The following is a 121,896-nucleotide window of genomic DNA, read 5'->3' as shown; positions in this document are numbered from 1 at the left end:
GTCTGATCTCCCAAAGATTGAAAAGGACCTCCCAAAGGACCTCCCAAAGATTGAAAAGAAAATAACAGTTGGATTCCAGACATCTGACATCAACCTGATTTGAAAGTTCCATATAGGCACAGTTTAGACAGAGCTACTGAATTTAAATTAGTAAGAGCTGAAGAAAAGCTAAACATAAAATGGACAGAGCCCTTCCCAGGGTAGCAGACATAAGCAGCAATAAATCAGTAAGTACTAAAACACAGGATCACTTTATTCTGGCTTTCTGCCATTTATAGACACTCAAACTTGGAATGAGCAGAAATCCTTTTGAACTTATATTTGCAAAACCTTGTGTCCATTCTTTTATCTTCCGGATTACCTTTATTTTTTTCTGTTTATTTCCTCATACCATCATCTATGCTCTGTTGGGTGCAGAGTCTGCTTAGATATCTTTGAGTGGCCCTGATTTGCATGTGGTAGCTTGCTTACCCAGAGAAAGGTACTCGGGATCGAATTGGATGCAGTTTAGCTGTGGCTCAATAGAGGGAGTAGAGGAGCTGAGGGAGGGGAGAGAGCGAAAGAACGTGTCTGGTTAAGTAAGTGTTGTGTGTGAGCACCAGGAGGGGGGCAGGGTGGGGGGTGGTTGCCTCTAGCAGCTCCACCCTCACTTTGTCAGCAGGTAGAGAGCGTGATTGCAGTCCCAGGGGAGGGAGTCAGAGCTAGAACACCAATTACAAGCCACAGGCTTCCTGCTCTAGGGAGTTGATCCAGAATTGTCTTTCTGAAAGGAAGCACTCGGAATCCTTCCGAACTTTCCAAGTCCATCCATGATTCAGAGATACTGCCTTCTCTCTCTGGGATTTTATGTGTTTCTGATAGTGAATTGTTGATGTATTTGCTACTTTGCTTCTTTTCTCTTTCAAGACTTGATCATTTTATATGCTGTTTGGAGAAAAAAAGAACTTTTGTTAGCAAGGAGGTTTCAGAAATGATTTTGGATTTTCTGTAAGTGTTTAATTTAGTTCTTGGGGACAGCATCTCTCATCCCGGAGTAAATTTCTGCCTTTGACCTGCATGGATTATTTTTTCAGGCTGCGGAATTTCTCGGCACCTACCTGTAGTATGGGGCACTTGGTTTGGTTGCAGAGTAAGAAGGTGGAAGAATGAGCTGTACTTGGTTAAGCAGTTGAAACCTTTTTTGAGCAGGATCTGTAAAAGCATAATTGAATTTGTTTCACCCCCGTGGATTCCAGTGGGCCCGACAGCGCAACAGGTTTGCAGATTTCTTTTGAAATTCCCTTTTCCCCCCTCCCTCTGCCTCAGCAAAAGAAAATAATCCATATAACAGGTTCATGTTCAATTGCTTGGCTTTTCAGCACTTATTCTGAAGACTTCATAGTATTTTTAAACTTGACCTTGGAACACAGAGGGCTTTGTGGGTGAGGTGTATTTATATTTACTTAAGGGTGCACATTTTAAAAATCTTATTCTGTGTTTGTACAAAGACGCAAATTTTCATAGTGCCTAGAAATAGCACAGATCTATTCTACTCAAGATTATTTGTATTTTTTCAGGGTATTCTACCTAGAGCCTGTGGTTAATCGCCTCCCTGCTCCCCCTACCTTTTATTCCCTACCCCCTCAGGGAATTTGGATACATGTGAGGAATAGTCCTTTGTTTTTCTTATGAACCTAGAAAATTACAGATCATAAAATCTGGATATTAAAGTAGTTTCCAAAAGCATCTCATGGGAAATCAAAGTGCTCGGCATTTCCGAGCTGGAGAATAAAATCAAGAATCCTTAAGAGAGAAAAGAAAATGGAGATGGAAATATGAATTTTAACTGGGAAAAATAATTGGAAAGCTAACCTTTTCAAATACTCTAATTATGAAAGTTGGAAAAGGTTGTGATGCTCAGGATTATCCTGTAATGTGTGAAGATACATAAATTAGCACCTAATTTATAGGCAAATTTTGGTAAAACACAAAAAAATTATGGTATGTCTAAGTTCATGAAAAGTATGTAAATGCAGTGGGCCTAGAAACCTGGCCACACTGAAATACAGTTTAATGTGGAAACTTTTCTAAATACATATTGTAGCATCTTTGGACATCAACGTGTGGCCTGAAATTTTTATTATTGTTCCCTCTTCTCCTCCATTAAAAAAAAAAATCTCCTTGTGGTATTTAGTCATTTACCATTGACACATATTATGGCTTAAAAAGGGCCATCCCTTCCTTTTCTGAGCTGGAGTTCTTCACGCTTACCTTTGATGCATGGCCTTAGCTGTTTACTTTGCCTTGTTTTGTTCATGAACATTGGGTTTAGTGCCTGGCAACTTGATGCATATGGAAGAGCATTGCCAAGTGATCTGACATAATACAAATTCACGAAGTGACATTCAATCACAAGCAAAGTTGGAAATTCCAAAGAGAAGTGGTGAGATCTTTACTAGTCACAGTGAAGATGGGAGAAAATGACATACCTGCAGCAGATGTGGGCTGAAAATATCCTCTTCTCTGCCCAATCAGGAATGCTACCTGTTTTTGGGAATAAACTTTAGAGAAAGGAAGGGCCAAAACTACGACTTGGCTTTCTGAAACGGAAGCATAAATGTTCTTTTCCTCCATTTGTCTGGATCTGAGAACCTGCATTTGGTATTAGCTAGTGGAAGCAGTATGTATGGTTGAAGTGCATTGCTGCAGCTGGTAGCATGAGTGGTGGCCACCAGCTGCAGCTGGCTGCCCTCTGGCCCTGGCTGCTGATGGCTACCCTGCAGGCAGGCTTTGGACGCACAGGACTGGTACTGGCAGCAGCGGTGGAGTCTGAAAGATCAGCAGAACAGAAAGCTATTATCAGAGTGATCCCCTTGAAAATGGACCCCACAGGAAAACTGAATCTCACTTTGGAAGGTGTGTTTGCTGGTGTTGCTGAAATAACTCCAGCAGAAGGAAAATTAATGCAGGCAAGTATAACTTTATTATATTTCACTTTCCATCTGTTTGAAATATGCCTGTCTTCTTTTGTCTCCCAAATGAAATACCATACACGGGCTTCTACTGCTTAGCTTTCTATTTCATAGAAAGAGTAGATACTGCCTTATTGGCATTCTAAATTTAGCAAATTATTATTTTATACTCTGGAGGAAATACATAAATCCTATATTTTAGAAGATTATCTGCTTATTTTAAACTGGTGTTGCATAACTACTTAGATACACATAATAATACCTTTTTTTCAAGTGATATATTCTGGGCACTAATTTTTGATAGATGAAATATATGAGCTTACATTTAATTGATGTGAGGATTGTATTTTACATCCTGTTTAAATTGAAGTAAGCACTAAGAAGGTTGATTTTAATGGTCAGCAGCACCTGAAATTCTGGAATGCCCTTGGAGCATATTTGATTACTGTGTCACTTAAAATTCAGTCAAGCTTGAATGCTATGGCTGGCCTTACACCATGTGTGGCACCCTATTGCTAAGCCCAAAATGGAGAGGACTGGATTACAAAATGGACACAAGGTGTAAACCTGCCTCCTGATCACTTTGGCCTTGTCCACACATAATTTTATCATTTTCAGGAATTTAAATTTAACATGTTTTTTACTGATCCGCCAAGTTTTTCAGACACAGTTTCTTAGGCTTTCAGGCTGTGAATTTTGCCTGTAACTCATTCATACATGGCCTATTCTTTATGTGGTGAATTTATGAAATGACTGGGGGCACAGCATTTCATAGACCAATTGCTCATTCCCCATAGTAAAGACAGAGCCTAGAGGGCTATACCTTTTTAATGGGCATTCCATTGTCTTACTCCATAAAATGATGTTGCTTATTGATTGAAATTTATCATGTAAAAGAACACTTCTTGCTGTAGCTACTGGACACAGGTTAAAATATTCTTAAGTGTGATCCATCTTAGCATCCAAACTCAAATTTTAATTTTGTGGTATGAACAGACTATGAACAGAACCAATTTATTGTATGAATTTTAATTTTTGTCTACTTAGATAGGAAAATTTAACAGATTATAGAACTTATTCCCAAACATGTATTCTTTAATATATGGTTTAGTGGTTATTCATTATCACTTCTTAGGCAATATTTTGAAGCTGGGATAAATGAAGTGAAGGAGAATTAGGTGAAAATGGAAGGCTTTGCTATTTAGAAAAATAGGAAAGAAGAGTATATCTGGAAAAATGGCATAAGTTTTTTTGAATAAGATAATTTGGATTCTAAAATGGAATTAGGAATACTTAAAAGCTGAACTCATAAATCATCTTGAATACTATGGCAATTGGAAAGGAAACTTCCTTCCTGGCCTTGCCTAGTTAATACCCTGAAGCATGAATTGTGTGCTCCATTTTAGTTTTTACCGTAAGTAATTTTGCTAGTCATATTTTGATATCACTGAAGTTTTTGAGAGCCATACGTGCCTTATTGATAACCTGTGATAGCATGTTCAGTGGGCTAATTATGTGTTCCATAAAATAATGTATTCTTTTAAGTTTTAATCTTATTATCATAAAGCTCTACATAAAGTTTGTGTTTTCATAAAGGAAAAAGTAAACAAACAGCACCAGTTGGCATTCTCTTTGCCATTCATTATTTTATCAATCTTTATCATGTCTTCTATTGTTCTATCCTTTTTCTCACTCTGGCAAATCTTACCAATCTATTTTGTTTTTTAAACTATTAACTTTGATCCTATCATTATACATTAAGTATTGCTTTTACTTTGTGAAGAGGGAATTTCATCATAACTTAGCAAAGACTTTCAGGCTTTACAGTGGATAGTTTTATGTCATTGGCAATTTTTAGTCGTCTCCTTTCTGTCCACATATGCTTCGTTTAGGTCTTTAAATAAGTTTTTTCACTAGCTTAGTATTCGTTTCTGGATACTTTCCATATTGGTTTCGGTTTATTGTCTGTTAATCAATTTTTAATCTACAACAGTTATTAAAGTTTTTCAACAGCCTCTTGTGAGAAACTTTTTTAAAAAACAAGCTTCTGAATTATATATATGGTTTTCTTTATCCATTCTTTGATTAATTCTTTCAAAGAACTCTAGTGTGTTAGGGACACATGGTTTACACTTCTGGAATCCATGCTGTTTGTTCCTTATCAGATTACACTGCAACTCAGGTTTACTCAACTGTGGTTAGCCAAGCCTTCCATTTAACTGAAGTTCTGTTTATATCTTCTAGAGATGTGCTTTGCTGAACTTTAGCTTTCTCAATGGAGAGCTGTACCCTGGTGTCAGAAATCTAAAAGTAGTCTTCTCTTCGGTTTTGAGGAATTCTGGATAATTCTGTGAATCCTTCTACCTACGAATTGTTGTAGTTACCTGTTAAGATTATTTGTCTCCAAAGATTGCAGTCAAATCTTTTTAAACTTGAGGATGCTATGTACCAAAAATGTACAGTTATGAGAACAGTGATTTAAAAAAAAAAACCATGTTGTTATTTCTGGAATTCTGAGATAATTTCTGAAAATCAGACATGTCTTTACATTTTGCTCAATTAATTCAGTGTATAGACAATTTCATAAGGACCAAACTGACTGAATTTTCATTTGTATTATGATTTTAATTTTTTCTTAGACAAAAGGAGACCCCCCCCCTTGACAATGTGCCCCCAATTTGTTGAATAGTAAAATAGACCATAGAATTGCCTCTAAAAGAATTTTGTCTCAACTTTATCTGATGGCTGTATGTATAAGGGCATTAAAAGTCAAGTTTTGATGATTTTTGTTCTGATTCTTATCTCTCAGTCTTTGTGCTTAGGTTTCTCCTTGCCAATAGTAATGATTCGTTTTACAAGGTATGTTCAAAATTATAAATTGTAATATTCTTCTAAAAGCACTAGAAGAAAGTCAAAATAGAAGAGGAAATGGTGTTGCCTTTGCCCTTCTATTTCTCAAGTCCTCTCTTTTCCATTTCAGAACATCTCATTTTAGTCCTGTCCAAATTTTATTATTTTCCCCAAGAGTTGCTTCTTTATATTACTGTATCATTCCAACTCTTTTTGCAGGTTTGTCATTGTCTTTAAAGTATCTAATTCTTAGGTTTCCCCTATATTTGCCAAAATATTTGTCTCTTCCTCTTCTCTGATTTCCTTCCACTCTTTTATTTTTCTTTTGTTTTCCACTGAATTTGTATATTTAGGATTACCTTCCACTGCTATTCTGGATTGGTATTTTAATAGCCATCAAAAATCTAGGTCAAGGAAACTTTTCAGATCTCCTAATTACCTGGCAGTGACTGATAAAAAGGACTAAAAGATAGTGATTACTTCTTACTGTTTTTATTCACATTGGAATATATTCTTTCTCTCCTGGTTTATACCATTGTAAAAGGAAAAGTGTTGGAGCTGATTCATTGTCTAATTTCCGGTTTTCTGGTTTGGTTACCTCTTATCAATGTTAGTTTCTTTTATTTCAAGCAATATTATTGCCACCACTTCTAAAAATGATTACAGTCATATTTTATTTCTCAATCCTGTTTATCATTTATAAATATTATTTCAAGGGACAACTCAAAATTAATCTTTCTTCTCAGAGCAAAAGAGTAAGAGGATCTTAGTGTAGCACAAAGAGGTCACCAATTCTCTATCACACTCTTCCTGCTCAGCTGGTTATCCTGGATTTTCTTAGACTCCAGGATAAAGTTATGATCAAGATTAAAATGTATTCCCCTGAGGCTTCAGACCTACAATGGGAGCAGCAGTAGTTTAGCACTTGGCCAGTAGCAGTGAGCACCTCCTGGAGAAATTCCCCTTTGCACAATGTCTCTGCTTGCCTCTTAATTTTATCTGTTAGTCAACACATAGTTATCCCATCTTTGCATTTTTACATTATTTGTAGGCAGGGCCTGAAACTTTAAGTTTTTGGCCAAAGCTGGAGAGACAGTCCTATATTGCAAACTATAGTTGACAAAGTGTCTAAACTGTGACTCGGGGGGCTTGACTTTTAGTTCTACACACAGAAGAATATGCTGACACTAAATATTAATAGTTGTGTGATTTGGGACAAAATAGTTTTTACCTTTCTAGGCTTCAGATTCCCAGGCTGTGAAGTTGAGGAATTAAAATACAATATTGCCAAACTTGTGCTATTTACATGCACTTTACATGTATTAGCTCACTGAATTCTCATAATAACTTTATGAGAGAAGAAATTCAGTACCTTTATTTTTTACATTTTACAGATAAGGAAACTGAGGATTAAAATGTTAATATCTGTCAAAGTATTAACTATTATTATCTAGTAAGTGGTGTTGCTGGAACTTGAACTGCAGAGCCCATGCTTTTCCAGCTCTAAAATTCTGTATATGTAAGAATGCCACAGATGAAGAGAATATCAGTATAGGCTTTGTATAAAAAATTTATTTCCAGAGTAGAAAGGAATGAAAGTGATGAGTACCATTATCTGAGATTGATCCAGAATGCATCATATCCTGCTACCTTCTAATAATCTCTATATTTCTTCTATTTCTCTCATTTTGTGTTTCATTTGCAAAGATACTAGTAAATCACAATGTCTGTTTACTCAGTATCTCCCTTATAATGTAACATATTTCATCACCTTTCTCTTCATTTTAAAAGTCTAGGTTAAGTTATCTAATATAGGAACCTGAAATAATAAACACTGACATAGCATGCATTTAACTGGCATTGCTCAAGTTAGAGTTCCTTCTATGAAGAAATTTTGAAATAGAAATTTTGTGATTTTGTTTTGATGCCAGCCTTTAAAAGAGGTACAGAGTAGATATTCAAAGTATGATCAACTCTGTTACTTATGTAAATGAAGGTGCAGAAAATCCAATTAATTAATTACTGACTTTGGAATGTAGTCAGGAGTACACCATCAGACACAGTTCCTCTGTGCGCACAAACATTCTTAGGTGCTTGTCTCCTGTGATCCCAGCTCAGAGCCTTCCTGACATGGCTTTTAGAGTCTTCTATTCTAGACTTGGCCTTGTTGTTAGAAGCCTGGCACCCAGAGAAGAGAAGGAAGCTGCAGAATATTTTTAATGATAATTTTTCAAGTTAAGAAGATATCTCTTTTATAAGTTATCATCAAACAGATTTATATATATCACAGTTCTGTACTTCAACAAAAATTTGTATCCAACAAAAATTTGTAAGTTCAGCTTCGTACATATCTGGTTAATAGGAGGTAATGAATGAAATATGTCCCTGGCTATTGCTCCCATCAGGCTATTTAGTGTTCATTTGGCAGACTCTCGGTTGGTGGGGGGCGGGGCTGGGGGGGTAGGTACTTCCTTGGGTTTTGTATTATAGTAAAGTGTGTATGTATATATGTGTGTGTGTTGTAATTATCCCAAAACTAGCCATAATTTACTTTACTTTTTTTGTTTCTTTGTATTTTGAGATAGGGTCTTGTTCTGTCTTCCAGGCTGGAGGGCAGTGGCACAGACACGGCTCACTGCAGCCTCAACCTCCTAGTCTCAAGCGATCTGCCCACTTCAGCTCCCCCAGGTAGCTGGGACCACAAGCACGGGGCACCATGCCCCGCTAATTTTTCAATTTTTTGTAGAGACAGGGTTTTGCCATGCTGTCTGCAGTATTAAAGGTATTCCCGGGCCAGGTGTGGTGGCTCATGCCTGTAATCCCAGCACCGTGAGAGGCTAAGGTGGGAGGATCACTTGAGCCCAGGAGTTGGAGACCAGTCTGGGCAACATAGTGAGACCGTCTAAGAAACAAGGTATTCCTGGAGATCATGGTTTTGCTTTTGGTTTTTGTTTTATTAAAAAGCCTTTACATTTTGTTCATTGGAAAGAGTTTATTGGATTTTTTTAATGTTTTTTTCCCTTTTATCCCTTTCAAATTGCTAATTACAGTAGATTTTTAAAAATGTTATAGATGAGTAATATCCTGTTAGGAACCAGAATTGGTAGCAGGATATTGTTAGAGAAGGCTGTGAGAATGATATTCCATTAACTTTATGTAGAAATTTTCTTCCAAGAAGCTTAAAATGATTCACAATACCTGGAGCCACGTAAGAACAGGTGATATTAACTCCATTTTACATAAAAGGAAATATATTGGGAAAGAGAAAGAAAGTAAATCATCTAAGAACAAAGTTGCACAGAGACTGAGCCAGTCTGGTTTGCAGGAGATAGGAGAGTAATCAATTTTTAAGGAATCTGAAGATGTGGATTCCTCAGGGGTCAGTTCTACTGAGTGGAAATCCTAAAGGTCTTTTCCTATTTCCCCGAGGACTCATATTCTCCTTTCCTGCTTTATTTTTCTTTACAGAATTATTGACGTGGCATGCTGTAATGTTTCAGTTTTGTAGTTGTCTATCTCCCCACCGTGGAATATGAGTTCTGTGAAAGCAAGGATTTTTGTCTCCTTTGTTCAAAGCTGTATCCCTGAGAATGGCACCTAAGTATACTTACTCCTTGGGCATGGTGGGTACTCAGTAAATATTTATTAATGAATATAATGAATATTGTGGTACTGAGTAACTCTGATGGCTGGGAGATCACTCTAGAATAAAACATGCTTATCACGTTTTTAAAGTATGTTATAAGGTGGATTATTTTGAGTGTGTGTGGCTTGATATAGCAGGCTATGTTCCTTTACTCTTCTGACTTACCAACAGCCTCGTGTGTTATTATTTCAAAATCATAAATATGGCTGTAATCAGTATGTTTAAGGTGCTCACACAGGATTTTTAAATTTTTTCTTTAGTTTGATAGCTTAAACCTTGCTGTTCAGGATATTCTGGTTTTCCAAGAATGATTTATTCAGGTCCTGATTTTAAACCTTTGATTTTAGGATATTAGCGTGCATCCAAAGGACCTTACCTTCTTAGTACTTAAATTTGTGATTACCAGTTCTGGTTTTTAGATACCCTAAAGCACAGTTTTTAATCTTGTTTGTGTGTGCCACAGGCCCCTTTGAGAATGTGATCATCGTTATTGACCATAGGCACAAAATACACACAAATACTTAACATACACAATTTTGCATAAAATCTCAGTGAGTTGACTCTCTAAGACATATCTAGAGATCTAAGGACTCCAGATGAAAAGCAACTATCCTAACATAACCCCAATTATTTCAAGAAATTAAACCAAATTCTCAAAACAAATTTACCTTCAGTTTACTTAATTTGAAAAGTACTTGTATGTATTACTTAAAGTCAGACAGACAACAATATTGTGATGCAGTTATAAGAAAGTGGCCTGACCTTAGGTGAAGGAACTCCAGAAGTAAAAATTGATGTCTGACAAAGATCTTCTTATGTGTAGTAAATGAATTCTGCTGTCCAAATATGAAGTGAAACTGCATCAATTCAAGAAATGCTTACAATCCCTTCAGCATGGTGGTTCCGCTGAAAGGCCCTTAAGAATAACGGATATTTTACTCACATGTTTTGAGATTAGTAGAACCGTCGTGGCCTTATGTGTCTATTTAGTTACTACATTCAGAAAACTGAGGGTATAAAACAAACTTTAACTTTGTTTTCTTCCCGTGTCTTTAGTTTCCAGTCTTTAAGCTCCATTGCTTTCCCTAGGGCAGTGTTCTTTAGGCCCTTAAATTTCTATTTGCTCTAATGGAAAACTTTATATATTTTTTAAAGCCAAGATTTGTTGTTGCTTGCTTGTTTTGAATAACAGATAAGCTACTTTACATACTCTTTTTATCTGGGTTCTAAACTTACAGTTCATGGATAAATTTTATTTTGTTCTATACTTTTTAATATATTGGAATCTGTGCTTAATTTACAAATTTGGAAACACCAGAGTAACCAAAATGATTTAAAAACTAAGGTTTTTTTAAAATTGTAAGCACAAAGGCCTGGTGCATTATTCCTCAAGATAAGAAGTTAGACTACAATATTTAGAAATTCTTGTCTCTAGGCTGGGTGTGGTGGCTCACGCCTGTAATCCCAGCACTTTGTGGGGCTAGGGCAGGTGGATCACTTGAAGTCAGGAGTTGGAGACCAGCCTGGCCAACATGGTGAAACCCTGTCTCTACCAAAAAATTTAAAAATTAGCTGGGTGTGGTAGTGCACACCTGTAGTCCCAGCTACTCAGGAGGCTGAGGCAGGAGAATCGCTTGAATCTGGGAGGCAGAGGTTGTAGTGAGCCAAGATTGTGCCACTGTATTTCTGCCTGGGTGACAGAATGAGACCCTGTCTCAAAAAAAAAAAAAAAAAAAAATTCTGGTCTCTGAATCTAAAGCAGAGGCAGCATAACTATCTTCACGACTCCTGTTTGTTGTTGTTGCTTTAAATCTAGAATACCCTGTCATGATGGAAATTGACTATAATACAACTGTAATTTTAAATAGCACATTAAATTATTATGTACCTATCACTTTTGTGCATGCTAGTATATCAAAAAGGTATTGTTATACATATATAAATATATGACATTTGAGAAACACTGTTGGTATTTTACTTCTGTAGAATAATTCGGATGAGACTAAAGGCCTTATGTTTTAAGTCTACTTATTTTGCTATTTAAAAAAAAAAAAAGTATAGATTTCCATTCGTTTTTTCCCCCAAACCATTTTCTACAGTCTTTTGTATTATCTACTTTAAAACAACAAAAAACATCTTTTATATGATCTAGGCTTTGTGTTCCCTCATTTTAATATCTTCTACCTGGAATTATATTGATGATCTGACTTTAAAATTCTTGTGGTCAAGTTTCTTTAACTTCTGAAGGACTGTATTGGCCCTATATTGGAATTAAGTCCTATTCAGTTTTCCATTCTTAGAGTAAAATACAGTTTTGATGGAGGGGAGGGAAAAGTGGCAGAATATTCCATTTGTGAAATATAATCATCAAATTTCAAGCTAGAAAAAACAATCAGTCCAGTCTTCTCATTTTATATATGAAGAATTGAACTCAGATTAGTGCTTATCAAAGAATTCCAATCTGCTGCTATATCTTACTGGCCAATATTTTTAGCATAGTTTATTTATTTATTATAAACCTTTTGGGGTCACTGCAGGGAAATTAAAAAGCACATGTCAGCAGAGATTTCCCCCTGAACATTCCATTAAGAAGATATAGACTGCCGCAGGGTCTCTTTCCTCTTTGATCCCTAGTCAACTACAAGGCATACTTTAAAATAAGTGAACAGACCAAAAATACCTCAGCACAGTTTAGCAATACTTTACGTGGTGCATGTGTCATTTATTCTGCCACAGAATCACTGCACATCAGGTGGTCTGTAGTCCTGGATCTTCTCAGAGCAATATCACCTCTTTATAAAGTCTAGGCTAAGAATCTTACCAAGACTAGAAGGGGCACTGGATTCTCTAGATGCCTTATAATGTGGTTTTCCTATTTGTACCAAATTCTGTGACAGATACTATAGTAATTCAAAGAGCAACACAACACCTTAGCCTTGTCCAACTGAGGAGAATCAACTTAAACAGCAGGAGGCATTATGTATTGAATGCCAGATGTAGGTGTAGGCATAAATGCATTAGAGTGCTGATTTATTTATTTTCTCTTTTTCTTTCTTTCTTTCTTTCTTTCTTTCTGTCATTAGAGACAGGGTCTCTCTCTCTGTCACCTCTCTCTGTCACCCAGGCTGGAGTGCAGTGGCACCATCAGAGCTTACTATAACCTTGAACTCCTGGGCTCAAGCTATCCTCCCACTTCTGCCTCCCAAAGCTCTGGGATTACAGGCATGAGCTACCATTCCTGGCCTAAAGTGCTGATTTTCATTTTTTCAAGAGTCATTCAAATGACTGTGGTAATTCTGTCTCAGATTCCCTATGATTAAAGAAAAAACAAATGAAAAAAGATTAAATTTTAACCCAGGCAACTTCAAGTAGCTTAAAGTTAGAGAAAGAAGTACTACAGGCCGGGTGCGGTGGCTCACGCCTGTAATCCCAGCACTTTGGGAGGCCGAGGCAGGTGGATCACGAGGTCAGGAGATCGAGACCATCCTGGCTAACATGGTGAAACCCCGTCTCTACTAAAAATACAAAAAATTAACTGGGCATGGCGGCATGCACCTGTAGTCCCAGCTACTTGGGAGGCTGAGGCAGGAGAATGGCGTGAACCCGGGAGGTGGAGCTTGCAGTGAGCCGAGATGGTGCCACTGCACTCCAGCCTGGGCGACAGAGCAAGACTCTGTCTCAAAAAAAAAAAAAAGAAGTACTACAACCCAGTCATACCTTCTAAATTTTTACTGTTATCAGTTAATTACAGGTTGTTATATTCCTGTGTGTTTAATACTCATCTTTAGCATTTTCTTTAGGAGTCTAGAATGACTAGATACCATGGCTTTTTTTTTTTCAGATTGCAAACTGACTTTCTAAAATGTGCCAATCAGTCCCTGTTAAATTTTAGTTAAAACAGTAAATTTAGCTTTAAACAGAATTCAACATATTGGAAGTTTTGTTTGAATTTATCTCAACTAGCTTGATTTTAATTCTTCGCAAACTGCATTCCATAAGGGAAGAAATAAATACTAAGACCTTTTATGTAGAAGGTGAAGAGTATTTGAGTATCATATCTATTTAGCAAAAATTGTTTCTAGTACCATTTTCTTATTATTGACTTTAGTCATAAATGTGTGTTATTCCTGTTCCCTAAAATGTGTTGATTTTAGTATGATATGAGGCATATAGAGAACCATTTAAGAAGAATGTACCGATCCACTGTGACATTAGGTTATTTTACTCTAAAGTTAGTAAACTCTATGACATACATTAAACATTTAAAAATTATCATTGGTGAGTATTTGGGATTACTGAGTTGCCCCCTTGGGGTATATGAAAAGTCCCTAGGCACCTTATGATCATTTTAAGTAAAAGCAAGTCACTTAATCTTTCATCTGTTGGTGTAGAGTTGGGGGAGAACTAAATAATCTTTAAGATCCTTTCCAGCTCTAAACTTTTAGAGTTTATGCTTATTCTAGAAATAGATTTCATATATTAAAGGGACATGTATCTTGCCTATTTAGTTCTTTTTCTTTGTCCTTAGTTGTTGGACATCAGAGACAAAATTTGTTTGGTAGGTGATAGAAAAAAATCTGACTAAATTAATGTCTTACAATAAATAGGTAGCAGAACTAAGCATGAGACTCAGTTGTACTCCCAGTCTTCTGGTCCTGTACTGTCTTTGCATTCCAGTTAACACACTCAAAAAAGGAGCCTTTCTCTGGAGTTTCATATTTTAAAATATCTGTAGTAGATTGAGGACCCTTATTGTAAATGCTTCGTCAAGGTTGTCCCAATGATCAGAGCACACTGACTTCAATCACTAACCTGCACCTAAGTGAATCTAACCTTTGGAAAAACCTGAAAGAGCCAGAGACAACCTAGAACCAGTCTGGATGAAAGTAAAAGGAGTAGGATGCTTCTGATCCTAAGTACTCTGTGAAGTGAATTATTAGAGATAAGCTGAATACTTATACTAAAAATAAGATTTCAGAGCAGCTGGTGGGTGTTCACCCATGGGGTGAGGGGGATAGAGCTCTAGTATGTAAGCATCTGGAGGCAACTGGGAAGAGTGGAAATGGGGCCGTCTGATTAGTAACTATGCCTTGTTATTAAACCGTGACTTTCTGCATTGTGTATTCCCAGAGTTGGAAAACTTCCGCTGGCAAAAAAAAAGAGAAGGGCCGCCGTGCTGTTGCTGAGGGCCATACAGTAGACACAAAAGCGCCTTCTTAGAGGCCTTCAGCAGAGGCAGCTTGTACAGGCAGGCCTGTTCCTCTCAAAGACTGGGAATCAGATTCTTTCCCCAGGGGGTTTCCAACTAGTTTGCACTTCAGAAAAACCTTTTCTTTCTCCTGCTGTTCACGCCCTGCAAAGAATTTTCTTCCAACCAAAGAAATTGTTTTATAATCAAAGATCCTTGTCCTTAGTTGTTGGACATCAAAGAAAGTTTGGAGGAGACTGGGGGATTATGTGAGTGCCTAGAATTTATTTTGAATGCAAACTTGCAACATTAGCAAGTCCCCCAAAGAATATACTCATCTCAGAGCTGGGAGAGAGCCTAATATAACCAAGTCTCTATTCTTCCTTGGTTGGATGTGCCTCAGTAAGATACAAATGAGTTGAATTGCCTTATCTGGACTTAATTCATGTATGTTTGGTTCTTGAGGTACACGCTTACTGGAAGAGGTCCCCCAACCCATCTTCCCTTTTAAAACTGGTGTTTGGAAACATCAAACACTATTAATAAACTCGAAACAACAACCTACCCCCCCCACCCCAAAAAACCTCCTTTTTTAAACCAATGTTTGACTCTTGGGAGTTTGGGGTTTCTCCCAGGACAGTTGATGATATCACCAAATGTTGGGAGCCACATTCCCTGCATTCCTCTACTGTTGCTGAGGTGTTGATGATGTCATTTTCTCCCACAAAGGAAAACCTCAGCACCCTGAGGGCCTGAACTCAGGTCTTGGCAGGTAAATCAAGGAAGAACTTACTTTTGGATTTCAACTGATTGAGTCAGGCATAAAGAGACACAACCACCACGTTAAGTATTAGCGTCACAGCCTCATCTCTGGGACCTGAATAGACAATTTATCATTTGAAGAAAATTAAGACTATAACTTTAAGAAATTATCTTCTGGGTAAGAACAATGATTCATTGAATATTTTGGTTCTTACACTTTGGGGCATTTATAGGGCATTGTTCTCAGAGATTTTGGCTCCCTCTTAAATATCCTTCTCTGAATCCACAAATTTTCCAAGCCTTTCCGGAACCTGTTTGTAGATTATCTAGCTTTCCTTCCTTGAGCAGATTAACAACAACATAAACAAGAATTAGGGGGAAAAAATTATGGATAGGGCAAATTTAGGCAGAATTATGCCTTGGGCAAAGTACATTCTTGTTATTTTATCTTGGTTCTGTGGTTATGAACTGAAGAGAGCATTTGCTCTAGAAGATTTCCAATCTCTTCCTATCCCTTCATCACAACCACAGAGTAGTGGTTGGAAATAGATTCCAGGAACACCAGAAATGTTCAGTATTTCCAATGGTGACAGCTAACAGTGCCCTCACAGGGATCCTTTGAGCACTCTTCCTCTGAGCCTTCTTGTGGTGTCCTTGTGGTCAGGAGACACATCATCAATCACAAAGACTTGCCCTGGAGACAAACCTGGTAAAAATAATCAATTGTCTATCTTTGCCACTAGAAACAATCCTTTTGTTTTTACTTGGTTCTGAACAAACATGCTGTAGTTTTTTAGAGAAAGACCGTCTCTTTCATGGAATCATCAACTGACCATTCTCAAAAATTTGAGATGTGCTAGTTTGTGTTAGGAAGGTAAGGTAGGATCTGGGAAGTAAGTAGGATTTGCCAAAGGTTTTTATTCTACTCAGCAGTGCTAACTTGTCTGTGTTACTCCTATGCAGGTATTAGATTATAGGTTTTTTTTTTTTTACGCTGGGAATATATGGATAAAATTCACTGAAATGAAAGTGTCCCTTTAGTTTATACAGGGGAATAGGGAATTGAATTTATAAGGAGAGAGCCCAGCCTGCAACTGACCTTTCATTTTCATAGTCTTATTTCCCCTGAGTTGATGTAAGCTTAAAACAAATGAATGTATTATATAAAATGTCCTACTTTTTCAAGCAGTGTCAATCTTCAGGGTATGGAATAGGATTTGGCATTTTGTTTCCATTTTTATTGTTTTGTTTTCTAAAGGGAGGTTTGAGTTAGAGCCTGTCTGGCAAGATTCCATACTTCTACCATACCACCTGTCCTGGCAGAGACAATGGAATCAAAAGTCAAGTTCTTTATGACTGCACCTGCCTCGTAAGTGTTGCCAGAAGATCTGATTTTCTCTTGTAGCTAAACTCTACACAGAAACGAGGGCTTGGCACCCAAACAGTGGGTGCATACCCAAACACTTGGATGTCCCAACATCAGGAGGACTAGTACCACTAGTTCTCCAGATGACTTGTAAAATAGTCTTTGGCATGACATTTAACGATTATTTAATTTATCAAATGGAGGAGAAGTAACTTTCTGGTTTACCTGGTTTTCAAGACTTTCATGAGGATCTATTAATAAGCATGAATCATTTGGTAATTATTATTTGAAAATTACCTGTCCAGTGCTGCATCTAGTGAGCATGAAGGAAAGTATGTTCTCCCCAAAATAGATCAGGAACATATCTCTGAAGTCAGACCACCATGCAAAGTTCCTAAGGTGAGAAACTACCATTTCTGCCTGTTGCTTTTTCCTTTTCCCAGAAATGTAGGTTACCCTATGGTCACCAGTTGAATGCTCTGTGATTAGGCAGTTGTTTTGTAGGCAGTCTGACATCCTAGATGAGAACTTCTTTCCTTTTGAATATCAGAGTGTTTCTTGGGTTCCCTCAGGGCAGAGTTACTTCATTATCTTCTAACTTATGTATAACTGGATGCCTTCTGGCCTAAGAACATAATTTCTATCACCAATCAAATAATTAAGATAATATGCCCACCAAATGGTGCTCTTTGCACAGGATTCATATATAATGATATAATATGATAATAAGGCATAAAAGGTATTCTAAAATGAGGAGCAACATCCTACAGTGAAAAGTGCTCTCAGTAGACTTGTATTTTAATCTCAGTGCTGATCCTTCTTAGCTTTATGACGTAAAGAAAAATTGCTTAACCTCTTTGAGCTTGTGGCTTCCTGAGTAAAATGGGAATAATAGTAATAAATGGCCTAACTACCTGAAATGAAATAATGTATGAGTGTTGCCTTTGAAAATGGCAAATGTTAGGTATTATTATTAATAGTAATTAAACTTGAGCTACTCCTTATTCACCTAATTACTATCAGAAATATTACTAAGTGTGAAGGTTATTGATTTAGACTCAGTTAACCTATTTGCATTTAATTTGGCATCAGCTTAACATAACTAAGCAAGACTGTTTGTATTTTTAATGTAGCCAAAAGGACAAGGCTTTAGCTTCAAAATTTTGTGGGTCAAGGGTGCTGATTAAATATTACCATAATGTAGTACAGGTAGCCTTAGTGGTTTAAAGAATGACTAATAGTATATGAGTTCTGGGGTGGGAACTTAATACCTGTTACTTGTGGTACGGTGAATCACTTATCTGCCCTGGACCTTTGTATGTGTGCCTGTTCCATACTGGTAACCCCATCAGCTTCCTTCCATGATCAATGAGGTGATCACTGACACAAAGCAGCTGTTTTCTAAGTTTTGACTTATCAGAGTCTGAGGGATCCTAGAACCACATTATATATCACTCTTCCATCTTCCCTTATTGAAATTTTAGAGTATTTTTTTAAATTGCTGCTATTGGCTGGGTGCGGTGGCTCATGCCTGTAATCCTAGTACTTTGGGAGGCTGAGGCGGGTGGATCATGAAGTCAGGAGTTCAAGACCAGTCTGAACAGCATGGTGAAACCCAGTCTCTACTAAAAATACAAAAATTAGCCAGGCGTGGTGGTCCGCAACTGTAATCCCAGCTACTTGGGAGGCTGAGGCAGGAGAATCACTTGAACCTGGGAGGTGGAGGTTGCAGTGAGCTGAGATGGCACCACTGCACTCCAGCCTGGGTGACAGAGTGAGACTTTGTCTCAAAAAAAAAAAAAAAATTGCTGCTACTCTGGGACAGTTGCTCAGAATGCTGGCGCTTCAGCTTCTGGTGTGTAGCTTGCAGCCATGTTTCTAAGGACCAGAAGGGAAGGAGTTCAGGATTGTGAAGGGGACTACTTTCCCCAGTTCATTATACTGTGCTGGTCCCAACATGTTTTCTGAAACTCAGCAGATACGATTCTATAGCCTGCTTGGAAATTATCCCGCAAGTCTCTAAGACTCTCAGTTCCCTATCTGAGAAGAATTGGATCAAAGTAAGAATAAGCAGAGTTTTTGTCATAGCATCTATCAAATATTTGTCTCCCTGAAAAAATTTTCAGGTAAAGACCATCCTTTGAGCCTTCTCAGAGACCAACAGTCTGCAGTATAAAAAAATCTGTGTTCAGTGTTTTGTAACTTTACCAATTTGAAGTCTCTTCCCAAAATAAGTAAATAATGGGATAAAGGTAATTATGGGTTTCCTCATCTTTTCTACTTACCTGTTCCCTGTTATGATTAAACACACACGGCTTATAACTCTTTTGGAAACAAACTGAATTACCATTATTATCCTTTCAACACTTGCATGGTATTATAATTCATTTCAATCACCAGTACAACACAGTGGGAGTTAGGAGACCAGTGGGGCGGGGGGAGGACCTGGAGAAGGGCAAACGTTTTCGTTTTTATTGGCTTTGGGAAGCCTCCTTCTTCTCCGAAGGCACTTCTTGGGGAAAACTGTTTTCTTCCCAAAGCCTAATAAAGATTAGTAAGAGATGTCTGCAAAGATTTAGAAGCTCTTTGAAAGAAAGGCAAGGATAAACATTCACTATCACTGTTATTATCATTAAAAAGGAAAGCCCAGCATGTGATGTTTTGGGTCACTTCCAGTGGCCTTGTTTGATGTTCACGGTTCCTTTTTTGACCTTTACTTCTTGATATCTTTATACATTTATTGAGGCTATTGGACAAAGTCTTGAGATACTAAGCAATACAGTGCTAAGAATGAATGATTGCTAGACTCCATTTCTATGGGTGGAATTTCTGAAAATGTGTTTTGTCTTTAGATACCCTGTTGTTCCAGTTTGGCAATATTGGTGGCAAGGTTAATTTAATATCTGGTCACTTGAGTTTTTACTTCCTATTCTGTACCTTACCCCAGAACCAAAGTTCTATAGGATACTTTTCATTAAATAAATAATAAATTAACTGGGATTTTTTCTCTGCTATGCTTATTAACCAGAGATATATCAAAAAAGAAGCAGATGTAATGGACCTAAAAAGCAAATAAGAACTTCCCAGGGAGATTGTAAGTTTAGCCCAGTCTCTTATATTATTTCATGCCAAAAATGACCATAATGATATCCTTGTAGTGTAGACACCAAGTAAAGGCTAACTTTCGTTCCACATGATGTCTTTAGGCAGGAAAGTGCACCAATACATTGAAGAAAGGATTTCAACAGTACAGATTGAATTTTTAAGGACTTCCTGGTCTTCAGAAAGGTAAATAAATCACTGTCAACCTAAAAGGAAGAAGCTGAGGCAAAATTAATATAAGTGGAGAGCTTATTTGAGCCAAGCTTAAGGATTGCAACCCCAGAGCCTAGATTCACGTTGCCCTGAATATACACTCTGATTAGCAGCAGTTACAAGTGGATTTTTAAAAGCAAAAAAGAGGGATAGGGAGTGGGCTGATACAAAGTTGTTTGTCAGAAATTCTCACTGGTTTACAGAAATAACATTGATTAGTAATTGGCTATACATTTTTAAGCTACAGGGTATGGGTTATAGTGTCTGGTGTGGCATTATTAGATTAATTTATAGCTATTTGTGGCAATAGCAAGCAGTTTCAAGAGATGAATAACATAGCCTAAAGCGGGGAGTAGGACTTGACTGCGGTCTCATTTTAATGTCTCTCTGGGCCTGATAATTAAAAGGACTTGCATTCTTCATATAAAAGCTATTTTCTTTTCTCATCACAAACTTTTTTTTTTTTTTTGAGACGGAGTTTCACTGTTGTCACCTCAGGCTGGAATGCAATGGTGCAATCTCGGCTTACTGTAACCTCTGCCTCCCAGATTCAAGTGATTCTCCTGCCTCAGCCTCCTGAGTAGTTGGGATTACAGGTGCCTGCCACCATGCCCAGCTAATTTTTGTATTTTTTTAGTAGAGACAGGGTTTCACCATGTTGGCCTGGCTGGTCTGGAACTCCTGACCTCAGGTGGTCCTCCCGCCTCAGCCTCCCAAAGTGCTGGGATTACAGGCATGAGCCACCATGCCTGGCCAAAAACTTTTATTATTAGCGACTTGTGCTAATCAGAATATTCTATTCCATAATTGGTAGTTGTATTTGAGAATTAGGTAGAATTATCTCTTTTCTTTTCATGTTTTTGGTCTTTCCTTTTGAGTTTGTGGGATTGCTGTGTTTCATAAAAAATGGCACATTCTTCATAATCCTAGTTGATGAATTGTTTCACATTTTAAATGATTATCCTGTAATAAAGTTTGCTTGTACACATACATTTATTTTTCCCCCTCTAGGTTTTCAGTGGTTTTCTTTTCTTTCAATCTCTACCCTGATTTCTGTATTCCTACACACACGGAGTTTTTTTTTTTTTTTTTCTAAGCTTAGCTGTCTTCAAATAAAGGTAAGCTAGAAAATCAAAGCCCTGAATCTTTCCATCAGAACCAAAGGAACTCAACAAGTTCTGAAGGAAATTGAAGTTGAAGATTGTGTATGTCATACCAACCAGTGATAGAGAATTATTTGAAATTAGCATCATATTTGATTTTATACAAAAGCAACTACTATGGTAGTGTGTGTGTATATATATATAAAGGATAAAAAATGTTTAGGTTAGAATGATTATGTCTATATATTGTATAGATGTATTCCATACATATATACGTATTCCATATTGTATATATTCTATAGAGAGAATATTCTAAATCCTTATTTTCAATCCTTTAGAGGAAGCTACTAACTCTAAGCAAACCTCAGACCAGTCTCTGAAAATAGCTCCCTTTGGAGACCCTGAAGCCAAATTAAATATCTGGCCTTTGAAATTTTGCCTGTTGAGAGCATGGTTACATGTAAAATGGATAACCTTAGGACAGTACCCGCTCTGTTTTTTTCCCCCTCAAGTCCCCTCTTCCACTCATTATTTTAGTTAATTGTACTTAGTAGAAAACAGTTAAATCTGACCTCCTCACAGACTGACTTCTTTCCCTCTGTTTCAGCCTTGTCTAAGGCTTATCTGTTTCAGCATGTGGGATCTGAGTTTTTTTCCTGTTAAATGGTTGCGTGCTCATCTCTCCTCAGTTGTGTTGACTATCTTGCCCCTTAAGAATTTTAATCTACATGGTGGTCCTTCTGTTTTTTGTCTCTTATTTTCATTTTTGGGTGATTTGAAAATCCATGCCCACTGTCAAGTCAAATGTTTCTTCTATCAACAGTTGTTATCATTTCCGTATCCTCCATATCACGTTGGTCTTTTTTAGGTTGGGATTTTGATGAGCAGGCCTGTTCCCTCCTATGTCATACGCTATACCGGGTTCACTGTCTACATTTCAATAAATGTGATAAAATAACCATCATTTTGTTGAATAAGTTGGTGTATTGCTGCTGTTGTTCCTCTGGAGACAGTTTTCTGCAGGCTACATTAACAGGCAATGGAAATGCATGCCAGGCTACATCCTAATGGTTGTGTCTTCCCATCAGAAAAAGATCCTTTTACCCCTCCCTGTCAAATGAAGGCTTAGATTTTAGAGACAATTCCAAAATACAGAAAATGAAAGAGAAGAACTGAAATCACAGCATCTGTGATTTTTCTTTATCCTTAATAGTGAGGCAGCTTCTTAGAGGATTTTATTGTAATATGTTGATAAAATGTTTATAGTCATCCCTTTGCAGTTTGTTTAGAAAGTAGTTTCTAAGCAGCAGTTCCTGCATCATCTACAGACTTTTAGCTAGAGAAACCACCTTTCTTTTTCTCAAGCTGCAAAACAAGTCTACTCTTTTTTTTTTTAGTTTAACACCTGATCTTTATAGTGAGGGACTAAGTTACATGATCTTTCTTCCAAAAGAATATTTCTCAGATTTTTGTGTTCTATAGCTTTCTGATTAAATTGCCATAATAATATAATTACTTATTAGTCACAGGGAACTCAGTCACAGGGAACTGTGACTATTTATTTCTAGGAGTTCAAGTGTACACAATAATAAACTGTCCCTCATAAAGGGGTAAGGGGTAATTTCATAGCTATTGCTGTGGTAGTGGATTTGGATGCATCTGACTATGGAACCAGATCTCTGATCAGAAATAGTTGAGTTGTATATACATTTAAAGCTAGGGAAGTTAACATCACATTATATTGCCTTGTATTGACAATCATCTTTCCATTATCTTTGGATAAGTAAGACATGCTATGACAGACTATTTGGCTGTCTCAAAGTCATTGCCTTATATTTTTTTCCCAAAGGAATTTCAGATCCTGTTTAATATTTGCTAGTTTTGCTAGGTACTGAAGGCAGAAAGAGGTTGTAGTAGTATCTTGTGAGGAAGGAAATCAGTGTTTCTTATCCATTTTCCATATACTGTCAATCTGTCCAAACAGACTTATTATACAGCAAACCGATAAGGAGCTTTGTTTTCCTCTCGATATACTTGCCTGCACAGCACCATGTGCCACTTTGGAGAGCTCTGTGGTGGAGTTTCAACTCTCTAGATAAGGTGGAATAGCTGAACCATTGTGCCTCCATAGATTTTCACAACCCTGAAAGTAACAGCAGTTGGGAGGATGAAAGAGGGCTATTTCCCACCCACCCCAAAAGTCCTAAAGTTCAAAGACACAGCTGGTCTTTGTCTGGTGTTTCAATGGAGCCAATGCTTCTGGAGCAGCCCAGTTACTGGAGAGGTAACTATTGCAGGTACACTTCCTGTTGTTATTCTCGGAAGTATTCATCTAGGTGGCCCTTGCCCTTCCCTGTGAATCATCTCCTGAAGTCCTTCTACCCTTTTGTTGGCCTGCTTTGAACTTCTTGTCTGTTAATCTCTTTTACAAAGTAAGACCTCTAAGCATAGGATAGGAAGTGCTCCAGGTGTACTCTCACCCACGCTGTGTGAGGATTGTTCAACTATCTGGTTTCTGCATATTTCAGAAGTGCAGTGATACCTAAGTTCTTACTTTACTTGATTTCTTCTGTTTCTCTAATAACTTTCTAAATTATTTCTCTTCATTTACATAATACTCAATGCTTTACTTTTCTTCACTATTCTATTTGATATCAAGTCATAGATAAGCCGAAGACATGTTCTCTTCTTTTTTTAAGGCTATTTTCTATAAGAGCATGCGGCCACATTCTAAGAGATTCTCTGAAATTTCTTCTAAAATTCACCGTCAATGGATAGGGTTTCCTTTTGTAGTTTTACCTTTCAAACTTACCACTGACTCACATTCTTTCTTTCATTTCATTGCAACCAAGATTTCTAATTGTGTTCTAAAAATCAAACTGAACTCTTGTCTTTCCTCAAGAGAGAAGGGTATCCCCAGTAGAGAGGAGTCTAGGGAATGTTGGGAGTGCTTCTCTGAAACAACCCAACCACATCCAATTCTGTTTCTTTTGGAGACGGAGTTTCGCTCTGTTGCCCAGGCTGGAGTGCAGTGGCGCAATCTCAGCTCACTGCAAGCTCCGCCTCCCAGGTTCACGCCATTCTCCTGCCTCAGTCTCCCGAGTAGCTGGGACTACAGGTGCCCGCCACCACGCCTGGCTAATTTTTTTTGTATTTTTAGTAGAGACGGGGTTTCACCATGTTAGCCAGGATGGTCTCGATCTCCTGACCTCATGATCCGCCCGCCTCAGCCTGCCAAAGTGCTGGGATTACAGGCGTGAGCCACCGCGCCCGGCCCTCCAGTTGTGTTTCTATTCAGGGCACTGCCCAAGTAAAATGCACATGAGTTATGATCTGTTGTAGAAAGCATTACAATGAATCGCAAACATTAAATTAATCAATTTCTTGACCTACATTGTAATCAAAATAGTACAGTTGACTCTTGAACAACACAGGGATTGGGGCACTGACTTCCTGCACGTCAAAAATCTGCATATAACATATGATACCCCCAAAACCTAGCCTACTGTTGACTAGAATCCTTACTAATAACAGTAGACTAACATATTTTGCATGTTATGTGTATCATATACGGTGTTACAATAATGTAAGTTAGAAAAAAGAAAATATTACTAAGAAAATCATAAGAGAATTTTTTTTTTTGAGATGGAGTTTTGCTCTAGATGCCCAGGCTGGGGTGCAGTGGCACCATCTTGGCTCAGTGCAACCTCTGCCTCCTGTGTTCAAGTGATTCTCCTGCTTCAGCGTCCCAAGTAGCTGGGACTACAGGCATCTGCCACCATGCTGGCTAATTTTTGTATTTTTAGTAGAGATGGGGTTTCACCATTTTGATTAGGCTGGTCTCGAACTCCTGACCTCAGGTGATCCACCCACCTTGGCCTCCAAAAGTGCTGGGATTACAGGCATAAGTCACCGTGCCTGGCCCAAGAAAATGTATTTACTATTCATTAAGTGAAAGTGGATCATCATAAAGGTCTTCATCCTCCTTGTCTTCACCTTACTAGGTTAAGGAGGAAGATGAGGGGTTGTTCTTACCGTTTCAGGGGTGTCAGAGGCAGAAGACAATCCACGCAGTTCAAACCTGTGTTGTTTAAGGGTCAACTGTAATGTCAAATGTATCTCCTCCTCAAGGTAGATAACCCAAAGAAGAGTCTTTTAACACCAGGGCCTATCCCCCACTACACAGGGTGGGTCACCAGCTGCTCCATAATAGCAACATTAACCAGCAAGTTAGGACAAGAGAATGAAACAACCATATCCAATTGAAGCTTCAAGGAAACACAAGGTAATAATGATTATTATATTCACATATGGATAAAAGAGCATGAATGACATCCATTGTTGCCAGAGTTTCTTGTGAGAGCATTTTGTGCTAAGTTATATGCTGTCCTCTACATTAGGCTGTGTATGGAGATAAAGAAGCCATATAACCCCCTGTCTAGATTTTGAAGACAGATATTCCCCTTTGAGAGAATCGTTGTAGTGATAGTAGTTTTGGAATGAGTGTGTAACTGTCTTACATATTGACTTTAGATTTATATGTCTTAGTTGTAGGGACTGCCATTTATTTCCCTTCCATATGTATTCCAGAGGTCAATAGGTACTTAATAAATAAGAAGTAAAAATGACTATTTTCCTAAGCTTTTCCAGCATTATTTGATGATAAGTTCATTTTTTGGTCATAAACTAGCTGGCTTCCCATTATATCTCATGATTAATATGAAGTATGTATTTGTGCAAAGAACATTTTGATAGTTCCTAAACAGATGCCATTTAGTCTCTTGGGATTCACCCCAATAAAGAGGCATTTTCTTAGCTCTCCCTACTTTATCCACTATTATTTTTGAAGTTTCCTACTCTATCCTGCTCTGTCCTGCCCTTAAGGTGATATTCTTTTACAAATTGTATGCATATCCCGTAGGGGGAAAATATACTTTCCTCCCTCCTCTGATCACTGCCCCATAATAATTAGTCCATTCTTCCAGATCCACTGTCTTAGGGGCTGCTTGCTCTATTATGTGGTGTAGATTTCTGTTTCATCTTGAGGGTCGTTTTTCTACCCCCATCCTTTAGCTACCAGCTGCAAAGACTCTTACATACACCTCCTAAACTGCTTCAAAAGGAATCTGGTTCTGCTGGCCCCAGTACTGACCTTGACCCTCTCCCCAGTCCTGAGTGGTCCTGGAAACTCAGTGTCCCCAGCACCTAATTCATGCTGATCCTCTGACTTTCTTGCTTGGCCTCTGGGGAGACAGAGAGCACATTCTGAACACTCCTCCTTTTGTGTCGGCATCTCTGTGAGGTGCTTTGGAAGGACTCCAGCCAGGCATGGAAGGGCTCTTTGATAATATCTGACGGGTGGGTAAGAATTTCGGGCACCTGGCCAAGATACACATTGCCTGTAATCGTTAACTCAGCCTGTAAACAGTTCAAACGGCACTGAGAGGCCGTCAGTTATTACATTAGAAGAAGCCTTTCATCTCTCTTGCTCAGAAGCCAGGGCGTCCAGCGTTGGCCCCCACTGTGGTGACTGGAGCCATGGTACTCTGTGCACAGCCACCAAAGCCCAAGACATGCAGGGACACACAATGGAACCTGCTCCAAATGACTGACTTTCAAACTTTCAGCATTGGAGCAATAACTAAATCGTTAATTTCCTTTTGTTCTGCACCTGGCTGATGCTGGAAGGAAAAAAATGTGTTGGGCGGTGTGGAATGGGGGTAGTGGTGGAGAGGTGGGATCCCTGACCAGGAATAAACAATGGCAAAGGAATTATCTGGAATTAGAAATTTACTTTTTCAGCTCAATTTTCCAGCACACACTCATGTCTGAAGGCTCACCCCTCACCCTTTTTATTTGTCCCACTGCTTCGCAATCTTTCTAAGTTTGGTCCTCAGTGTACTCCATATCTCCAGTTGGCTTCACAATTACTCAGTATTACTAAACCCTGGTGCAAGGCACAATGCTGGGCCCTGGAGAGGGCCTGAAGGAGCATAAGATAACAAACATTCCTGCCCTCAAGGTGCTTACTAACGGAGCCCTTCAGATACTGTAGATATATACTAGAGAACTCTACCTTGAGAGTTTATAATAAGTGCTAAATAAGATATACAGTGAGTTTCTATGGGAGTTTACAATGAGAAAGAACAGCAGTGTGGAGAAGAGTGATCAGGGAAACTTCATTCCGTGAAAAACAAAAAGTTTCAGTCCTTTGTTTAAAATTTGCTTTTCTTTCATGTTTCTCATCCATTTTCTTTTGCCTTTTTCATTAAATTGCTACTTTCGCTAAGCAATATTGAGTATTCTAGGCACTTAGTAAATGGGATCATTAAACCTCTTTTAGAATTTAGCTGAGGAGCTAGAATTTGAGTATGCTGGTATCAAAGGATGGTGCAGGAAAACCAAGTGCAACCGATTGTAAGCATCTTAATTTCAGAAGACCCTTTTCTGATTACTATTTCTAAAGATGTTCATATAGTTTTAAGGCTACTGTTACTGAAACAGTGTAGATTAGGCCACAGGTTTAAAGTAGCAGCTGAAATAAAATCCTACACTCACTGGTATTCAAGGTGAGCATCGAAGTTGCAGGTTTTACTCTTTACACCAGAATCCCAAGTGTAAAGCAGCTAGACTCTTTTGCTCTAGAAAACAATATCTTAACATTTGCCTCACTTTCTTCAACTAAAGAAAAATGATAGGGCCACGTGACATTCTTCTAGAAAATTTTTTTTAAAAAAGGATCTACCTTATGTAACTTGACTGGGGCCCTTATAACTTATTAGTTAGAAAGCTCTGATCTCATGCCTTCTGTTTTCTTTGTTTTGTATTCCATTTTGCTCAGCTTTCGGGGCACCGTTTCATTCCCTTTACATATTCTGGATTTGGGGTTTGTCTCGTTCCCACCTTCCACATTTTCTTTGCTGATTCTGAATGTAGCTTTGGAGGAGCATGGATAAAATAAAAGAGTGCAGAGCTTGAGGATGAGGACATGCTGCCCTGCAACCCGTCATGTGCTCTGCTTCTGATTTACCAACTGCAGAGATAAGCAGTGTATCCTTTCTTTCATCTAAGACGAGTAATACTTTCTTCCATGGAAAAAGCAGTAGTTCAATCTTAAAAAGAAATTAGGTCCTTTAGAAGAATTGAAGCACTAAAGCAAACTAAATCAAGTTTTGTTACCATTTTGTCCAGCATTGTTGTTTGTTCATGGTACACAGGACAGTAGTTATTTGAAAGCATGTGTTAGATCATATTTATGTAGTAGAATTGTAGAAATACAGAATTTATAAGATACAAGAAAGCTTTGAAGCTTCTGCAGATGTTTCAGATCCACTCAATTCAATGCCCTGGTTAATACTGAAGTGATATGTAAATTTAATATGATGGGGAAATAATGGAGGAAGCCCCTGTTCTTCTACCTGAACATGGAGTCTATCTTTTGGGAAATGACCAGTTTTGCATATTGGCCTCCCACTCTGGTGGTTTTCATTCTACATGTAGTAAGGAAACTGCCTAGAATTGTTTTGGTCCCTGTTGATCAACGGTTAGCAAATTTTAGCATATATCAGAATCAGTTTCAGAAGGCTTGTCACTCAAACTCCAATTCCTATTTCAAACTACCTTTAAGATTTAAATGTTCATCTCTCATTTAGTATATCAAGACTGACTTAAATTTTCCCTACTCTAGCTTTTTTCTAATTTCCCCATTTTGTTAATGCAACATCTTTTTTCCAATTCTCCAAGTTTAGAACTTTTAACTCTTCCATTTCCTTCATCCTTGTACTCCAATCTGTCAAGTACTTTCAACACTTCCTTCATAATTTCTGTAATTAATTCCTTCTCCTTTTAACTATTACTACCAGAGTTCAAGCTCTGATCGTGCAGTACTATATTACTGGAACAGCTCTCTAATTGATTTTCCTACCACTAGTTTTCTCTTCATTGCACTAGTTTACTCTGCTATTAAATTGCTCTGCTTACAGTATTGTTTTGATAATGAGATCCCCTGAAGAATTTAGGATGATTCCTTTTTTGCATATGAGAGCAAGCTCTAACTCTCATCTTGGCATGCAGTAGCCTTTGTAATTTGATCCTACCTCAGCTATCCAAGCTATCTTTGCAGATCTATTTTTTCAGTCAGACAAGTCTTCCTGTACCCTGAAGACTTGAGAGAAACTGCTCAAGAACCTTAATTTTCTGTCAGACAAGTCTTCCTGTACCCTGAAGACTTGAGAGAAACTGCTCAAGAACCTTACTTTTTCTCTCACCTGGCTCCTGGTTTCTTCTCAAGTAAGCTCAGAAGTTTGAAAAATCCATTTGACAGATCCCAATGGACTAGATCCTGTGGCTATTTTTTTCCTGTCCAAATTCTGTTGTCTTTAAGGGTGAGCTTAAGATCCATCTCCTTGACAAATCCTGTAGGACCTATTGGCTTTACCACACAATGTGGCCTTTGATACAATGTCGTTTTGTACCACCATTTACTTTGTGTATATGTCATCTCCCCAGTGAGACTGTACCTCCTGGGTTGGACCTAACAGTTTTGGGAAGAAGATAGGTGCTCATCAAATACTTGCCAAGTAAGAGGCCATATTTCAGACCCATTCTGATGTACCTGTGAGGGAAATCTCTGTGCATGCCCATCCAGCATTGTACTCAGTGGTCACATGAAGTGAGTCTCTGTTTCTTGACAAGGATCACTTAGGAGCCATTGATATGCTGTGTCACAAAGGGTTTGGGGGAAACTGTAGCAGCTGTCATTTTAGGGAGAAAGATGGCTCCAGAAACAGGTCTGATAATGTGCAGGCAAGGAATCAACTTACTGACAGAGAGCAACTCTAGTAGTTAGGTATTTGGCTAGGAAAGGGGCTTAGCCTCTGAAGTATTTCAGGTAGGTTTTGGCTTAGCAATTACATATGCTGCTACTTTCTGAGTTAAGCCTGCCTAAAAACAAAAGTATGGCCTGATGACTGGGTGGTTACTCCTATACCCTAAGAACTCATTTATAGGCATCTGCACAGAGGTACCCACCCGAACAAACATTAAGAAGAAGCAAAGGAAAGTGCCTGAAGCATAGTCACTGTGTCAACAGAAATATCAGATAAGGTGGTTTTATGGAGGGGGTGTGTGTGGTGGGGGGAAGAGTTGATGCACCTGTGGTTGGTGATTAAGAAACTTGGTGCCACATTATATGGCACCATGAAGCCACCTTATGTCCCAGCCACCCCATGGTGGCTGATGTCATATAATTACCCATTTGCTAACTGGGCCAAGAGGAAATGTATTGGATGAAAGCCAGAGTAAGATAGTTATATCTTAGCTGAGCCATATTCAGAACTATTCGGAACTTTTTGGATCTGCTTTTGTTTTCAGTGAAGCCATTGTCATTGTCAATCTAATAGTAGTTGACTTTTATAGGTGTCCTGCACTTTGTTTTTTTGTTTTTTTTTTTAAGATGGAGTCTCTCTCTGTCACCCAGGCTGGAGAGCAGTGGCACAGTCTTGGCTCACTGCAACCTCTGCCTCCCAGGTTCAAGCGATTCTCCTGATTCTCCTGCCTCAGCCTCTTGAGTACCTGGGATTACAGGCATCTGCCACCATGCCCGGCTAATTTTTGTATTTTTAGTAGAGATGGGGTTTCACCATGTTGGCCAGGCTGGTCTCGAACTTCTGACCTCAAGTGATATGCCTGCCTCGGTCCCCCAAAGTGCTGGGATTACAGGTGTGAGCCACCGCACCCAGCCAGGTGTCATGCACTTTGGCGTACCTATTTCTAAGACAAATATGTTCTCATGTAAATGTATTCAAGTGTGTTCCCATGGCTCACACAAGCTGCCCAATTATGATATCTCCTCAAGCAGGAACAGGGTCCAGACAATTCCTTTTGGCTGAACTAGGACTGAACTTAATCCCAGACTGACTCAGCTTCTCTGTTAACATTGTTTGAAATTCTGATATCCCTCCAGAGGTTGTTTCTAACGAGTGCTTAGTGTGAAGTACGAATCACAAAGAAATGGACCAAAGTGGACCTGGGAGACCAAAAACTCACGTTTTCAACATTAATTTAGCACACATTTATTGACTGCCTTTTATGTTAGAGCATTGTGCTATGCGGGATTATAAAGAAACCCCTGCCCTCAATTTAGTAAGTGAGAGTATAGGCCAGGCATGGTGGCTCACACCTGTAATCTCAGCACTTTGGGAGGCCAAGGCAGGAAGATCACTTGAGGCCAGAAGTTTGAGACCAGTCTGGGCAACACAGCAAGACCCCATCTCTGTTTATTAAAAAAAAAAGAATATAAAGCAAAAGGTGAAAATTACCACACATAGATACAAACGAGATATTTGGGGCATTTCAGATGAAGAAGAAGAGATTCTTCATGGAAGAGGTAGCATATGAACTTGCCCTTGAAGGATATATAGGATTTTAATAAGTCACAGAACAGAAATAATAGGCATTCCAAGAGAATGTGAGAGAATAGTGAGTAATCCAGTTTATTTTGGACAAGTAGTATGGTGCATTGAAGAGGTGGGGATGAAACTGAAAAGGTAGAGGAGAAGGGAAGAAACACATACTTTTGAGTGATTACTATGTGCAGGAACTGCTGGTACTTTAAATATGTTACTTCATTTTATCTCCGCAATGATCTTCTTGCGCGGTGTTTTTGTTTGTTTTGTTTTTTTACAGAGTCTCTCTCTGTTGCCCAGGCTGGAGTGCAGTGGCACAATCTCAGCTCACTGCAACCCTCCACTTCTTGGGGTCAAGCGATTCTCCTGCCTCAGCCTCCCAAGTAGCTGGGACTACCAGCGCGTACCACCAAGCCCGGCTAATTTTTGTATTTTTAGTAGAGACAGGGTTTCACCATATTGGCCAGGCTGGTCTCGAACTCCTAACCTTGTGGTCCTCCCACCTTGGCCTCCCAAAGTGCTGGGATTACAGGCATGAGCCACCACGCCTGGCTGCATGGTGTTTTTTGTTGTTGTTTTTTCGTTTTTTGTTTTTTTAGGGACAAGGTCTTGCACAGGCTGGAGTGCAGTGGCACAGTCATAGCTCGCTGTAGCCTCAACCTCCTGGGCTCAAGCAATCCTGCAGCCTCAACCTCCTGAGTAGCTGGGATTACAGACATGTGCTAGTGTGCCCAGCTAATTTTTAAAAAATTTTTCATAGAGATGGGGTCTTGCTATGTTTCCCAGGCTGGTCTTGAACTTGTGAACTCAAGCAATTCACCCATTTTGGCCTCCCAAAGTTATGGGATTACAAGCATGAGCCACCATGCCCAGCCTCCATTTTTAAAAGGAGACTTAGAGAGATTAGGTTACCCACAGCTTGGAAGAGATAGAGTTGAAATGCAAAACCGAGTTGAAATTTAAAACCAACTTATCTGATTCCAAAACCAGTACAGAGCACCGAGGCCTTGATTTGATAGGCTATGGAGTTTGAATTTAATTCAGAAGACAGTGGACAGCCACTGATAGTATTTGAACAGGGCAATGATAGGATCAGTGCTGTGTCTAGGAAGATTGTTCTTGAAATGACAGAGAGCTTTAGAATGGTGAAAGACTAAAGACTAGTTAGAAGTCTGCTGTAATGGTTCCAACTCCAGAGACATAGAAAAGATAGGTCTCCAAAGACAAGTGTTGGCATAGTCTTTGCTCAGCCAGAGTCTCTAGGAAAATGGTGGTGCCGTTAACTGAAATAGGTTAAGTTAAGAGAGGTTATTGGCTTAGGGTGGAGTGCAGGGAGAATATGATATTTAGGTTTGGTATATTTAAGTTTGAGATATCAGTAGGACTTCAAATAAATAATGTCTAACAAGCATTTTGAAGTACAGAAGATTTGACTTCAGAGACCAATTTGGAAATCATAATTAAAGATACTGGAGTGAATAAGAACCTCAGAAGAGAGGTAATAGAAATCAGAGAATACATCTTTAGGAAACATACATATTTAAACAAGAAGAAGAGGAAGAAAAGTAAGAGGAAGAGGCAACAAGTGAGGACAATCAGAGAAGTGGAAGAACTAGAATAGTATTATGTCATGAGCAACATGTGAAGAGTCAAGAAGCGCATATTTATTGGGTCAGAAGTAATTTAGGGCTGTTTGTCTTGCTGTAGCATCAGTCCCTTTCTTAGGAAACAACTGACACCATTAAGTTCAAACACATTCATTTTTCTATTTCAACTCTGTTAGGGAGGAAATTCAGCAATCAAGAAAACTGTTTTCCTGTTAAAGATGTGTTTGGTAGTCACATTTTTCATTTAAGCTAATGAGAGCTCTCAATTTTACTGCCAGCAAAAGAAAGCAACATTTTGAAGTATTTCTCTATGTCATTGGAGGTTTAGTTCCCAAGAAAGCTCTTGTTATGTCCCTGCTTCTGCCCTTTCACTCTGTGCTTCTTCCTGTGGTCTGTCAAGTCTCCCTTCATTAGATTTAGTACCTGAAACCGATGCCCAGAAGCCAGGTCACAAGCCCAATATGCATTGCATTGTCTCTTCAAGCCTCAGTTACCTAATTTGTGGAACGGGTGGTACTAATAAAGGGAGAGTAAAATAGCTAGTGAAGGATTATAAAGCACTTTGCTAATATGAAATGCAACATCAAAGCTGAATAATAATCTTAATTTAGGGTGAAGGGTTCCATTACCAGAGTAAAAATAAAAAGGACAAAGGGTAGTGTTGCTTTGTACCTTGATAACAGTGTACAAATCAAAAGTGCTGCTATTGATCCTCATTGCCCTGTGAACTCTCAACCCAGGAATTTGGCTCCCCTCCCTAACTCTCTAAGTACTTCCCTTACCCACTCAGTGTGGTGATGGCACCTCCCTGAATCTCCTGACAAATGCGAACAGGAACTCCTATTCATCAGAGCCAACTTGATAACTGAGAAGATTCCTCTCTCATTTATCAGCCTTTGATTATCTTTTTGTGTCTCTTACTATTTGCGCTTAGCAAGAAAAATAAAGAGGTTTGAACAATTAAGAAGTAACAAAGAGCTCATAGTTCACAAAGAGCAAGTCAAAGGATGTCTGGAATATTTGAACATACAACTGCCTTTGGCATGAGGTGGCCTACATACATTCTCAGGGGCAGGATAGGCTGGAGAGCTGATCAAGCTGCCGGGAAGCTGAAGCAAAGGCAGGGTGGTGGAATCAAATGTCTCTTCAACTGAAGACTTTAAAACTTGGGCTTTAGCTGGGCGCAGTAGCTCACACCTGTAATCCCAGCACTTTGGGAGGTCAAGTCGGGTAGATCACTTGAGGTCAGGAGTTCGAGACCAGCCTGACCAACATGGTGAAACCCCATCTCTACTAAAAGTACAAAAATTAGCCGGGCATGGTGGCACATGCCTGTAATCCCAGCTACTCAGGAGGCTGAGGCTGGAGAATCGCTTGAACGTGGGAGGCGGAGGTTGCAGTGAGCCGAGATCATGCCATTGCACTCCAGCCTGGGCAACAGAAAAAAGAAAAAAACACCAAAATGCAAAAAACAAAAAAACTCGGGCTTCAGCTGGGTGCAGTGGCTCATGCTTATAATCCTAGCCCTTTGGGAGGCTGAGGCAGGAGGATTGCTTGAGGCCAGGATTTAGAAACCAGCCTGGGCAACACAGGGAGACCCTGTCTTTACCAAAATAGAAATTAAAAACATTAACCAGGCTTGGTGGTGTGCTCCTGTAGTCCCAGCCACTTGGGGGGTGCTGAGGTATGATCCTCCCAGGTTTGGGCCTGGGAGGTCGAGGCAGCAGTGAGCTATGATTACACCACCACACTCTAGCCTGGGTGACAGAGTGAGACTCTGTCTCAAAAACAAAGAAAAACAAAAAAACTTGGGCTTCAGATACATCCTCTTTTCAAAGAATAAAGGACGGGGGAAAAATGTAATTCATCTCTCATCCCACCAAATGTAAGAAAAACCCACTCAGAAAAAATATGGAATATTATCTGGAGTGAACTGATTCTAAGTTTTCCCAGAACTTTTCTGTGCAGATCTCTGGGCCAAGTCCTCATAAAATTTTGGTAGGGACTGAAGTTCACTGCAGACAGCTGACACTATGGCCTGAAGCCAGTGGGGAGCAAGAGTTTCTTTCTGTCAATACTGCAGGGATTTTTTAAAAATTGTTTGTAATAGTCTCTAAATGGCTTCTCTCAAAAAATAACTTAACAAATCTGGGAGAGAGACTGAAGGGCCCAAAATGACAAGAGAGTACTTCCAAAGCCATACAGCAAGAGCAAGTTAGTCCATCATTCCACATTACCCCAGTGTTTATGTGCTGTGCTCTGTGCATTCCCATGCCCTGTGTGTTGTCTAACAAATGGCCTTAAGACCCTGTGCATTGAGCACGTGTATACACTGCTGTAGCCTACAGTCAGGTGTTACTCTCCTGAGACCAGGACTCATTCCTTTGGGGCAGAAGGCTGTTGCTTTCTTCCCATTCAGGGTTATGCATAACTCAACAGTACACTGATACTGAGAGGAGACAACAAAAGCATAACGGGATGGGTTATTAAACAGGAAGATTCTCCAGAAAGAAGTGAGTTTGGTCAGGGTTGTGGAGGAGATCTAGGCATGATGGTGAACAGGAAAGAAGAGAACTCTGCCTTGTGATGAGGTCAAGATACTCTAAAGCTGACTTTGAAACTGAAACTTACAGGGAGTATACAGAAAGTTTCTGAAGAGAAAGCAGAAATCTGAAAATAATCATATCCTGATAAAATGACAAAGCAACCACCAAATATATTTTACCTCACATCTGTTTATTAAAACAGATGATTCAACATGCATTTTTCTTAATATCTACTGTGTGCATGGCATGATGTAAGTGATGAATAAGACCTAGTCCCTGACCTCAAGGAGCTCAGATTCTACTTTGCAGGAAGGAGGAAAGAACTAATGTTTTATTGCACTAAGAATCAGGCATTCTGCTGGAGGAAATAGGTAAGAGAGTGGGTCACAATGGAGCATTGACCCACAGTAAGAGGTAAGTGTCATTTAAGAATTTTGAATAGATGGCTTCAGGGGAATATATGAGGGAAAGTATTTAGTTTCTGGGGACTGAGGACTGGTCAAAGGATTAGAGAAGGGCCCAATTTGAACTGGCATGGGGAGTCAAGGGCAAAAAGAGGTAGAGAGCTATAGGATTGGAGTTCTCACAGTCTTTGGCTCACAGGGGATAGGAGAGGTGCCATTTTTTTTTCTCTATAGAACCAAGGAAATAGGGAAACGTCCATGGGAAGAGAAAGGAAAAATAATTTGGCAGAGAAACAAACTATCTTCCCATCATATGTTTTCTGTAAAAGACTTCTTAGGAGCTAAGACAGTGTTTTTCTGCTTTCATTCTCTTTAATGCCTAGAATTCTGCCATAAAAGGCTATTTATATATCTTACTTTTTAGTTCCTAGGAGCGCAAGAGATGCTACTATTGGGAATTTCTAAAATATTCAGAGGATGGAAATACCAGCTGGCACCAATGCTGAGATATCCAGGCACCATCCATAGAGACCCAGTGAAATTCTGAGCCCCAAATGGCAGTCCCTCCCAGGCTCTCCCAGAGCCATCTCACTTTTTCTTTTATCCCCTGCCTGGAAGGCTACACTGTGGGTGGGAATAAAAATCCACTCTCCTGTTGCATCTAGGCAGCTGCCAGCAGTCTGTTTGCCTTGTTCTTTGCTGGCAAATCATTAAACAGTCCCCCCAAAGCAGGCCTCTTCCCTAGGGCCACCGCATGGACAAAGATTCAGAGCTGTGGTCAAAGGGCTGTCAGCAGTCAGGCTGGAGCCCTTGGGCTATCTCCAACACAAGCCCTTCCTGGCTGTTGCCTCTTCTGAACAGAAGCCTTCTTGGCCTAATGTCAACCCCCCAATGGCTTCTGAGGAGAGACTCTGGGCATCTGAGTTGGCTGGTGGCTTGAATAATTTTGTCCTTTTCCTCCTGATGTTATTTCTGAGTACAACTACCCCTATGATCCTTTATTGTTTCTCTATTGAACCCCAGACCCATCCTCCATAATTTTTCCACTTTGCAATGTAAATACAATATTGTGTGTTACTGCCCAGGAGCTGGGGACTGGGACTAGCCGAGCAAGCTTCATAGCTTCATTCCATCCCCACTTGCATTGTGCCAATGCAAATCTGAGCATAGAAGATTTCATTGAGCCAGCCCATTTGGAGACAGTATCTGCCCTCAAAGGGCTTCTAAGCCCCAGGACAAGCCAGTTGTGGAAGACAGCGGTATGGAGCAGAGTTTGCAGGACACCTTGAAATCCCTACAGCCTCTGAGCAGGAGACTAAGCCTGAAAGACCTGGACTATGTGTGAAGTAACCATGTTAAGGAAGCTATTTCGCACTCTTGCACTGAAATCACCAAACTTAGCAATGCTCAAGTAGCTCTGCCGGTAGTCCAGATGGGCCTCTGGCATATTTAAATAAATGATCTGGTTTCCTTAAGTTTCATTTCTTTGGTGTTTTTCACAGGGACTGTCTGGCTTTAGTCTTTGGCCTTTTAAGCATTGAAATCTTAACCTAAATAATTACTCAAAAATAAACACTTATCTGATTCTAGTAGGTTTTCAGATTCCTGCCATCTCTGGTGTGAGCTTGGCTGGAACAGGAACAGCAAAATCAAATCATAAAGCAAACTGTGTCAAGGCTGTTTGCAAGTAGCACATTGGGTTAGGTGTGAGAGTTCAGTTAACTACTTTGTTGTGGCAAGAGTTAAGACCATGCCTCAGAAGGGCCCTAGACAAAGCCTCTATAGACCTTATCCTGGGCCTGTGGGAATTAGATATTACCCCTAGCAATACTTGCCATCTGTGTCAAGACCTCGGCCTTTCTGCAGAGGACTTCTTTGGATAAGACCTAGCTAAACAAGGGGGCTCAGTGGTACTCCTTATAAGATGGAGGTCAGTGAGGGTGACAAAGATCTTTCCTGGGACAGTGGCCAGAACTCAGCTGACTTCCCAGAACTAATTAGTATGATTTTTGGATGGTTGAGCCCTGAGTTCCTCACCTGGTGGAGAAAAGGAGTCCAGAACACATGACTGGGTTATCTTTTAAGGTCTTGATCTTCACAGGCCTCAGAACTTGGTATTCTATTTCATGGCCTTGCTTCTAAAGGTCCCTGATGTAACTAAAATGATATTTGATGGGCTCCCTCTTCTTTGCTTCTAACTTCATGAGTAGCTTTCTAGTACCTTTGTAGTTAGAGGTCATCCTGACTGAGTCAGGACAAACCCTGTTTCCATGTGAGAATATAATGATATAAAAGTTCTACTTCTTGGGTGGCTGGGATTTTTCTCCTCTCTGTCTATGATTAGTGCCAAATATACTTTCTTCTCTGATATCACTTTATTTCAAAAGCAGCTCAGATAATTAGCTCTTCTTCTCCTTACCTTCTTCCATTTGCTTACGAGTGCACTCCTGACCTGTGAATCACCATCGAAGGATGCCAGGCAGAGTGTGGGGTCAGGAGAACCCCACCATGGCCGTTTTCATGTAAAGAAGTCTAGTTGCATCATGGAGCTCCAGCACAGTCTGAAATGAGGATAGGTGAATTTGGAAATTGAAGAATGGCGTCTGTAATGTGGGGTGAAGGAGTGAGGAAAATGGCAGTCTGGCTGAATGACCATTACTTGGGTCTGAGCTTCTGTGGCCTCTAATTTCAGGACACACCTTTCTCATCCTAAAGCAACAGGGACTTTTCACTGGGAAAGTGTCTCTGAGCAGCGTCTGGGTCTGGCTGCCTTTGTTGTGGCTAGGAGAGGAGATGAGATAAACCGTAGAGGAGAGGCAGGAAGCCGAGGCTGGGAGGCAGAGCACGAGGAGCAGACAGATCCTGCTTCTGTCTTGTTAAGAATGATTCAAGTTTGAAAATTCTAGAAATGGGGACCCTGAAGCCTTCCACTGTGATCCCAGGCATTATATTACAGTACTCACCTAATGCTTACCATGCCACAGAAAAGCCTCCCCAGCGTGCATACCCGGAGGCAGTGTGGGGTTGAATTTAGGGGACCTCAACCTCCTTTAACTGGGTGTTGACTAGGTTGACTAACTTTAACTAGGTGGGCAATCTAGTTAACTTGAGTCTTGCTTTCTTCAGCTGTAAAAGACAAATTTTGAAGGTCCATTATGGGTGTGAACCAGGCTCAGCTGTTAGCAATTTACATCTCTTCTATAAACTACGTGGCAACTGGATTCAAATCAAGTTTTATTCATTCTTTCACCAAACATTAAGGGCCTATGATATGCAGAGCCCCCGACTGGAGTTTCAGTGAGCTCAGTTTTTCCCTCAGTTTTTGCCACCCTGCTTCCTATTAGATTCTGGAACATCATTTCAGTTCTATCTTGTCAGCTCTTTTGCTCACCAGCACCCCTGTTCCCCCAAGGAGGTTTCCTGAATCAAGTGAGAAATCATGGAGGCCTCTTCATCCATCCCCTGCTAGTGTGCACTCCCATCAGATGGCCCAAGGTTATGCTTCTCCCTCCCCACCAACATTATTTACTTTTGTAGCTTAAAAAATTATACGATGAAGCAGGAATACACTTTTCTGGTAAAATAATTTTTAAAAAATAGATAGCATGCTTGTAATCCCAGCACTTTGGGAGGCCGAGGCAGGAGGATCACTTGAGCCCAGGAGTTCAAGACCAGCTTGGGCAATATGGTGAAACCTTGTCTCTACAAAAAATACAAAAATTAGCCAGGCTGATGAGGCACACCTGTAGTCCCAGCACCTCAGGAGGCTGAGGCAGGAGGATTGCTTGAGCCCAGGAGGTTGAGGCTGCAGTGAGCTGAGACTGTACCACTGCAATCCAGCTTGGGTGACAGAGCAAGACCCTGTCTCAAAAATAAATAGAGTAAAATAAAATAAAATAAAGAGAAACTCCTCTCGACAATTCCTCAGCCTCCCAACTTGATTCGTGGAAACTCAGTCATCCCAAAGAGATAGTGACAAGTTTATGTAAGGTTTTGAAAGAGGTCTTGAGGTTCCCAAATCTAAGCCTGAACAATCACCATTAGGATCTAACCTGTAGATGTGAGCATTGACTCCCTTCAATACAAGGCAAGGTGACCAAGCTGGGCCTCAGTGGTGGGCCTATTCTGGTGCCGGGATCCGGAAGAAGCAACTTCAGGCCAACCTGTTTTTTTCCCACCCCCATATCTGCAGGAGCTTTACTTTATGATGCCGGTGTGTCCTCCTACCTAAGATAAAAGTTCAGGTAATGGAGGTTGTGCAGGAAAGGATGATTGTAAAATCTGAAAAGAGGAAATGGGGAGAATGATGCCTTTGATGCCTGGCCAATGTTCTTGATTACAAAGGCAAAATTGTAGCAAGCAGTAAAGTTACCTGTCCAAGGCCTGGTTGAAGGTCTGTACGTGGAATCAGAGAACTAAGAGATGATTGCAGCAGAGGTCAGTGGTGGGGGCAGGAGGGGGTGGGTGGGTGGGTGGGGAGGAGAAGAGTTCCTGGGAAACAGGAGACAGTGAAGAATTGCTTGCAGAAGCACACACCCAAAGAGGAGGAGATGCCATGGGATAAGGGGAGACCAGCATTAAGTTCCAGGCCCAGTTGAGCCCTGAAATGCCCTTTGTGAGGAGGTAATGAGATCACATGGCTTCCTTCATGGGAAGGAGGCAGCCTGAGAACTGGAAGAGCCTGTTCAGTGGGGTTTGGAGGGCTGAGAACAGGAGGGAAGTGACTGTGGATAATGAGCTGTCCCAGACTGCGCCTTGCAGAACACTGGCATTCAGAGGCACTGTTGATTACCAAAGAACGGGGGAGGGGTTCAGAAAAGGCCTTGTCCCTTCCAGGAATAAGAAGGGACTTTATTATAGATGCAGTAATAAAAACAGCTGCCATTAAGTGAGCACTTACTAAGTGTCAGGCTTTTTGCTAGGCACTGATATCCATTATCTCCTGTCTACACAAAGCATTTTTGTTCCCATTCCAAAGATGAGCAATATGAGGCTCAGAAAGATTAACATGCCCAAGGTCACACAGGTAAATGATGGGGTCAGAATCTGAACTCTAGGTCTGTCTTGGGAGGGAGGGGAAAAAATCAGAACAAATAAGTTAAGGAGGACACAGGGAGAATAGACTCAGGAATATGAAATACAACACACGCCACCGAAGGACAGTTCACATGTCTTTACACAGGGGGTATAAAATATGTATGCAAAGCTGAATTCTGAGTCAGAATGACCCAACTCGTGCTTGAAAGCAAGTGCCTCTTAATTTGCCCCTCATGGCAGCCTGTGAGACAGTGGTGTCCTAACTCCTGGCCTTTGAGGAAGTCAAATTCACCAAGTTTCCATGAGCCCTCCACAACCACACCCTTCTCAAATCAGGCAAGCTCATTTCTCTTGACCCTCCCCTGGTGTCACTGAGGGGACAGGTGGCCCACTGTAGAAATCGTGTTTGCATCTTCATGATTAGGAGACCTTGCATTCCAAGGAGACAGATGTATTTGCGTCTGTTTTCTCAAGAGCCCGCTTCCTGCCTGAAAATTCCTTGGAGGAAGGGCAAAGACAGCCCCTGTGTTATACCCAGGGAATGCCAACGCTGTCTTTCTTGCTAGGTGCTGAACTGAGTCCTAGTTCAAATGGCTATTATTTGTTTTTAATTTGAGAATATTTGAAAAGCTCTCATTGTAAAAGAGTCAAGCCATACAAAAGTATAATGAGTATGATTGTCATACCACAGATATAATTGTACTAGAAAGATCATGTTACTTTATTTATTTATTTTTTTTAATCAAATCTAACACCAAGGTCCTATCCCATTAGCTGCATAGACATTTGTTTTCAAGGGCACTTCTCCTCACAGAGTAGCACAAAACTCCCAGAGTTTTATGAAAACCAAGATATCCAAGGGACCCCTCTGATATTCATCCATGCTGGCCACCACAGATATGTTCCTTGTCCAAACACAGGCATTCCCTTGAAATCCACGCAGGCACATCATCTCTCCCAGGGGCCAGCCTCCTGGGGTCTAGTACTCAGTCCTTCTCCAGGGACCCACCGCTTCTGGGGCACAGGCTGCAGCTTCCCACTACTCAGCATGGCTCCAGGCCCCTCACACTGGCTCCAGACACCTCCTTCCTGCCCTCCTGGTTCTGAGACCTTGACCCCTCCCTTCACCACAGGCCCTTCTGCCTTCAGGACACTCACACTTCCTCAGTGAGTTCAGTTTTTCTGCAAAAGCCAGGAAGGGAGGACTTTAAACAACATTTGCTTTTGGCAAATGCCCCTAAGGCAAGGAAATAGAAGGTGAAGCCATCTTATTGGAAGGGAAGGAGGGAAAAGACATGGAACAAAATATAAATAACTGTCGTTCTTTTTTATTCTTCTACAACAGCAAAAAACAAAACTCAAATCTCATGTATTATCTTCTGATCAAAGTATTCAAAGCAAAACACCAAAGTCCCTCTCTACTACCCCCTCTCTAATTCCTCTCCCAGAGCAACCATTATAGGATTTGGGTGTGCTCTGTCTTGTCTTCATAGTTAACTATCGTCAATTATCTGGTTATAGACTTCCAATATTTAATCAACAAATATTGATTGAGTGCCCACAAAGTAACAGGCAGTGGGGGGCAGGCTAGACTCAGTCATCATCTGGAGAAGAGAGGGAAGTAAGCCGACAATTACAATACCGTGGGGTAATGTATGATTAGGGAAATGCCGGACAGAGCAGCAAGTGCCAAAGGTGTTCAGGGAAATGAAACAAGTTATTATTTCTGGAACATAGGTCGCAAGGTGGGAAGAGATATAGGACGGGAATGTTAAGCCATGAGGCAGGGCCCAGACCAGGCAGAGCCTTTTCAGCTATGTTTAAGAGTACAGACTTTATTTCAGGAGCTATGAGGAGCCTTGTAAGAGCTGCAAGTAGAAGAGTAACGTGCTCAGGTTAGCATTTTAGACCACTTTGGCTGCAATATAGAGAACGAATGGGATGAAGTGACCCTAGGGAGTAGGTTATTTCAGTAAATAGGGTTGGCAGTGATGGTGGCCTGTATTACAATAGCGATAGTGAGAATGGAAGAAAGAATAAAATAAGACAAATATTTAGGAGGTAGAATTGTTAGAATTTGGCGATTGATTGGATATTGGTGGTTAGAGTGGGGGTGAAGGAGATGGAGGCTAGGAGGACAGCATCTTGCTTGGGTAATAGATGGATGATGGTTCCAATCCCAGAGACAGCAAACACTGGAGGAGCAGTTTTGGGGATAGAATGAGTTCAGTCTTGAGCATGCTGAGTTTGAGGTGTTCTACTTAAGATTATTAAGGTAGAAACGTCCAGGGTTAGACATAAGGGTCTGGAGCTCAAGAGAAGACCAAACTGTACGTATGTAATCACTGACCTCTGTGTGGGCACCGTAGCCATGGGATTGGCTGCTGTCACCCAGAGAAGTCATCAAGAGTGAAAAGAGGGGGCCAGACGCGGTGGCTCATGCCTGTAATCCCAGCACTGTAGGAGGCCGAGGCAGGCAGATCATGAGGTCAGGAGTTCAAGACCAACCTGGCCAACATAGTGAAACCCCATCTCTACTAAAAATACAAAAATTAGCCAGACATGGTGGCGGGCGCCTGTAGTCCCAGCTACTTGGGAGGCTGAGGCAGGAGAATTGCTTGAACCCAGGAGGTGGAGGTTGCAGCAAGCCGAGATTGCACCACTGCACTCCAGCCTGGGTGACACAGCGAGACTCTGTCTCAAAAAAAAAAAAAAAAGAAGAGTGAAAAGAGAGGAGGGTCTAAGAATCCCGGGGGTCACCATCAACATTTTAGGGACTTGTATTTGGGTCCTTATGCTTTAGTAAGATAAATTTTCTTAGTAAATGAGTTCGGGGAAGGTATCATGTTTTCAAAATAAAATGTAAATTGTTCTTAAATATTTTTTTAACCTTATCCTACTACTACTTTCCTTTTTTTTTCTAATGTCTACCACTTACTAGCTGTGTAATCTTGGGCATGTTATTTAACCTTTTAGTGCCTCAGTTTCCTCATCTTTAAAATGGGAACAATAACAATCTCTACCTGATAGTGTTGTTATGAGGATGAAAAGAGTTAATATGAAAAAGTGCATAGAACAATCACTGGCCCACAGTATTTACCCAATAAATATAAACTGTACTGTCCCCATCCTGACTATCATTAGCATGGAGATGGATGGAGGGTTGCTGGATGGAGGGTTCATTTGGAGCTCCATGGCTCCGACAATGGAGTCAGGCAGAGTTGAGTTCAAATCTTGTGTGACCTTGATTTCTCTCAGCCTCAAGCTTCTCTTCTTTAAGTGGCTATGATAAGGGTAGTGGGGAGATGGAGATGGTTAATGGGTTTAAAAAAAAAGTTAAAATGAATGAATAAGGCCTAGTATTTGATAGTACAATGGGGTGACTATAGTCAACAATAATTTTATTGTACATTTAAAAATAACTAAAAGAGTATAATTGAATTGTTTGTAATACAAAGGATTAATGCTTGAGGAGATGGATATTCCATTCTCCATGATGTGATTATTACACATTGCATGCCTATATCAAAACATATCATGTATCCCATAAATATATACACCTACTATGTGCACATAAAAATTAAATAATTGTTTTTAAAAATGGCTATAACACCTACCTTATGGTGAAATAATGTCTAAAAGCTCTGGCACACAAGAGGCCTTTATTGATGGTTAATTTCCTTCCATTCCTTCTTCCATAGTTGTTAATTCAGACCCAGGCAAGTTTGGTGGCTCATACCAGGTTTTTTTTCCCTTCCACCTTGTCAGAGGTATCCTACAATGCAGCACTGAGCTGTAGATGCTGGTTCCCTGTTCAAACCTGGGGAAGAGTGCTGTTTAAATATCTGCAGACACACTGTAGGAACTTCTCCAAAGTGACTTTCCTCTCCCAGGCGACCCTCTGGTCAGTGAGCGGCATCTTGGAGTCATCAGGAGAAGGCTGGACCGTGTGGGGAGGGTCGAGGAGCAAGCAGAGCAGAACCTTCTGTGGCTGCGATTTGTCCTTCCTCAGGGAAGGCCTCCATCTTCTGCTCTGGTGGAGCAGCTGCCTTCAGATTCCCCACCACACCAGAGTCTCCTCCACAGTCTTCAGAGAAATTGGTCTCCAGTGCAAATCTGTGGTCTCAGCTCTGTGGCCTGACTCTTGCAGATCCTTCCAGCCTTATGTCCTGCCTTCCCTTTTGTGCCAGACCTCACTGCCCACAGTCTACCTCAGCCTCGTGCTAGGCCTCCGTTCCTTGGTGCAGTGGCTTCCTCTGCCAGGAATGTGGCTCCCCAACCCCACTCCCTTTCGTTGGTCCCTGAGGTGAACACATACCTAGTTAGCCTTCCAGGTAGCTCTCCAGTCACCTCTTGTGAAAACTGCTCTGCTTCCCATATGTATTGTTAGCTGCCCCTCTTTGTGCCCTCCCATAGGCCCTTGCATTGTAACATCACGATGTGTTTGCATGCTTGTCCTTTGAGCTGCTTTAAGGCAAGGAGCCTCTCTTACTCATCATTAGCTCCTCACTGCTTTGGACAGAGCCTGACACCAAGGGGGCCTTCCGTGCTGGCAGAACAAAGAAATGAATGGATGCATGGACAGATAGAGAGACTAATGCAGCTTGTTGAGACAGGGGCTCCAGCTTCACTGATGTGAGAACAACTCCACCCTCATGCCCCAGCCTTTTTCTTGGGGCAGGGGCACATGATAACCTTTCTCCCACACTAAACCTTGCTCACTACCAGACTAGTAGGCCTTAAACTCTGGGAGCAAGAATGGAACTCCTTCCTATCTCAACACCCCCTGCCCAGAGATTTTGATTCAAAGCAAGGTAGTAGATAGTTATTGAGAACCTACTATGTTCAAGGGACCGCGGTGACACAGTGAGAGGAAATAGCCTGAAAGAGCTTTCAGAAAGTGTGCTTTTAAATCCATCATTGACATTATCTTCATAAACATCTTTATAAATTCAAGATTCTCTGTGGTTCCTCTGATGGTTCTTTCTGGAAGTCCTTCAGACCTCAACAGTAGTAGAGGGGGAAGTGTGGGCAGCTCTCTAATAAGAAATCTCTTTCTTGCCAGGATACGTGGGGTTTCTACTATATAGGAGTCCCTGGACCATAGGATTATTCAGGGCCAAATAAGTCATACTTTGTTCTCATTGCACTCTGACATTTTGTTTAGGGAAAATTAGATTCGAATGGGTGTACAAATCGCTGTGAATGAGAAGAGAGAGTAAGGTGGTCTCACCCCTTTGATGAGGAGAGCCTCAGATTTCTGTCGGCACGTTCTCCTTTAGTCATTGTTCAGCACCAGCTGGGCTCAGAGGCACAGGGTCTTGGACAGGATCTGCCCTTAGAGCAGATGGGCTGGGCTGGCTCCACCTCCACGGCATCATTCCTGGGACCAGGGTGAGCTGTCAAAGCTTATGTCTTAGCCAAGCCTCATTGCAAGATAGTCTCACCTCTCTGTCAACACCATGCTTGATCCCAGGATGGGTACAGGGCAGAGGCAAAAAAGGGGCTAGTGAGAGAAGCAAGGTAGCACCGAGTGAGATGACCCAGCCTCCTGAGAAATGGGAATCTACAGGGCAACAGTTGCCTGGGGGCATCCCGAGGAGGCAGGAGGCACCAGCAGCATGCAGCACTGCCCATGGGGATTCTGAAAGCACCGATGCAGGCACACATGGATATTCTCTTAGCCTGGGGCTTGGGGAGCAGGTAGAAGGATCAGGAGGTAGAGAGGCTGGGGCCAGGAGAGGAGCCCTCTGCGTCTGGCCAGTTTAGAGAAGTAGGATTGTTGGAGTTGAAGGTTGTTAGAGTTGCTTTGCAGCAAGCTCTTCATTTAGGTCCCCTCTGGGACACCCTCTCCCTCCTATCTGCCTCCACTACCTGTGTCCTTGGCCCCAGCATCCTGAAGTGACAAACAGTGGTCACTAGCGTACTAAGAGGCAATCCAATCATAAGGCCTACTCTTTTACAGCACCAAGAGACCTGCCTGGTACCTCCCTAGAAAAATGGAGAGGTATATGGCTCTCACAGCTCACTCCTGCTGCCTAAAGCCTCCCTAACCCAAGTCTGTCTCTCTCTGCAGTCCCACCCCCTGTACCTGTGCAATGCCAGTGATGACGACCATCTGGAGCCTGGATTCATCAGCATCGTCAAGCTGGAGAGTCCTCGACGGGCCCCCCGCCCCTGCCTGTCACTGGCTAGCAAGGTAGACTCACACTTCGCCCTACACACACCCGGAGCTTCACCCAGCTCTGGGCTGTGAGAAGACCCTGTGCTCTCTTGTCCCCATGTTTCCTAAGAGTGATGTACCTGATTCCCTTGGGTTTCCCTAACCCATGACTGGTCTGAGAGAAGTGGAAATTCACACCTCTGTTTTTTTCTCCTCCGACTAGCACCAGCAGGACTTTTTGACCTTCATCCCAGCATGCTCCCCATCCCACCTCCTTCCCATCACTTGGGAGTTCCTGAGTCCCTTCCCCTGCTCTGCACCACAGCAAAGAAGGGGTCAATTGAAGGGATTTCCATCTTTTAGAAACATACACTGAGCACTGTGCAAGAACAGCAGAAATAGAAACCATTGCCCCACCCTTAAAAAGTTCACACTTTCCCCCTGAGGTTGCAAACTGGTGGCCCATAAGCTGGGTTTGGCTTGCAGACATGTTGTGTTTAACCCTCACAGCGACTTTTCAATGTGTATATTAATTGCCACATTTAAAAATTAAAAATGTTTATATAAAAGCTGAGATTTTCACTAGGCGTGGTGGCGCACGCCTATAATCCCAGCACTTTGGGAGGCCGAGGTGGGTGGATCACGAGGTCAGGAGATCGAGACCATCCTGGCTAACACAGTGAAACCCCGTCTCTACTAAAAATACAAAAAATTAGCCAGGCGTGGTGGCACATGCCTGTAATCCCAGCTACTCAGGAGGCTGAGGCAGGAGAATGGTGTGAACCCGGGAGGTGGAGCTTGCAGTGAGCCGAGATCGTGCCACTGCACTCCAGCCTGGGTGACAGAGCGGGACTTTGTCTCAAAAAAACAAAAACAAACAAAAAAAAACTCAGATTTTCAGCTTCTTTAGAAGAAACCTGCAAAGCACATTGCTGCAGGCCATGGTTGGTAGGAGCTGGGCTGGGGCTGCCCCTTTTCCACAGCTGTGGGCCTTCTCTTTTGCTATGCTCCACCCTGACCTGCTACCTCACAGGACCTCTAGACCTTTGCCTGTGACTGCTGCTTTAACTAACAATAGCAGTTACTGTTTTCTATGTGCTTACAATGTGCCATGTGGACATGGGACAGATTCTTTGTATGTATGATCTCATTCACTTTTCAGGACAATCAGGAAAGGTAGGCATTATTATTCTCCATTTGATGTATGAGACAAGTGAAGATCAGAAAAGTCAGGTAACTTGCTGGATGACACAATTAGGAAGGGGTGGAGCTGAACTTTGAATCCAACCCTGTCTGTTTCTCAAAACTAGGCTTAATCTATCTGTGGCCTCCCTTCTAGCTGGAAAACTGAACATACGTGTGGAGTGTAGTCAGATTGTGTGTGGCACACACGGGTATGCCCCCAAGGGTGGTGAGAGAGGAGAGTGACACTCCCGGCCTTTGTGTTAGCTTGCTGTCTCAGGCCCAGATCCCTTGTGGATATCCTCGTTCTCCTGGGCACAAGGAAACAGCCTGGGTTCTTACCTCATCCCATGGCAGGCAGGGATGTGGGCAGGATTCTGAATGTGGGTGAAGATATTCACCTGGCCTGGCCGTGCTGACAAGGAAGGGGACTCCAGAGATGGTGGGAAGCAGGGGGTCAGGATGCACTTGGAGGAGCTGGGGAGTGTGGCATATCTGCAAGGCTGTGAGCCTTCATGGCAGCAGAGTTGTTAGGCTGCAGCTGCCTGCCCCACTTCTGGATGTTTCATTTCTCTTTCCTTACAAAATATGGGCAAATGTCACTCATTTATTCATTTGGTCAACAAGTTCCCAGTGCCTGTACTGCATTACATAGTGAGTGTGTGTGTGTGTGCGCGTGCGTGTGTGTGTGTGTGTGTGTATGAGAGAGAGAGAGAGAGATGGGGAAGAAGGATTCCGAGAAGCTTTGCTGCTATTGGTGGGAGCTGGGCTGGGGCTGCCCCCTTTCCACAGCTGTGGGCCTTCTCTTTTGCCTGCTGCACCCTGGCCTGCTACCTCACAGGACCTCTAGACCTTTGCCTGTGACTCCTATGAGTCTTTGAGCTACCTGCAATATTTCAGAGGTTCCACAGGCTTACCTCAAGTACTTGGTTTTGTTTTGGTTGGAATTCTGTTAGTTCAACATGTTAATACAAGTTATCTCATGAGAAAATAAATTGTAAGTAATAAATACAGTTAGTTTGGTAGAACATCTGTTTTTCTTTTTTCTTTTTTTTTTTTTTGAGACAGAGTCTTGCTCTGTTGCCCAGGCTGGAGTGCAGTGGCTCCATCTCGGCTCACTGCAACCTCTGCCTCCCAGGTTCAAGTGATTCTCCTGCCTCAGCCTCCCGAGTAGCTGGGATTTCAGTTGTGTGCCACCATACCCAGCTAATTTTTTTTTTTTTTTTAATGAGATGGAGTCTCGCTCTGTTGCCCAGGCTGGAGTGCAGTGGCGTGGTCTCAGCTCACTGCAACCTCCGCCTCTGGGGTTCAAGCAATTCTCTACCTCAGCCTCCCAAGTAGCTGGGATTACAGGTGCCCACCACCACGCCCGGCTAATTTTTGTATTTTTAGTAGAGACAGGGTTTCACCATGTTGGCCAGGCTGGTCTCAAACTCCTGACCTCCAGAGTTCTGCCTGCCTCGGCCTCCCAAAATGCTGGGATTACAGGCATGGGCCACTGCGCCCAGCCGAACATCTGTTTTTCTTAAAATGTGACTCATGAGAGGTCTAAGGGAAAGATGGGGTCTTAGGGGAGGGAGAGTTTGGAAACCACTGACCCCTGCAGCTCTGCTCTCTGCTTTGGCTTTTCCTGTTGGTGTCAATGGTGTTGTCACCAATGACAGAGCTGGGGCTCTCAAGCCAGATAGCCCTGGGCTTGCAGCCTGACTCCTCCACTGCCCCTCAGTGTGACCTGAACTTTTTTAGCTCACCTCTCTAAGCCAGCCTCTATTTCCTCATCTGTAAAAGGGGAATAATAATGGGACTTGTAAGTAGTTAGGAGGATTTAATGAGACAGTACAGATGGAAGTTTTAGCCCCATGCCACGTACATGGTAACCGCTCAATAAATGATTGCAATTATCATTACTATCATCATCACTGGCATCATCATTCCGTGCTTTTGTAGTTAACAAGGTTGTGGTATTTTTCCTTCCATTTGTTATCTCGCTTATTCTTTTCTGAAACCCTCACCATAATTCTTCTGGAGGCTTCCATTCTTGTCACCACCCCACTATCCCCTCCACCCTCTGTCCAGTCACCCAGATTGGTTTCTGTTTCTTTATTAGCAGCTCCACAGCCATCCTGGTGATAAGCCAGAGCCTTATCACCTCATGCCTGAACTAGTGCAGTGGCCTTTTGCCTGCTAGAAGGAGCTAGATCTGGAGAAAAGCAGATGGGTGCAAGCCCTGCCTCTCTTACCATGGAGGCCACTACCTGGTAGTAAAGAACAGGCAGTCTGAAGGCTGAGGTCCTGGGTGCAAATTCTGCCTCCACTGCTTCTCAGTTGGTGACCCTGGGCAAATTATTCAGTTCCTCTGAGCCTCAGTTTCCCAACTCAAAAGTGGGGCTGATGACTATCTTATAGAGTTTTGAGGAGTAAATGAAATCACATGTCGGAAACACATAGTATTAATAATAGTTGATATAAGGACCAGGTGTGGTGGCTCATACCAGGTGTGGTAATCCCAGCACTTGCAGAGGCTGAGGCAGGTGGATCACAAGGTCAGGAGTTTAAGACCAGCCTGGCCAACATGGTGAAACCTCATCTCTACTAAAAATACAAAAATTAGCCAGGCGTGGTGGCACGCACCTGTAGTCCCAGCTACTGAGGAGGCTGAGACAGGAGAATCGCTTGAACCCAGGAGGCGGCAGTTGCAGTGAACCGAGATCACACCACACACCACTGCACTCTAGCCTGGTGACAGAGCGAGACTCCGTCTCAAAAAAAAAAAAAAAAATTAGCCGGGCCTTGTGGTGTATGCCTGTAATCCCAGCTACTCGGGAGGCTGAGGCAGGAGAATCTCTTGAACCCGGGAGGCGGAGACTGCAGTGAGCTGAGATTGCGCCCCTGCACTCCAGCCTGGGCAACAGAGTGAGACTCCGTCTCAAAAATAATAATTATAATTATAATAGTTGATATAATAATAACTAATGCTTAAGCAACACCCCGTGCCAGGCACTATTATAAATGCTTTGTGTGGATTCGTTTATGTAGTCCTCATAACAACCCTATGGACTAGGTCCTGTTATTATCCCAGTTTACAGAAAAAAACAACAGACACAGAGTAGTGAAGTGACTTGACCCAAGTCTCACAGCTAATAGTTGGTATCAGAGCCAGGATTCACCCCTAGGCAATCTGGGCACTGGATCTCAATAAAGGTTATATTCCTTCTCCTTCCTTTCACCCTTAACTTTCAAGCCCAGAGGAATCCCACCTTTGCTACTGAATCTTTCCTGACCAGCCCAGGCCCAGCCAGCCCAGTAGGAGCAGAAATCCCTCCCTGGGGGCATGCCTCCAGCGGGTAGGGTGTCTGTGCATGCTTTCAACACCATCTTCTGCTAAGTCTAGGTTTCAGGGAGGCACCTGGTGCGTGGAGGGGAGAGGCCGAAGGTCCTTCCTGTCCCCACCCCTACCTCAAAGTAAGCAGCCTCACTTTTATCTGCTTTCTATATTGAACATTTGTGCCAGATTGTGTGTATGTGTGTTGGTGGAGGGGATAGTAGAGGGGAGAGCCTTCTGGAGTGAAAAAAGGTCTGGAAACTTCTGTTTCTATTCCTTTGTGCTTTAGAATATTATCAGCGTTATAGCTTCATGTATGTGCCTTGTCTCCACAACTATATTATGAGCTGTTTTGGAGGGCCTGGCCTTCTGTGGCTTGGTGCCCTGGGCACGGTAGGTGCTTCATTTTTGATGAGCAGAAGATATACAGGAACTCTTGTCTGGAGAAGAAAATCTAAGGCCCAGAGAAATGCAGCAGCTGACCAGTGAGTCCTGCAAGTAAGAGGCAGAATTGCAACTCACTCTCATTGCTCTCTCTGTAATGGCTCCTGTTGCTAGAGGCTGTGGCAGCCTTGCCTGCTGCCCCTAGGGCTGGCCAACTCTGAGGCTTCCAACGAGCTCTTTGGATTCTTTCTAAAACTGCCTTCCAGTCCTGAGGGCCTGCCTATCCTCTCTCTGCTTTCCAAATTCCAGTACCCAAATAAGTACTTTTTTCCTTTTTGCCTCCACTTACTTTCTTGGGGGCAGGTGGACAAGAGGCATAGATAGCCCTAGATTGGACTGCTATCTGTCCCCAAATCTTGCTTTTTATTCCTAGAATTCTGGACACAGGGACTCACTGCCTGAAAGTCCTGTTTGTTTTCCCCTGTTGGCCAGTGCTCTGGGCTCTTTGATCACTTTTACAACTTTGTAATTATGGGCTGTAATGGGCTGGAGTGTTTGAATGTCACAGTAATTGCCTTCCACTGTTCCTACCCCAATTCTTCAAAGAGAGAGGGGAGGGGAAATAACAAAATCTCCAAAGAAGAAAGTCTTTGCCCTTCCTCATGCTCTTCCAGGCCAGGGTGGGTCCAGGGTCTTGTTCTAGGGGTGTGAAAACTGAGGCCTGGGAGTCCCAATTCTGTGACTACTGGGGTGACCTCTCCTGTCCTTGGCCAAATCCCTGGAATAGGAGATCACCAGTAGGGTTCCCTACCAGGGATTCCTTTTCCCCTGGTACTTCTCCCATACCCTTGTTAGGAGGGTTCTGAAGATTGGAAAGTCTCTACCTGCCTGGAGTAGCTTAGATGGGAGGAAGTGAGTAGGGAAGATGGAAGCCATGAACCTCTCAACTCCTTCAGCACTTCCATTCTGGAATTGACTGGTCCTGTGAATTTCCAGTCAATTAGCCTGGTAAGCCTGGGCCCTAGGCTGGGCCTAGCTCCTGGGGGAGGAAGGAAAGTTACCTTCCTGACCAAAACAGGGCCCCGCTTGAGTGTCTCCTCTGCCTGCAGGCAGTGGGCTCTGAGTGGCCCCCTGGGCCCTGCTGCTGTCTGGGGAGTGGAGAACAGAGAGCTGGAGCAAGGAAAGGAGCTGCTCCCAGCCTGCCTGGCAGGAGACCTGCCCTGACAGGCTCTCCCTGGGAAGACAGGCAGAGATCAAAGTGCTGAGCCTGTGAGTAAGTCCCAGCGCTGGCTCTTCTTGCTGCCACCACTACTTGCAGGAGGGTTAACTCCTTCAATGCCCGTGGGAAGACCCCAGAGACTTTGGGGGTTAAGGGGGGCGGTGCCCAGGGATGTAAAATCACAGCCTGATGCCATTAGAAGATGAACCTTTGCCCTAGGGAGGAAGGCTGGAGGGTGGCTGTGCTAGGCCGGGAGGCCCCAGGCCAAGGCCAGGAGCAGCTCCTCACAGTGCCTGTTAGTTGTTTGCTGTTGTGCCTCCCGCCTCCCCCCACCTTTAGCTCTTATCTCCCTTTCCTTACTCCCCTCCCTACACACACCCCCTGGATTCCTGCTTTTTGTTCTCTTTCTGGCACTGCTATCTGTTCTGCCTGGTTGGCTAGATTCTGCTTCCTCAAGCTGGCTCTTGGAGCCCTTGGTGAATGTGCACGTGTGCATACTCACCATATGGGACTAGCCCCTTGAATCCCTCCCCACTTTTGTCTCTAATGCCACCCTAAGGGAGAGGACAAAAGGATAAACCACTGGACAAGGACTCCTCTAAGTCCTTGAATTGGAGCCAGAGAAAGACTTGGCAAAGTAGAGTGTGGCAAGGAGAGGGAGCCCATGAGATGAGCTGAGACAGGGGCTTTGTGATGGTGGCCTTGCGTGAGAGTGGCGTCCCAGCCTCTTAGACCTTTGCCTGAGCTGGGGAGATGCCCTGCAGGCAGGGCTGGGCCCTGGAAAGCCCAGCTCCCTCTGAAGGAGAGCTCTACTTCTCTGCTGTCCCCTTCTTCCTCTCTCTTCTCCTTCTAAGGGGTGCAGGTCCCTCCTACTCTTCGTGCTCATACCTCTTAGTGAAGGCAGGCTGATTGTACCCTGAGGGCAGGAGCTGTGTCTTATTTGTCTTTCATCCTAGAGCCAGGTCCACCACCTGGCACCCTGTAAACCCCCCTTAAGGATTTGTTCCATTACAAAAGGAAAAGCTAGATATTATCCCTTGAAGGCAGTGGGGACCTGAGTGAGCTCAGGAGGCAGAAGAGGAGATCTTAGACCCAGTGACCCCTTGCATAGGTAGATGTGAGTGTGCAAAGATGTGCTGTGGGCATAATCCTAGGAAGGGATAGATGTGTGAGGGGTGAGGCTAGCCTGTGGGTGGGCTCTGTCCTTCCCTGACCTCAGCCCAACCTCTACTGTGTGCCTCTGCAGGCTCGGATGGCGGGTGAGCGAGGAGCCAGTGCTGTCCTCTTTGACATCACTGAGGATCGAGCTGCTGCTGAGCAGGTACCCAGGGACATTTGCGTGTTCAAGATGGGGGCTGGATGGAGGAAGATAAAGCTCTCAGGGGAGAGGGAAGGGCAGGGAGAAGTCACAGCAGCCCTGTGGGCACTTTCCCCCTGTAGCTGCAGCAGCCGCTGGGGCTGACCTGGCCAGTGGTGTTGATCTGGGGTAATGACGCTGAGAAGCTGATGGAGTTTGTGTACAAGAACCAAAAGGCCCATGTGAGGATTGAGCTGAAGGAGCCCCCGGCCTGGGTAAGCACACTAGACCTCCAGACCTTGCCCTGCACTTAGCCCTACTTTGTCCTGTGGCAACTCCCACCAAAAGCCCTTAGACTCCTGGAGCTGAGAGAGATCCTGGAAACCCTCTAGTCCAACTTCATCCATCAGCTGTGTGCCTCTGGGCAAGTTTTCCCCCGTCTTTGGGCCTCACCTACAGAATGAACAGAACAGGACAGATGAGTTCTAAAGTTCTTTACAGCTCTGTGGCTTCATGGCATGGAATAGCAGAGCTAGAATGAAACCCTGGTCCCCTGATCCATGACCCCTGATTGGGGCTTCTCTACTGGCCAAGAACCTCATCCAGCGGCTCACTGGCAAGAAACTCCCACCTTGCAGAGGGGTCCCTTTCTCTTTTTTCCCCAAGCACATGGGTTTTGAGATAGTACTTCTCCCAGTGACATCTGGAAGATCCTCTCTGAGTGCCCTTGGGCAGGGAGGGCCCACCTAATCCCACTTGCAGGTTCCTCTCCATCCCCTCAGATGGAGGACTCAAGGGAACCTCCAGTTAGCTATGTGCCTCCCGGGCTCCTGTGTTTCCTCCCGAATTGACCCAGCTCATCCCGGAAGTATGACCCTTTCCCTCTCTGCTCACTCCCCAGCCAGATTATGATGTGTGGATCCTTCTGACAGTGGTGGGCACCATCTTTGTGATCATCCTGGCTTCAGTGCTGCGCATCCGGTGCCGCCCCCGCCACAGCAGGCCGGTGAGCAGTGTGGGGTCTTTGGCGGCGGTGAACGTGTGCGTGTGTGTGGGTGGGTGGTTGGGGAGAAGGAAGGAGTACGTGAAGAAGGCACCTTTATACCTATGGAACCATTTACATCAAAATACCCCAGCGTCTGTCTTTGTTGATTTCCAGCAGCCTCTCCTCATATTACTCATCCATTCAACAAATACAACAAGTTCTATTATGTGTCAGGCACTGTTCCAGGTGCTGAGGGTAGTACAGTGAACAAGATGACAAAAAACTCCTACCCTCAAAGAGCTTTTATTCTAGAGGGAAAAAACAGACAATAAACAGACTAAATAAGTAAAATCTATAATGTTTTAGATGGTGATATGTACTACGGAGAAAAAATGATAATGCTGATAGCAAAGTGGGGAGGGAGGGAATGCAAGGGAACAAGGTTATTTATTTATTTATTTTTTTTGAGACAGAGTCTTGCTCTGTCGCCCAGGGTGGAATGCAGTGGCGTGATCTCGGCTCACTGCAATCTCTGCCTCCTGGGTTCAAGCAATTCTCCTGCCTCAGTCTCGCGAGTAGCTGGGAGCTACTAATTTTTGTATTTTTAGTAAAAATTAACAGGGTTAATTTTTAAAAGCAAGTCCAGAGAAGGCCACATTGAGAAGATGGCATTGCAGCAAAGACCCTAAATGGGAGAGGGAGTGATCTGTGCAGGTATCTGAGGAGAAAGGGATCTAGGCAGAGAGAACAGTAAATGCAAAGGCCTTAAGGCAGAAATGTGTCTAGTGTATCTGAGGAACAGCATGAAGGCTGTGGCTGGAACAGAGTGAGACGACAGAGTAGCTGGTGGGGGCCCCGTTGTATTGGACTGTTGAGGCCATTTGTTTTTTACTGTGGGTGAAACAGGAGCCACTGGAGTGTTGTGAGAGAAGGGGCATCACGATCTGACTGAAGTTTTAATATGATCATTCCTGCTGTTGTAATGAGAATAGACTACAGGGAGGCAAAGCTGGAAACAGAGAAACCATCTAAGAGGCTATTGCAGGAATCCAGGTGACAGTAATGGTAGCTTGGATTAGGAAGGTGGCAGTTAAAATGGTGAGCAATAGTTAGGTTCTGGGTATATTTTGAAGGCAAAGCCAACAGATTTAGTAATGGATTGATTGTGGGATATGAGAGGACTCAAGGATGGCACCAAGATTTTTGGCCTGAGCAATTAAGAGAATGGAATTGCCATTTGCTATAATGGGGAAGACGGGGAAGACAGGTATGTGGTTGGAGATGAACCCATGGTTAATAAGATGAGGCCTATAAGTTTGAAATGCTTATTAGATATCCAAGCAGCGGTTGGATAAAAAGTTTCTCTCATGGGTCATCAAAGGAAGAAAAGCTAATGGTATAAGCAGGTGGGTGGACTGGGAGAGCTTGGCATGCTTGGCAGAGCCACATATGAGCTCCGAGGAGACGAACTCCTAAGGATGTTCAACTGGCCATGTGATCTACCTGAGTGACTGGGAACGGAGTCCAAGCTGGGGTCCAGAGAGGGAGGGAAGGGGAGCCCATGCCCCAATCTGAGCCCCATTCCTCTTCCCAGGATCCGCTTCAGCAGAGAACAGCCTGGGCCATCAGCCAGCTGGCCACCAGGAGGTACCAGGCCAGCTGCAGGCAGGCCCGGGGTGAGTGGCCAGACTCAGGGAGCAGCTGCAGCTCAGCCCCTGTGTGTGCCATCTGTCTGGAGGAGTTCTCTGAGGGGCAGGTAAGGCAGGTCTTGTGGTTCACCTCCATGACCAGACTGGGGAGATTGAAGCTGGGGGAGGGGTGGGCAGGCCTAGGGGCTGGTATGGGTACCCTGGCTACATCTGTTTCCCATGTGTCCTGCATGAGGCAGAGATCAGGGACCAGCCTGAAGTTTGGTCACTTTTCTGACCTTCCAGTGAAAGAGCACTATTGTTTGTTGAGAGTGTACCACGTGCCAGGCTGCAGTGGTGCTTTGGATGCATTATCTCATTTTAGACCCATGGCAATGAAGGGTGGGGTTAGATTCATTTTTTTATCTTCATTTTACAGCAGAAAACTGTCTGTTAAGAAAGTTGCCCAATGTCATGCAGCTAAGTGCAAAATCCAGGTCTATGTGATGCCAAAGCTCATACCATTCCTATTCTACTGTGAGGTCTTTTACAAGTAGATAATAGCAAGGAGAGGCCTAAGGGAATTGGGGGATGTCCTGATTCCTGGCAATTCCTATGGCTACAGAAGCCTTTGGTTTGGACCCCCTCTTTTTCTCCAGGAGCTACGGGTCATTTCCTGCCTCCATGAGTTCCATCGTAACTGTGTGGACCCCTGGTTACATCAGCATCGGACTTGCCCCCTCTGCATGTTCAACATCATAGGTAGGAGGTGGGCCAAGGACTCCCCTCTGTGTAGGCAGACAGGTCTAGAATGTGGCTTCCCTTTGGGAAAGGGTTGCAGCCTTGAAGCTGGGGAGAAAGCAGAACTGCCACCATAGTTGTATGGGCTGTACACTGCTCCAGAGTGCTTCACTCGAGGGGAAGCGTCATTCAAAATGTAAATATCTCTATTTATTTATTTTTTAATTTTTATTTTTATTTTTTGAGACAGAGTTTCACTCTCATTGCCCAGGCTGGAGTGCAATGGCGTGATCTCAGTTCACCGCAACCTCCTCCTCCCGGGTTCAAGCGATTCTCCTGCCTCAGCCTCCCGAGTAGCTGAGATTACAGGCATGCGCCACCATGCCCAGCTAATTTTGTATTTTTAGTAGAGACGGGGTTTCTCCATGTTGGTCAGGCTGGTCTCAAACTGCTGACCTCAGGTGATCCGCCTACCTTGGCCTCCCAAAGTGCTGGGATTACAGGCGTGAGCCACCGTGCCTGGCATGTAGATATCTTTATTATTATTATTATTATTATTTTTTTTTGAGTTGGAGTCTCGCTCTGTCGCCCAGGCTGGAGTGCAGTGGCGCGATCTTGGCTCACTGCAAGCTCCGCCTCCCAGGTTCACGCCATTCTCCTGCCCCAGCCTCCGGAGTAGCTGGGACTATAGGCGCCCGCCACCATGCCCAGCTAATTTTTTTTCTTTTTTGTACTTTTAGTAGAGACGGGGTTTCACCATGTTAGCCAGGATGGTCTCGATCTCCTGACCTTGTGACCCGCCCGCCTTGTCCTCCCAAGTGCTGGGATTACAGGCATGAGCCACCGCGCCCGGCCATAGATAATCTTTATTATTGTAAAAATTATTTGTATTTCATGGCAAGTTTGTTGATTCTAAATCTGGGTGATTTATATGTTTATTATTCCAATTTTCTGGCAATAAAATATTCTATTCTAACAAAATCAGTATGTTAACATAATTTTCTAAAAGATGAAAGTGAAATAAATATCTTGAGGAAAGAGAACCTTTTTCTAAGGTACCCACAGGTGCCCTATGGGCTAACAGTGGCCCTGGGTGAAAGAGCTCCAAATGGCTGAGGGGAGGTTTAGGGATTGACACGCATAGTGGCCCTCCCAGGGCAGGCAACCTGACTGGAGGGAACAAAGGAGTCCCAGAGCACAGGCAGCTTAGGCACGTCCTTGATCCCCCAAACTCTGAGCTCACAGGCTACTCAGGGTCAAATAGATTAGCTACAGCCATGTCTTTCTGAATGCATTCTCTGTAGGTTTGTAGAGTTAAACATCTGTGCTCTTGGTTCTTTTTTCCAGAGGGAGATTCATTTTCCCAGTCCCTGGGACCCTCTCGATCTTACCAAGAACCAGGTCGAAGACTCCACCTCATTCGCCAGCATCCCGGCCATGCCCACTACCACCTCCCTGCTGCCTACCTGTTGGGCCCTTCCCGGAGTGCAGTGGCTCGGCCCCCACGACCTGGTCCCTTCCTGCCATCCCAGGAGCCAGGCATGGGCCCTCGGCATCACCGCTTCCCCAGAGCTGCACATCCCCGGGCTCCAGGAGAACAGCAGCGCCTGGCAGGAGCCCAGCACCCCTATGCACAGGGCTGGGGACTGAGCCACCTCCAATCCACCTCACAGCACCCTGCTGCTTGCCCAGTGCCCCTACGCCGGGCCAGGCCCCCTGACAGCAGTGGATCTGGAGAAAGCTATTGCACAGAACGCAGTGGGTACCTGGCAGATGGGCCAGCCAGTGACTCCAGCTCAGGGCCCTGTCATGGCTCTTCCAGTGACTCTGTGGTCAACTGCACAGACATCAGCCTACAGGGGGTCCATGGCAGCAGTTCTACTTTCTGCAGCTCCCTAAGCAGTGACTTTGACCCCCTAGTGTACTGCAGCCCTAAAGGGGATCCCCAGCGAGTGGACATGCAGCCTAGTGTGACCTCTCGGCCTCGTTCCTTGGACTCGGTGGTGCCCACAGGGGAAACCCAGGTTTCCAGCCATGTCCACTACCACCGCCACCGGCACCACCACTACAAAAAGCGGTTCCAGTGGCATGGCAGGAAGCCTGGCCCAGAAACCGGAGTCCCCCAGTCCAGGCCTCCTATTCCTCGGACACAGCCCCAGCCGGAGCCACCTTCTCCTGATCAGCAAGTCACCAGATCCAACTCAGCAGCCCCTTCGGGGCGGCTCTCTAACCCACAGTGCCCCAGGGCCCTCCCTGAGCCAGCCCCTGGCCCAGTTGAAGCCTCCAGCATCTGCCCCAGTACCAGCAGTCTGTTCAACTTGCAAAAATCCAGCCTCTCTGCCCGACACCCACAGAGGAAAAGGCGGGGGGGTCCCTCCGAGCCCACCCCTGGCTCTCGGCCCCAGGATGCAACTGTGCACCCAGCTTGCCAGATTTTTCCCCATTACACCCCCAGTGTGGCATATCCTTGGTCCCCAGAGGCACACCCCTTGATCTGTGGACCTCCAGGCCTGGACAGGAGGCTGCTACCAGAAACCCCAGGCCCCTGTTATTCAAATTCACAGCCAGTGTGGTTGTGCCTGACTCCTCGCCAGCCCCCGGAACCACATCCACCTGGGGAGGGGCCTTCTGAATGGAGTTCTGACACCGCAGAGGGCAGGCCATGCCCTTATCCGCACTGCCAGGTGCTGTCGGCCCAGCCTGGTGAGTTTTCAGAGGGAAGTGGGTGTGGTAGGGAGAGGAGACTACAGCTGAATATTTCAGGACAGGTGAAGTCAGCCAACAAAGGGTTGATGGAAGCTGAGAAGGATACAGCAGAGGTGACAACCAAAATACTTAACCATCGGGACAGCGTATCATGCTGGCTAGAGTGCAGGAACACCCCAGCTCTGCCAGGTGCTACCCCTTTAGTTGGCAGATCACAGGGAGGTCCCAGGGAGGTGCTGGTGTGGCTGAGGCATCAGAAAGGCACTTGGAAGGCCGGGTGTGATGGCTCATGCCTGTAATCCCAGAACTTTGGGAGGCCTAGGTGGGTGGATCCCTTGAGGCCAGGAGTTCAAGACCAACCTGGCCAACATGGTGAAACCCTATCTCTACTAAAAATACAAAAATTAGCCGGGCATGGTGGCGGGCACTTATAATCCCAGCTACTCAGGAGGCTGAGGCAGGAGAATCGCGTGAACCTAAGAGGCGGAAGTTGCAGTGAGCCAAGATGGCGCCACTGCACTCCAGCCTGGGTAACAGGGTGAGACTCCATCTCAAAAAAAAAAAAAAGAGGCATTTGGAATGGTCCCCGGGGTAGTAGCTCAAACATAAGTGTTTCTATATTTTAATAACTGGTTTAGTTCTACCAATGCTCACAGCTCAGTATTAGTTCTAAATACAAAGAAGGCCAAGAAGTGTTCCTTGGGGGGAGCTATAGTAGAAATAATTACACATAACCATAATACGAGGCTATATAAGAAGAGCTATGTGAGTAACGAGAAAAAAAGAGAGAGAGAGAAACCACAGGTGGTTCCCAGCAGCCCTGTGGAGCCTTAGGTTTTCTTCTCTTCCCCTGTGGTAAAAGAACAAGGAGGACTTCCCTTCAACGCATCATTATTAATAAGACTGACCTTAATTTCTTGGGGATTCAGTGCATCCCTATATCATAAGCAGTGATCACGTAAATTCTCAATTTTAACATGGTGTTTACTTGCCCACATATCTCTCTTTTCCATTCAGGACCTTCCACCTTCTACTCTTCCCCATCTTCCCCCATTGTATGGATGACACAGTTCTTTGTCTACAGCCATCACTAGAACCCTTCCAACCCAGGAGGTGACACAAAGGTCCTGAAATATTCTTCAGTGTAGGAATTCTTCCTGCAGGACCTAGGAGCTGCCCTCATCCAATTCATTCATTTATTCATTTCCTTTCTCCTTCCTTCCTTTTTTTCCTTCTGACTATATGCCTGCTTTGTGCTAGGTTCCAGGCTAGGCTCTGAAGACATGGAACTTGCCAATCAGGATATCCAGGTCCATGGGGAGAGAGCCATGTACTGCAAGCTTTGGCTATGTGTTTGTGATTCCATTCGGACCCTATTGTGTGTGTACTTTGAGTGCTGCCAGTACCACACCACTATCTCCCTTTTCTCTCAAACTCAGAACTAGTTTCAGTGCCTCTCTTTTTCTTGTCTCTCACATCTAATCAGTGCCAGATTCTGTTAACTGTATCTTGGCTAGCTTTATCATGTTCTTTTCAAGTCCAGTACTGATGGCCCTGCCAGTGTCTTAGGTATACCCTAAAGATCCATGCAGGAGCCTCCTAGCTCTTCCCTTCCCTCTTACAGGGCCTCGAAGGCTGAGTGCTGCCCATCCAGTATGTCCCATAAAGTTGTGCACCACAGCTCCACTGCTCACCTACCCTCCCTATTGCTGCCAGCGTCATCTGCCTTACACTAAACTGTCCAGAAATCTTCAAATGTTCTGTTTGTCCACAGAGAGGAAAAAATCCAACCTGCTTTGGCCTCAAAGGTTCCTGCACCAGCCAGCCCCCATCTTCCTTCTCAACCTTATTTTCTATTCTCTTCCCTCTCTTCCCCAGGCCCATGCTTTAGCCAAACTGGGTAAACAATTCTTGTAGTCCTGTAGCCCAGAATATTCTCCTGCCTTCTCTATTCCCATAAATCTAATTCTTACCTATTCCTACAGAATCAGCTCATTTATCCCCACTTCCAGGAAGCTTTTCCTGATTGCTGCACTTGGACCCGGTCTCTCGCCTTCCTTAATGCATCTCTCGTGACTCCTGTCCTGTCCCACTGGCGTAATGGCCATTTGTTTTCATACTTTCTCTCCAAAAAGGTTACCAGGTCCCTGCTTATTCTTTTTGGTCTTCTATTTGGCACGTGGTAGCAGACCAAATTCACAACGAATCCTTAATATTTATTGGGTGAATAAATGAATAGTAAGTATTGGTAACACGCTGGTTGCTATATATATTTCTTTAGATTTGTTTTTCTCTCCCCTGTGTCCCAACTGGGGCCCCCTTAGCTTTCAATCTAACCACCCTTTCCAGACAGTCTCTGCTTCTCCCTCCCTGTGGTCCCCTCTCAGCCACACTCTGCTGCAGGCAAGAGAAGCAGGTGCCTGGCCTGACCCTCAATGACCTCTTTCCTCCCCTCTCTCTAAATACAGGCTCAGAGGAGGAACTCGAGGAGCTGTGTGAACAGGCTGTGTGAGATGTTCAGGCCTAGCTCCAACCAAGAGTGTGCTCCAGATGTGTTTGGGCCCTACCTGGCACAGAGTCCTGCTCCTGGGAAAGGAAAGGACCACAGCAAACACCATTCTTTTTGCCGTACTTCCTAGAAGCACTGGAAGAGGACTGGTGATGGTGGAGAGTGAGAGGGTGCCGTTTCCTGCTCCAGCTCCAGACCTTGTCTGCAGAAAACATCTGCAGTGCAGCAAATCCATGTCCAGCCAGGCAACCAGCTGCTGCCTGTGGCGTGTGTGGGCTGGATCCCTTGAAGGCTGAGTTTTTGAGGGCAGAAAGCTAGCTATGGGTAGCCAGGTGTTACAAAGGTGCTGCTCCTTCTCCAACCCCTACTTGGTTTCCCTCACCCCAAGCCTCATGTTCATACCAGCCAGTGGGTTCAGCAGAACGCATGACACCTTATCACCTCCCTCCTTGGGTGAGCTCTGAACACCAGCTTTGGCCCCTCCACAGTAAGGCTGCTACATCAGGGGCAACCCTGGCTCTATCATTTTGCTTTTTTGCCAAAAGGACCAGTAGCATAGGTGAGCCCTGAGCACTAAAAGGAGGGGTCCCTGAAGCTTTCCCACTATAGTGTGGAGTTCTGTCCCTGAGGTGGGTACAGCAGCCTTGGTTCCTCTGGGGGTTGAGAATAAGAATAGTGGGGAGGGAAAAACTCCTCCTTGAAGATTTCCTGTCTCAGAGTCCCAGAGCAGGTAGAAAGGAGGAATTTCTGCTGGACTTCATCTGGGCAGAGGAAGGATGGAATGAAGGTAGAAAAGGCAGAATTACAGCTGAGCGGGGACAACAAAGAGTTCTTCTCTGGGAAAAGTTTTGTCTCAGAGCAAGGATGGAAAATGGGGACAACAAAGGAAAAGCAAAGTGTGACCCTTGGGTTTGGACAGCCCAGAGGCCCAGCTCCCCAGTATAAGCCATACAGGCCAGGGACCCACAGGAGAGTGGATTAGAGCACAAGTCTGGCCTCACTGAGTGGACAAGAGCTGATGGGCCTCATCAGGGTGACATTCACCCCAGGGCAGCCTGACCACTCTTGGCCCCTCAGGCATTATCCCATTTGGAATGTGAATGTGGTGGCAAAGTGGGCAGAGGACCCCACCTGGGAACCTTTTTCCCTCAGTTAGTGGGGAGACTAGCACCTAGGTACCCACATGGGTATTTATATCTGAACCAGACAGACGCTTGAATCAGGCACTATGTTAAGAAATATATTTATTTGCTAATATATTTATCCACAAATGTGGTCTGGTCTTGTGGTTTTGTTCTGTCGTGACTGTCACTCAGGGTAACGTCATCTCTTTCTACATCAAGAGAAGTAAATTATTTCTGTTATCAGAGGCTAGGCTCCGATTCATGAAAGGATAGGGTAGAGTAGAGGGCTTGGCAATAAGAACTGGTTTGTAAGCCCCTAAAAGTGTGGCTTAGTGAGATCAGGGAAGGAGAAAGCATGACTGGATTCTTACTGTGCTTCAGTCATTATTATTATACTGTTCGCTTCACACATTATCATACTTCAGTGACTAAGACCTTGGGCAAATACTCTGTGCCTCGCTTTTTCAGTCCATAAAATGGGCCTACTTAATAGTTGTTGCAGGACTTACATGAGATAATAGAGTGTAGAAAACATGTTCCAAAGTGGAAAGTTTTATTCAGTGATAGAAAACATCCAAACCTGTCACAGAGCCCATCTGAACACAGCATGGGACCGCCAACAAGAAGCAAGCCCGCCCGGAAGCAGCTCAATCAGGAGGCTGGGCTGGAATGACAGAGCAGCGGGGCCTGAAACTATTTATATCCCAAAGCTCCTCTCAGATAAACACAAATGACTGCGTTCTGCCTGCACTCGGGCTATTGCGAGGACAGAGAGCTGGTGCTCCATTGGCGTGAAGTCTCCAGGGCCAGAAGGGGCCTTTGTCGCTTCCTCACAAGGCACAAGTTCCCCTTCTGCTTCCCCGAGAAAGGTTTGGTAGGGGTGGTGGTTTGGTGCCTATAGAACAAGGCATTTCGCTTCCTAGACGGTGAAATGAAAGGGAAAAAAAGGACACCTAATCTCCTACAAATGGTCTTTAGTAAAGGAACCGTGTCTAAGCGCTAAGAACTGCGCAAAGTATAAATTATCAGCCGGAACGAGCAAACAGACGGAGTTTTAAAAGATAAATACGCATTTTTTTCCGCCGTAGCTCCCAGGCCAGCATTCCTGTGGGAAGCAAGTGGAAACCCTATAGCGCTCTCGCAGTTAGGAAGGAGGGGTGGGGCTGTCCCTGGATTTCTTCTCGGTCTCTGCAGAGACAATCCAGAGGGAGACAGTGGATTCACTGCCCCCAATGCTTCTAAAACGGGGAGACAAAACAAAAAAAAAACAAACTTCGGGTTACCATCGGGGAACAGGACCGGCGCCCAGGGCCACCAGCCCAGATCAAACAGCCCGCGTCTCGGCGCTGCGGCTCAGCCCGACACACTCCCGCGCAAGCGCAGCCGCCCCCCCGCCCCGGGGGCCCGCTGACTACCCTACACAGCCTCCGCCGCGCCCTCGGCGGGCTCAGGTGGCTGCGACGCGCCCCGGCCCAGGTGGCGGCCGGCCGCCCAGCCTCCCCGCCTGCCGGTAGGAGAAACCATCTCCTCTGGCGGGGGTAGGGGCGGAGCTGGCGCCCGCCCACACCGGAAGAGGAAGTCTAAGCGCCGGAAGTGGTGGGCATTCTGGGTAACGAGCTATTTACTTCCTGCGGGTGCACAGGCTGTGGTCGTCTAGCTCCCTGTTGTTCTTCCCATCGGCGAAGATGGCCCTGGAGACGGTGCCGAAGGACCTGCGGCATCTGCGGGCCTGTTTGCTGTGTTCGCTGGTCAAGGTGTCAGTCGGGGACCTGGTTGTAGGGCCCATGGGGGACCAAGGTCGGGGAAAGAGGGCGGAATGGGGCTGTGGGACAGTAAAGAGAAAAGTAAGTCTCAGAACTCAGAGGTGGCAGGGGGAGTGAGAAGCCGAAGGAGGCCATCGTTTACCTCGTAGGATCGCGGACAGGTCTTGCAGCTGAGGGCAGGGGCGGTCTTAACATGCCTTTGAATCCTCAGCTCTTAGACGTTCGGTGAACTTACGTTGGAGCCGAAAGACACTGGGAGTCAGAGGCGGGTGGGGATCCGCTGCTGAGCGAGTAGTCGGAAAGGATGCCTGACCCTGAGTAGACTAGAGAAAGGAATAGATAAAACGGAATTGGGAACAAGAGAGGAAGGAGTGGGAGGGTGGGACTTAGGAATGGAGCTTTGAGAGTAGTAGGTGGGGAACCTTAGGATACAAAGTCAACATAGGGAAACAAGAAATTGAGCAGGTCGAAGTACTGAGAAAGCTACTTTTTCTCTTGGTCTTGTTCATGCTTATCTCTCCTTTTCCTTTATTTTTCTTTCACTCCCAGACTATAGACCAGTTTGAATATGATGGTTGTGACAATTGTGATGCATATCTACAAATGAAGGGTAACCGAGAGATGGTATATGACTGCACTAGCTCTTCCTTTGATGGGTAAGCTGCTTCAGTTTCCATCATTCACTTCTGCATTACCCAACCTGCACCCAGAGAAGTAAATGCAGGGCAAGTGTTAATCCTAGTTGGGCCCAGCCATTCGTTTTTGGGGGTTATTTTGTGTGGGTTTTTTTTTTTTTTTTTTTTTGAATCAGGGTTTTGCTCTGTGGCTCAGGCTGGAGTGCAGTGGCATGATCATAGCTCACTGCAGCGTGGAATGATCCTCTGACTTCAACCTCCCAGAGTGCTGGGATTATAGGTGTAAGCCACTGTGTCCAGCCTCAACAGTTATTTTGGGACATACTAGTGCTATGCATCTAATACAGTGACCACTATCCACGTGTAGCTACTGAGCACTTGAAATGTGTCTAGTCCAAATTAAGACATGCTTTTAAGTATAAAATATACCCCAGATTTCAAAGACTTAACATGAGAAGAAAGAATGTAATCTTAATAATGTTTGTTAAATGCGTGAAAATTTTTTTTGAAAATGAAGGGAAGGGAGGTGTAGTAATGATAGATCATTGCCCAAAAGCTGTTGCCTTTTTTTTTTTTTTGGACAGACTTTTCGCCCTTGCCACTCAGGCTGGAGTGCAATGGCGCAGTCTCGGCTCACTGCAACCTCTGCCTCCTGGGTTCAAGCAATTCTCCTGCCTCAGCCTCTTGAGTAGCTGGGATTACAGGCACCCACCACCACTCCCAGCTAATTTTTATATCTTTAGTAGAGACGGGGTTTCACCATGTTGGCCAGGCTGGTCTCAAACTCCTGACCTCAGGTGATCTGCCCACCTCGGCCTCTTATAGTGCTGGGATTACAAGTATGAGTCACCATGCCCGGCCCATTTTAGCCATTTTACTTATTTATTAATTTATTTATTTGAGATGGAGTCTCGCTCTGTCACCCAGGCTGGAGTGCAGTGGCGCAATCTCGGCTCACTGCAACCTCCGCCTCCCAGGTTCAAGCAGTTCTCTGCCTCAGCCTCCTGAGTAGCTGGGATTACAGGCACCTGCCACCATACCCAGCTAATTTTTGTATTTTTAGTAGAGACGGGGTTTCACCATGTTGGTCAGACTGGTCTTGAACTGCTGACCTCATGATCCACCCGCCTCGGCCTCCCAAAGTGCTGGGATTACAGGAGTGAGCCACAGCGCCCGGCTGCAATGGCACGATCTCAGCTCACTGCAACCTCCGCCTCCTGCCTCAGCCTCCTGAGTAGCTGGGATTACAGGCGCCCACCACCACGCCCAGCTAATTTTTGTACTTTTTTAGTAGAGACAGGGTTTTGCCATGCTGGCCAGGCTGGTCTCGAACTCCTGACCTCAGGTGATCCTCCCGTCTCAGCCTCACAAAGTGCTGGGATTACAGACATGAGCCACTGTGCCCGGTCGCCATTTCTAAATACACAATTCAGTGGCATTAGTGCATACTCATTGTGCAACCGTCACCACCATCCATCTCCAGAACTTTTTTCATCTGTACCCATTAAACACTAGCTCCTCATTCTCTCCTCCCTCCTGTCCCTGACAACCACCATGCTTTGTCTCTATGAATTTGGCCACCTTAGGCACCCTTAGGTACCTATGGGCTCATTCAGTAGCATTTTGTAGCTTCTTTCACTTAACATAATGTCTTCAAGGTTCATTCATATTGTAGTATGCAACAGAATTTCCCTCCTCTTTTGAGCTGAATAATATTCCCTTGTATGTGTATAGCATGTTCTGCTGCCCATTCATTCATCAATGATATCTTGGGTTGTTTCTCCCTTTTGGCTATTTGTGAATAATACTGCTGTGAACATTGGTATACAAATATGTGTTCAAGTCCCTGCTTTTCATTATTTTCAGTACAGATGCTTCTCAACTTCCGAGGAGTTACAACCTAATAAGCCCATCATAAGTTGAAAATATAAGCCAAAAGTGCATTTAACACACCCAACCTACTGAATATAATAAGTTAGCCTACTTCAAATGTGCTCAGAACGCTTATGTTACTGTGGCTGACCAGAAGCTGTGGCTCATGGCTGCTGCGCAGCATCATGACAGAATATTGTACTGAATTGCTAGCCTGGAAAAGAACAAAATTTAAAATTTGAAAACGATTTCTATTGAATGCATGTCACTTTTGCAAAATCATAAATTTGAAAAATCATAAGTTGAACTAAGGTAAGTCAGGGATCATCTGTATATCCACAAGTGAAATTGCTAGATCATATGATAGTTCAGTGTTTAATTTTTTGAGGAACTGTCATACTGTTTAGCAACTGCACCATTTTCCATTCCCGCCAACAGTGCCCAAAGGTTCTAATTTCTCCCCATCCTCACCAACACTTAATTATTTATTAATAATAGCCATCCTGATGGGTGTGACTTTGGTGTCCCATTTCCCCCAATGAATGGTGATGTTGAGCCTCTTATGTGCTTATAGCCATTTGTATATCTTTGGAGAAATGCCTATTCAAGGCCTTTGCTCATTTTTGACTTCAGTTTGGTTTTTTTGTTGTTAGGTTGTAGGAATTATTTGTATAATTCTAGTGCATATTAGGTCTTAAAGAGTGGGCAAATTAAAGATCGGAAGAGGGCTAGATGACCTCAACCAGAATTGGAAGAGGTAGTACTTTCCTCTTAAGGCAAGAAGTTTGGGATTTTTGAGGAAGTTGAGGTAAGAGAGAGAGAACATTCCAAATAAAGGGAGTGACTAGAGCAAAGGCTTAGGATGGGGAAAACCAGGATGTTTTTGGAGAACAGTGGGAATTCTGTTTAGGTTAAATCATAAGGTTGGGCTGTAGGGACCCTAAGGCTAAAAAGATAGATTGCGAAGGACAGAGAAGAATATACTTGTGGTCAGGAGGATGGCCTGCATACATGCCTATCTCCCATCAGGCTGCAGGGCTGGGGGCTAGTGTTCTGCTTGTCACCCCTGGAGGTAGGGTCGGTTCCACTTAACAGCGCATGGCTGAGAATGTAGGATTTGGATGGGAAGGGAATCTTCTCAAATAAGAATCCAAGATTGTTACTGAGAGAAGAGGGGTGGCATATTGAGGCAGTCAACAAATGTCAGTGCTTACACCCACACAATAGGCAGTCAGTAAGCATTTGATTGAATGCATTGAATGACAAAATTGCTTACCCATCTTGCTCAAGCAGCATCTTCTAGCCCTTGAATAGCCTTACCATTCCTCTGGAATCACAGCTACCTGGGAAGGACTATTAGGATAATGAGGAGAGCTAATGCTTATTTAGCACCTACTCTGTGCTAGTCTTTGTGCTAGGTGTTTTTCATGTATTATCTCAACCTTTGAGTCTCAGCTTACTGATGAGGTTCTGAGAAGGGAACCCCACATGTATAGGTCATTAGAGGGGTCCCCATATGTATAGGTCATTAAGAGGAAAAGTTTAGCCAAGTTGAACTCCTTTCTAGTAGGAGGATCCGTTGTTTTCACTCACCCTCCTCTTTGCACTAGGCCCTAGACCCCTTGTAGTTGTGTTAGTTGTAACTATTGGACCCCTAGTCCTAAAGCCATCTCATTTTCTAGGGAATGTTAGGCTAAGGATGTTTGTGAGCCGAGTGAGATAATCTTTTGGGGATGGAAACTGACCTGTGGCTGGCAGGCCAAGGACATAAGAATGAAGAACTTTTGTCAGTCCTAGCTTTGATCAGCCTCATCCCAACATCAGAAGGCAGTTTTGCCAGCTTTCCAATGGAGACTCAGTACTTGGCTTTTTCCTAGATTCCTCTCTCAGAATTGAGCTCAGGCCCAGGGAGGCTCAGGCTGACTCTCCATTTCTTTTCCCTCCCTAGAATCATTGCGATGATGAGTCCAGAGGACAGCTGGGTCTCCAAGTGGCAGCGAGTCAGTAAGTGTCGGCCTTTCTCCTTTTGGCTTAGTTGTAGTGTTGTTGCTGTTCCTCAGGTCCATTAGGGAGTCTCAAATCAGCAAGATGAGTGACCTCAGGGTGGGAAAGATCGGGTTGTAGGAAACACAGGGAAGCAGTGCCCTGTGCCTTGTCATTTAACACTTGTAGCCAAAAGAGGGGATAGCTCTTCTCTTGGAGTTGCATCACTTCTTTAATGTTTAGCTTAAGCTTCCATTTGATCTTGAGTCTTAACTAACTTCACTGTAATCTTGTATCTTTTTTCTTCTCTCTCAGGTAACTTTAAGCCAGGTGTATATGCGGTGTCAGTCACTGGTCGCCTGCCCCAAGGTAATAATAATCATAACAGCCAATGTTCATTTACTGTAAAGCTCTGCAGAAGTTTTTTTATCTGAATTAATGCCAATTCTCACATTCTATGAGGTTCAGCATTTTACAGATGGGGGGAACCAGGCACAGAGAGGTTAAATCACTTGCTGGAGGTCACCAGCTAGTAAATGAGGAGCCAGGATTGGAATCCAGGCATTCTGGCTCCAGAAATTTTGCTGTTTCTGTTTTTTATTTTTTTTAGAGACAAGGTCTCACTATGTTGCCCAGGCTGGACTCTAACTCCTGGGCTCATGTGCTCCTCCCACCTCTGCCTCCTGAGTAGCTGGGACTACAGGTGCCTGGCTTAGAACCTTTGCTTTTGATGACTACATGTATCCCTCTTTTTCTTCTCATTCTTACCAAATACCTGCCTGGGTCTTCACTAGTAATGAGTCAACTAAGCAGGACCTTTTTTTTTTTTTTGAGACAGAGTCTCTGTCACCCAGGCTGAAGTATAGTGGCATTATCAGAGCTCACTGCAGCCTTGAACTCATGGATTCAAGGGATCCTCCCGCCTCAGCCTCCCAAATAGCTGGCACTACAGGTGCAAGCCACTACACCTGGCTAATTTTTAAAATTTTTTTGTAGAGATGGGGCCTTGCTCTGTAGCCCAGGCTGGTCTTGAACTCCTGACCTCAGGTGATCCACCTTGACCTCCCAAAGTGCTGAGATTACAGGCATGAGCCACCGTGCCTGGCCAAGCAGACGATTAATAAGTAGTCTAGGAACTCCAGTTTGCTTATAGTACCCCCCTCAAGGTGGCAGCTGAGTGGCCTATCTTACCCTTCTGAATCTTACCTCACAGAACTGTTTCTTTTCCTGCTTCAGGAATCGTGCGGGAGCTGAAAAGTCGAGGAGTGGCCTACAAATCCAGAGACACAGCTATAAAGACCTAGCAAGATGCAGGGCTGCCAGCATCTTTGCTCTCCACCTCCTGCCTCTGCTTATTTCTTGTTCTGGAACTAAATGAACAGAACTTCAAATACTTCCTACCCTCCAATTCAGACTCAGCTGACTGTTGAGAGAGCAGCACATCATTTTATCATTTTATCTTCTTTGGACTACAGGTGGGGTGGGAGGGATTTGGGTTGGTGGATTAACAGATGGAATTGAGGAGAGAGTAGGATGCTGATTTTCCTACCCGTGGCCCAGGTCTGTGCCTTCCCCATGCCAAGGACTCTAGGTCAAATGTCAATAAATATGAACCTCGAGAAAGTTCTGAAGGCCATGACACCTGCCTTGCCTCCCTCTTCCATTCTCTTAGGCACAGTAATAGCTTATTTGCCCTATAAGAACCTTCCCAGAGCAGCAGAGGCCCTTCTACTCTCTCTTGACTGTCTCAGCCTCTGGGATTGCAGCCTTTGTAGTGTGCTTCCTTGCTTCCTATCAGAGGGTGCTGATCCAGAGGCTCAGTAACCCCATCAACTTGGTGGCCCTGGTGTCTCACACTTGTATCCTTCTGCCCTCGAGACCTGGCACAGCAGTATCCCTTGAAGAAATCCTGAGGCTTTGTAGAGTGCTCCTTGACCATGTTTAATAATTCTTCCCTCCCCTGCTTGTCTATTTTCTTCTCTTCACTGCTCTTCCTATACCTTAGGCCAGTCTCAAGCACTCACTGGAGACCCTTGGGCCTTGGGCGACCACTGAGTCCTAGTCTCCCTTGTTTGTGCCCCTGTAGGAGGTAGGTCCTTTTCTCCTCTGGCCTAGTAGGGGACCTTGGGTAACATCCCATTTTTCGGCCAAGGTGAGTTGTTTTAGGATAAAAAAATTTACCACAAATTCTCATTTAAATTTCCACAGAAATCCTGTTAGTATCCCTATTTTGATTTCCCTAAGTTCCTTGTTCTCCCTGTAAAAAGAGAATGATTGCACCCTGCCTGTTTACCTCAGGATTGTTGTGATTGTAGAAACGAAGCTATGTGAAAATTATATAAGTATTATAAAGGTGAAATACTTTTGCTCTCCTTTTTGGGCCATTTTTCAATACATAGAATATGTGCACAATCAGCCAAAATAGTAGGGGAAATGCTGAGAACCACAACTGCAGGGTGAGCTGTGCTGTCCTAGGGCAGAGCTGCCTGTGCTAGGGCTTTGTGTCTCAGCCACCTGGTGTTGCTCTTGAGTTGATTTTGCTTGTTAACCTGTGGCCTGGAGAGTGTGGGAAGGAGGAGAGATGCGACCTGACTCTGATTAGTTTGTCTACTCCCCTTCCTTGTCCTCACATAGGCCTATGGGAGGGAAACTGGGACTGGCCGGGCTGCTCATGTCCACTCATGGTCTTCAAACCAAAACCATTTTCTCTGGTGCCTTCAAGCTCTGAGGGAATGGTCAGATAACCCCAACTCCAAACTGAGTTTCTCAAGGATTTCCCCAGCCCAGCAAACAGAAAGCTCCATGGGTGGTGATTTCTGTTCAATTTCAACCTGAAAGCAACCCTGCCAGGCTAGAGCTTACGTCCTGGATGGAAGAAGTGCGTTTCAGCAAGTGCCCAGGCTGTGCAGCCAACACCCAACTTTCACTAGCTTCTCAAAAAGTCCCTTGGAAAGCCCCAGCTGCTGTCCTGGGTGTCTGACCCGGACGTGGCTGCTTGGTGAGAATGGAAACAGTTGTGGGGAGGGGAGGCAAGAGGAGCTTGCACAAATAACCACATTCAGGCTGCCTCAGCCCTACACTGAACTGGGCCCTAACTGACAGTCTCACAGGAAGCAAAAGACATAGCATAGGCATTGATGCTTGTGGGGGAAGGGTGGCCTGTTTTCCTTCCTGGACTCTACAGACTGTGCCAAGTGGGCTCTCCCTGGGAGCTGCTGCTGAATTAGCTTTCTTGCTTTCTCTGGTACTTGAACATGCAGGTGGTGCCACTCAGCAACCCAGACAGGCAGAAAGGTGCTGGAGTCCCATCCTCTACTGGGAACCCAAAGAAATTAAGACAAGGACTTGGTTCACAGCTCCCTGGGAGTGGGCGGTCCTGGTACTGCTGCCCTGCTTTCCATGGCTATGAGGGCAGCCATGAGAGCTATGTCCTGCCCCATTGGCCCATTGTGTCTGTCAGAGTTTCAGTCCCATCCTGGCTGCCGAAGTTCTGAGTGCATAGCATCTTAAGATCTCTCCTTGGCTTGCTCAATAGTTTGGCTTCTCTCCTGAAGAGCAAGCCTCCTCCCTAGCTCAACAAGGACAGACGCAAGTCAGGCAGAGACTAGGAATAGTAGCCAGGCTGCCTTCCCCTTGCCTGCCCTTGCCTCATTCCCTACTTCCTCCCTGCCACATACTGTGGAATTAGGGTCTCCCAGAACACTGAGGAGCTCAGTGGCAGTGCATTGATAATGCAGCCTCCAGCTCAAGAAAGGACTGGTAGCTGATAGAGCAAGGGTCAGGATGGTCTGGTCTTGGAGGGGAGCAGTTTCACCAGGGTTGGGAACTGAGGCTTTGCTCTTGGTGTGGCTTCTGCCTTGTTACTCCTAGTCTGTCTGCAGCCTGCTACTTGATCCTCAGGTCCCCTCCCTGACATCTGGTCTCTATCAAAGAGGCAGGTAGGTCATGTTTAAGAACAGACTAATAATAACTTTGTCTGGAAGTCTGGTTCATGTTTAGTATCAGTAAAGCCTTTCATGTAAATATTTTTACAGTTGACAAAGGTGCTGGGTGCTGTGGCTCATGCCTCTAATCCCAGCACTTTGGGGAGGTCAAAGCGGGCAGATCACTTTGAACCCAGGAGTGTAAGACCAACCTGGGCAACATGGCAAAAGCCCATCTCTACAAAAAATACAAAAAATTAGCTAGGCATGGTGGTGTACACCTGTAGTCCCAGCTACTTGGGAGGCTGAGGTGGGAGGATCCCTTGAGTCTGGGAGTTTGAGGCTGCAGTGAGCCGTGATGGCGCCACTGCACTCCAGCCTGGGGGACAGAGTGAGACCGTGTCTCAGAAAACAACAAAACAAACCCAAATACAGTTGACAAAGGGCTTTCACATCCAGTATCTCATTTGATTCTCACAGAAACCCTGGAACTAGTTAACATCCTTATTTGGTGATGAGGAGACTGAGACTGAAAGAGTTAAAGTGTCTTGACTGGGCACGGTGGCTTATGCCTGTAATCCCAGCACTTTGGGAGGCCAAGGTGGGTGGATCATGAGATCAGGAGTTCAAGACCAGCCTGGCCAAGATGGTGAAACCCCGTCTCTACTAAAAATATAAAAAGCTAGCCAGGTGTGGTGGTGGGCGCCTGTAATCCCAGCTACATGGGAGGCTGAGGCAGGAGAAGTGCTTGAACTCGGGAGGCGGAGGTTGCAGTGAGCCAAGATCGTGCCACTGCACTCCAGCTAGGGTGACAGAGCAAGACTCTGTCTCGGGGCGGGGAAGAAAAGAGTTAAAGTGTTTTAGCCATAATCAAGTAGTGGAGCCTCAGCTCAAGAAATATAATGTCCACACCAAGTTTAGGGCTACTAACTGTGACATAGTTGTCCACAAACACAGCAAGTTTTTTTTCCCTCCGTAAGTGTTCAACAGAACCAGTGTGAGGCATTAGCTTTCTTCTGAGTGAAGTTATTACAACACATTGTCCCTACACGTTGAGCCCACCAACCACTCTAATCCCACCACTCTAGTCCCTAAGTCTAAAATTAGCCAAAGAGATGGAGGCAGTGGGGCAATGGCCCGGGGAGGGGATCCTTGGGATTTACTCAAGGATTCCTGTGCAGAGCATTGGGAAACCAGTCTAGCCCTTCATGAGTTACCCCTGGCTGCATCTTCTATTCCACTCCAGCAGCTCTTACGCACCTGCTGACCTGTGTGCCCCACACCTCCCAACCTCTCTTTTTCCTCCTCACCTCCCTCCATCTGCAGACTGATGATGGCACCGTCACACCCCACTGGAACACTGAGACTTGTGCGATGAAAATACATGTATCTAACTAAGGGCAGAGTCCTGGCCCTGCTGCCTCCACCAGCCACCAACCCTGTGACTTTCCCAAGTCACCTCTAAAATGAAGTTTCTTGTCTAGGAAGTGCAGTTGACAAAACTATGATGTTAAGGGCAGGATCGTGGTTAGCTGTGATAGGTGGTGGTGGAGGAGGGCATGAGAAGCACCTAAGGTGCTGGTTATATTTTGTTTCTTTCTTTCCTTCCTTCCTTCCTTTTTCTTTCTTTTCTTTCTCCCTTCCTTCCCTTTCTTTCTTTCTTTTATTTTCTTTCACTTTTTTTTTTTTTTTTTGAGACAGGGTCTCACTTTGTCACCCAGACTGCAGTGCAGTGGCATGATCATGGCTCACTGCAGCCTCAACCTCCTGGGCTCAGTTGATCTTCCCACCTCAGTGCCTCAAGTAGCGGGGTCTACAGGCATCCACCACCACATCCAGCTAATTTTTATATTTTGGTAGAGACGGGGTTTTGTCATGCTGCCCAGGCTGGTCTCGAACTCCTGGGCTCAAGCCATCCACCCACCTCGGCCTCCCAAACTGCTGGGACTACAGGCATGAGCCACCGCGTCCGGCCTTTTATCTTGATCTTGATGCTAGTTATGTAGGTCAGTTCACTTTCTGGAAATATATTGTTATATACTTAGGATTTGTTCACTGTTATACTTCAAATAAAAAGTTTGCTTTGGCTGGGTGTGGTGGCTCACGCCTGTAATCCCAGCATTTTGGGAGGCTGAGGCAGGTGGATTGCTTGAGCTCAGAAGTCTGAGATCAGCCTGTGCAAAGGGCGATGCCCTGTCTCTACTAAAAATTTTTTTTAAATTAGCTGGGCGTGATGGCACACGCCTGTAGTCCCAACTACTTGGGAGGCTGAGGCAGGAGGATCACTTGAGCCCAGGAGGTCACGGGTGCAGTGAGTCCCAGTTGTGCCACTGCACTCTAGCCTGGGCAACAGAGCAAGACCCTGTCTCAAAAAAAAAAAAAAATCAAATACAATAATTTAGGCAAAAGCAATTTGAGAGTTGTAAACTAAGTATGTAAGGAATTGTCATTATCCAAGGTTGCCTATCTCTAGGTAAGTTCTAGATAGGTGTGACAAGAATTTCATCCTTTCAGCATTGTTGGGTAATAGGTGTTCCACCACATATATCATACATAAATACATCAAAACTGAATCAAAACAGAAACATTTTCCTTCAAGCACCAGGGCTTTTTTTTTTTTTTTTTCCAAAGACAGGGTCTTGTTCTGTTTCCCAGGCAGGAGTGCAGTGGCACGATTGTAGCTCACTGAAGCCTCCAGCTCCTGGGCTCAATCAATCCTCTCACTTCAGCTCCTAGAGTATCTAACAATACAGGTGTGCACCACTCCACCCAGCTCATTTTGGGGTATTTTTGGTATTTTTTGTAGAGACAGGGTTTCAAATTCCTGGCCTCAAGTGTTCCTTCGGCCTCAGCCTCCTAAAAGGCTAGGATTATATGCGTGAGCCACTGCGCCTGGCCAAGGTTTTTTTAAAATTTTAATCTTTATGTTCTCGTTTTTTATAAGATAAAGTTTGGTTTGGGGTGTTTTTTTTTTGTTTTTTTGTTTGTTTTTCTGTGGTTCTTTTTTGTTAGACAGGGTCTCACTATGTTGCCTAGACTGGCCTTGAATTCCTGGGCTCAAGAGATTCTCCCGCTTCAGCCTCACAAGTAGCTGGGACTACAGGCATGTGCCACTACACCTAGCTTAAATTTTTAAAAATGTGTTATATACTTCCTTGCTATTTGGATACAAGATTCTGAATGTGATTTAACCTGATTTGGTTCAAAGTCATTGTTGTAAACCTCCATTTTTGTATCATGTGGTGAAATGGTTCCGGGACTGACTCTTTTTCTACCTCTTGGATTCATAGCAACCTGTCAGCTGTCACTTCTGTTGCTCATGTGTGGCTGTCCCCCTTCCAGTCTTGTCTGACCTAGGAGAACAGACAGCCACACTTGGTAAAAATTGCTATAGGTTGCACCAATAAGGTTTAGACTGGGGAGAAGAGCACATGGCTGCCTGCCTCAGTCTTGGGGTTTCCAGGCCTTCACCAGTGGGAAGGTGAGATGCAGAGTCTACAGAGGAGTGAAGGCAGACCACAGAACATTAGGACTGGGGGAGTCATGACTTAGGCCAGCCCCTCACTTTTTAGAGGAGAGGACTGAGCCCCAGAGACTGGTCAGCTTGACTTCAGGAGCGGGTCGCTGCTACTTTGTATGTCCTACACTGCCTAGCTCAGTACCTCTTGTCTAAAGATGCTGTGTTTCTCTGCCATAAGATCCCAGGAAGCGGGAACTGAGTGCAGAGAACACTCTGCCTTGTGCTGCTGGTACCAGCATGCCAGATCCTCTGAGAAATAGGATGGAAAACATTTCCCCTCTATGCCTTGGCACTCCCCCGTTCTCAACCCTCTGCCTTCCGGGTAGAGGGCAGACATTATGTTGTCCCGATAGGGAACTTGAAGTCCAAGGAACTTTCCTTGGGGGTCTATGTATGGCGGATAGAGGCCTGGGCCTCTAAGAGAGAGCTGGCCTAGCCCATTTTGAAAGCCCCTGTGTGCTGCTTCCGGCCTATGCACTCTTCTTCCTGCAAACTGAGCTCTTGTGTTACAGAGTGAGCGTGAGGGAAGGGAAGGAGCAGCTTCAGACAGCAGGGTAGGGGGACCTCAGTTTCTCTCCAAAATGGATCCCTCATCCCCTTTCCAAACCCAGCAACTACCACCCTTTCAACCCCTTCCCCCATCCCGGAAAATACCTGGAAGGAAGTGAGCGCTCTGGGGCCACTAGCAGGAAGTGGGGGGTTAACTGTCACCTCATCCCTGGGGGCTTGAGTAGCAGAAGGCAGAGGGGGAAATGCAAATCCATGCTTGGGAGGGAGAAGAACTCCTGAGAGGAAGCAGGTGGCAGCCAGAGCCCAGACTTCCTCCTGGGCCAGTGGTCCCAGCAGGGGCTGGGGAGGCCTGAGGCAAGGGAGTTATCACAGGCACTGAACAAGCCAGCAGTCGGCCCACCCTGTGCAGGCAGCTGCAGCACTTTCTCTGGTCAGCTGAGTAGACTCACTTCCTCTGCCCTGCACCCCAGAGAGGCCGGGAGATGGAGGGCGGGGTCTCAGGAGGAGGGGTGGGGCATGGTCTGGATTCATGGAAGGTGAGGAGATGCAGGAGAAATGAAGGGGGGTATGGCCCTGGGGAATCAGCTGGAGGCAGGCAGGCATCAGTCTCTTCTGCTTTTGCTTAGGGACTAAGATTCAGGAATCCCTCTGGCCTTGGCACCTCCCCCTACCTTGTTCTAGACACCAGGGGCCAAAATTGAGAACCACATGATATCCTTGCAAAGGGATCGTTTATAGCACCTGGAAACAAGAATCTAAGAAGCAGCCTTTGGCCTTGTGCCTCTACACTAATCATCTATTACATCCCTATGGCAATTTCCAGGTTCAAAATGGGCCACCTCTATTATTGCATTTGACCCTCAGTGCCATCCCACGAGGCAATATTATTCCCCTTTCACAGATGAGAAAACTGAGTTTCCATTACATCTCTCGCCCACAGTCAGTGGCCTGGTGAAGCTGCACTGGTGCTTCAGCCTTTCCCCTTGCACAACGCTGCTGTCCCTACGGCCTCCCTTCAGTTCTCCATGGCAGATGGGGATCCAGGGCCCATAACTGGGGCAGGGGCATGGGGGTCCTCCAGGTTTCCCTTTTTCTTCCTTGAACCCCATCCAGCCTGCAGGTGGGGCTCTGGGGTTGCAGGTCCACCGACCTTAGTAACAAAGGCTCCTTGGGGGTGAGGGCTTCCATGCCTCCTGTGTTCACCCACCCTGGGACCCCTCGAAGAGGTGCTGGGACCCCTGACACCCACCCCCATTTTGTCCCAGGCTTCTCACCTCGCCCTCCCCAGAGCCGCAGCCCCATGACGCAGCCAGCCGCTGTTGCCCCATTGGCCCGCCCTAGTGCATTTGCCCTTATTTGGCCAGGCCAGCTCCAGGCTGGGTCTCCACCCCCGGCCCAGCCCCCGCAGGCCTGTCTCTCTCACTTCGTCTTTTTGAGGTTTGGCTCTGGGGCTCTGGGGCCCTGGCGGGCGTCACTTCAAACGCACTTTCTGGTTGAGTCACTTTTTAACGGCTCCAGTGCTGTGAGCTGCTGCTGCTGCTGGGTCCCTGGCCTTGGGGGCCAACCCTCCCCCATTTGACTGCTTAATAGGCTCTGAAGGAAAGGGCTGGGGAGGCCATCTGCTGCTGGAGAGACTCTGCGGGCCACCTGGCCACCCAGTTAGGCCCCTCTGCCCCCCAACCCACAAGCCTGGGCCAGAGGGTCCGCCCTGGGTCGCTCCCACTGCTTTTTCCAACGGGGTTGTGAGGGGAGAACAGGTCTTCACAGAAGACCCGTTCTTTGGGGACTTTGAATTGAGCTCCCTCTGGGGAACAGAAACGGGGTGCCCGATTTTCAGGAAGGTGAAACTTAACCTCGCTGAGTTTCCGGTTCCTCATCTCTGAGATGGGGATACCATCACTTACCTCACTGGGTCAGCATGACGATCAAGCGAGATTCAGATTGAGTGTGTTTCATCAAGTTCTCTAGCTGCCTGGGCTGCCTCCCTTCCCTCGGCCCCGCGTGCAGAACGTGGAGGTGAACGGGATGAATCCAAGCTGGTTCGCAGGGCAGTCCTCACTGAGCAGTCTCTTTCCAACTCTCACCACCTTTTCCAGCTGGTCCTGGGATGTGAGGAATCCTGTTGGGGGCAGGAGGCTGGCAGGAGGAAATAGATAGCTCTTTGCCCCTTGTTTCCAGACAAGATAAGGGGAGAATTCTACTAGAGCCATTCCTAGCCACCCTGCCTTCTCTGCATTTTGGGAGGTGTGCCCTCAAGCCAGCTGAGAAGATACCATGGCTGCCTGGGGGCTGGGCAGGATTTGGAACACAGATACTGCTGCTTCCTCCTGCGAGGTCTCTGGGCTCCTATGCTCTTGGGGACTTCCTAGAGCACAAACAAGTCTTTTGGTCAACTCCCTCCCCATTTTTATAGGTGAAGAAACAGACTGGGGTTTAGGGGCAGATTCAGTGACTGGCCCAGAATTGTACCATAAATATCACAGGGTGAGGATTAGACCCCTAGTTTCTTGACACTTAATTTTATCCTCTGCTTGGTGATCCTGATGTTGGGATAGGGAGTGGGGCTGATGAGGGATTGTAGTGGGTTCCAGGCAGAAAACCAGCTCTTGGACCCCCTCCCTGCCCCCGCCACACATACACACACAATTTATTTGCAGCAGTTGGAACTGGAGCAGGTGCAGCTATGCAAGTTAAACCCAGCACCTGTGTGTGGAGAGAGTCCAGAGGGAGCTTTCATCTCTCCACTTGTGTCCCCAGAAGATCCCAGAGGAGAAAGCTTCTGGTTTCACGGCCACTCCCACAGCAGTGGTCAGGGTAGCCTTCCTCACACCCACACCCCCTTTCCACCCAGCCCGTCCTGCCTTTTCCCAGATGTTGTGGAAAGAACCCAACTTGGCCCTAACTTGTTTTGTGACCTCAGGCTGCCTTCTGCCTCTCTCTGGGCTTGCAGCTCCGTTTCCTGACTCGGGACCAGTTGCTGCCTAACCTTGCTGCTTAAAAGTCCTTGGGTCTTATGATCCCAGGAGACCTGAGCCAGAACCCTGCCCCAGTGCAAAGTGACCTCCTAGTGTGGGCCACTGTGCATTGGAGCTGCCCCTTGCCAGACAGAGTAGAGCAGGAGAGTATGAAATTAAACCTAGGGGAGTCTGGGCCGAGCAGGCAGGGGCTGAGGGGCAGCCAGTTTGCCCGCCCTCCTTGCCTGGAGGCCCTTTAGCACTCCTTGTGCTCCCAAGGCTCTGAGATGAGACAGAGATCTTCTGAGGTGCTGAGATGATCTCTGTAGGGGACATGGGCTGTCTTAGGTTCTTAAGGCACTTGCCTCTCTTGGCACCTGCTTCCCTTGGCTGCCCCTCCAGGGAGATGGGGAAGGGTCTCAACATTTGGGACTATTGACTCCAATTTGCTTTAGCCCCATTTTGCAATGCTAGGGGCTCAGTTTCCCTCCTTTGTGGCCAGGCCTGTCCCCAACTGTAGCTTACTGGAGGGCGGGTCTGCTCTGCCTTCTGGACTTCCTGTTTGTGAGTGGTTAAGTCTGTGGCTTCTCTCTTGTTGGCTCTTTGTAAGGCAGGTTATCTGGGCTGCCATCTCCCACTGGCTGCTTGCCTGCCTGTGAGTGAGGGCCCCAGGCCCATGCAGATGGCAGGGAAGGGTTGGTTTTCTTTTCTGCCTTCATGTGCGGACAATGAGCTTGTGTCATTTCTTCCACCCTCTGGGCCTGCTCTCCTTACAGGCATTAGGCCTTCAAAAGACAATTTTCTCCCTGTTTCTCCTCCTTGCCCAGTCTCTCCTTCTAAACCCTCTTCCACCTGTACTCACATTCTCCAGGAAGCCTTCTCTGATGGGACTCCTGTGACTCTAAGGTTGCTACTGCAGCATCCAACATCCCAGCCCCTTGGGCCCTGGCAACCGCCACCTGGGATGGCCTTGTGCCTGTTGCCGTTACTATGTTAAATGTAGATGTGTGTGTCTACTTCACCCTCAGATTCAGTGCTCACTAGAAGTAGGAGCCAAGTGTCCCCATCAGACCTGAAGCTCTGCCCCTGCTTTGGGTACAAGACACTCACTTGCACTGACACACACACTCGTACACACTGCCTATCAGGCTGGGAGTGCCCAAGGACAGGTCCTGTGTCCTTTTCTCTGCCGGCTCACCTTTGCCTACCCACAGCCTCAGCTTGGCACACAGAGATGGTTGTCCCCCAGGTCGGTAAGGTGGGGGTGGCAGTGAGGGACCATGAGCCTGGAGCCCTCCAGGATTCCAAGCCCAGATCCCTCTATCCTGATGAAGGGCTGTTCCCACCTTGTTCCTGCCACCCCCGCCCCCTACTTCCTCTGAGCAAGAATCTGAATGTCAGAACCAGAGAGGGCCGTGGGGGACTTTTGACAGCAAGTCCAAGTGAGCCAAGGTTGCCCAGTGACAGCCTGCTTGAACCTGGATCGGCCGCCAAGGAGGCAGAGTTTGAAGTATCAACTTGAACTCCTCTCTCCACAAAGACATCAAGGGTTTGGTTTTTCTCATCCTGGGGAACTCAGGCAACAGGTGGCTTTGGAGGCAGGAGTGGGAGCCAGGCCACTCTCACAGAGGTACTTATGTTCTGAATCCGCCCCAGCTCCTTCCAGTCACCCTGTCAAGCACTGGCCCCAGATTCCCAGGTGACCCTCCCTGTGTCTCTTGGGGAGGACGCAGGTGTGTCCAGGAGTGTAGTTAGGCCTCCTCTAGGTGTGTGTACAGGACTGCGGGGTGTGTCGGCGACAGCGTGTCTGTGTCTGAATGTTTTGGGCTCTCTGGGCCGCTGTGTCTGCATGTGTGTTTCCATGCAGGCACTGGCTGCTCTTCCCTCAGGCACCTGCTGGTCAGTCACACAGGCGGGTGGTGGCAGCCTACGTCAGGCTTCGAGTCCAGCAGCCTTGTTCCAGTCACAGGTGGACGGCCCATTCCATGTATCCTAGCCATTCTCACAAAGTTTCTTATTGTCTCTGTATTCTTATTTCAGACTCTGCCCCTTCCCCTGTCCTTGATTTTGTCTCTGGCCCTGTACCATTTCTTCTGGTTTGAGGCCCAGCAGAGTCGGGAGTCATCGCTGGGCTGGGGAAAGTCCAGGTCCTCATTCCATCCTTCTTTAGCCCCAGCCTCGGGATGGGAACCAGCAGAGGGCCTAGACTCTCCAGAAACCCCCTGACCCCAGAAGCTCCGTTGACAGAGAAGCTGGGCCCTAAGCTCTCTTCTCAAAAAAAGAAAATAGATAAATAAAAATAAAAACTATTGGTGGTCTTTAGGCATTGAGGTTGTACAGAGAAAATCAGCCTCTGTTGTCACAAGGCAACAGGCAGCAGGGACACCTCACCCTGCTCAGGACAGGAGAAGGGCTAGATTGGAGACTGTTGGAGCCATGTGTGTCCCTTGGAACCTCAGCTCTGACTCGCCACAGGTCACATGCTGAGGGGTCTATGGCATAGCTGGGCCCAGAAGCCGGGCTCCTGGGTCCCATTCTGTGACTCTCTTTTGTGGGGACAGGACGCCTCTGAAGTGAGGGCTATGGAGGCATCATAAGCAGGAGTAGGAGGTAAGATGCTCTCAGGGGAGGAGCCCTGAAGAATGGGGGTCCAGGAACCCAGGTTACTGCACAACTTTGATATTCTTATCCTCTTATCGCCTGGGGCAGCCACTTCCCCTCCACCCAGGTCAGAGGCAGTGGTGGTCTCTTAAAGGAGTATCGCCCCATTTCTGGCCAGCTGGCCCTGCAAGGCAACCCTCCTCACCACTTTCTCGTTAGACTCAAGGGGGGGGAAGGCCCTGTTCCCCCTTTCTCTGTCCCATTTTAGGGACCTGGGAATGGGGCAACTTTCCAGGTTGAAGGACCCCCTTCCTGGAGGGAAGGATGTGGGGCCATCTCCCTTCCCACTGCCCCCATGCCAGTCCTCTTCTAGGCCCTGAATCTGACAGCTCCCTAAGGTCTGTGTGGGCCTAAACGGAGGACCCAGAGAAGAGGTCCATGGCCTTCTGGGAAGGCGTCACTGGGTGGTTTTCTCTCTACCGCTCCTACCTCCCCAAACCCATTCCTCTTGCTTCCAGAGCCAAGCCCATGGAGAGGCTTGGAGAACGCTGGGGGAAGATGGTATGGGCCGGGCTCAGCCCACGCTGTCCCCTGCCCACCCCCACACCCTACTCCCCTCCCCCAGCCAGGGGCCCTGGGCTGGGCAGCTTCCTGCCTTCCCCATGGGGAAATCGGGGGTGGCATGCAGGTGGGTGGGCCCCATGCCCACATCCGGTGGCCGCCAGAACCTTCCCTCGAGCCTCTTTCCCTCCACTCCTCCAAGCCCCCTTCTCTCCGCGTAGCACCTGTGCCCCGCCTTAGGACCTGATCCTCAGCCAGCTCTGCCCTGCCCTCTTGTCCCCACAGGTCCCAAAGAGAGCATGAACACCTAGCCTAGTGCCATCAGTCCACCGGGCCTGAGAGTGTCCCCCGCACTGTGCCCTGCAGGCTGAGGCTGCAGGAGGGGTGGCTTTGTGGGGTGCTGAGGACAACAGTCTCCATGGACGCCCTTCATGCATCAGCACCTCCATGGCCCTCGGGAGCACACGCAGAGGAGCCAAGGCCTGGCCTGAGTGTTGGGAAGGGAAGGGAGTTTTCTGGGCTGAGGTCAGCAGCGGTGGGGCTCAGAGAGAAGGTCCTTTTCTTGTGCTGGAATTCTGGACTCCCCGTTTTGGGCACTCACCGAGGGCCCTGTCGAGGAGCCCTGGTCTTCTGGGGTCACCCTCCATGCACTGAGTCAGTCCCAGGCTCTTGAGCCATCCCTTGGAGCTGGTGCCACGGGGGGAAGGGCAGCTGGGGCCGGAAGCCACCTGCCCAGGGCATGAGAGAGGGTCCCCAGCCCTCCCGCGGGCCCACCCCCCTCTGTTTCCTGTCAGTCTGTCCTCCCCAGGGAGGGAGGGAGGGAGGGCGCTCATCCCCTGTGGGCGGGGGCGGGGCGGGCTCTGAGACCGTTGGGCGCCCTGAGATCTGGCCCACGTGGCCTCGGGGTTATAAGCCCTGCCCTCCCTGAAGGGAACCCCACTTCGGAGCCTGGAGCACAGGGCGAGCTCTCCTCCGCCCTGCAGCCTCAGGTAAGGATCCGGACCTTCACTGCTGCCCCAACTGGGGCTCCTCAGCTCGGGGCCTCTAGGGGCTTGGGCTGCTGGTCTGGGTGGAGGCGCGTTGGGGGTGTCAAGGAGCTTGGGTGCAAGCCCCATGCGGGAAGCTCAGGGCAAAGCGCCTTGAAACCCTCTCTAGTGAAGGAAGGTAAAATGGCTCCTGGACCCCAGGCTGGGAAAGAGGTGTCCAAGGAGGAGGGCTGGAGAGTAAGGCGGGGATGGCAGAGGGTACGCAGAGGCTGAGAAGTGGGACCAGTGTCTCAAGGGGCGCCAGCCTCTTCCTCCGCCCAACATGGCCACCATTTTTGTTGGGATAGCCTTGGGCTCCTGCCAGGGGAACAGCAGGGCAGTGAGGGAGTCAGGACTTTGGGCTGGTGGGGAGGCGGAGAATCAAGGCTCTGGGGAGTCAGGACTTTGGGGCTGGTGGAGTGGCTGGGGACTGAGGCCCTGGGGGGTCAGGACCTTGGGCTGCTATGGAGGCTGGGACTGAGGCTCTGGGGGAGTCAGGACCTTGAGCTGGTGGGGAGGCTGGGAATTGAGGCCCTGGTGTGTTCAAGACCTTGGGCTGGTGGGGAGGCCAGGGCCTGAGGCCCTGGGGGGTCAGGACCCTGGGCTGTTGGGGAGGCTGGGGACTTAGGCCCTGGGGGGTCAGGATCTTGGGCTGGTGGGGAGGGTGAAAGGTGGGGACTGAGGCTCTGGGCAGTCAGGACCTCAGGGTTGGGGTGGACTGGAGACCAAGACCTTGGCAGGGGAGCTGTGGCTGCCTCGTTTGGACGCTGGAGGGTGGCTAGCGTGGCTGGAAGCGGCCAGCCAGGGGTTCACAGAACTGAAGGTGAGGCCTCCAGAGGCCCTAGTCTCTACCTGAGTGTCTCTGAAACTGGGGGGATGGGGTGGAGCCTTTAGGGGGAAGGGAAGAGGGAACTGAAGAGGAAGTGGGGGAGGGAGGTAGAGGAGGCAAGTCTGGCGCCATGCTGAGTCACCGCCCACAAGGCCCAGGGCGGGCCCTCGGGGGGCCCTGGCAGGGTTGGGGGGATCTTAGGAAGCCACAAGGAGGGCTGGGGGGCTCTTGGAGCAGGAGTCAGGAGGCCTGGGCAGCCTGAAGAGTACATGCCGACGGACAGACAGACAGTGCAGTCACCCATAAAGTAGAAAGCACTACTAACAGCACTGGAGGGTGTAGTGTTTCCTACTTTATGGATGAGTGTACTGTGGGCTTCGGAGATCACGCCACTGCTGCCGCCCGCTGCCCGCCACCATCTTCCTCGGCGCTCGGGGACCTCGTGTGACAGGTGAGCACCTTACGGCCCCTCCCTACCCTGCCCAGATGCCTGAAAGGCCTCCATGGCTTTCCTGCCCTTCCTGGTTCCGGACAGCTGGGGAAAGGCCACAGCAGCTCCTCTGCTGCCCTGCAGTCTTTGGGGGCGGGGAGGGCTGGACATGTGGAACCCTGATGCAGCCGCAGCCGCAAGGACGAGGAAGGGGTGGGAAGGGATGGTACGTGGAGGGGAATGGGTGGTGGGACCAGGGACCCAATGCTAATAAAGACTGGACTGTGCTTCTCTTTTGTCTGAGACTCTGTTGCTGGGGTGGGGAGCTGAATGCGGGCGGCAGGCACATGGACAGTATGGGCACACAGAAGGGCTGGGAGGGAGAACCTCTGTCGCTCCTCCAGAAGATACGGGTTTGGCCCTGCCTATGAGATCAGAAGAGGGCTCTGGGCCTGGCCAGGCCACAGCCGGAGGAGAGAAGGGCCTGGGCCATCTGCAGAAAGGGGCAGGGATGTAAGGCATCCTCTCACCTTCTACCCTAGCTCTGGCCCTATCCTGCCCCCCTACACACCCAAACTGAAAGCTGCCTACATCCAGTTTTAATCTAAGAAAGTCTAGGGGGTCCTAGGTCATATAAAAATTGGGCAAAATCCACTGTGGCACATACACAGCATCTTAGACAAGGGCACAGACACTCATATACAAAGCACACACTGAGATGCAAATGCATTTACACACAGAGGCCCCATTCAGTGTGCCAGTAACACACACACACACATGTGACATGACTGGCATGACACACACAGGGATTACACACACCCAGGGCACATACATATTCAGTAGTACACACATCCAATGATAGAAACATAGGGCGTGTCTTACACATAGAAGAGCACACACATACAGTGACATTTGCATAATAAACACGGTGGCTCCATACACATACATAGATAGAGACATGTTCATATATCATGATAAATATAGAATACATAGATACATGGTGATATATATATATAAATCAAACCATGTCATTATGCATATTTACATGACGATATGAGCATGTCATATATTGTGTAATCAATTACTATATTGTGCCATATAGTAGCATCCATATCTATATATATCATGATGTGTTGTAATTTATAAACTCATGCAATGATAGCCTCCCATGCACATAACAGCACACACATAGACACAGTGGCAAACAAACATAGATGCAATGACACAGAAACATACATACAGATACACCCAATGTGTTTTTGTTACGTTTTATTATGTGACTCATAGACACATAATAGCACACACATATATACACACAATGGCCCCTTCACATATACAGAAATAGATAATGTCTATTCTATAGATGCATACTATACACACGCATGCACATAATGGCATGCATATATACTCTGACCTAAACAGCAACACATCATGCAGTGGCGTGCGTGTTGACCTACACACTGCTTTAGGGAAGTGAAGATGTCCACTCCTCCCCATGCACCCCCTACCTCCAGTTCCATTGGCTCTTGCCTGGGTGGAGCCCACAGTCAGGGGCTCTAGGGTTCAGTATCACCGCTGCTATTCTGTGGGGGTGCCACACGAGGGCCCCCGACCTTGGCTGAAACTGGCTTGCCTAATGAGTCCCGGGTTCAGAGGGGAGAGGGGCTGCCTCTCGGGGCTTCTCCCACCACCCCTGGCTCTGGGGACTCTGTCTAGACCCCTGCCACTGCATATAGACTGACTCCTGGCTGAGGGGATTCTCACGTCCTTGTCCCCCACATTATTTAGCAACAAGATCTAAGGCTAGACAGAAGATGAACTTCCAGGCAATTCGGGACAAAGCCAACCCAACAGGCCATGTGGGCTTCCCTGGTGGCCTGGGACAGCCAGGTTGCCCCCCAAGTGCAATCTGCCAGGAGGAAGCAGAAGGAATTCTCCGTCTATTTCTACCTGTCTCTTTGCTTGTCTTCCTGGTTTCTTTCTCTTGGTTTCTGTCTCTCTCTTTGTTTCATCTCAAGTCCCATCTTTTCTAGTTCTGCCCTTCTCTGTGGCTGGATCTCTGTCATACCCTCCCCCGTTCTGTCTCTATCAGTCTCACCCGATGTAGGGAGGACCATCTGCACCCCGCTCGCCTCTGTACTCCGGAAGGTGTGAGAATGTGTGAAGATGAGGGTGGGAGGCCACATGTGGGAGCCCTGGGCTGACATGCCGTGAGAAACCTGCTCTTCCTTCTGTCCCCGACCCTGTCAGCCGGTTCAGCCCACCAGTCCAGCGCCATCACCATGGAAACCAGCAGCCGACTTCCTATTGGTGGGTGGGAGGGGAGGAGGAGGAGGAGGGGAGGGCTGGCTCTTCCCGGCTCACCCCCCCACCCAATTCTGAGGCTCAGCCCTCCTCGGAGCCCACCATCTCGAGGCTCCTGGACTGTAAGGGACCCCTGCAGTCCCCAGAGCAGAGGCCAGCAGGGGCTGAGACTATGAGGCAAGCAGCCCATCGACCCAGGCCTCCTTAGGACCAGCCCAGCCACCCAGCAAGCGAAAGAGCAGCAGCAGAGAGCAGAGCCGGAGATAAAGGACCACAGCGGACCACTGGGGATCACCCCCAGCAGCTCCTGAAGCCCCTGGCCGGGCTGAGGGGTTGCGACGGACGGCCAGACCCACAGACACTGACAGACACACAACGACACCGATGCACACAGCTGCACGACACTGACACACTCAGATACAACCAGGGACAGCATCACATACTGCCACAGCCCTGCAATACAGACACCCACACACACACACAGAAACAACTGGCAACTCTGAAATGGGCAGACAGTGACACACAGCACCACCCCCCTCAACACACAGAAGTGGGGGCACCCATCTTCCCAACACATGAGACAGCATTGACCTGCACGGACAGACCTGGAGACACACACACGCACCCTCACCCAGGCGCAGCTGTCGGTGGCCTCTGCACATCCTCCCCACCCCCACAGGGACACCCTCGGTCCTCCACATACTCGCGCACACACACAGCTACCAGCAAACATAGCTCACATACCCCTGGCTCCAGCTCCAGCAGCCCTGGCGCCTTCTGCAGCCTCCTTTGTGGGTGGGGAAGAGTTCAGCCAACCTTGGATGGAGCATCGGTGAAGCAAGAGCTCAGAGGGGAGAGGGGCTGGCCTGGCATGACCCTCGCCAGTCCCCCCACCTGGCTGGGTGATGTCCCCCGGCCCGGGTTCTGGGGCCCCTTGGCAGTACCATGGAGCAACTGACAACCCTCCCACGGCCTGGGGACCCTGGAGCCATGGAGCCATGGGCACTGCCCACCTGGCATAGCTGGACTCCAGGTCGAGGGGGTGAACCTAGCAGTGCAGCCCCAAGCGTCGCTGATACTCCTCCGGCAGCTCTGCAGCTTCAAGAACTGAGGTCTGAGGAGAGTTCCAAGCCCAAAGGAGACGGGAGCTCCAGGCCCGTGGGGGGAACTGACCCTGAAGGAGCAGAGGCTTGTCTGCCCAGCCTGGGCCAGCAAGCATCCAGCTCTGGACCCGCCTGCCAGAGGCCAGAGGATGAGGAAGTGGAGGCTTTCCCGAAGGTAAGGGATCTGTGGAGGGCTGGGGTCTGCAAGGTGGGGGTCTCTCACCATGTCCTCCAGCCTGGCCAGGAGGTGAGGCGAGGTATGCATCCCCAATGCCCACCTGTCCTCTCTTGGCCTGTCTGTGGGTCCATCTCTGTGGTTATCTGTCCTCTCTTCATCGAGCAGAAATCTGAGGGGCTCCATTTCTTTCGTCATTTGTCTGTCCTTCTGACCCTCTTTGCCTGTCTGTCTAGATCTGGCCCTGCCGCTGCCCCGTCCCTCTCTGTGACTCCCCCTGACAGTGTGTCTGTCTGTGTCTCTTCTTCCATGAGTCTGTCTGTCCTTAGGGGCTGGGGGATACAGGGGGAGTGTGGAGGTGCACAGAGAATCAGTGCAGAGGAAGTAGATTGAGGGGAGGGGGCTTGGTGCTGGGCTGAGCCAGGGTTGGGGTGGGTGTGAGCAGGCTCCTGTAGAAGAGGGAAGGAACAGGACTTTGGGGGAGGGCAGGGGAGTCTGGAGGGATGGGAGTGGGAGCTCGAGCTGGCATGTCCCTGGAGGAGAAGATGGGTAGGAATGGGAAGGATCAGGGAGGAGCAGGAGGGTGCCAGGTTTGGGGGCGCCTATGTGGACAGGGAGGACTGGACAGTTCCTTCTCCTAGGCCTCCTCTGCTCCTCTCTGAAGGCCTGGGACATAGGGGAAACCGTTTCATCTCCATGTCTCCTTGGACCATGGATGGGGGATGCTTCCACAGGGAAGGCTCTGGCTGGGTGACGTGGGTTTCTGAGGTGCTGTCCTCGGTCCTTTCCCATGCCAGGCCAAGCTGAATATGAGCTTTGGGGACAGGCCCAATCTGGAGCTGCTGAGGGCCCTGGGGGAGCTGCGGCAGCGCTGTGCCATCCTTAAGGAGGAAAACCAGATGCTGGTGAGGCTTGGAGACTGGGGTGCTGCGTTCTGGCTGGAGCCAGGCCCTCTGCCTCAGTGCCCTCCTCACCCCATGAACATCTCTCCAAGTGGGGGCTCAATGGAGGTGACAAAATCCTGAGACCCAGAGAGGGTGAACCCCTGCCTAGAGTTGCCAAGGACCCCACTGTGAGCCTAGGGCTCTAGCCCAAGACTTGGGCTGTTAGGACTGGGTCTGTGGGGTGCTCCCTACATGCCCCAATTCTGCCTGACCCCTTGTCAGAGGAAGAGCAGCTTCCCTGAGACAGAAGAGAAGGTGCGGAGGCTGAAGAGGAAGAACGCCGAGCTGGCGGTCATTGCCAAGCGCCTGGAGGAGAGGGCCCGAAAGCTGCAGGAAACGAACCTGAGGGTGGTGAGGAAAGGAGGCTGCTGGGCGGAGGCTGGGTGACCAAGGAAGAGGGGAGCCAGGGCTGGGCCTGAGGGCTGTCTGAAGCTTGGGAGTCACAGTCTCAGCACCTAGGAAAGCAAGAATCTAGGGGCTAAGGTGCAGGAAGGGCAGAGGCTGGCCAGGCAAGGAGGCCAAAGGTTTCTGGAGCTGCAGGGGGCAGAGAAGAGCTGGATGGGGAGGTTCCTGAGCAGGCAGGGAGCAGGATTCTGGATTACCACGTGCTGGTGCTGGCGGCAGCCTTCTGCTGAGCTCATCTCAGGGTATAGAGCTGGAGTGGGGGCAGGGATGAGACCCATCACAGTGGCAGCCCCAAATTAGCAGCATCCTTTGATCCTAAACTCAGATGTAGAGTTAATCCTTTCCAACTGCTGGGATGGGGTAGAGTGAGGCTGCTGTTTTTCTGAGACCCCAGTCAAGGTGGAAGCAGGTGGCTACCCCCCTAGGTTTTCATGCTAACTTCTCCTTTGGGAGGAGATGAGGAGTGGGAGAAGTGCCCCAGCCCTCAGGTGACCATTGGCCTTACCCCTCCTCTGGCTAGGTGAGTGCCCCCTTGCCCCGGCCGGGGACCAGCTTGGAGTTGTGTCGGAAGGCCCTAGCCCGCCAGCGAGCCCGGGACCTCAGTGAGACAGCCAGTGCACTGCTGGCCAAGGACAAGCAGATTGCTGCCTTGCAGCGGGAGTGCAGGGAGCTGCAGGCCAGGCTCACTCTGGTGGGCAAGGTGCGAGGAGGCCCTGGTCACCTCTTCCAGCTCAGCCCTGCACAGGGCCATCTGCCTGTTGTGGGATGCAGACAAGATGTTAATGAGACGCAAATGAAAGGGAGGGTGGAGGTTGCTGGGAGTAGGTTCCCCTGGCAACGGCCCAGGTGGGAGAGGGGAGAAGGGGGTGGAGCCACGAGTCCCAGACCTGGGCATTTCTGTGCTCCAGGCTTGAGGCTGTTTGCCGGTGGGTCTGGCTGTATGCATCCACATATCCCCTGTGTGAAGGGATGTTCACAAGGTATTTAGCACAGTGCTGGGCACATTGAGAGCACCCAAGAAATAAGTTACTGAGAATGACCGCATAGAGGCTCGCGGGAGCATGTGGCCACATACGCATGCACATGTAACCAGGCATGTACCCATGGGAGGGTGTGCACAGTCCCGCGCATCGGAGCCCCTCCAGCAAGGCGAAGGGCTCTGCAGGGGATGGCATGGGGCGGGCAAGGGTTAGGCCTGAGTCCCCTCCCTGTCCCTGTCCCCCAACCTCAGGAGGGTCCCCAGTGGCTCCACGTGCGGGACTTTGATCGGCTGCTGCGCGAGTCCCAGCGGGAGGTGCTGCGGCTGCAGAGGCAGATCGCGCTGCGCAACCAGCGGGAGACGCCCCCGCTCCCGCCGTCCTGGCCCCCGGGCCCTGCTCTCCAGGCCAGAGCAGGGGCGCCTGCTCCCGGGGCCCCGGGAGAGGTGAGCGCCGGCGCAAGGGCAGGTGTGTGGGTGCGTGCAGATGGGTGGGGGGAACGACCACCGGTATCTCCCCTGCACCGTGCTCAGAACCCCAAGGACTCAGTGGTGGTGTGCGCACTCCCAGGGGCTGGGGAGCTTTCCCGTCCTGGGCAGGGTCCACCTCCAAGTCTCCCGTGCTCGTACCTGCGCCGTGCCCTCCCCTGGGGGCTCCAGGGTTCCGCCCTCCATAGGCCTGCGCCCAGCGGGGCCTGGCCGGCCGCCCCTGCCGCGCTGCCAGTGGTACGGCCCGGCCGCAAATCCCTGGTTGCCCTGGCAGCCGCCCGGGGCCCAGCCCGCGCCGCCTCCTCCCGCCGCCGCCGTAGAGCGGGGACGCCCCCGTCAGCGCCCGCCTGGCTGGCCAGGCCTGGCCCCAGCTACCCGGGGGCGGCGGTGCGTCCGCCCCGGCTCCAGGTACAGGCAACCCTCACTGAGCGGGGGGCTTAGGCAGCCCCTGTCTTGAGGGCCAGGGACCCGCTCAGGACCCCCAGAACTTAGGGGTCTGGCTTCTCTCCATCATCCTAGGTAGGCAGCAAGTAGGTCCTCCTCCTTCTGGGAAGAGGGCTGGGAGGAGAGACCAGGTAGTGATCTGATAGTGACCAAGACCTCCGGGTGGGGGGAGGCTTCTTGCTCAGATTTTGTCTCCCTGGCTGGCCCTGGAAGGGAGATGCACCTCCCATCAGGACCTGTCCTCCCCGAAAGTTTGCACGGATAATCGGAAGGTGTGGTAGGGTGGGCTTGGGGGAAGCCAGGAGAAGGGTCTGGCTGGACTTGCGCTGCTCTAGGCCAAGCCCAGATTTGGATGATACGGAACCCCTATCTTGGGGAACACCACATCCCCGGGGGCCCAGGCAGCCTCCTAGTTCTCTGCCAGTCGCTGAAGGACACCCAGGACAGTTATTGAGTGCAGAGCAGGGCTGCTGCTGGAAGCTAAAAAGGGAAAGCTTTGGCCTGGATAAAGGACCCATCTCCCAGGGCACACGTGGGTCCCAGGATCTCAAAGCACTTATGGCTCCAGGACACAGGGGTGCAGCCTTTGTACTTACACATCAGCTGGAGACAATGGGAGGTGGGTGGGCAGACAGTACCCCTCTTTGCTCTTGCTAGGCAGGGATCTCTTGCTGGCTGAATGATGGGGTGGGAACCTGCTCTGGGCAGGCTGGGCTGGGGCAGGCTGCCCTGGGGCCCTGTTCTCAGGTGCCAGCCCCTTGCCCCTGGGCATTTCCAGGCCACGCCCCAGGAGGATGCGGACAACCTACCCGTGATTCTAGGGGAGCCAGAGAAAGAGCAGAGGGTGCAGCAGCTGGTAAGTCCTAGGTCAAGGGCTGGAGGCAGCCTGCTGTGGGCAGATGCACCTTCCCTCATGAGGAGCACTTGGTTCTGACCCCACAGGAATCGGAGCTCAGCAAGAAGCGGAAGAAATGCGAGAGCCTGGAGCAGGAAGCCCGGAAAAAGCAGAGGCGATGTGAGGAGCTGGTGAGCTCTTGAGGGCAACCCAGAGGCCAGCTCCTCCCTTCGCCCCGGCCAGCCAGGTGGTGGGCTCCCTCTCAGCTCTGCTCCCACCCCTGCTGCCCTCAAGAACACGTTTTCCCTCCTGCTCCTTTCCTTTCCTGGCTGGTGCAGGTTCCAGCAGGGGAGGAAGGCCTTGCCTGGGAGGAGGGCAGGGTCCTCTGTGTGGGGAGAGGGGGAATGTGGGTGCTGGGCTCCCTCCTGAGAGCTCCTCCGCCCGCTCAGGAACTGCAGCTGAGACAAGCGCAGAATGAGAATGCCCGCCTGGTGGAGGAGAACTCCCGGCTCAGTGGGAGAGCCACAGAGAAGGAGCAGGTACCACTTCCGCCCAGGTGCTGTGGAGACCTGTGCTCCCACCACGGCCCCGGTCCCCAGCCAAGGGGCTTTCTCCTCCACCCCTGAGCAGGGGTAGGGGACTGTTCCCCCTGTGAGGGTGCTGGTGGGTCAAGGCTCACCCACCCAACTCCCTGCCACTGCCCCCTCGCCAGGTGGAGTGGGAGAATGCGGAGCTGAGGGGCCAGCTCCTGGGGGTGACACAGGAGAGGGACTCAGCCCTTCGCAAGAGCCAGGGCCTGCAGAGCAAGCTGGAGAGCCTGGAGCAAGTGCTGAAGGTGAGGAGATGGTGCAGGTGGGAGAGGGTGCTGGGCCCTGGCATGGGGAGCAAGTGGGACAGCAGAATATTCTTAGTGAGGGGCACTAGCTCTGAGGCCTGGGCCTGGAGCTGCTCCAGGCTCAGTTTCCTTTGTAATAGAGGAATCTGGAGCAAATGGTGTTTGAGGCTTCCTCATCTTAGATCTTCTCTAGAAATGGCCAAGTAGGGGCTCTGGCCTTGACTCAGATCTTGTGTTTCAGCACATGCGGGAGGTGGCCCAGCGGCGGCAGCAGCTGGAGGTGGAGCATGAACAGGCTCGGCTCAGCCTACGGGAGAAGCAGGAGGAGGTCCGGAGACTGCAGCAGGTGGGGCGGCAGTGAGGGAAGCTGGCAGGCTGCTGGACACCAGCTTTGCCACTCACTCATTCCACAAGCATTTACTGTGTGCCCGGCACTGTGCTAGGCGTCGGGGAGACTGTGGGGAACAAAGACCAGGTCCCTGAGCAGTCAGCAAATTAGCATCCATGAGTGAGCTGATTTCAGACACTGATGAGCAAAGTGGTGGAGAAGAACAGGGTGATGTGACAAAGTGACTGGGATGGGGTGAGGAGCCACTTTAGAGGTCATCAGGGAAGGCCTCCCTGAGGAGGTGACAATTGACCTTGCCAGCCAGGAGGTGTAGACATGCACATGCTCTGTGGCAGGGAAGAGCTGAAGAAGCCTGAGACCAATGTGGCTAGAATACAGCAAGGGATGGGCAGCGTGGTGGGAGTAGACAAGAACCCGATCCTGTCGGGCCTTAACGGCCATGGGAAGAGTTTGGGTATTTTGCTCTGTGAGTAGATAGAAGCTCCTGAAAGATCCTAAGTGGGGGAGTGACATGATCTGAGTCATAATTTTACAGGATCACATGGCTGGTATTATGGAGGGTGGACTGTGGGAGCAGGCGTGGAGCAGGGCCTGGGCGGTGGCCTGGGAGGGAGATGGTGGCTGTCTGGACAGAGATGCATGCAGTGGAAGGGGAGACAAGTGCCTGGGTTTGAGTTATGTTTTAGAGATAGAACTGACAAGGTTCTGGCCGGGCATGGTGGCTCATGCCTGTCATCCCAGCACTTTGGGAGGCCAAGGTGGGTGGATCACTTGAGGTCAGGAGTTCGAGGCCAGCCTGGCCAATATGGTGAATCCCCGTCTCTACCAAAAATACAAAAATTAACCTGACATGGTGGTGGGCCCCTGTAGTCCCAGCTACTCAGGAGGCTGAGGCAGGAGAATTGTTTGAACCCGGGAGGCAGAGCTTGCAGTGAGCTGAGATCGTACCATTGCACTCCAGCCTGGGCGACAGAGCGAGACTCCATCTCAAAAAAAAAAAAAAGAATTGACAAGGATCCCCGTGGGATTCCAGTTGAATCCCTTCTCTGACAGCCATTTGCTGTATAAACCTTGGTGGAGGGTGGGGCTCTTCATACTCCGTGAGGTGAAGGATGAAGGGGCAGCAGATCTGAGAGGTAGGTCATCCCGAGTGCTGAGTTCCATTTGGGCCATGTCTGAGCTGCGTGTTAAACATTCAAGGGGAGCTGTCCACAGGCACTTGGATACATGAGTCTGGGGTTATGGGTAAGTTGGTCTTGGAGATATTTGGAGCCACCAGTGTGTTTAGTTGTATGAGTAGATGGGAGCCCTAGAAAGAGAGTAGACAATATAAACTGGGCCCAGCACTGGGTCCGGGGTAACCCTAACATTCAAAATGGGGGACAGGGAGCAGGCAAAAGAGGCTGAGAAGGAGCATCCAGAGAGGTAGGGGGGAAACTGGGAGGATGGTTGCTCAGGAAAGAGGGGAGCTGACTCAGCCACGCTTCTCCTGGACCCCTTTGCCTTCTGGTCTAAGGTATGGTTCAGGGTGGGTGTTCAGGAGGGAGAAACCCTTCGGCCTCCCCCTTCCCTATCCCTCTTCCCTCTCTCCCTACCCTTTTCTTTCTCCCGGCTTCTTCCTCCCCTGCCTCTGTCCTTTCTACCCTTCCTCCCTCGCACCCCTCTCTACTCCACCCCATTCCTTCTCCTTCCCTCCAGTATTTTGGTTCCCCCCACCTGTAGGCCCAGGCGGAAGCCCAGAGGGAACATGAAGGAGCCGTGCAGCTGCTGGAGGTAGGGCGCCTGGAAGTGGCCCCCAGTTCCACCATCTTGGGAGGAAGGCGGGGGACCTCCAGATAGAGCTGAAATGGACTATGGCGGTGGGGAGAGGGGTTGCAGGAGGGGCCCTTAAATGCTCCAGGACCTGGGGGAGTCCCCTCCACCACTGGCCTATTTCTCAGGGTGGGCACGGCTGGGCAGGGGGCTCCCAAGTCTGGTGGCAGCAGTCTCCCATTGCTGCCACCCCCAGAGGCTGCCTTCACCCTGAGATATCCTTCCATTTAGGAACTGCTAGTCAGTTCAGGGAGCTGACTGGATGATATCCACTTAGGCCCCCTTCTCCGCCTCCCTCTCTGGGTTAGCAACCCACAGCGCTCAGGGTTCTAACCTGTTCTCTGCTTCCTTTCCTGCAACAGTCTACCTTGGATTCCATGCAGGTAGCGCCTCGTTCTCCACTTCCCCACACCTCTCTAGGCTGGCTGAGTTGCATCTCCTCCCTCAGGGCCCAGGCAGTCCCCCTCTCTCATCCAGCAGAGGGGGTGTCACTGGGAGCAGGCATGAGAATCCATAGGGGGTGGAGTTCCCACAGGACACGTGCGGCTGTCCCCTTGTCCCAGGCCTGCCGCCGTGTCTGTCAGACACTGGGCCTCCCCTCTCTAGCCACCCTGATCATGAGGAAGTTCATCACCAGTCTAACTTAGGAGCCTCGCCATAGTGGCCGGAGAGAGCCCCTGCTATTGGGACTCTCCTCAGACCTGAGAAAACTTCCCGGGCATTGGCCCATTCCCATCACAAAGACATCCCTGGCTCCCCTGTGGAATTTCCTGCCCACCTCTCTCAGGGAACGGGTTTGAGTTGCTGATTGTGGGAGGGTGATGAGCAGTGGAGCTGAGAAAACTCCTGCGGTGATGGTGGTGATGATGGGGTGGGAATGATCCCTGTTGGCCTAGAAAGCAGCCAGAGGCAGAAGTGCCATCGCCTAGGGCCTGAGGGTTGGTGAGTGTGTGGCAGGCCCCGGCCTTGGCTCTGGAGGGGGCTGGGGTGAAGATGTCCCAGGACACAGCCCAGGACTTCACCCTCCGCTCTGATGCATTAAGGACAGTGGGGTGGCCAAGGCAAGGCTGGTGCCCAGGCCTGGGGCTGGGTGGATGGATATGACCTGAAACCCAGTGTAGGGCTGTGTACAGATGGCACGGGCTGGCACTGGGTAGCTTTGAGGGGCCTGGCGGCTCATGGTGGGTCTTGGCCCAGGCCCGGGTTCGAGAGCTCGAAGAACAGTGCCGCAGCCAAACCGAGCAGTTCAGCCTCCTGGCACAGGAACTCCAGGCTTTCCGCCTGCACCCGGGCCCCTTGGATCTGCTCACATCTGCCCTGGACTGTGGGAGCCTTGGAGACTGCCCACCACCCCCCTGCTGCTGCTCCACTCCCCAGCCTTGCCGGGGGTCTGGCCCCAAAGGTAAGGTGGACCCCAGTGGCATTGGCCTGGAATCCCCAGGCCTGGGCTTTTGGATAGAGCAAGGAGTTCAGGATCAGAGAAGGCCAGCAACTCATCCAAAGTCACACAGCAGGTTAGAGCTGTGCCTGGCTAGAACCACGTTCTGTTGGGGAAAAATAAAGCCCAGGGGAGTGACTGTCCCAGAGTCTGGCCCAGGCATCGTGGGCCACTGCTCCTCTCCTTCCAAAAGGACCTGAATGGTCAGACCTAGGGGTTGGGCACTAGGAGTCAGTAGCAGGCAGTGTGGCCTTGTGCAGAGTGGGGGCTTGGGGGTCAGTCGGATCCGGTGGTCCCAGCTCCACTCACTTGACAGTCACTGTGATTTGAGAATGCTGCTTAACCTCTCTGGGCCATAGTTTCGTAAGCTGTAAGACAGGAATAATTAAATGCATCTCATCAAGCTGTTTTGACGATCACGTGAAATAGTATTTGTAAATCAGCTATACCTCTATTTAGTAAGTTTCTCTCTAAATATTTCCCTTTTTGTAAGGAAGCCCGGCTATGGAGGGCCTGGTCCCCATATCCAAGAAGCACCACCCTATCTCCTGGTCCCTCCTCAGGCCACAGACCCCAAGCCCACGTGCCATCTTCTCTTTAGACCTTGACCTCCCGCCGGGCTCCCCTGGGCGCTGCACCCCAAAGTCTTCCGAGCCTGCCCCTGCCACTCTCACTGGGGTCCCTCGAAGGACAGCCAAGAAGGCAGAGTCTCTCTCCAACTCCTCCCACTCCGAGTCCATCCACAACAGCCCCAAGTCATGCCCTACACCTGAGGTAATTGCTGGGGTGGGGCCTGAAGTTGTGGCTTTGGCTTGGGGAAGGGTGCAGGGCAGGTGGCCCTGACCTCTTCTGGGGTCCCCAGGAGTTGGGTGGCAACTTCTGGGGTCCCAAGTTGGGAGGTGGGAGGCCTGTGGATTCCTCCCGTGGGCGAGGGGCTCAGGTGGAGCCCTTCCTGCCCTCCACTGCCTGCCTGCAAGCCCCACCTGGGGCCACCCCAGCCCACCCCTGGGAGGCCCAGGGAGGCTCTGGAGTGCTGGGCTGGATGGAGGAGACACTTGGGCACCAGGATCTGCATAATGAGACTGTTCCTAAGAGCATCTGTAGTGAAAGCAGGTGGTTGTATGAGAAAGCACATGTTCCAGGATCCAAATCCCAGCTTTGCCTTAGGCAAGTCACTGAGCCTTTCTGGGCTTCTGTTTCCTTATCTGAATCTTGGAGCTAATAAAACCTGCCTTCTAAGGTTGTCGTGAGAGTTAAATGAATACGGAACCTGCCTGTCTCAGTGTGGGGCACACAGGATGTGTGCTCAACATGGGGCAGCTGTTATTGTTACTAAGCTCCTGGGCATCACTCATAGCTCTGGTCGTCAACTCATCCTTCTTTCTACCCACAAACCCCAGAAGGTGGAGGAGGCAGGTCAGAAGCAGCTCTGAGAGCCAAACATTCAGAAAGTGGTAGAACGAAGCCCTGGGCCTCTATTGCCCCCTCGTGGGATAGAAGGATGGTGCCAGCTTTGGATGTGGTTGTGGAGAGGTTGCCCACTTGGTCCCCTTCTCCCAGGCACTGGCAGAGAAGAGAAGACAGCCTGTTCCCCAGGCTACCCCAGCAACCTCAACAAGGGTCAGAGAATTGGGGTGCCCTGAGGTTGCGGTGCCCTGGGCTGTGGGCCGGGCAAGTAGACGGGAAGTTCTGAGTTCCAGAGCTGAACAGCAGACACACTGTCACTCGGCTAGATGCAGGGACCTCTCAAGCTCCTTCTGCCTCCTTTCTGCCTCCTTGCTTCCAGCGATTTACAGTTGGGGAGCTTTGCTGAGGGGTTTCTTTTTTCTTTGTTTTTGTTTGTTTGTTTGTTTGTTTTTAGACAGGGCCTCGCTCTATCCCCCAGGCTGCAGTGCAGTGGCGCAATCTCAGCTCACTGCAACCTCTGCCTCCTGGGCTCAAGCAATCCTCCTACCTCCGCCTCCCAAGTAGCTGGGACCACAGGCGTGCACCACCACACCCAGCTAATTTTTGTATTTTTAGTGGAGATGGGGTTTTGTTATGCTTCTCACACTGGTCTCAAACTCCTGGCTCAAGCAATCTGCCCTCCTCAGCCTCTCAAAGTGCTGGAATTATAGGCGCGAGCCACTGCACCTGGCAACTTTGCTGAGTTTTTACCTTAAGGAACCAAACCAAACTTCTGTTGACACCCACTCCCCACACCAGCATGGCCTGGGCCCCTCTGAGATGAGGGAAGTGGCTTTATTTCCTGGCGGGTGCAGTAGAGGCTCAGGGAGGGGTCTGGGTTATCCCCACTGCCCCTGCCCAGGGCAGCTGGGCTCTGCCAGGACGTGCTGTCTCAGGCACTAATTTAGAGAGCATCAGGGGGTCCTTGCCACTGGTCCTGTGCAGCATGTATGTGCTCATTTTCCCTCCTTAAAGCAATAGGTCCTCTGGCTCAGCCTGGAAACCTGCCTGCTTGGCGTTTGGCCCCAGGCCCTGAAGAGAAACCAGCCCTTTCTGTTTGCCCCCAGGTGGACACAGCCAGTGAGGTAGAGGAGCTGGAGGCAGACAGTGTCTCCCTGCTCCCAGCTGCGCCAGAGGGCAGCCGGGGAGGAGCCAGGATCCAGGTCTTCCTAGCACGTTATAGGTGGGTCCCTCACCCTCACTGCCCCCTAGCCCAGCCCCAGCATTTGGGGTATAGGAGGGGGCAGGGTGGAGCTAGAGACCTCTGGAAGTGGTGGGGGCAGTACAGGACACAATGGACCTATTCTAATAACCTAGTTGGGCCAAGGTGGGTGCAGTGAGGGCTCAGCTTTGCTGGTGGTGGACAACCACAACCAAGTCTCCGTAAAGGCTCAGTGCAGTGGGAGAGAGAAGACAGGACATGGAAGTGGAGTGTAGGTCACTCTCCTCCTCCTCCTCTGTGCCTCCCCTAACAGCTACAACCCCTTTGAGGGTCCCAATGAGAATCCAGAAGCAGAGCTTCCGCTGACAGCTGGCGAGTACATCTACATCTATGGCAACATGGATGAGGATGGCTTTTTTGAAGGTAGGAATGTAGTGGGGGGTCATTCTGTCCATTCCCCTGCCTTTGAGCCCATGTTCCCAAAGACGGATATCCATCCATCCATCCATCCATCCATCCATCCATCCATCCCCTCTGCCCAGCGTGCTCAGCCCACCTTAACTTTTTGGTCTCAGCTAAAAGGCATACAGAGACCTAGTGGCCACTGGGGAAAGAGAAAGAAGGGAGTCTGGCTCCAAGCAGGACAGGACAGCATAGTCCAGATGGTGGAGAGAGTGTCACAGGAGATTTTGGCTAGATTCATTTTTGTGTGGATAGTCAGGGTGTGGCAGTGTTTCACACTAGTGACACCTGAGGTCAGGTATGCAGCACAGATTTGATGCTGGACTCCAGTCAGGTATGCGAAGGAGGAATCAGGGTAAAGATCCCAGGGGAAGGTGTTCGCAAGCGGTTAGCAGCTGTCAGGGCCCAGGCAGGGTGTCTGCTTCAGGGAGGTTCTGCAGCTCCTGTGGGGAGTCAGAGGGCTGATCAGGCAACTCAAGGCAGATGCCTCATTGAGACTGGGCACCATGGGCCTGCGGAAGACATGGCCTTGGGGGACTCTCTCAGGGTGGCTCTGGCCTGGGTACCACCAGGCTGAGTCCATCAGCAGCAGAGGATGGCACTGTGTAGAGAATTGGATGGGGCATGGACAGGGCAGGGCGAGAGCCGCAGCTGTGTGTAGAGATTTAGGAACGGGCTTAGCTCTGAATCTGTAACCCTGGAAGCTTGGGAGCCTGCTCAGCTTCTTTTCCCTGGGTCCTCTGCCTGTTACTTGAGGAGCTGCTGAGACCCATGGTACCTGGCTTTGTGGCCTAAACAGTTAAATTCCCTACAGGGGTAGATTACGAAGATCAGAATTAAAAAGCTTTCAGGAAAATAATACTTTATAAATGAAGAAAAAAAAACCCACCCAAATCAAAAACCAAAACCCAAACACTTTTTTTTTGGAGGGGGCAGCAAAAGCATAAGTATTAACTAACCACAAATGACTAGAATTTGAACTCTGCGATCTCGGATAAATTGGGATAGATGTAAATGCCACCGGGGGCGAGACGCTGTATTCCCTGTCCAACCTTAGCTAAAGGACTGCTTCGTCTATGTCTGGGCCACCTAGGCTGTTCTCAGCTGCATGGGCTTCTGGAGCATGTGCCTGACTCCGGCCCAGGCTCCAGCTTCAGCCCTGCAGGCTGGAGATCCTCTTAGTGTGAAGACTCCTGCCTTTGTCTCCCACTCCACAGTGCTGGTGCTTATGATCGTTTCCTAGGGCTGCAGGAGCAATTACCATAGAGTGGCTTGAAACAATAGACATTTATTCTCTCACTGGCCTCTTCTGGAGGCCAGAAGTCTGAAATCAAGGTATTGGCAGAACTGCATCCCCTTGGGGGCTCTAGGGGAGGTTCCGTTCCTTGTCTCTTTTAGCTTACGGTGGCTCCAGTTGTTCCTTGGCTTATGGCCACCTCACTCCAGTCTCTATCTGTGGTCACCATTGCCTCCTCCTCTTAGTGTTTCTCCTCTGCATGTCTCTTATAAAAACACTTGTCATTAGATTTAGGATCCACCCGGATAATCTAGGATGATCTCATCTCAAGATCCTTAACTTAATTACATCTGCAAAGATGCTTTTTCCAAATAAGGTCATGTTTACAAGTTCTGGGGATTAGAACATGGACATGTTTTTGGGCGGCCACGATTCAACCCTCTACAGTGCTTATTATATCAGTGAATTTATTGACAGTCCCTCTTGTTTCTTCAAGTTCCTTACTTTTTTTTTTCCTAGCATAGGCAGAGAGAGAGAGGGTGGAGGTGAGGGGCACAGATGACTGTTGGGGGAAACTCCAGGCCCCCCTGCAGCTCAGACCTGCCTACACTCACCCCTCTCCCCTAAGCCCTGGCTCGTGCTCCCCCTTCCTCTCAATAAAGCACACCAGCTACCAGCTGTCTGTTTCCTGAGAACTTTTTTTCTTCTTTAAATTGACCGTGACATTACATGCTGGGTGCCCAGCTTCCTTGACATCCCTCAATCAAACAACAACAGCAAATGTTTTAAAATACTCTCTTGTCAAGTCTTCAGGAGAACTGATGCAGGTAACAAAACATAACCATTGGTGGTTGCCTGGATTGACTGCTGTCAGTCATGCTGCTAGACACAGGCCTGCTGGGGCTCCTGATCCTTCTAGAACTTACAAGTGACTATTTCACTAGCACTTACTTCATTTGTCTCTAAAGATTCCTCCTTTACCCTGCTGAGTTGGTTGTCTCTCTCTCCCTCTGTGGATGTCTGCTGTTCACAAAGAGAAGTTGAGGGGCACCCTGGCCCCTATTCCTCAGGCCCAGGTAAAACCCAACCAGCAGAATTTTTTTTTTTTTTTTTTGATACAGCATCTTGCTCTGTCGCCCAGGCTGGAGTGCAGTGGCGCGATTACGACTTCTAGCTTCTGCCTCCTGGGCTCAAGCAATCCTTCCACCTCAGGCTCCTGAGTAGCTGCAACTGCAGGCGTGCCACCACTCCCAGCTAATTTTTGCATTTTTTGTAGAGATTGGGTTTTGCCATGTTGCCCAGATTGGTCACAAACTCCTGGGCTCAAGCGATCTGCCTGCCTCATCCTCCTGAAGTGCTGGGATTACAGGCATAAGCCACCATGCCTGGCCAGTTTTCTCATCCTGACCTGCTTATTTTTTAAAACTTTAATATGAAATTATGAAATTATTATTGCAATTTTTAACACAAAAGTTTTCAAATGTACAGAATATATTTGAATATTTATATACCCAGCACCTAGATTCAACAATTGTTAAAACTTTGGCATATTTGCTTTATATGTAGGTTAAACATGATTTTAAAAGCATTATGATATTTTACCTTGAAATACTCAACATGCTCACTTAGAACATGATATTCTCCATCCTCGCAGCCCGAGTGTCACCTGGTGGCTTATTAGAATCACAGAATCTCAGCCCCATCCAGACCCAACCGAGTTAGAATCTGCATTTTAACAAATCTCTAGGTGATTCATATGCAAGTTAAAATTGAAGAAGCACTGTCCTATAGAACCAAAATACTATTATCAGACCTATCTCTAATCCAGATCTTTACTGCTCTTGTCTTTTAAAAGAATTGACAGTTAAATGTTGATTTGAATCAAATGCTGAAGATCACCCACTAGCAGTTGCTAAAATGCATTTATTATACCGTTTTTTCTTTATCTCCTCTCTGTCTTCCCCTGCCCTGCCCCTTCCTGTCCTCCTCCTGCCAGGAGAGCTCATGGATGGCCGAAGGGGCCTGGTCCCTTCCAATTTTGTAGAGCGTGTGTCGGATGATGACCTCCTGACCTCCCTCCCTCCAGAGCTGGCCGATTTGTCCCACAGCTCAGGCCCTGAACTCAGTTTCCTGAGTGTAGGTGGGGGTGGCAGCAGTAGCGGGGGCCAAAGCAGTGGGGGAAGGAGCCAGCCCAGACCTGAGGAGGAGGATGCAGGGGACGAGCTCAGTCTGAGCCCATCACCGGAGGGCCTGGGCGAGCCTCCTGCCGTGCCTTACCCCCGCCGTCTGGTGGTCCTCAAGCAGCTGGCCCACAGCGTGGTGCTGGCCTGGGAGCCGCCTCCTGAGCGAGTGGAGCTACACGGCTTCCATATCTGTGTGAATGGGGAGCTGCGACAGGCCCTGGGGCCTGGGGCGCCACCCAAGGCTGTGCTGGAGAACCTGGACCTGCGGGCCGGGCCCCTTCACATTTCTGTCCAGGCCCTGACTAGCCGGGGCAGCTCTGACCCACTGCGCTGTTGCTTGGCGGTGGGTGCCCGGGCCGGAGTGGTGCCCAGCCAGCTGCGGGTCCATCGGTTGACAGCCACATCTGCTGAGATCACCTGGGTGCCCGGCAATAGCAACTTGGCCCATGCCATCTACCTCAATGGGGAAGAGTGCCCACCTGCCAGCCCCAGTACCTACTGGGCCACCTTCTGCCACTTACGGCCTGGCACACCCTATCAGGCCCAAGTGGAGGCTCAGCTCCCACCCCAAGGGCCCTGGGAACCAGGCTGGGAGAGGCTGGAGCAGCGGGCTGCCACCCTGCAGTTCACCACACTCCCAGCAGGTATGTGGGCTTGGGCCCTGTTGTCCAGAACACCCAGGAGGCCAGGCCATGGGTGACGGAAGAAGGGGACCCTGATTTATTTGCGTTATCAGGGAAATAGCAAATTGGGCAGGTATCTCTGATGGGGAGCGTCCTGCATCACTGGGTCTTGTGCCCCCCTGCCCCCAGGCCCGCCTGATGCCCCTCTGGATGTGCAGATCGAGCCTGGGCCCTCCCCTGGGATCTTGATCATCAGTTGGCTCCCAGTCACCATCGATGCTGCTGGCACATCCAACGGTGTCCGGGTCACAGGCTATGCCATCTACGCTGATGGGCAGAAGGTATGGCCCTGCCCACTGTACCCTGGGAGTGGGGGTGGGTCCCTTCTTGCTATGCTCAGAGGTCTAGGCTCTCTGGCTTGGCACAGAGATGCCCAGCCCCTGGCATTTGGGTACCATGAGGCAGATGGGTTAAGAGCATGGGCTTTGGCAGCACATGACAGATTTTAGAACTGTTCCATCACTGAAGCCATATGGCCAGGAGGATGAAATGAGATAGGCCATGCAGAGGGCTTAGCACAGTACCTGGCATAATGCTAGCTGCCACTGCTGTCAGTGCATCCTCACGCTTGGCTGTCTCAGCCTCTGCTTCCCATCCTGTGCCCCCTCCACCCTGCAGATCATGGAGGTGGCCTCGCCCACGGCAGGCAGTGTACTGGTGGAGTTGTCCCAGCTGCAGCTGCTGCAGGTGTGTCGTGAGGTGGTCGTGCGCACCATGTCGCCCCACGGGGAGTCGGCGGACTCCATCCCGGCTCCTATCACTCCCGCCCTGGCTCCGGCCAGCCTGCCAGCCCGAGTCTCCTGCCCCTCACCGCACCCAAGCCCAGAGGCCAGAGCGCCCCTTGCTTCAGCCTCCCCAGGGCCTGGAGACCCCAGCTCTCCTCTCCAGCACCCTGCTCCCCTTGGAACTCAAGAGCCTCCAGGAGCACCCCCTGCAAGCCCTTCCAGAGAGATGCCAAAAGGGTCCCACGAGGACCCTCCAGCACCTTGCTCCCAGGTACCCTGTCCGGGGAGAGGGGAGCAGGTGCAGGCTGGCAGAGGGACCTGGGCTTGGGTCCTTCCTCAGTGCTCTCTGTTCCAGGAGGAGGCTGGGGCAGCAGTGCTGGGCACCTCAGAGGAGAGGACAGCCAGCACATCCACCCTGGGTGAGAAGGACCCTGGCCCCGCAGCTCCCTCACTGGCCAAGCAGGAGGCCGAGTGGACTGCAGGAGAGGCCTGTCCGGCCTCCAGCTCCACCCAGGGAGCACTGGCCCAGCAGGCGCCGAATACCGAGACGTGCCAAGGAGGAGACCCAGGGTCTGGGCTGAGGCCCAGGGCTGAGGTAGGGGTTTGGGGACACACTGTGTCACTTCAGAGAATTGAGGCCTGTCTCCCTACCTTTTGCCAGCCCAAATCCAGTTGCCCTCTCTGCCTGTCCTCTGCTCTGGTCCTGCTCTCACACCTTTGGCTGTGCTATGTGTCTGTTTTTCTTCTAGGATTTCTCTGTCCCATGTGGCTCCCATCTCCCTTCTCCCACCCTGCCCCTGACCCATGGTGTACCTCCCCCATTTAGGACATGGCTCTTTCTCCCTCTGCCAAAGGACCCTTGTTACTGTGGCTGGGGCTGACCCTGCCTGGAACCCCCTGTGCCTCCTCACTGTCCTTATCTCTCCTGCCTTGCCTCACTTCTTGCAGAAGGAGGACACAGCAGAGCTTGGGGTTCATCTGGTGAACTCCCTCGTGGACCACGGCCGCAACTCAGACCTGTCAGACATCGAGGAGGAAGAGGAAGAGGAGGAGGAGGAGGAAGAGGAGCTGGGTTCCAGGCCTTGCTCCTTCCAGAAGCAGGTTGCTGGCAACAGCATCAGGGAGAATGGGGCCAAGGTAACGGGGTAGGGATGGGCTGTTGGGCCCCAGGCCTCAAACTCCGGGGCCTCCCCACTGTGTGTCAGCAGGTGCTCTGACCACCACTGAGTGCCAGAAACATTCTAGGTCTGTGGCCTGGGCCCTGTCCTAAGCAGAAGATAGGAAGTGCCCCAGGATTGGCCCCTGCCCTCCTGGAAAGAAAGGGGAAGGGGAGGAGTTCATTTCTGTACCTTCTCTCCCTCCAGCCCACCAGATACAGCGCCCTGGCCAGGGGAGGCCGGTGCCACCTAAGATGCTTGTGCTGGTAGCTTCTGGGGAGGGGATGGGGAGGCCTGCTCCTCAATGCTCCTGTCCCACAGGGGCTGGTGACGGTTCCTAGAGTGTGTTCCCTAATTCTTCCTTTGGCTCTCACTGGATATGTGTGTGAATTTGGGCCAGCCACCGTCCCTCTGGTTCTCTCCTCTCGGAGGAAGCCGTGGGAGGGCTGTGCGGTTGTCCGTAACCCCTGCCTTCGTTTGAGGGCAAAGATCGCAGCTCTCTCTCCTCTTCCCCATGCATCTCTCTTCCCTGCTGTGTTCTACTCCCACCTCCCCACCTCCACCAGTCCCAGCCCGACCCCTTTTGTGAGACTGACAGCGATGAGGAGATCTTGGAGCAGATCCTGGAGCTGCCCCTCCAGCAGTTCTGTAGCAAGAAGCTCTTTAGCATCCCGGAGGAGGAGGAGGAGGAGGACGAGGAGGAGGAGAAGTCAGGGGCAGGCTGTTCTTCCCGAGACCCTGGCCCGCCTGAACCTGCATTGCTGGGGCTGGGCTGTGACAGTGGTCAGCCCCGAAGACCTGGCCAGTGTCCCTTGTCTCCTGAGTCCTCCAGGGCTGGAGACTGCCTGGAAGACATGCCTGGATTAGTTGGTGGAAGCAGCCGGAGGAGAGGAGGGGGCTCCCCTGAGAAGCCCCCAAGCCGCAGGCGGCCTCCAGATCCCCGTGAACACTGCAGCCGACTTCTCAGCAACAATGGGCCCCAGGCCTCTGGACGACTGGGCCCCACACGGGAGAGGGGTGGCCTCCCCGTAATTGAGGGCCCCAGGACTGGACTAGAGGCTAGCGGGAGAGGCCGACTGGGCCCTTCCCGGAGGTGCTCCCGTGGCCGGGCGCTGGAGCCTGGCCTGGCCAGCTGCCTTTCCCCCAAGTGCTTGGAAATCAGCATTGAATATGATTCGGAGGACGAGCAGGAGGCGGGCAGCGGGGGCATCAGCATCACCAGCTCCTGCTACCCTGGAGATGGGGAGGCCTGGGGCACAGCAAATGTAGGAAGGCCCAGGGGGCCTCCGAAGGCCAATTCAGGCCCCAAGCCCTACCCACGCCTCCCAGCCTGGGAGAAAGGGGAACCAGAGCGGAGAGGCCGCAGTGCGACGGGCAGAGCCAAGGAGCCACTCTCCCGGGTCCGTGCTCACTCCCCGCCCTGGGCAGCCCCTGCCTGCTGCCACCTGGTGGCCCTGCTTGCTGCCCACCAGCAGCTCCCATTCCACGCTGCCTGCCTCCATCAGCAGAGGTGGGGCCGGGCCTCCGGGCTCCCTCACCTGCCTCCTCCCACCCACATTCCACTGCTTTGCTGCTTCTGCTGATCAGAACTGGGATGCACAATATTCTATCACTAGTCGCCTGTTGCGGCCTGTGGGCAGGGTCGCCCTTTCCTCTGCATAGCTAGTAATGGCTTCAGGACGCTGACTGTGATGCCACGTCCAGGGTTACCTGCCCTGATGCTGACAGGAGGCCCTCCTCTCGCAGGCTCCTCAGCCAACTCCAGTCCCCTCTACTCCACTCATCTACTCGCGGGCTGGGGCTGGGGCCTCCCCTCCTGCCCTCCCTCCCACTGTGGGGGTGTCTGAGGTCTCCAGCAGGCTGGGCCGAGGCTCCAGGAGAGGAATGCTGTGCTCCTGCGCTGCTGTGCTGCTTACGCTGATGGGGCAGAGCTGGGGGAGCACGAGCCCACCAGAGGGATGGTGTGTTACTTTTGCCATCTGTTGCCCTCTTTTTGCAGGCAACAGAGACCGGAGAGGCCAGAGGGCAGGATGGCTCTGGGCGGAGGGGCCCCCAGAAGAGAGGTGTCCGAGTCCTCAGGCCAAGCACTGCAGAGCTAGGTGAGCACCTGATGGGGCTGGAGCTAGAGCTGCTCGGCCAGAGCTCGCTGCGTCACCGCCCTCTCCACTGTCTCCACAGTCCCTGCGAGGAGCCCCTCAGAAACACTGGCTTACCAGCACCTACCCGTCAGGATCTTTGTGGCTCTGTTTGACTATGACCCCGTGTCAATGTCGCCCAATCCTGATGCTGGAGAAGAAGAGCTTCCCTTCCGAGAGGGTCAGATCCTGAAGGTGACTGATTCGCCATCAGGGCTCAGAATTCCAAACACCAGCTAGGTCTTCCCTCCTCCCTCCTTTCCTCCACTGGAGGTAGCACAGAATCATGGTGGAGAACATGGCTTCTAGAGCAGATGACATGGGTTTGGACCTGACTCTGCTGCTTCTAGCTGTGTAACCTTGAGTAGATTACCTAGGCCCCCTGGGCCTCAGTTTTCTTATTGGTAAAATGGGGATAATATTAGTGTCTACCTCACAGGGTGGTTTGTGGATTAAATGATCCAATGTACATAAAGTGCTTAAACTGCCTGAGACATAGGCAGCACAATCTAACTATCTGCTGCTGACATTACTATTTTTATTACTCCTCCAAGTATTGATTAAAGGCATTTTGCTATTGCTCTGAGACTAAGGAGATCCATTCTGGGGTGGGCAAAGGGCATGGCCATGTAGACAGTGAATGGGGATAATACAGAAAGGGCTGTCTTCTCCTATCCCTCTGATCCTGTTCTTTGCTGTTTTCCCCCTTTTCCCATTTCATGGCATACAAAAGGGAGAACATTCTTCTGCATTTCCAAGTGGGGTGTTGCTGGGGTTCGGGGCCTAGGGGCACAGGGAGTGAGCAGAACTGGCTGAGACCACTGGTTTTGCCTCCAGGTGTTTGGGGACAAGGATGCCGACGGCTTCTACCAGGGCGAAGGTGGGGGCCGGACAGGCTACATTCCCTGCAACATGGTGGCTGAGGTGGCTGTGGACAGCCCTGCTGGGAGACAGCAACTGCTCCAGCGGGGTTATTTGTCCCCAGATATTCTCCTTGAGGGCTCAGGTATGACCTGCTGCTGTCCCTCACCCACCTCCCACCAGCCCCCTTCCAACTCCACCTGACCCTGAGCAATTGTTGTGTCTGGGGTGCTCCCACTTACCCAGACTCTAGCAGAGCCTTGGAGCCTGCCTTGAACCCTGCGGCGTAGTGGTCAGACTGTACGTGGGCTGGCCGCGTGGAGTGGGCGTCTGTTGCAGAGGGGAATACAGCCATGCAGCCAGGAATTTTGGGTCCTGGAGGTTGGGTGGGGCTCTTGTCAGGGGTGGGAGAAGAATGCCCTTACGAAACAAGCTCAGTAACCCAGCACGGCCCTGAGAGGAAACTCCAGAGTCCCAGTCCTGTCTCTCCCACCTCCCCTGCCTCGCTTTCTCTCTGCTTTTCTGGATCAGGGAATGGTCCGTTTGTGTACTCCACAGCCCGCACAACTGGGCCTCCTCCCAAGCCCCGCCGCTCCAAGAAAGGTGGGTAAGACCCCATTCTCTCTCAGGTGCTGGGAGGATGTGTGTGCTGGTGGGTGGCGCTGCTTGGCTGTCTGGGGAGGCACCTCTGGGTTTTTGAGCAGGTAAAGGGAATTGGCAGACCACCCACATCCCCTGCCTCCCCCCATGGGGGGCTTTGTTCCGGTGGGGATGAGGGATGGTTTGTGGAGCTCTCTGTTCCCACAGGCACCTGACTATAAAATCCGTGAATCCCAGAGCGTGCCATTTACCCTTTCTGGGTGTTAGTTCACTGCCACACAAAAGGGTTGGGGAGATGCGCCCTCGGCAGCCTTCCTCGCCTGCCTCCTTGTGTGTGGGCGAGTGTCTGGCCTGCGCTGCAGCACCTGCAGCCTGGGTGGGCAGGGTGGGAGGGGGCTCACAGGCACATTCTTTCCACAGCTGAGTCGGAAGGCCCTGCCCAGCCCTGTCCAGGTGAAGGAATATCCCTGGGCCCGGGAGGCTGGGGAAGGAGATAGGGTGGGTGGCCCCTCTGGCCTCGCCTCATTGGCTACAGCTAGTGGGGAGGTGGTGACAGGGGGTCAGCAGGGGTCCGGGGCAGAAGACAGGATGGGGTGTAGGGCTCTCCAGAGAGTCCAGAGTCTTCTCCTACTCCCCCTGCAGGCCCCCCTAAGCTGGTTCCCTCTGCTGACCTGAAAGCTCCCCACTCCATGGTGGCTGCATTTGACTACAACCCCCAGGAGAGTTCCCCCAATATGGACGTGGAGGTGAGGACCCTCAGATAGAGCCCAGCAAAGGGGGCGGTGGCAGAGCCTTCCTGGGCCTGATGCCCTCCTCTTGTTTTCCACAGGCAGAGCTGCCCTTCCGGGCAGGGGATGTCATTACTGTGTTTGGGGGCATGGACGATGACGGTTTCTACTATGTGAGAACGTTGTTGGGGAGGGTGTACCATATCCCAGCCCCCCAGACTTCGGACAGGGGGATAGGCAAGGAACCCTCAGGAAGTCCGGAGGAATGGAATGGGTCACCTCCCTGGACAGTGGTTTTGGCCCCAGCTGTTCCCCAGGGGCATCAGAGTCGAGGGGCAGGGCCAGAGCCTCTTTCCTGATCTCAGTCTCACCGGCCTCTTCTCTCCAGGGGGAATTAAATGGACAAAGGGGCCTGGTTCCATCCAACTTCCTGGAGGGCCCTGGGCCTGAGGCAGGCGGCCTGGACAGGGAACCCAGGACACCCCAGGCTGAGAGTCAGGTCAGTGAGGAGCTGGGCTCCCAGCTTGGCAGGGCAGTCTACCCTACTGGTGGGGTGGTAGGGCCAGGGCAGTGTTGCGGCAGGGGTGCAGCTGGGGTGGTCATGCAGGTAAGCACTGTGTCCAGCGTGCAGCCGCTAATTGACCACCAGAGGGGAGCCCCACCAAGCAGCTGCCCCCCAGTATGTGCCCCTCTCTGCAGAGGGATGATAGCTGTGACCCTGACCCTCAGGCCATCTCGCCAGCTGCCAACACCTGGTGGCTGACGCAGGTGAGGGGGCCCTGTGGAAAAGGACCCCTCTGCCTCACACCTGTGGCCAATCAAAGTCCCTGTTTCAGGACACTCCCACCCTGGGGGGGGTCTCCATACCTCCCAGGTGCCTTTGGAAGCCAGTTGCCCAGCCAGGCCCAGCTTCCTGGGTTCTCGTTCCTAGAGCTTGCCTCTCCTTGGGGTGAGTGGAATACAACTAAGCCTCCACTCTCAGAGAGCAGGGAGAGAGGGTGAAGAGGCCAAGCCCCAGCCAGAAAACTCAGGGCTTCCATGTGTGAACGCAAAGGCCTTGGAGAGTAGGGCCCACCCCTGTGCAGGGCCACCTGGCGGCCGGGCGGAGAAGGTGCGGGTCTGTCGGTAACCCATCTCCTCTCTTTGTTCCCTGTCCTCAGAGAACGAGGAGGAGAAGAGTCCAGTGCTAGATGGAGATAGATATATGTAGAGAGAGCAACATGTAAGTGGGGGACTGCCCCCCTGTGTGACCGTCCACCCCCACTTGACCATAATCAGACAGTGCTCCTTTGTCTCAAATACTGGAGCTGACCCAGCTTTCCCACTGTAGTCCAGGGAATGGCGAAGGAGAGCTTGCCATGAGCCAGATTTGCATGAAGAGTCATCCCTCCCCCTCCCTGCTCCCCTTGCCTTGCCTTTACCCAGGGCAGTGCCAGCTGTCATAGGATTACATGTCATCTTAGTGTGTGATGTCCCATATTAGCTGATGCTTCCTATTCTATAACACATGTGGTTTATAGAACATGACGTGGCATCCATATTAGGACTCATCCGTGGTATTATGATACTGTGTGGCTATGGTATTATAATATCATAATTATTACTGGTACCAGGGTGACACTGTAATGCCACCAGTAATAATAGGCTTCCCACCCTTGTCCTCTGCATTGTGACCTGTTAGGGTGATCAGATGCATGGTTTACCTCCAACTCTCAGTTTTCTCTACTTGGGGGATAAAAGGGGAGGTTTGGCCAGGTGTGGTGGCTCATGCCTTTAATACTAGCTACTTGGGAGGCTGAGGTGGGAGTCACTTGAGCCCAGGAGGTCGAGGCTGCAGTGAGCGGTGATCACGCCACTGCACTCCAGCCTGGGTGACAGAGCAAGACTCTGTCTCAAAAATAAAAAAATAAAAGGGAAGTTTGAGTAGTTCAAATCCATAAATAACCCCAAACCATTATTCTCTGGGGCTCAGAAACACCCTCCTTTTGTTTCCCTAACAACCTCTCCCTCCTGGATGTTGTGGAAGGAGCCCTAAGAGGGAGTGGGAAGGGCCTGGGGCTCGCCAGCCGGCTATTGGCTCTGGCTGGTTGGGGGTAGATGCTTTGGCCTCTGTGGGCAGCCCTGCCACATCACTGCAGGCCTAGGGCGGGGGTGGGGCCTCGGTTGTGCACCCACTTTCCTTGCCTCTGGCCTGGGCTCTATAGTTGGTTCTGGCTGGGAGCCTGCCAGGCTCTGGGCAGCAAGTGGGAGTTTGAGGAAGGGAAGACATGCAGGCTGGCAAGAGCTGACAGAGCTGTGCCAGGTACCAGAGGTGAAGGTGGGAACATAGGTGTAGGGGGCTTTCTGGTGGCTTCTCTGTTCTCCCAGCTCCCTGGCCTTAGATCACTAAGGAGCGCCGTCTGGGTGGGCTTGAGGCAAAGGGAGTGGAGTCAGGAGGAGATTCAGTAAGGGAAAAGATGCTAGAGCCTCCAGAGCCTGTGGTGGGGGCTGAGTGATGCCCCCAGCTGTGAGTCCCTCTGGGTCCTTGGCCTCCCCGCAGTCCTCTTAGGGGCCCTTAAGGGAGAGTCCCAATCTTCCTCCCCATGGAGTGGGTACTGGCTCCACACCCTGAAGGCCTGGGGGGCCACATCTGCTGGGTTTGGGGAGACGCTCTTTCTGTCTATGAGGGGCTGTAGAAGCTACCTTCCTTGGCAGTGACAGCTGCTTCTAAGCAGTCCTTGTCCTTGCGCCCCATGTTTTTGGAGGGAGGTGACATGGGAGAAGTTGGGGGCACCCATCCTGAGGGGCAGGTTCCAAGTACTCTTGGGCCCTGTCAGCCCTGCACCCTAGAGGGAGAAGGGAAGGGGCCTGCCCAGGGTCACAGGTGAGCGATCCAGAACCGAGACTGCATCCCCTGGGACTCCCAGCTTAGTGCTCCCTTGGCATCACCCTCCCCATTCACCACCTGTGCTGTGTGTTTCTGACAGTGGTGGGAGGTGAGGCCCTGGTTCTCAGCGTCAGCCATGGTTCTGTGACATGGGAGGCTGCAGGCCCCTTAGGCTGTGGAAAAAATGGGTCAGGGGGTCAGGAGGGAATCAGGCCCTGACCTTGCTCCTTCTGTCTCACATTTCAGGACTGGGGCTGCACCACACAAGGGTCCCCAGGGCCCCCAGGTGGGCCTTGTACCCCCAGCTCTGGCAGCGCCCCCAGGATTGAACGTGGGGAGCCCCAGGGCAGAAGCAAGAAGGTGTGGGGTTTCTTCTCCAAGGGGAAGCAGCTCCTCAGGAGGCTGGGCTCTGGGAAGAAGGAGTGAAGCTGTGGCCCATCCTGCAGGCAGAAGAGGCCCTGAGAGGCCCCCAGATCACTGTCTCTGCTGAGCAGGGAAGGCTCAGACTGGGCCCAGAGCCCCCGTTCTTCTGCGTTAACACTGTGGCATTCAGAGGGAATCAAAGAGCCTTGGTGAAGGTCAGAGCTAAATGGCTCCTTAAGGATGAACTCTCTAGAGAAGCACCTTCCTCCTACAGGAGGGGAAACTGAGCCCACAGTGAGTATGTAACTTGACCAAGGTCACTGAGCCAGGACTGGACCCAGGACCCTCGCGTCCTGGTCCACCCACCTCGTCTACTAGTGTCCCACAGTGCTGCGCTAGTACCTTCTGCCACCCTTCCCAGTCCCAGGACGGGCCCTGGAGGGAGAAAGGAGCCTGTGCCCCCTGATGGCTCTGGCTGTCCTGATCCTGTCTTCCCTCCCCTGAAGGAAAGTTTGCACTGGATTTTCTTGGAGCCCCATCTCCCCAGCGGGCAGGCGGGCGGAGCCTGTATATATGTACATACTCAGTGCCTCAGTTCAGCTTCCTCCACCTCGCTTCCACTGCACAGGCCCAGGAAGGAGAAAGGCCAAGCCAAAGTGGGCCCCACCCTGCCCCCGTCGTGCTCCATCCTTCCCTGCCGGGGCCTGCTGGCCCCTGTAAGGTCCCGCCCCCAAAGACCCTGGGGCCAGCGGGGCCGAAAGCAGAGTTGGGTTTGCCTTATTTTGCTCATTGGATTCAAGTTCTTTTGCATAGTTTTCTTCTAACCCCTGTTGGAGTCCAGGGGCTGGAGAAAAGGACAGATTTATGCAGCTATTTTCATACATTCCCTGTTCAGAGTGGGGTAGGGGTTCTCCACCGTTACCCGATCCACTCCATCCCCCACCCTCTGAGGGGTGAGTGTGTCTTTGCATGTTTCCTTTGCTGTGGTGGGAGATAGTTTGACTGAACCCCCACCTCGACCTTGGTCTCCAGGGGTGTGGAATGGTGGGGGAATTTGTTTAAAAAGACATTTTATTATAATAAAGTCTATTTTCACAAAATCTATGCTGGACTCTCCATGGGCAAAGGACTCCTTGGAGGGGTGGGGCAGCTGGGCTTTGGACTCTGGACTTCAGACCCCAGAAGTTACATCCTAAGGCTAACAGGGGCAAAAACCAATCAACACCACGAGCTTTTGAATCCTTTTCCTAAGAAGAAGGTTTGGTAGCTTCCTGAGCCCGTGGTCACAGGGCCAGATATTTGCTACTGGGGCTGGGGTTGTGGAGGAAGATGCGACAGACGGGAAACACACAGAGGGAAAGCACCAGTTTCAAGATGGTGGACTGAACACACACTGCAGTCTTTCTCCTCTATACCAAATGCACAGAAATAATAGACATGAGAGAAATAGAACAAATAAACACTATACACAGTTCCATTTGAAAGCAAGAAAGGGGACTTTCAGTAGACTAAAAACAACAGGATTCTGGAAAAGACAAGAACAGATGGCAGATCATACTGAGAAACTTGAGAGTAGGGTATATGTGGGAGAGCTCTGCACGTTGCCTCTGGACTAGAGGCAGTGCAAACAGGGCAGAAGAGACCCTAGGGGCTACCGATGGTGTGGTTAGTTGGGGTTTTTCTTTGAATGATTGTTGCACATTCTCCTTCTGCCATGGGCCAAGGGCAAAGGTGAAGATGTCTGCCTTTAGATGACAGACTTAGAGAACAGTAGGGGTTGCAGCTTGGATCAGAGACCAGGTGGTACTTTAGGTGGCTGGCCGCACCTGGCAGAAACAAGATGTATCACCGCCCAGGTGAGAAGCCACCAAACCGCAGCATACTGTGACCCTTCCCTCTCAACCAAAACCCTCAGAATCATGGCAGCAGTTCCCACCCAGCCGTCCAGCAAAGACTCCCAACCACAATGGCAAGAACAGAGTAAAGACTCAAAAAATATTTGAGGAAAGCCAACTTCACTAAGAGAGATAACAAATGGAAATGGAAAAATATACACAAGTCAGTAAAGCATTAGGAGAAAACTTTAAAAAGTCTACAGTTATTGTTGGAGAAATAAAGGAAGGAATTACATATGGGAAACAAGATCAAGTAGTTATGAAAGTGATCCTAATAGAGATCTTGCAAAAAATACATATATTCTTGTTAAAAAAGGACTCAATATATGGGTGAAGAGCATATAATTCATAGTTGGATACAATTAGTAAGCTTGAATTTTGAGGTAAGTAATTCCCTCAGAGTGCTGTACAAAGGGATAAAAGAGATGAGCAAAATGAAAGAAAAGTTATACATGGAGGATGGGGTCAAATGTTTCAATATCTATTCATAAGAATACCCTGGGGTTGGGAAGATGTGGGGAGAAATAGAGACCATGAGTGATAGAACAAATAATGGCTATAAATTTTCTAGGACTGAAGAAAGACACAGATGCTTAGATTCAAAGGACTTACTGCATGTGAAGCTGATAAATAGATTACAAGTACAGAAAAAAAAAGAGAAGCAATCCAATTCAATGTTTGAGACTTGAATAATCTTGTCACCCAATCTAGAACAGGACAAGAAAACATTATGACAGATCTATCTGGTTTATGAACACAGAATATCCTAAATATAGCTTTAGGAAATTAAATATACATCATGGCTGTAGCATTTTTAAATTTTTTTTTTTTTTTTTGAGACAGGGTCTCGCTCTGTCACCTAGGCTGGAGCACAGTGGCATGATCACAGCTCACTGCAGCCTTGACTTCCTGGGCACAAATGATCGTCTCACCTCAGCCTCCTGAGTAGCTGGGAGTATAGGCACATGCCACCATGCCCAGCTAATTTAAAAACAATTTTTAAGAGATGGAGTCTTGCTATGTTACCCAGGCTGGTCTTGAACTCCTGGCCTCAAGTGATTCTCTTGCCTTGGCCTTCTAAACTGTTGGGATTACAGACATGAGCCACTGTACCTGGCCTGTAGCATTTATCTTAATAAGGCAAAAGTGTTTCACCATTTTATTATTAAATTGACTAATTCTATTATTCTATGTTAATAGAATTCACTACTTTAACAGATCAAAGGAGAAAAATCACATGCTCACTTCAAGATGTTGAAAAATCATTTGATAAGTGAAAGCATCCTTTCATAGTTTCTAAATATATAGCAGATAAGAAAAATAAGGAAATTGGGTAGAATCTTATCTGCAAGTACCCCATTTGCACTGCAGCTGTGGGACCCTGGAAGACAGCCTACTCTTGGTTTTATACCTCAGGAGCATCAGGACTCTCTGGGATAAAGCCTTGAAGGACATCTGTCTTCTGTTGGGGGACTGGAAGAGAGCCCAGGCTGTTCTGGTCAGTTCCTCCCTATCTCAGGATGTTGTATTCCCAGCAAATTTTACAGTCATTGTTGATAACTACAAACAACAAAGGGGAAGAACTGGGTTGGTCTAAGGCTACCTGGAGAACTGTCCTGGAAAGAAAAAATCTAGGATGAAGAAATACGATTGAGTTTTGTATACTGATTTTGTATCCTGCAACCTTGCTAAACTCACTTATTAGTTCTAGTAGCTTTTTTCTTGGTTATTCTTTGGAATTTTTAAAGCAATTTGTTATCTGGGAATGGAGACAGTTTTATTTCTTCCTTTACAATTTGTATGACATTAATTTTTTTCCTTGCCTATTGCACTGGCCAGGACCTCCTGTACAGTGTTGACTAGAAGTGGTGAAAACAGATATCCTTGCTTTGTTTCTAATCTTAGGGGGAAGGCATTCAGTTGTTCACCATTAAGAATGATTTTCATTGAGTTTTTCTGTTTTGTTTTTATAGATGCCCTTTGTCAGGCAGAGAAAGTTCCTTTTGTTTTTTCCTAGATTGCAGAGAGATTTTATCAAAACTGGATGTTAAATTTTGTCAAATGTTTGTTCTGCATCTATTAAGATGATCAAATGTCTTTTTTTTTCTTTAGGCTGTTGATAAGCTGAATTAAATTGATTTTTCAAAAGTTGAAATAGATTTGTACTCCCAGGATAAACCCCACTTGTTATGATTTTTTTATATTGCTGAATTCAATTTGCTACTATTTTGTTGAGGAATTTTGCATGTGTTTTCATGAGTTATCTTGTTCTGTAGTATTCTTTTATTGTAATGTCCATGTCAGGTTTTAATATCAGAATACAGTTAGCCTCATAAAATGAGGTGGAAAGTTTCTATGACATTCTATATCATGGAAGAGATTGTGTAGAACTAGCATTATATCTTTCTTTTTTTTTTTTTTTTTTTTTTGAGACGGAGTTTTGCTCTGTCGCCCAGGCTGGAGTGCAATGGTGCGGTCTTGGCTCACTGCAACCTCCACCTCCCAGGTTTAAGCGATTCTCCTGCCACAGTCTCTTGAGTAGCTTTGATTATAGGCATGTGCCACCACACCCGGCTAATTTTTGTATTTTTAGTAGAGACAGGGTTTCACCATGTTGACCAGGCTGGTCTCGGAACTCCCAACCTCAGGTGATCTGCCCACCTCGGCCTCCCAAAGTGCTGGGATTATAGGCGTGAACCACCGCACCCAGCCCACATTATATCTTCCTTAAATGTTTGATAAAATTTGCCAGTGAAAGCATCTAGGGCTGGAGTTTTCTTTGTGTGAGGCTTTTAAACCATGAATTTAATGTCACTAACAGATACAGGACTTAAATATAACTATTTCTTCTTGAGTGAGCTTTTGTAATTTGTTTCAAGGAATTTTTTATCCTAGTTGTCACATTTATATTCATAATGTATGTGGGGTCTGTGGTAATGTTCCCTCTTTTATTACTGATGTTTGTAAGTTGTCTTCTTTTTTTCTTGGTCAGTTTAACTAGAGGTTTATCAATAAAATTGATCTTTCAAAGAATCACCTTCTTGGATTCATTTTTTCTCTATTATTTTTCTGTGTTAAATTTCATTAATTTCTGACATTTATTTTATTATTTAATTAATTTCTAGCCTTTATTATTTTATCCTTCTGCTTGCTTTGTTTACTGTAGTCTTCTTTTTCTTGTTTAACAAAGCATAAGTTTAGATCATTGATTTGAGACATTTCTTTCTTTTCTAATAGCTATAAATTTCCCTCTATGCATTGTTTTAGCTGCATTTCACAAATTTTGATATACTGTGTTTCAATTCTCATTCTGTTCTATTTATTTATTTATTTATTTTTTGAGACAGATTCTCACTCTGTCACCCAGGCTGGAGTGCAGTGATGCCATCTCTGCTCACCGCAACCTCCGCCTCCTGAGTTCAAGTGATTCTCCTGCCTCAGCCTCCCAAGTGGCTGGGATTACAAGCATGCACCACCACACCTGGCCAATTTTTGTATTTTTAGTAGAGACAGGCCAATTTTTACCACGTTGGCCAGGCTGGTTTTGAACTCCTGACCTCAGGTGATCTGCCCACCTCGGCCTCCCAAAGTGCTGGGATTACAGGTGTGAGCCACCAGCCCGGCCTCAGTTCTCATTTAAAAAAAAAAAAACATTTCTTGACTCATGGATTATTTAGAAGTGTGTTTTCTTAGTTTCCAAGTGTTTGGATGTTTTCCTGTTATCTTTCTCTTATTGTTTTCTAGTTTGATCCCATTATGCTTAAAGAACACACTTTGTATGATTTTAATTCTCTTAAATTTGTTGAGGCTTGCTTTATGGCCCAGAATGTGGCCTATTTTTATGAGTGTTCCATGTGCACTTGGAAATAATGTTTATTCCGCTATTATTAGGTAGCATTTTGTATACATACAAATTGTTTCCATTTGGTTGATGGTGTTATTCAGTTCTATATCTTTGCTGATTTTCTCTCCATTAGTTCTTTTTTCTTTTCTGGCAGCACAACTTTTATTTATTAATCACAATGTCAGGAATGTCATATGAGGTAAAATCATCGACAATAAAATAGTCACTACACTTTCTTTTTTTTTTTTTTGAGACAGAGTCTCACTCTGTTGCCCAGGCTGGAGTGCAGTGGTGCAATCTCGGCTCATTGCAACCTCCGCCTCCTGGGTTCAAGCGATTCTCCTGCCTCAGCCTCCTGAGTAGCTGGGACTACAGGCATGTGCCACCACTCCT

General features: G+C 48.0%; 3 protein-coding genes, 2 long non-coding RNA genes and 1 other non-coding gene across 25 annotated transcripts; 4 read left to right on the top strand and 2 right to left on the bottom strand.

Annotated features, from left to right (window-relative positions):
• The first annotated feature begins 648 nt into the window (after window positions 1-648).
• On the top strand, window positions 649-64,588 carry RNF43 (ring finger protein 43). 5 transcript variants are annotated; one of them, XM_063799034.1, is made up of 10 exons: window positions 704-987; window positions 1,074-1,255; window positions 47,258-47,380; window positions 54,698-54,772; window positions 54,892-55,023; window positions 55,650-55,754; window positions 57,328-57,489; window positions 58,021-58,123; window positions 59,450-60,805; window positions 63,277-64,588. In XM_063799034.1, the coding sequence occupies exons 4-10, from the start codon at window positions 54,704-54,706 to the stop codon at window positions 63,318-63,320; spliced, it is 1,971 nt and encodes a 656-aa protein (XP_063655104.1). In that variant the 5' UTR covers window positions 704-987; window positions 1,074-1,255; window positions 47,258-47,380; window positions 54,698-54,703; the 3' UTR covers window positions 63,321-64,588. The 5 variants fall into 5 exon arrangements, with proteins under 5 accessions (XP_003315684.2, XP_054526472.1, XP_063655104.1 ...); XM_003315636.6 differs by having other exon boundaries at window positions 649-2,948; XM_063799033.1 differs by lacking the exon at window positions 63,277-64,588 and having other exon boundaries at window positions 59,450-61,194.
• Window positions 64,589-65,188: 600 nt separating this feature from the next.
• On the top strand, window positions 65,189-73,066 carry SUPT4H1 (SPT4 homolog, DSIF elongation factor subunit). The gene is made up of 5 exons (XM_523811.6): window positions 65,189-66,195; window positions 66,754-66,860; window positions 70,660-70,715; window positions 71,010-71,063; window positions 71,931-73,066. The coding sequence occupies exons 1-5, from the start codon at window positions 66,127-66,129 to the stop codon at window positions 71,996-71,998; spliced, it is 354 nt and encodes a 117-aa protein (XP_523811.2). The 5' UTR covers window positions 65,189-66,126; the 3' UTR covers window positions 71,999-73,066.
• A 7,628-nt stretch (window positions 73,067-80,694) lies between these two features.
• On the bottom strand, window positions 80,695-90,450 carry LOC134807018 (uncharacterized). The gene is made up of 3 exons (XR_010153026.1): window positions 90,365-90,450; window positions 90,096-90,167; window positions 80,695-80,783 (listed from the first exon to the last, which is right to left on the bottom strand). It is a non-coding gene; the product is annotated as an uncharacterized LOC134807018 (long non-coding RNA).
• MIR142 (microRNA mir-142) lies at window positions 86,904-86,989 on the top strand. The gene has a single exon (NR_035676.1). It is a non-coding gene; the product is annotated as a microRNA mir-142 (primary transcript).
• On the top strand, window positions 89,198-116,868 carry TSPOAP1 (TSPO associated protein 1). 16 transcript variants are annotated; one of them, XM_016932641.4, is made up of 32 exons: window positions 89,422-90,629; window positions 91,427-91,534; window positions 91,796-91,924; window positions 92,499-92,678; window positions 93,210-93,401; window positions 94,666-94,743; window positions 94,830-94,913; window positions 95,172-95,261; window positions 95,435-95,557; window positions 95,799-95,903; window positions 97,629-97,679; window positions 98,081-98,101; window positions 98,916-99,120; window positions 99,758-99,930; window positions 101,670-101,785; window positions 102,078-102,187; window positions 105,460-106,290; window positions 106,459-106,610; window positions 106,948-107,325; window positions 107,410-107,649; window positions 108,003-108,191; window positions 108,778-109,611; window positions 110,211-110,310; window positions 110,390-110,541; window positions 111,184-111,352; window positions 111,766-111,810; window positions 112,228-112,260; window positions 112,450-112,553; window positions 112,637-112,708; window positions 112,924-113,034; window positions 113,696-113,757; window positions 115,648-116,868. In XM_016932641.4, the coding sequence occupies exons 1-31, from the start codon at window positions 90,297-90,299 to the stop codon at window positions 113,723-113,725; spliced, it is 5,538 nt and encodes a 1,845-aa protein (XP_016788130.1). In that variant the 5' UTR covers window positions 89,422-90,296; the 3' UTR covers window positions 113,726-113,757; window positions 115,648-116,868. The 16 variants fall into 16 exon arrangements, with proteins under 16 accessions (XP_016788124.1, XP_016788130.1, XP_016788129.1 ...); XM_016932640.4 differs by having other exon boundaries at window positions 111,739-111,810; XM_016932643.4 differs by lacking the exon at window positions 92,499-92,678 and having other exon boundaries at window positions 111,739-111,810.
• On the bottom strand, window positions 92,651-93,670 carry LOC104002944 (uncharacterized). The gene is made up of 3 exons (XR_010153027.1): window positions 93,585-93,670; window positions 92,866-92,935; window positions 92,651-92,733 (listed from the first exon to the last, which is right to left on the bottom strand). It is a non-coding gene; the product is annotated as an uncharacterized LOC104002944 (long non-coding RNA).
• Window positions 116,869-121,896: the final 5,028 nt, after the last annotated feature.

Source organism: Pan troglodytes, chromosome 19, assembly GCF_028858775.2.
Source record: "Pan troglodytes isolate AG18354 chromosome 19, NHGRI_mPanTro3-v2.0_pri, whole genome shotgun sequence".
Taxonomy (NCBI): domain Eukaryota; kingdom Metazoa; phylum Chordata; class Mammalia; order Primates; family Hominidae; genus Pan; species Pan troglodytes.
The sequence above is the reverse complement of the archived record's forward strand: the minus strand, read 5'-3'. Positions and strand labels throughout refer to the sequence as shown.

Excerpts from the sequence above, each read along its gene's own strand:
- RNF43 (XM_054670497.2), top strand. The coding sequence starts at position 2,697 with ATGAGTGGTGGCCACCAGCTGCAGCTGGCTGCCCTCTGGCCCTGGCTG. Across the intron at positions 54,773-54,891 it reads ATCGAGCTGCTGCTGAGCAG|CTGCAGCAGCCGCTGGGGCT; the intron begins GTACCCAGGGAC and ends TTCCCCCTGTAG. Across the intron at positions 55,755-57,327 it reads GCCCCCGCCACAGCAGGCCG|GATCCGCTTCAGCAGAGAAC; the intron begins GTGAGCAGTGTG and ends TCCTCTTCCCAG.
- SUPT4H1 (XM_523811.6), top strand. The coding sequence starts at position 66,127 with ATGGCCCTGGAGACGGTGCCGAAGGACCTGCGGCATCTGCGGGCCTGT. Across the intron at positions 66,196-66,753 it reads TGCTGTGTTCGCTGGTCAAG|ACTATAGACCAGTTTGAATA; the intron begins GTGTCAGTCGGG and ends TTTCACTCCCAG. Across the intron at positions 66,861-70,659 it reads ACTAGCTCTTCCTTTGATGG|AATCATTGCGATGATGAGTC; the intron begins GTAAGCTGCTTC and ends TTCCCTCCCTAG.
- TSPOAP1 (XM_016932634.4), top strand. The coding sequence starts at position 90,297 with ATGGAGCAACTGACAACCCTCCCACGGCCTGGGGACCCTGGAGCCATG. Across the intron at positions 94,914-95,171 it reads AGAGGCGATGTGAGGAGCTG|GAACTGCAGCTGAGACAAGC; the intron begins GTGAGCTCTTGA and ends CCGCCCGCTCAG. Across the intron at positions 112,261-112,449 it reads CCCTGCCCAGCCCTGTCCAG|GCCCCCCTAAGCTGGTTCCC; the intron begins GTGAAGGAATAT and ends CTCCCCCTGCAG.